The sequence below is a fragment of the Mobula birostris genome, chromosome 18 (assembly GCF_030028105.1).
Source record: "Mobula birostris isolate sMobBir1 chromosome 18, sMobBir1.hap1, whole genome shotgun sequence".
In the NCBI taxonomy this organism is placed as follows: Eukaryota; Metazoa; Chordata; class Chondrichthyes; order Myliobatiformes; family Myliobatidae; genus Mobula; species Mobula birostris.
The window spans coordinates 8429456-8573634 of record NC_092387.1 but is presented as its reverse complement, the minus strand read 5'-3'; the positions used below and the strand labels follow the sequence as shown (position 1 = coordinate 8573634).

Genomic DNA, 144179 nt, shown 5'->3' with positions numbered 1-144179 from the left:
CACCTCCACCGTGGGCTCCCGAGGAGACGCCGGACAGCCACGAGCATACCTGGTCGATCCAAGTCCCGTTCACGGTCAGATCTTCCCGGAGCTTCACTCGCGAGCAGAAGTGGCCGAAAGAAGCCGGATTAAACCCCTGCCAACTCACGTCCACCCCCGGCCCGCTTAACTGGCTGCAAAGGTCAACCATGAACTGCGGACCGCTCCCACCGCGCCACCAGCTGTGGTTGGAGCACAGTTTCTGCAGAGACCCTGGGGACACGCACTGCCGCAAATATTCAGGGTAGCCGCCGGGCTCCCGGTGGCAAGGACCGGTGGAGATGTTGGCATCCCGGGAACCCCCCTGCAACCCCGCACAGAGGGGCAGAAGCCAGGCTCGGCCGCCATTCTGAGCGCCGCGAAGGGACCCTTCGTTGCAGACGCTGGAAGCGAACTCGGACGGGTAGAACAATCCGCAGAGTTGCGCCCAGTACAGATCCTCCTCCGCCACCGACAGGTACCAGGCAGCGTTCGAGCAAGCGGAGCGCAGGTCGGGCGGCGGCCGGCTGTAGCCGCCGCTCCGGTTGAAGAGGTTACAGTAGAGGTAGATGGTGAAGTTGGAGACCCCTGGAAGCCTGGGGCTGGAGTCATTGCAAACGGTTTCCAGACTGCCGGTGTTCCAGCGGGTGCCCCCGCCGGCTGCGGCCACCTGCTCCGACCTCCTGGACACTTGGCGCGGCTTTCTCGGCCCCTTGTTCCCTCGCTGACAGGAGAGGAAGGGAGTCGCCTTCAAAATCCCTGGGGAGCTGAATCCCAGGATGGACTTGTCCCAGGAGATATTGTTCTTGATGCCCCTGGACGGGAAACAGGAATGGAACAGAGAGTGAGTGGGGGGTGGAGTGTGGGATGGATAATCTGCAGGACCCGGGGCACCGGTCCACAAGGACGAGTTCGGTGGGGGTCGGGCTGAACACGAACCGGACAGTTCGTTTTCGGGTCTGGGGGAGATCTCCACTCACCAGCATTCACACACGCAGCCAGATAACAACCAAAACATTAAACGCCGCGAATGGGAGTGGGACGGACCACTCGGCCCGTCGAGGCTAACCTTCTATCTTCTTTCTGCAACTTCCTGTCTCGGCCGCTAATCTCTGAATTCTCCCCGTCAGCAGTTCTCGGTGAGCGACCACTTCACGCCCGAAGAAAACCAACCCCCTCCCCCAGAAAACACCCGTACTCAGACCCAGCTGCGGGGATGTGGTCCGGTCTGCCTCCGGGGGGGCGGGCAGCTGTCAGCGGCTCTATGCACTGAACCACGGCGCCTATCATTCGATGAGGGGGCCCAGGGCATCCTCACACAGGAATGGGAGACACCAGACAGCGGTGGGTGAGGACAAGAGGGGATAGAATCCCAGACCTTGTTTCATCTTTGACGGTGGAACGGGGGGGTGGGGAGGCGACCTTTGAGCTGTCAGAGTTACATTTATCAGTATCAGGTTTAATATCACCTGCAAACGTCGTGAAACAGCATTACACCAGAATACATAACAACTTAAAAACCATAAATTACAATAACTGCACATAAAAACTACGAATTAAATAAGTATTGCCAACAGGGAGTAAAAATCGTGAGGTCCATTGTCCATTTAGAATTCTGATGGCAGAGGGGAAGAGGATGTTCGCGAAACACGGAGTGTCTCCTTCCTGACGGCAGCGATGAGAAGTCGCGTCCTGGGTGATGCGGGTCCTTAACGACAGATGCTGCCTGTTTGATACATCGGCCTTTGAAGGTGTCCTGGACGCTAGCGAGACTCGAGGCTCCTGTCACCTTGTTGTGTTCGGAATCATCAAATGCAGAGAGAGCATCTGGACTGAAGGATTGATCATGGAGAATGATAAACTTACCAGAAGTAAACTTACCATACGAGGAGTTGCCGTAAGTTCCCTACAAGAGAGAAAGAAAACATTTAAAATACAGTCTGACTGGCTGGAGGCATGGTACACGCGGAACGCTTCGGTACAACGCTACACAGCTCGGGGGTATCGGAGTTCGGAGTTCAATTCCGGCGTCCTCTGTAAGCGAGTTTGTATGTTCACTGCATGGATAAAGGAATGAGGTGTCATAGATAGAAAGGAAAGATGATAAGTAAGAAATTATCAACTGAGGCCGTTTATTGGTCGGGGCTGACCATGGATGTAGCCTCAATATCCATGGTCAACCATGGGCTGTACAATATGAAGAGCAAGCTGTTACCCCGTGCAGCCCTCCCCGCTTCTCCACGCAGCGGATGGACAGCAGAGACCGACAGTTTGGCGCCAGCAGCGTTGCAGGAGTTGCCCGTCAGCGTGGGGCTGCCTCAGGGACTCCGGCTCCGGATTTTCCCCTCGGGGTTTACACCCAAAGCCTTTGCCATGAGTGGGGTGTCGCCGCAAGGCAGCGGAGGTGAAGTGACAGTAGATCATCACAGTAAGGACTTTTAAAAAGAGCACAGTTCCTGCCGTAGAGAGCTAAACCGAGACATCAGTTGCTGACTCGAGGAACTCTGCAGATGCTGGAAATTCAAGCAACACACATCAAAGTTGCTGGTGAATGCAGCAGGCCAGGCAGCATCTACAGGAAGAGGTACAGTCGACGTTTCAGGCCGAGACCCTTCGTCAGGACTAACTGAAGGAAGAGTGAGTAAGAGATTTGAAAGTTGGAGGGGGAGGGGGAGATCCAAAATAATAGGAGAAGACAAGAGGGGGAGGGATGGAGCCAAGAGCTGAACAGGTGATTGGCAAAAGGGATACAAGAGGATCATGGGACAGGAGGCCCAGGGGGAAGGAAAAGGTGGGAGGGAACCCAGGGGATGGCCAAGGGGTATAGTCAGAGGGACAGAGGGAGAAAAAGGAGAGAGAGAGAGAAAAAAAGAACGTGTGTATATAAATAAATAACAGATGGGGCACGAGGGAGAGGTGGGGCATAAGCGGCCCCTTTACCACACTCTGCTCCGTCTGGCGGAATTAGTCCTTTCTCTTAACAATTTCTCCTTTGGCTCCTCCCACTTCCTCCCCTGGTCCTCACCTACCACCCCACCAGCCTCCGGGTCCAACATATTATTCTCCGTAACTTCCGCCACCTCCAACGGGATCCCACCACTAAGCACATCTTTCCCTCCCCACCCCTCTGCTTTCCACAGGGATCGCTCCCTACACGACTCCCTTGTCCATTCGCCTCCCTCCATCCCTCCCCACTGATCTCCCTCCTGGCACTTATCCTTGTAAGCGGAACAAGTGCAACACATGCCCTTACACTTCCTCCCTTACCACCATTCAGGGCCCCAGACAGTCCTTCCAGGTGAGGCGACACTTCGCCTGTGAGTCGGCTGGGGTGATATACTGCATCCGGTGCTCCCGATGTGGCCTTGTACATATTGGCGAGACCCGACGCAGACTGGGAGACCGTTTCGCCGAACACCTACGCTCTGTCCGCCAGAGAAAGCAGGACCTCCCAGTGGCTACACATTTTAATTCCACGGCCCATTCCCATTCTGATATGTCTATCCACAGCCTCCTCTACTGTTGTTGTTGTTCGTCCTTCGCAATCGAAGATGACCATGGTTTCAAAGTCAAATGGGAGATTGGTGGCTGTGGGTCTGGAGGTGACTGATGAGGCCAATCCGGGCCCTGAAGGCTCGCCCACATGTGGGACACAAGTGGGTGGGTGCTGTCGTGGCAGTGGATGCTGCTCGGGCCCTGCGCACAGCACGCTTTCGTTGCGCCTCAATGATGCGCCTGACTTCAGCTGCACGGGCTCCTGTGGTGATCTTGCTGCGCCAAGCTGGACGGTCGAGGGCAAGCGTCTCCCACGTGTTGATGTCGACACCCAGGCCTTTGAGGGACGCTTTCAGGCAGTCTTTGTAACGTTTCTTCTGCCCCCCAACTGAGCGCTTGCCCTGACACAGTTCTCCGTACAGCAGCTGCTTAGGCAATCGGCTGTCTGGCATTCTGACCATAAGTCCAGCCCACCTGGTTTGGGCTTTCAGCAGGAGGGTGTAGACGCTGCAGAGCCCAGCTCGTTCCAGGATTTCCGTGTCGGGGACTTTGTCCTGCCACCTGATGTGGAGGAGTCTGCGGAGACAGCTCAGGTGAAAATGGTTGAGCTGTTTGGCGTGTCTGCTGTAGACAGTCCAGGTCTCGCTGGCGTAAAGGAGGGTGGTAAGGACCACTGCACAGTAGACCTTCAGCTTGGTGGTAAGGCTGAGTCCTCTCCGCTCCCAGACGCTCTCACGGTGTCTCCCAAAGGCAGCGCTGGCTTTGGCAATCCTGTTGTTGACCTCAGTGTCTATATTCACTGCGCGAGAGAGCATGCTGCCCAGGTAGGTGAAGTTGTTGACTGCCTGGAGGTTCTGGCCCTTCACCGTGATGTATGGCTCCTGGTATGGCTTTCCTGGGGCAGGCTGGTACATAACTTCCGTCTTTTTGGTGCTGATAGTGAGACCAAAGTTGTCGCAGGCTTGTGGGAAGTAGTCCATTCAATGCCAGAGTAGGGACAGACTACCAAACCTGGGAAGGAATCATTGGAAGACACGACACTAGCAAGTGTAACAACAACGGCCTTCTGCTCCTCAAGACATGTGCCACACATGACCGTGCCATCACCAACACCCTGTTCCGCCGTCCCACCCGTAAGAAGACGTCATGGATGCACCCACGCTCGAAGTACTGGCCTCTGATTGACTACATCATCACCAGGAAGAGGGACAGGATGGATGTCAGAGTGACGAGAGCCATGTGTGGTGCCAACTGCTGGACCGACCACCGCCTCATTGTGTCCAAGTTCAGGCTTCGCATTCTGCCCATGAGAAGACCCCAAGGGCAGAAGACTGCAAAGAGGCTGAATGTCTCCAAGCTGAAAAGCAGCAGGGTTGCAGAAAAATTCGTCAATGACCTTGAAGGCAGACTGCCAGACACACCACAGGAAGACAGGACCAGCGTTGGGGAACAGTGGACGGCCTTCAGAGACGCTGTCTACACTACCGCCCTCGAACATCTCGGACCAGCAACCCGAAGAAACCAAGACTGGTTCGATGAGAATGATGAAGAAATACAGGCACTACTAACGGAGAAACATCAACATTACAGAGCGCATCAGAACGATGCCACGTCGCTAGCCAAGAAAGATGCCTTTACCAACGCAAGAAGAAAGGTGCAGAAAAAACTTCGTGAGATGCAGGACAGCTGGTTCAGCAAGAAGGCCGATGAAATCCAGGGCTATGCAGACAGCCATGACATAAAGCGCTTCTACGATGCGCGTAAGGCTGTATACGGACCCCAGTCTTCCGGCTCCTCACCTCTCCTCAATGCAGATGAGACGCAGCTGCTGACAGAGAAGAAGCAGATTCTGGATCGGTGGGCTGAGCACTTTAACAACATCCTTAACCTCCCTGCCGACATCAACTACGAGGCCATTGCCCGCCTGCCCCAGGTAGAGATCAACAAGAACCTCGACACCCTCCCCACAGTAGATGAAGTCAGGAAGGCAGTGAAGCAACTCTCCTGTGGCAAAGCACCAGGACCCGATGCAATCCCTGCTGAGGTATACAAAGCAGGAGGCCCTGTCATGATGCAAAAGCTGACTGTACTCTTCCAGTCCATGTGGAAAAAAGGACAGGTCCCACAACAGCTGAAAGATGCCAGCATAGTCCACACCTACAAGAGGAAAGGCAACCGCCAGTCTTGCGACAACCACCGAGGCATCTCCCTCTTGTCCATTGCGGGAAAGATTCTGGCCCGCGTTCTGCTCAGCCGCCTTCTCCAACATCTCGAGCAAGGTCTGCTCCCAGAAAGCCAGTGCGGCTTCTGTGCTGAACGTGGGACCGCGGACATGATTTTTGCTGCGCGCCAACTTCAGGAAAAATGCCAGGAGCAACACAGCGACCTCTTCGAGACCTTTGTGGATCTAACCAAGGCTTTCGATACAGCCAGCAGAGAAGGCTTGTGGAAGATCATGGAGAAGTTTGGCTGCCCCAGCAAGTTCATCACAATCGTCCAGCAGTTCCATGACGGTATGATGGTGAAAGTTCTGGATGATGGCGACGAGTCGGAGGCCTTCCCAGTGACAAATGGCGTCAAACAAGGCCGCGTTCTTGCCCCGACTCTGTTCAGTATGGTATTCTCTGCCATGCTGACAGATGCCTTCCGTAACTACGAAGAAGGAATCCACGTCAGGTACAGGACTGACAGCAGGTTGTTCAACCTTAGGCGCCTGCAGGCAGTTACAAAGGTGCAGGAGACTGTCATCAGAGACTCTTCCTTCAGTTAGTCCTGACGAAGGGTCTCGGCCTGAAACGTCGACTGTACCTCTTCCTAGAGATGCTGCCTGGCCTGCTGCGTTCACCAGCAACTTTGATGTGTGTTGCTTGAATTTCCAGCATCTGCAGAATTCCTGTTGTCATCAGAGACTTCTTGTTTGCTGATTACTGCGCACTCAACGCCAGTACAGAGCAGGAAATGCAGCGTGAAATGGACTGCTTCTTCTCCTGTAAAGATGAAGCCACACTCAGGTTGGAGGAACAACACCTTATATTCCATCTGGGTAGCCTCCAACCTGATGGCATGAACATCGACTTCTCTAACTTCCGGTAATGCCCCACCTCCCCCTCGTACCCCATCTGTTATTTATTTTTATACACACATTCTTTTTCTCTCTCTCCTTTTTCTCCCTATGTCCCTCTCACTATACTCCTTGCCCATCCTCTGGGTTCCCACCCCCCTTTCCTTCTCCCTGGGCCTCCCATCCCATGATCCTCTCATATCCCTTTTGCCAATCAACTGTCCAGCTCTTGGCTCCATCCCTTCCCCTCCTATTTTCTCCTATCATTTTGGATCTCCCCCTCCCCCTCCCACTTTCAAATCTCTTACTAGCTCTGTCATGGTCCGGTCCGTGAAGTCTGTATTCCGATTCATGGTCCGGTCCATCGACCCTTGCTCCAGGTTTTCCTGTTTACCCTGTTTCTGTCCCTGTTGAGCACTAATTGAGGCAGCTGATGCTCATTGGGGCTGGCTGCATAAATACCTCCAGAGACCAGAGCGTGGTTGCTGGATTGTTCTTGTCCTTACTCCTTGGATCCCTTCCTCTGTCTTCTGTTTCCTGGCCTGAAGCCCTGCTTTGTCTCGCCTCACCTGAAGTTCTCATCTCGCCTTGCATTTCCTGAAGCCTTGCCTTGTCTTGCTGGTAACTCTCGCCTCGTCTCACCTGCAGTCTTGTCCTGGAGCCACCCTGTACCTAGCTCCCTTCCTGTCCTTTGCCTCCGCCCAGGTAAGCCAGGCCTTCTTGCCGTTACCTGTGGTTGGTTCTGTCCCTTCCTGTCCCTTGCCTCTGTCGGGTGGTGATCCGCGCCCAGCCTAGGAGCAGCCTGAAGACTCCAGCCTCCTGCCTAGCCTCAAGCCTGAAGACTCCAGCCTCCTGCCTAGCCACAAGCCTGAAGACTCCAGCCTCCTGCCCAGCCTCAAGCCTGAAGACTCCAGCCTCCTGCCTCCTGCCAAGCCTCGCCTCCAGCCTCCTGCCAAGCCTCGCCTCCAGCCTCCTGCCTCGCCTCAAGTCTCCAGCCTCCTGCCTCGCCTCGCCTCAAGTCTCCAGCCTCCTGCCTCGCCTCGCCTCAAGTCTCCAGCCTCCTGCCAAGCCTCGCCTCAAGTCTCCAGCCTCCTGCCAAGCCTCGCCTCAAGTCTCTAAGACTCCAGCCTCATCCTGCCTGTCAGCCAAGCCTCGTCCTTGCCTAGTTCTGGGGTCCGAGCCAGAAGCAAGACCCAGGTACTGGGTCCTTGTCCAGTCTCTGGCTCGGACTCCAAGCCTAGGCTCCTAGCTCTCTTCTCCAGTCCTGTTCCAGGTTCCTGGTTTTCCTGTCCATGTCCTTGTCATCGCCCTGTATCCTAGTCCTGTCCCTAGTCCTTCAGTGTCTGTGTCTTGCACTTGGGTCCATTCCCAGCCACCTCCTTATGACAGAACAATCCAGCCAACCATGGACCCAGCGACACAGACACTGTCGTTTCCCTCTTGCCACCCAGGGTTCCTTTCTGTTAAATACCCTCCCACCCGCCCTGGTCGTCCATAGTCTGGATACCTTGTTTGGTCACCAGGAGGCTCCCGTAGAGGGGAAGGTACTGTCATGGTCCGGTCCGTGAAGTCCGTATTCCAGTTCACGGTCCGGTCCATCGACCCTTGCTCCAGGTTTTCCTGTCTACCCTGTTTCTGTTCTTGTTGAGCTCTAATTGAGGCAGCTGATGCTCATTGGGGCTGGCTGCATAAATACCTCCAGAGACCAGGGTGTGGCTGCTGGATTGTTCTTGTCCTTACTCCTTGTATCCCTTCCTCTGCCTACTGTTTCCTGGCCTGAAGCCCTGCTTTGTCTTGCCAGTAACTCTTGCCTCATCTGAAGTTCTCATCTTGCCTTGCATTGCCTGAAGCCTTGCCTTGTCTTGCTGGTAACTCTCGCCTCATCTCGCCTGCAGTCTTGTCCTGGAGCCACCCTGTACCTAGCTCCCTCCTGTCCCTTGCCTCCGCCCAGGTAAGCCAGGCCGTCTTGCTGTTACCTGTGGTTGGTTCTGTTCCTTCCTGTCCCTTGCCTCTGTCAGGTGGTGATCCGCGCCCTGCCCAGGAGGAGCCTGCCTAGCCTCAAGCCTGAAGACTCCAGCCTCCCACCTAGCCTCAAGCCTGAAGACTCCAGCCTCCCGCCTAGCCTCAAGCCTGAAGACTCCAGCCTCCTGCCTAGCCTCAAGCCTGAAGACTCCAGCCTCCTGCCTAGCCTCAAGCCTGAAGACTCCAGCCTCCTGCCTAGCCTCAAGCCTGAAGACTCCAGCCTCCTGCCTAGCCTGTAGCCTCCAGCCTCCTGCCAAGCCTCGCCTCAAGTCTCCTGCCTCCTGCCAAGCCTCGCCTCAAGTCTCCTGCCTCCTGCCAAGTCTCGCCTCAAGTCTCTAAGACTCCAGCCTCATCCCTCGTCCTTGCCTAGTTCTGGGGTCCGAGCCAGAGGCAAGACCCAGGTACTGGGTCCTTGTCCAGTCTCTGGCTCGGAGTCCAAGCCCAGGCTCCCAGCTCTTTTGTCCAGTCCTGTTCCAGGTTCCTGGTTTTCCTGTCCATGTCCTTGTCATTGCCCTGTATCCTAGTCCTGTCCCTAGTCCTTCAGTGTCTGTGTCTTGCACTTGGATCCGTTCCCAGCCACCACCTTATGACAAGCTCTTCTTTCAGTTAGTCCTGATGAAGGGTCTCGGCCCGAAACGTCGACTGTACCTCTTCCTCGAGATGCTGCCTGGCCTGCTGCGTTCACCAGCAACTTTGATGTGTGTTGCATCAGTTGCTGAAATGCGGAACAACAGGTAATCTACTGGATGAAGTCAGCGGGTCAAGTTAGGGGTGAGTATGTGTGTGGGGGGGGTAGGGAGGGTTTTTGATGTTTTGGGTTAAAACCCTGCATCGGAGCAGTGTCTCTGGCAACAGGAGACAGTCCCACTTACTGTTCAACTTCCTCCTCTGTTGTAATCCCCAGTATGAAGGCCACCTACCTGCAGAACACTTTCCATTTTGACCTGATTGCGGGATTCCAATAGCAGATGAAACCTCATTTACCAGGGAGGCCGTCATTCGTGATACCTTCCTCTTGAAATTTATGTAGATGGAGGTCCCAACCTTGCGCAAAATATTCTGCCTCAGCTCTTGCAGCCCACCCCACAAGGCATCCCCTCCCCAGGTGTTCCGGGATCGATTCAGCAGGGGTGCGCCCTCTGAACCGCCTCTCCTACCACTGGGTTTGGAGAGAATCTGCAGAAGACTCTGCACAGTGCCAACGTTCTCCACCACGTTTGCAGGATTCCTGTCGCTCCTGGAGGCTGGAGGCTCATTCCAGGGTGGGAATTGTTCATTGCCGGGAGGTGGGCTGTATGGCTGGAAGTTCACCACTGATTTCCAGTTTTTCCAGTTGAGGAGCTTGCCCAGATTTTCAAGCCACCCCACATTAATGCTGCAATCTCTCTGTCCGATTAAGGAGCAGATCAACTCCTGAATACTGGCTTTGGCTTGTGCGTAAGTCCCACTGAATAAAGTCTGGGTAAGAGTTTCAATCAACCCAGCCAGAACCTCCCAGTTGTCCCTCTGAAAAATCCACCTGAGCAGATGGCGGTTGGTCACCAGGTCCAGGATATTCTGCAGAAGTTCAATGAGACTCTCCAGGTCCCGGCTGGCCCTCAAAGAAACAAAGAGGTCCCTCAGTTCCAGTGTAGCTCTGGGCGGAGACCCGTTCTCCACCTCTTCTGAATCCAGCATGTTCGGTGTGAAGTCTTCTGATGCCGGATGCTGGGGATCGTTGCTTTGTAAATACAGGGAGATGTTGTAGAGAAAGGCAGAGAGTCGTTTACTGTCCAGTGCACGTTTATTGAGAAAAGAGGCCACCTTTCGTTGAGGTAGAGCACTCAAAGTTCTGAGTCCACCCATCAGACTGGAGATTACAGTCTGAATCCTTTTGGAATCTCTGGAGCCTGATCTTGCAGGGGCAGGGACTGGGGCCATTTCTCCTTCTCCTAATAAGTGTGCAACATCCTTTAACAGCGCCACATACTGGTTACTCCCATTACCTGTTAAATCAAGCATCAACATTTAACGGTTAGGTGAACGGTTAGAATGGATACGATCGTCACGTCTCACCTCCCAGTTGCCCTCCCACAAAGGGCTCAGAATTATACTCAGCGGCGACTTTATGACTTACCTCCTGTATCTAGTGAAGTGGCCACTGAGTGTAGGCTTGTGGTCTTCTGCTGCTGTAGCCCATCCACTTCAAGGTTCAATTTGTGCAATGAGAGACAGGCTGCTGTTTAGTTGAGTTACTGTCACCTCCCTGTCAACTTGTAAATCTGGCCATTCTCCTCTGACCTCTCTCATTAACAAGGCATGTTCACCCACAGTACTGCCAATCACTGGATGTTTCTCTGTAAACTCTAGAGACTATTGTGCTTAAAATTACCAGGAAAACTGCATTTCTGACATACTCAAACCACTCCATCTGTCAACAACAAACATTCCACAGTCAAAGTCACAGATCACACTTCTTCCCCATTCTGATGTTTGGCCTAAACAACAACTGAACTCGTAACCATGTCAGTATGCTTTTATGCATTGATTGCTGCCATTTGATTGGTTGATTATATATTTGCATTAACAAGCAGATGTACAGGTGTATCTAATAAAGTGGCCACTAACTCCATGTGGAATGACTGATTTCATAGGTTGGGCGAAAACCAGAACATTTTATTGCAATTTTACAAAACACTAATTAGACCGCACTTGGAGTATTACTACTACACTGGTTACTACTCTAAAGAAAGGCTGACTGCACGGGGGGTGGGAACAGGAGGGAGTGCAAATGGATTACACCAGGAATGGAGGACTTTAGGTATGGGGAGAGATTTGTAAAGCTGGAGCAATGGCAGGGTAAATAGTCCAATCTTTCAACACATTCCACCAAGTGGTAGGGGTATCACAAATAGCAGGGTAGAGGTGAGGGGAAAAAGTTTTAGAGGAAATTTGAGGAGATTTTTTTTACATAGGCACAGAATGTTGTTAACCCTGCCCATGGACAGTCTGAAGACCATCTGTGAAAGGAGAAGGTTTGGACATGGGGCTAGCAACCCCATCCTGCAAAATCCCAGTGCTACAGAAACACCAACAGGAGCCTCAAAGACCTCATCCGTAAGGGAGAAAGGATACACCAAGAAGATGAGCTACAACTGGAGACAACTCTGGCCCAGGTCTCTGGCTAGCTACTGCCGGTAGCCAGTGAGCTTTAGTATAGTGTGCTGTTGATATCTGGAACTGGTTGCCAGAGGAGATGGTACACTAAGGTATGATTACTCCATTTAAGATGCGTCTTAGAAGATGCTTAAATAGGCATGAACCAATCTGAACAAATGGGATTAGTGTAGATGGGCAAAAAAGGTTGGCATGGCTACCAAGGGCTGAATGATCTGTTTCTGTGCTGTACGAGTGTTTGGAGTACACACAATATTCCATACATCTCAAATTGAGTTCTGCAAATCCCTTTACCATACACGAGTAATCTTTCCCTTGGTCAGAATAATCTAATAAGCAACCAGGAGACCTTAGCTGCCCTACTGAGCTGTGGGGCGTCGATCTTGGGCCTCCCTCAAAAGTCAACGCTTCCCTCGGCAAGAGGCCACATTCCCTGGCCCATTCCTGGATCCAAGTCCAGGAATGCAGGTGGCATTAACTGGGCAGCACGGTGGAAGTGCCTCGTTGCCTCATGTCCAGATGCTGAATCAGTGGTCTGCCCTCTCAGGTGGATGCCTTTTGGTGGCATCAACTGTGGCATCTTGGAATCACTACTTATCCTCAATATGAATTATTGATCTGATCAGTGAGTATATTTGATATAGAAGAGTACAGCTCTGGACAGGCCAGTCAGCCCACATAGGAGCAGAATTAGGCCACTTGGCCCATTCAGTTTGCTCGGTCATTCCATCATGGCTGAATAATTAACCCCTTCAACCCCATTCTCCTGCCTTCTCCCTGACTAATCAATAACCTATCAACCTCTGCTTTAAATATACTCAATAACAAACAGTGACAGTAACATTATACAAGGGCCTCACACTTCATGCCAAACTGTCAATCTTCAGGCCATAAACACGAGAAAGTCTGCAGACTCTGGAAATCCAGAGCATCACACACAAAACGCTGGAGGAACTCAGCAAGCCAGACAGTGTCAATGGAAAAGACGATTTGAACCAAGCCTCTTGTTCAGGCCATGCTTCTCAGGGGCTTGTGTTAACATTATTCATGTAGTGAATGCACTGGATCGTAACTATGTGTGCTGTGTGTCTGACTGTACCGCATTCTACACCTTGGCCATGGAGGAACACTGTTTCGTTTAACCGTATACATGTGCAAGGTTGAATGACAATTAAACTTGAACTTATTGGTTTCTTGGAGACTTTCTTAATATTGATGTCCAAGGGTGAGACTTTCTTTTAAAGTTTAATGATACTTGTTGCTCAGCCTTCTGTTCTAGGGTACAGAGCTGAGGAGTTGAACTGTTTACTGAGGAGCTGAACTGTTTACTGAGGAGTTGAACTGTTTACTGAGAAGTTGAACTGCTTACTGAGGAGCTGAACTGTTTACTGAGGAGTTGAACTGTTTACTCTTACCTGTGCTGTGAGTGGACGCCAGTAGCAGGAGGGTCAGTACAAGGGGCAAGGGAAATGCCATTGCTTCAGGGGAAAGGGAGCTCTCCCCGCAGGTAAATCTGCCCCTCAGGTCTCAGGTCTCATGTCTCAGGTCCTCACAGCACAACCACAACTCTCACTGCTGTGACCACCTGTCCGACACCTATGCAGAAACACAGAGACACTGTGAACATGATCATGCATTTCCTTGATCAAAATGCTTCAAACATCAAATTCAAGGTCTCCACTTCAACAGGCAAATCGGAACCCTCATTATTTTATTTAGCACTTACCACGGTCTTCAAATGGTTGCTCATTGACCACACTTTGAAGAACTGGACAGGGTCAGGGATTGTCCGGAGCGATCTCATTCCCTCACATTCTCCACTATTTAATCCTGTGATGCTCCATAAGCCACCCAAGCCTCTGCACGTCTCCAGTTCTGGCCATTCACATTTGTAAATGGCCTCAGCCCGTTCACAAGCGCTTTCATAACTTGGTCTTTAGTAGGACAGCACCAACATAGTGGCTAACGTAACGATCAGCTTCCCCCTATTTACGCTGCGTGCACCAACCATTGCTCTGAGCAGGGAGTTTTTACATGGCCTGAAAACTGCGTGGCACTTCAAATGTTTAGAAAGTCCCAACTGCGCGGCAACAAAGGCTATGTGCACAGGAGCATTTCAGTTACCGCGCAGCCATGCACCCACACAGCTTAGAGGGAACAGTGCTCAGGGTTCAATTCCCACTGCTGTCTGTAAGGAACTTATATACTCTCCCTGTGACCATGTGGGTTTCCTCTGGGTGCTCTGGTTTCCTCACACATTCTGTAGACATACAGGTTAGGGCTAATGAGTTGTGGGCATGCTAGATTGCGCCATAAGTGTGGTGACCCTTGCAGGCTGCCGCCAGGACATCATTGGATCATGTTAGCCATTGACACAAAACAACGCATTTTTCTGCATGTTTCAATGCACATGTGACAAAGCTAACCTTTAATGTTTAATCTCAGGTGTAAAATACTAACTTTGTGACATTCCCTCATTAACATGACATGAATGTTGTACCTGGATACCATGTATGAAGTTACTGAGGAGTATCCCAATTTGTTTGGTGTGCATTACTCAAACAATTGTCATGTGGCACGCTATCGGCACCAGAACGTATGGTAATTAACACGAAAGATGCATTTTACTCATGTTCCGATGTGCTAGTGATAAATAAATCTGAATCCTGTAATAGCAGATCTCTCTGAGGAGGAGATGAGGCATAACAACTTCCCTAAACTTTCAGATGCTGTAGGGGATTGGGGTTGGCCTGTAGCCTCAATGGTCAGTCTGATTCTGCTGAGACACCAGTGCAACCACAAGAGAAAGGCCAACCTTATGTGTAATACTCTGATGCAAGGAAGGAATGGGTAAGGGAAGAGAAGTAGTGCTGGATCTTGATAGTTTTGTGATCCCAAGGTTTTTCAGAGGTCAAGAATGGGGTATAGATCTTGTTGCTTACGGCCATTTTATTACATGTTACAAGAATTAGAAATGAACAACAGAGAGCTGAGAGAACACTAAAGGAAAAAACAGTCGAGATAAGCAAAAATTCCGGTTATAACAATTAACCTATTAAATAAGCAGGTTCAAGTGGCACAAAACCTGCTACTGAAAGATTCCAATCATCCAGAAAACCTGCCAGTCCAGCACCAAAGTCCGAGTGCTTTGGGTTATTAAGCAACACGCAGAAACATTGCAAAAACTCAACATGGAGGGGGATAAACAGTCGATGTGTTGGGCCGAGATGAACGCTACGCCTGTATATCGTGTATGAAGTTACTGAGGAGCATGCCAATTTGTTGGGTGTGCGTACCTCAAACAATTGTCATGTGGCACGCTATCACGGCACCAGAACATGCTGCCTGACCTGATGAGTTCCTCCAGCATTTTGGGTGTGTTACTCTGGATTTCCAGCATTTGCAGAATCTCTTAAGGTTGGATTATTGAGCTTTGTTGTATTGTTTTAAACCAATTTCTTCAAGCTCTTCAATTTGCTTGAAATTTGTATCCCCTGGTCATTATTTCTGGAATGCTTATGGTGCCTTCTTCCATGATGAAACACAAAATGTTCATATCATTTTTCTTTCATTTCCTTATTCCCCAGTACAATTTTTTTCATCTCACTCTGGAACGAAAAGCTTTCTGCTGAGAACGGATATGGTCTGGCCCTCCTCTAGTTCAGGTTGACTATGGATGATGCATTCTAGCTGTCAAGCCAAGGCGGTACAATATGGAGAGCAAGCTGTTGCCCATGCAGCTGGCTCCCACTCTCCAAGCAGCTGATGTATCCCAAAGGAATGACAGAGATTGGCACCACTTAGGGGCTTCAGCTCCGGATCTTTCCTCAGGGTTTACTCTGGAAGCCTTCCCCATGGGTGGGTATAGCCACAAGGTAGCAGTGGTCTGAAATCAGAGTTTCCCCTCTCTTATTTGAGCTGCCAACCACGGCTGACGAGCCCCATCTGCCCAGAGCGACTGGCTTTAAGAAGCCATTACCCGCCCTTGCCCCTTCTCCTGTCAGTAGAAATGGATCTTAGCGGCTAAGCCACACATGAAGGCCAGGAGCTGGATTTGGTTGCCAGAAGCTATTTGAGGCACACGCCATTGGGAGCATTTAACAAGTAGTGGGAGCTTATCCCCACCAACACCACCCCCCCCGCCACAAAGCACGGCTATGACAACATCAAGGAGCTTTATTAGTACCGATGGTACAAAGTAACATGTCAATGGATAAGTTTTAAAGGGCGGGCTGGTTAAGGATGGAAATCCCGAGGTCTGGATCATAGCAGCTTAGGGCACAATCATCAATAGTGGAGGAATTAAATCCTAATGCGACCGAATCTGGGCTGTGCAGACAGTTCAATCAATCATAGGAGCTGAAAGAGATACAAAGGGGCAAGACCATGTGTGGATTTGAAAACAAATTCCTCTAATTCTAAAATCAAATGGGACCCAGAATAATCAGAACCACTTCATTGATGTGAAATTTGTTGTTTTAGAACTTAAGAGCAACACAGCATAGTGTGAATCCTTCAATGTGTGGACCAATGTACACTACTTCATGATCAATCTAACCCCTCCCTCCTAGAAAGCCAAAATCGCTCCTTTTTTCATACATCCATGTGCTTATCAAAGTGTTTTAAATGTCCCTAATGCATCAGGCTCCACTACCATCTGGGCAGTGGGTTCCAGACATCCATCACTGGGTATAAAATTTCTACCTCTGTCATCTTCCCTAAGCTTCCCTCACTTTTTAAACACAAGTTCAAGTCCAAATTAAATTTATTATCAGAACGCATATATGCCACCATATACAACTCTGAAATTCATTTTAGTGTGGGCATGCTCAATGAATCCATAATAAGATAATAACCATAATGGAATCAATGAAAGACCGCAGCAACTTGGGCACTCAACCACTGTGCAAAAGACAGAAACTGTGCAAATACAAATTGAAATACATAATAATAATAAATAAATAAATCAGTAAATAAATAAGCCATAAATATCAAGAACATGAGATGAAGAGTCCTTGAAAGTGAGTCCATTGGTTGTGGAAAAAATTCAGCGTTGGGGTGAGTGAAGTTGAGTTCTTTGGTTCAAGAGCCTGACAGATGAGAGATAGTTCCTGAACCTGGAGGTGTGAGTCTTGAGGCTCCTGCACCTTCTTCCTGATGGCGGCAGTGAGAAGACAGCATGCCCTGAGTGGTGGGGGTCCCTAATGATTGATGTTCCTTTCCTGTGATACCGCTTCGTGTAGATATGCTCAATGCAGGAAGGGCATTGCCCACGATGGACTGGGCCTTATCCATTATTTTTTATACACATCTATAGAACTTTGTCAAAGTGCTGTGGTATTGGCCATTGCTGCCCTGTAAAAAAGGCACTTGTTGTCCATTCTATTCACACTTCTTTATACCTCTATATCAAGTCACCTCTCATTCTCCTTCTCTCCAAAGAGAAAGGCCCCAGCTCACTCAAGCTATGCTCGCTAATCCAGGCAGCACCCTGGTCAATCTCCTCTGCACCCTCTCACAGCCTTCCTATAATGAGGCAACCAGAACTGAACATAAAACTCCATCTGTGGTCTAAGCAGAGTTGTACAGAGCTACAACATTACCTCATGACCCTTGAACTCAGTCCCCCAACTAAGGAAGGCCAACATGCTGTACACTTTCTTAATGACCCAATCAACCTGCATGACAATTTAGAGAAATACAAGTTCTTGGACCCAAGATCCTTCTGTTCCTTCATGCTGCGAAGAGTCTATTAACCCTGTACTCTACCTTCAAGTTTGACCCTCCAGAGTGCATCACCACACTTTTCCAGATTGAACTCTATCTGCCACTTCTCCATCCAGCTCTGCATCCCGTTGTGACCTATGACAACCTCCTAAATTATCCACAACACCTCCAACCTTCATGTCATCTGCAAACTTACTAACCCACCCCTCCACTTCCTCATCCAAGTTGTTTATAAAAATCATAGAGCAAAGGTCTCAGAACAGATCCCTTTTGGAACGCCACTGGTCACTGACCTCCAGGCAAAATACTCTATCTATTATCACCATCTGCCTTTTGTGGGCAAACCAATTCTGAATCTATATATCCAAGTGTCCATCAATCTCATGCCCCAAGGTAGTATGAGCCTACCTTGTACAAGGGGAACCTTGTACTAAAATCATATACACCACACCCACTGATCTACCTTTAATTTGCTTTGTTACCTCCTTGGAAAGCTCACTGTGCTCCTAAGGCACGGTCTGCCCTTCACAAAGCCATGCAGAACATCCATAATAAGACTATACTTCACCAAATGCTCGGAAATCCTGTCCCTAAGAACCCTCTTTAGTTGGCCCACCATTTAGATAACATATATAATTCCGATTATTCCCATGATCTGTTTTGAACAATGGAACAACATTTGCCATCCTCCATTCCTCTGGCACAACTCTTGTAGCCAGGGAGGATACAAGGATCATCGTTAACACTTATCAATCACTTCCCAAGTAACCTGGGGTATAACCCGTCTGGCCTCAGTCACTTATCTATCCTAATGCTTCTCAGACACCGCAGTTTTCAGAAGTTTTGTGGCAGCAGTAAGTGCAAAGATATAAAATTATTATAAAATACCAAAAGAAGTAAATTTTGCAAAAAGGAATACAGAGGGTACCTGGGTCCTGGGTTGGCAGGACGTAGCATAAGCAGCAAAGGTTCACACCCTTAGGTCTAGAGATTGAAAAAGATCAACATTTGTGTTACAAAAAAATCTACAGCCAAATATTAGCTGCATCCTAAACCTATTTTCAGAATGGAATCAGGAGAATAAAATTCATTATGTTGTACCCTTGAACATCTTACCTCTAGTTTTCAAACACTTCCTTGAAAACTGTAAGAATATTTTAAAGAGTTGTTGAATGTGGTTACGGAAAGGTAATGACAGAAAAATAAGGCTCTCGTGTCAACTTCAGAGGATGCAGCATCATTTCTCGATTGAAATTGTAGTGTCAGCCATCAGCAACACGATTTGAACTATTGCTGGCTCTAAAACGGCAGAACTCTCAAGAATTTGTAACCGACAGTGCCAAGTGCAGCTTTAACCTACAGTCTTCAGTCAATACATCACCTGTATTCATTTCCCCATCTCTTAAACTTGTCCCATTACAAAATTGTCGGAAGCTCACTAATAAAAGCAGACAGGCAAGAGAAGAATTCATCAAGGTCTTATTTCATTACCTGGTAACGTCCAGTACAATAATCTTCATTTGAATGAACCTCTCTCTCTCCCTCTCCTCCTGACTGCAGTCCACAGCTTCTTTCACGTGAGTTTCCATCAACCACAGGGAGGTCACATTTCCACAGACATCCTGGGGTGAAATTACTTACAATTATTCTAATCAAGCTTTTAAAATTGACATCATATTTTTACCTTTTACCTTACTCTGTGTGTTAACTCTCCATGAGGGTCATGTCTGTACCTTCATGTGTGATCTTACAAGCTATCAAACAGAAATTCTGCACAACCACTTGTTCTTGTCCAATGGTAATGAACTCACTTACTGGGTATTAGACTGAGATCAGGAAGGTCTAACTGCCCCAAGATGAAGAATTTTGTAATGGAGTGAAATTGTGACATGCTGGTAGCTGCAAAGATAGGAAACAGAAACATAGTAGACCATTCAGCCCATCTAAATTCCTGTTATCGTTCTGACATGTCAGTCCTTGGCCTCCTCATTTGTCACAATGAGACCACTCTCGAGGTGTCTGAGTAGCCTCCAACATGAACATGGATTTCTCCTTCCAGTAAATTTTCCTTCCCCCTTGCTCTTCTATTCCACAATCCGTCCTCTACTCCTCACAGCCTATCACCTCCCCCCGTGCCCCTCCTTCCCTTTCTCCCGTGGTCCGCTCTCCTCGCCCATCAGATTTCTTCCTATTCCAACCCTTTACATTTCCCATCCACCTGGCTTCACCTATCATTTTCTAGCTATCCTCCTTCCCCTCTTCCCCTTTTTATTCTGGCATCTTCCTCCTTTATTTCCAGTCCTGATGAAGGGTTTCAGCCCAAAACATCGATTATTTACTCATTGCCATGGATGCTGCCCGCACTGCTGAGTTCCTCCAGCACTTGGTACATGTAACTAAATACAGTTATTCAAGTGTTTCACCATTTCAGCCACTTACCTACCTGCCGATTCCAGTGAACTCAGCTTAAATATATATGCTCTGTGGACTGAATTAAACTCTGAGACATTTCACTCACGCTTTTTTTTTTGCTTTTACAGCAAGTTCGGGAGAACACAATTTCACTGCCTCCTAATACTTACAGGAACTCATCCTTACTCTCGCCATCCCTAACTTTTGCCATGGCTTCCCCAGTTCCCAGGCATGAAACACCTGTGCTTCTCCCTATCCTCCATTGGGTCTAGAACAAAGAAACATTATGACATTGAACAGGCACACTAAATGATTTAGGAACTTCTAACCTGTAGCATTACTTTAGTCCTCTTTCACTGATGAGTTTTCTCTAAACCCAGCCATCCACGTGGCATTCCCCACGGTCAGTGTGGATAATTAAACAAAGTGAAACTGAAAACTGAGCCAGATACGTACAGATCCAGTAGACAAAGACAAGTTAATCAGTGCAACCAGTCCATCATAGAGTTCAAAAGACACTCATTCAAATGTCGCATTTAATCATTAAATTGGGTCTGGAAATCTGAGAACATAGCACATAAAGAGCTTCCAAACTCCAATCCATCATCAGCCTAGACCGGTACGTCTCAGGTACAATGCAGAGTACTTATTACTGTATAAATAATGCAGTGGGAACCAGTCAGTCTGCAAAGCTCTTTGGCTTTGGGAGACAAGAGGGGAAACCAAAACCAGTTTGATTCATTAGCCAGTTCAATGAAAGCAGCCTCAGGTACCATGACGACTTACAATGTTGGCAAATTGACATTCCACTATGCCGAAAACACTTTTACATTATTGGATAACTGAATGACATAACAAGGCTTTATTATTTAGCTTTATCAATAGTACTGCACCCTTTCATGGGGATAACATGACCTGCAGTTTTATTCTTGGGTTATGGATGTTGCTGATACTGCCAGTGTTTATTATCCATTTCAAATGATCATTGAAAAGTAGGCGAGCCACAACTGAAATAGGCTCACCTACTGGGATAACGTGTGCAGAACTAACCTTGGGGAAAGTATACAAAAGGGACTCTGAACAAAAGAGCAACAAATATCCTTGTGGGCAGGTTTGCTGAGCCACTGGGGATACCTTAGACTAGTTTGGCAGAGGAGTGGGAACTTGAGTCTTATGAAGGTAGGCTGAGCGAGCTAGGGCTTTTCTCTCTGGAACGGAGGAGGATGAGAAGTGATGTGATAGAGGTGTACAAGGTGATAAAAGGCACAGATAGAGTGGACAGCTAGTGACTTTTTCCCAGGACAGAAATCATATGAGGGGCATAATCTTAAGGTAATTGGAGGAAAGTATATGGAGGTTATCAGAGGTAAGTATTTTATAGAGACGGTGGATGTGTGGAAAGAAATGCCAGGATTGTGGTAGAAGCAGATACATTAGGAACATTTAAAATCATTAGGTACCTGGATGATCGAAAGATGGAGGGCTATCGAGAGGGTTAGAATGATCTTAAGGGTAGGTTACAAAGTAAGAACAACCTCATGGGCCAGTGGGCTGTGTTGTTCTACATTTTATGTACACCTTCAACTACTGGCATCATGGAGCCAGGGCTGTTTAGCAAGGTGGTCGGCCCGAGTTGCCAGCTTGCGTTAGTTAGTTCATCCCATCTGCAAACAGGTACATCACCTTGAAATCTGTTGGGTGTGTGTGTGGGGGTGGGGAAAGACGCAAGTGCAGTAGATTTCCAGGGAAAAGCAACAACATACAAGTTATTGGCACCATGGAGGGACCTGCTTCACAACAGAGGAGGAAGAGATTGGGAGAACAACATTCAGTGTCCAATTTATTAGATACAGGAAGTATCTCATAAAGAAGCGACTGAGTGCAACCCTATAAGTTTGTGGTCTTTTGCTTCATCCACTTCTGCACAGCACTGTTGCAACACTTGGTTACTTGAGTTAACTTTGCCTTCTTGTCAGCTTGAGCTTCTCATTAACAAGGTATGTTCACCCACAGAACTGCCACTCATTGGATTTTTTTTTAAAAAAACACCATTCTCTGTAAACTCCAGAGACTTTTGTGCACATAAATCTCACAAGATCAGCAGTTTGAGATACTCAAACCTCCCCATCTGGCACCAAAAAAAATATTCTATGGTCAAAGTCACTTGGATCACATTTCTTTCCCATTCTGAACCTCTTGACTATGTCTTCATACTTTTATGCATTGAGTTGCTTCTACATGATTGGCAGATTAGATATTTGCAATAATTAGGTATACCTAAAATATTTCATGGGGATTCAATTGCAAGTATTTCTGTGGGGTAAGACGACAAAGCATGTTGCAAAGATAGCATCTGGTACAAAAGTAATGTATGTCTTGGAGCTACTGCAAAAACCCTGAAGAGGGACAAGTAGCCAGTGGTGATGGTACATTTAAAGCAGAGGTTAATAGATTCTTGATTGGACAGGGTATGAAGGGATACAGGGAGAAGGGAAGAGATTGGAGCCAAGAGGAAAATTGTATCAGCCATGATGAAATGGCCTAATTCTGCTCCTATAACTTGCAGTCTTATGTCAATACCAAGGACATAGAAAAAAAACATAGAACATATAGGCACCCGTTAGTCTCGCGAGACCATGGATTTGCACCTTGGAAGATTTCCAGGCCTCAGGCCTGGGCAAGGTTGTGTGGAAGACCAGCAGTTGCCCATGCTGCAAGTCTCCCCTCTCCACGCCACCAATGTTGTCCAAGGGAAGGGCACTAGGACCCATACAGCTTGGCACCGGTGTCGTCACAGAGCAATGAGTGGTTAAGTGCCTTGCTCAACGACACAACACGCTGCCTCAGCTGAGACTCGAACTAGCGATCTTCAGATCACTAGATCAATGCCTTAACCACTTGGTCACATGCCAACACATAGAACATAGAAACATAAAAAACGTACAGCACAATACAGACCCTTCGGCCCACAAAGCTGTGCCGAACATGTCCCTACCTTAGAACTACCTAGGCTTTACCCATAGCCCTCTATTTTTCTAAGCTCCATGTAGCCATCCTGGAGTCTCTTAAGAGACCCTATCATTTCTGCCTCCACCACCGCAACCTGCAGCCCATTCCACTCTCCACATAAAAAAAACCTATCCCTGACATCTTCCCTGTACCTTCTTCCAAGCATCTTAAAACTATGCTCTCTCGTGCTAGCCATTCCAGACCTGGGAAAAGGCCTCTGACTATCCACACGATCAATGCCCCTCATCATCTTATACACCTCTATCAGGTCACCTCTCATCCTCCGTCGCTCCAAGGAGAAATGGTTGACTTCACTCAACCTATTCTCATAAGGCATGCTCCCCAATCCAGGCAACAGCCTTGTAAATCTGCTCTGCACCCTTTCTTTGGTTTAAAAAAAAGAGGAATGAGGTGCTATAGGAGTCATTTGGTAAATTAGAAACCCAGACTTGAAGGCAGTCATTTTAGGATTACTCCCCATGAGAATAGACCAAATGGATGCATAGCTTAAGAATTGACATGAGGAAGGGACTTAAATTCCTGAAACATTAGCACTAGTACTGGGTAAGGTGGTACTTAGTCAAGTGGAATAGGATACATCCCGGCAGGATCAGGGCAATGTACCTGAGATAGCTGTTATTTCTGGGAAGGATTTCAGCCAGACTGGAAAATTTAGAATTCAACTTGAAAATATCAATAAATTCTCATAATCAGTTAACCACTTCAAGTTGTTTCCTAGCATTTAACAATACCCAAGTCTCATACAATCAGACCTTGGTCACTTGATTTTCAGTTCCATTTTACCACTTCCAATAACATGAATACCACCACAAGAAACCCACATTTCAGAATACCTGTATGTGGCCAGGCAAATGTTTTCACACTGTCTCAATGCCCACAATGAATTCTGGAGAGTAATTAAACTTGAAAAATTTAATGTGGTGATCAGAGGTCCATAATGTTGCACGATGTATCTAAATAACAGCGAAGCTTTGAATAACGATGTGAATCCCACAGAAGAGCCCAAAGTTCTCCTCCAGGTTTGTTCGCTGTCACAATCATCTTTGGGTAAGCTGGTGATTTTTATCTGAGTTAATTCATCGATCACAGGGTTAAGACTGTTCTATGACAGCCACTGTCCATAGAGAGTCTTTGATTTAGGAGCAACTCTTTTATATTGGCTTACCAGATTCCTTAACTTAAGCAATTAAGTTAGTCATCCGGCCTTGGTTCAAACCTAATGAATATTGAAAGCCCGAGTGGACATGGAGAATATGTTTCCTATAGCTGGGGAGTCTTGGACCAGAAAGTTCAGCCTAGAGTACAAGGACATGGTTTCAGAACAGATGAGAAATTTCTTTAGCCAGGTTAGTAAGTCTGTAGTATTCATTGCCACTGTCAGCTTTGGAGGACAATCATTGGATATATTTAAAGCTGAGGGTTGAGAGATTCTTTTTTTTTGTGATTTATTTTTTATTGAATTTCATCATCAAACAAACATTTTCATAAAATGTATTTCAGATACTGTACATATATATCATGTAATCATATTTGTTACAAATCTCCACAAAATATTTATCTGAGGTATACACTTACAGAAAGGAGAGGAAAGAAAGAACAATCGAAAGAAGAAAACTATGTACAGAGTAGGGAGTGATCTTTTTTTTTACAATGTATTAGATTATGAGGACACTCAGTCCTCGTTTATTGTCATTTAGAAATGCATGCATTAAAAAAATGATACAACGTTCCTCCAGAATGATATTACAAGAAAACACAGGACAAATCAACACTAAAACTTACAAAACCACATAATTATAACATATAGTCACAACAGTGCGAAGCAATACAGGTGTCCCCTGCTTTTCGAACGTTCGCTTCACAAAACCTCACTGTTACAAAAGATCTACATTAGTACCGTGTTTTCGCTTTCAGAAGGTGTTTTCACTGTTACGAGAAAAAAGCAGAGCGTGAAGAAATCAGTGCGCGCCCCGAGCAGCCACTCTCCCCTGGATTCGGAACTGCATTCTCGCCGGCATTGCTTAAGCACGAGCCTGTGAGCAGCCATTTACAAGATGAGTTCTATGGTATCGGAAAATCCTAAAAGAGGTCGTAAGGGTGTTACACTTAGCGTAAAACTAGACATAATTAAGCATTTTGATTGTGGTGAACGAAGTAAGGACAACGTGAGTTTGGCTTGTGGAAGCTGACGAACATGATGTTGAAGAGGTTTTGGCATCCCATGACCAAGTTCTGACAGATGAAGAGCTGATGCAATTGGAAGAAAAAAGGATAACAATCGAAAGCGAATGAGTAATGATAAAGTGCTACTTTAATTTTGAAAGGGTACGTCGGTTTAGGAGATATTTGCAGGTTGCAGGATGGTTTGAGTCTTTACAAAGAACTGTGTGATAGAAAAATGCGCGAGGCTCAGCAGTCAAGCAAGCCTTCCACATCAGCCACAGCAGACGACGAACCTCGACCTTCGACATGGAGGCGGGCAGAGATAGAAGAAGATGAGCTGCCTGCTCTAATGGAAACAGACGATGACAAGATGACACCCCAGTGTCCCACCACCCCAACCCCCAGGCCACGGACAGATACCAATTCGCGAAGAATGCGACGGTAGCCGGGAGGCACACAGCACATCTTTAAGAAAAAAGCCGAAATAAACATGCAAATTAATTAGGTGCTGCCGACACGTAATTGTCAGCCCAGATCAGAGACGATGCAATCGGCAATCAGCACTGATCTGGGCTGACAATAACGTGCCAGGCAGCACCCTATTAATTAGCATGTTTATTTTGGCTTTTTTCTTAAAGACGTGCTGTGTGCCTCCTGGCTACCGCTGCATTCCTGCATGCTTCGCTGCGATGTATCCCTTGGCGACCTGGAGGGTGGGGGCCACTGCACCATCCCAACCCGTGACGACTCAGTCTAACACACCATCATCAGTGTGCTCGGCGCTGTCCCCATTCCCGTAAGTGATACTACACTGTACATACATTATTTCTGCTTTATCTCAGCTGTGTATTTTTATATGTTACTTGGTATGATTTGGCAGCTTCATAGCTTAAAGGTTACTGAAGAGCGCTTGCGCCGTGTTTTTGCCAACAGCGCTTGCGTGAGATTTTCGCTACAGAGATCTGTGCCGGCAATGATTGTGGAAAAGTATTTCTACTTTATATAGGCTGTGTATTTATCATATCATTCCTGCTTTTACTATATGTTACTGTTATTTTAGGTTTTATGTATTATTTGGCATGATTTGGTAGGTTATTTTTGGGTCTGTGAACGCTCACAAAATTTTCCCATATCAATAAATGGTAATTGCTTCTTCGCTTTACGACATTTCGGCTTACGAACCGTTTCATAGGAACGCTCTACCTTCGGATGGCGGGGGAAACCTGTATTTGGTATGTTTTGGCAGCTTCATAGCATAAAGGTTACTGGAAAGAGTGTTCTTGCCAACAGCGCTTGCCTGAGATTTTCTGCCGACGGCGCTTGCGTGAGATTTTTGCTACAAAGAACAGTTCAGTAATGATTGTGGAAAAGTATTTCTACTTTATAGAGGCTGTGCATTTATCATATCATTCCTGCTTTTACTATATGTTACTGTTAATTTAGGTTTTGTGTTACTTGGCATGATGTGGTAGGTTATTTTTGGGTCTGCGAATGCTCACAAAATTTTCCCATATCAGTAAATGGTAATTTCTTCTTCGCTTTACGACATTCCGGCTTACGAACAATTTCATAAGCACGCTCTACCTTCGGATGGTGGGGGAAACCTGTACCATTACAGACCATGGGCACGATAAAAAAAAGTCTCAAAGTCCTGATAGCCTCATCATCTCACGCAGGCAGAAGGGAGGAGCTCTCCCCGCCATGAACCTCCAAGCACCACCAACTTGCTGATGCAGCACCATTGGAAGCACCCGACCGCAGCGGACTCTAAGTCCGTTTGAAAACTTCGAGCCTCAACCAGCCCTTCCGACACAGCCTCTCCGAGCACCATCCCCTGCCGAGCACTTCGACCCCACCCTGGCCGCCGAGCAACAAACAAAGCCGAGAACTCGGGCTCTTCCCCTCCGGAGATTCTGGACCACACAGTAGCAGCAGTAGTGAAGCAGGCACTTCAGAAGTTTCACCAGATGTTCCTCTGTGCTCTCCATCAAATCAGGATTGTGCACGGCCCCTTACTTGACAAATAACAGACATCACCACTGGAGTGGCCGCTGCGAGATGTGTCGTACCGCCATCTTCTCCATATTCATTGACTTGTGAGAATAAAATCAGGCCTATGAGGTGCTATGTAGTTAAACCATTTTTTTCAGTATGAATAAAATTGTTCCATCTTATGATTAACAGATGATGTTATCTTCTCCATTTTGTAAATGTCCATTGTAATTTCCATCCATACATTTAAAGTTGGGCTCTCCTGTGATAACCATTTCCTGATAAGGATCTTTTTACCAGCCACCAGTACATTCATTAAATATTTATCTCTTTTCAACCATTCTTGAGATATATACCCAAACTATATGGTCTTACTCTCTAAGGGTTATTTCACACTTAAAGATGTCTTTCAGGGTAGTATGTATCCCACTCCAATAGTCTTTGATAATGAGACATTGCCAGAAAATATGATAACGGTTTGCATTTTGATTTCCACAATTTCTGCAGCAAACAGGGGGGGTCACTATCATAATGGGATTTCTGAGAGGGTGTAATAAAATATCTTATCAAGTTTTTCCACCCGAACTTCCTCCATTTCTGTGAACTAGTACACTTCCATTGATACCTCCATATTATTGTCCAGTCTTCCTCAGATATTATTATCCTTCCTTCCTTCTCCCATTTTGTTTTAATGTATGAAGTCAAATGTGTTTTAAGATTTGACAAACCCTTATATACGCTTGAAATGATTCTACTACCGTTATCTGAATTATATGCTTTTCTAAATAGCTCTATCAGACATGTACTTGCCTTGGTTACATTTTCAACCATCCTATTAACATACTGTCACATCTGTAAGTATCAGTAAAAGTCTTGTTTTTCTAATGAGTGTTTCTCTTTGAGCATTTCAAAACTGAACAGTGTTCCTTCTTTCATTATATTGCAAATAGCTGTTATTCCTTTAGCTGTCCAGTCCTTAAATCTAGCATCCCATTTATTCGGCGTAAAATCCAAGTCATATGCACACCATTTAAGAACTGCAATGTCTCTCTCTAGTTTATATCCTTTTATAATAGTTTTTCATATTTTAAAGGGTCCATTTCACCCACGGGTTGTCAATATTATTTATGTAACATTGTAGGTTGTTATCAGCCAAAATTGCCTGTATGGGGATGGAAAGTATCCTCTCCTCAATGTTTTTCCATTGAGCGTCATATGATGGGTTGCACCAGCATATCACAGCTCTCAACTGTGCTGCAGAATAATAATCTCTAAGAGAAGGTAGGCCCCATCCCCCCTTTTCCTTGGCTAATTGCAAAGTTTTGAGATGAACCCTAGGCCTTTTACCTTGCCATATATATCTTGATAGCATCTTGTTCCATTCACTGATTTTGGTTCATCTCTATTGGTAGGGTCTGAAAGAGATATAATAGTCTGGGCAGTATGTTAATTTTAATAGATTCAATCCTTGAACTGAGACCAAGGAATTAGGTTCCATCTTGTTATATCTTCCTTAATTTTTTTCTATATAGGCTGATAATTGCATTCTGATAATTTTGCCAAATCTTATGGCATAATTATGCTCAAATAGTTGACAGAATCTGTTTGCCATGCCAGAGTATATCTACTTTCAATTTCTCTTGGTGGGGTATAGTTATATGAAAGTAGTTGGGTTTTATCTATGTTGATCTTGTATCCTGATAATTAGCCATATTGTTCAAAGGATTGCATCAATTTAGGTAAAGAGTATGTTGGTTGCCCTAGATAGATCAAAATGTCATCCGCGTAACAGGCCAATTTATGCTCTGCCCCTTTAATAGTAATTCCCCTGATATCTTCATTTTGTCTGATGTATTGAGCTAATGGTTCCAGATATGATGTGAAGAGTAGTGGTGACCATGCACAACCCTGTCTCGTGCCCCTTTCTAGGGTAAAACTATTAGATAAATATTAATTGATTTTAATCCTGGCAGTAGGATTGTCATATAGTACCTGTATAGTTTTAATAATTGTGTCATGTAGACCAAATCTGTGTAAAATTCTGTAAAGAAAATTCCAATTAACTGAATCAAATGCCTTTTCAGTGTCCACACTTATCACTATTGCTTCAATTTCATTTTTTAAAAGTATGATCCATAATGTGAAGTGTCCTTTGTATATTGTCTTGTGTTTGGTGTTGTTGTATAAAACCTGTCTGATCATTATGTGTCAGTGTGGGTAGAAACTCTTCTAATCGTTTGGCCATGATGGAGGTAAATATTCTATAATCCACATTAAGAACAGATATTGGTCTAAATGACCCACATTCCATTTTATACTTGCCTTCTTTCGGTATAGCTGAGATAATCGCCTCCTTCCAGCTGGGTGGCATTTGCACCTTTTTTAGGGCCCAGTCCAGTGTGGGGAGTAAAACAGGGATTAACTCACTTCTAAACTCTTTATACCACTCTGCTGTATATCCATCTGATCCTGGTGACTTGCTTAATTTAAGCTTACTAATTACAGTTGTTAGTTCAGCTTTAGTTATGTCAGCAATCATTGTTCTATTTTGTTCTTTGCTTAAAGTGGGTAACTCAAGGTGGTGTCAATTTGGGTTATGCTTCCCCCTGCAACTTAGGAATATAGAGTTTTGTAAAACACTTCCAAAGCTTCTTGAATTTCACCTAACTTATTTATTTATTTTTATTTTTTTTTAAATCACTTTTGTTCTTGGATCCCTAATTCTATGAAATGTGTTTTCTATCTTTTTTTTCCAGTTTCCACCCCAGTATTTTCATAGGTTTAGATCCACTTTCATAATGTCTGTTTCAGAAACATTAATTTTTTCTAATTTCTTGTGTATCCAATTAATTTCATTCCTAATTTTTAAAATTTCCTCTAGTGTATCCTGTGCCAAACTCAATTTGTGTTTTTTCTAGTTCCTTCAGCTTATTTTGCAATTCCTCTGTTTTATTCCTTATATGAAGATATTGCTATAATTTTCCTTCTTAAGACAGCCTTCAGAGTATCCCATAAAATGGGAGGTGAAACCTCTCCATTGTCATTGAATTCTAAGTAAAGACCAATTTCTTTTTTAATTTGTTCTTTAAAATAGGGATCATTGAGTAGACTTGAATTTAGTTTCCAAATTGTATTCTTTGGCTGTAGGTTAAAATCAACAGATAAATATATAGGTGCATGGTCACTTACATCTATTGTCCCAATTCCACAGGTGTTTATTTTGTCTTTTCCAAAAGTTATGAAATAGTCTATTCTTGTATATACAGAATGGGGGGCAGAATAATGAGTGTAATCTGTTCTGTCAGGGAAAAGGTCCCTCCATATATCAATTAGACCAACATCCTCAAAAAGAGTGTGTTAACTTTCTTATCTAGTGGAAGAGCCTAAATTTGGTTGTAATTGTAAATTTAAGTCTCCCCCACATATCAAGAGACCTTCTGTTTCTGTTACCATAATATTAGTTTCTACCAGAAAATTACTAATATCACTTCCTGGGGGTGCATATATATTCAATAAAGTAACTGGATTTCCATCTGTATTTCCCCCTTACCAGAATATATCTGCCCTCCTTGTCTCCCATTTCGAATACTTTTTCAAAATTTAGCTTGCTTGAGATGAGAATAGCAACTCCTCTTCTATGTTCTGATTTATATGAGAAAAACAAATTAGTGAAGCCCATTCTAATTTTTCATGCTCATGATCACTTAAGTGAGTTTCCTGTAACTGTAAGCCACATGGGCTTGTTCTTTTTTCATTTTTGATAGAATTTTACTGTGCTTGACTCGATTCAACAGCCCATTGACATTAAAAGAAATGAATTTTACTTTATCCTTAGCCATGTGTATTTATCTGTTAGTATATCATTAAAATTTGCAGAATATAACTTATTTGTTCAAGGAGTAGATCGATTAAGAGCCAAGAAACGCAAATAATAAAAAAGGTAACAAAGTTGTGATTCCAAGGCTGAGATCTCCAGTTGAGCCTGGGTTGAGCTAGAGGAAGCATCTAGACGTGGGGGATAGCCCCTCCTACCTGGGAGTTGAGGGCCCCCATTGCAGTACCTTAAAAACTATGTCCATTACACAGAAATGATTTCCCTGTGTATTCCTCCCGTGTACATTCTCATTTAGGTGGGGGAAAAAGGAAAATTGAGTAATATAAAATCCACATTATGATACGTATTTCTCGAGTTAGGTATATCACCGTCTATTTTTGCTTCCGTTCAGTTTATCAACACTTTTAAAGTTAGCGAAACCTTATGGCTCTTCTGCAGGAGGCGAGGGCTGCCCTCTGAGAACTCAGTCTCTTCCTAATATCCTTCTCGTCCTGCTCCTGTCCCCTGCTTTCTCGGTTCTCTTACTATTTCCCAAGCAGATCGGGATAACTGCTCAGCCAGACTTTCCCATGGTTTGACCACGCTAATGGACAGTCCTCTGCTCTTCATGTCTGTAATCACCTATTCCACTGTCTGAAATAGTCATATCCCTTCTTGGTAAAATACCTTTAGTTTAGCAGGGTACGGGGTTTGGAATTTAATCTTTTCTTGCTTTAATATTTGTTTTGCTTCGGAATATTCCTTCCGTTTCTGTAGGACTGCCGGGGGGTAATCATGATCAAAGTATATTAACTTCCCGTTCCAAAACACCCTCTTCTTACCCCAGGCCTTTCGTAGAATCTCTGCCTTGCTCTTGAATTGAAGTAATCTAAGTACTATTGAGCACTTTCTCTGTCTCTGGGAGGCCTCGGGACGAGCGCACGATGCGCCCTCTCAATTTCAATCTCCATAGTCTGGGGAATCTCCAGCGCTTTCCACAGCAGCTTGTCTACAAAGTCCATCATCAACAATTCCTCCGCTCCTTCGGGAGTATTATAAATCCTCGTATTTTTCAGTTAGGATCTTCCCTCCTCGTCAAGCAATTTACTTTCCTGTTGATTTAATATTTTTATCGTCTTAGTATCTGTTCCAAGTTTTCCACGTGACCTTCCACCTTCTCAATTTGAGTCTCTGCAACCGCTATTTTCTGATTGACGTTGGTGAGCTCTGACTTGAGATCATTTAGTTGCTGCTTTATGTCTTTTTGGACTTCTGGTATCTAGGTTGACAGATTCTTGATAAGTAAGGGTGTTAAAGATAATGGGGAGAAGTTAGGAGATTGCATTGAGAGGGATAATTAAATCGCTATGATGGGAAGGAGGAACAAACTCAATGGGCCAAATGGCCCAATTCTGTTCCTATCTCTTTATGATCAAACAAGGCAACCCAGTAATGATACAGAGCTGGACTATGCAATACCTTTCATGCAAGTCAAGACAATACAAGTTAACATGTACATAGTACAACATTAGACCTTTCATGTCATAGTGATTCATGATAAATTATAAAAATTGTGCATAAAGTTGCCCCAGGTCTTGAGTACTCCATTACAGCTTTCAGTCCATCTGTGCACTCTCTACACTATTTTCTTTAAAATTTGAAAAGTGAAAAAGCAGGTACTATAACATTGGGGGAAAAAAGCCAGCAAAGACTCTTAATACACAATCCGAGTATAAGCTTGTTTTCTGCAGCCACTTTGGGAGGGGGGTTTCATGACATGTCCTGACCCAAAACAATAATTGTTCATTTCCCTCCATACATGCTGCCTGACTTCCTGAGCTCCCCCAGTATTTTGTGTGCTGTTCAAGATTTCCAACAGCGTCAGAATTTCTTGTATCTGCAGATTTCCCGCACCTTTGCAACCGTAAATGATTCCAATAAAATATACAGATTGAGTGTAGTACACTATGTTCCTGGAGTCATGTTTCAACTAGAGTTCAATTGTTGGCGTTGCCTTTGTAGCAGTTGTTACACAAAAAGTTGTCAATCCAATTCATATGTAACATCAATAAAATCATTACAGGCATAAAAACAGTTGATCAATGTGCAGAATAAATGAGTAGTCAATAAAAATTACTTTGCCTATTTATTACACACTGTACAATTTAAAGACAAGTTTAAACAGTGGTAGGAAGACTAATATTTCAGTGTAAAATGTTATCAATTACGGACTTTAAGCCATTGTGCACCTCATGCTCCCACAACCCCACAGTACCTCGAATGCCTTTCCTCAGGTCTGGACACAAGGTGCTCAGCAAGGTGCCAGTCAGTCAAGTGTAGTCTACGCTCAACAAGTACACATTACACTGATTAGCCGGGGAATTTCTATTTGATATCAGAGTAGCTCAGAACATTGAAGGCAAAGGTAATTCCTAGCACCACGGACTGAAATTCAGTACAAACTGCAGAGTTTCAGCTGATACACAACCATAACCAGATCTCTATAAAGTTTACAAAAAGATTTATAATTTTTTACTAGAAGAGATAGTGCTCAATATATTAACCTAACTGCTGGCAGGAAAATTTGAACATTTATCAAGTCTCATAGTCTGCCATATTATAAAGGAGAAAGGCAGTTTGTAGATGGCACAGATACTGGATCACAAATCATAAAACCTTAATTTGTCTAGAAGCTCTATCTGTATAATTATTTCTAGGTTTAAATAATGAAGCAAAAATGCTTAAAATTGCCAGGGCTCTCATTTTTCCCTATAGCAATATCAATGGGGAAGGCAGGCAGAAGAATACTTAAGTATGCCTCTTCTTTGCTGCTGGATGTGTGTTCTCTTCTACAGTACTTTGACAGCCTAGTACCATTACAACCAATCAGCAGCTCTGAAATACTTCAAATTTGGAACTAAAGTCAGATTGGCAAACTTCATATTTTAAGTTAATACTGATTAATTTAAAAGCAAACTTGACTTTAAAAATAGTCCTAGCCACATCAGGTCAGATCCCTTAGCCCGTTTGGCCAACACCGCAAGGAAAAGGTTTTCTCACATATGCTCAAACACCTCCACTGACAAAAAGTGTGAGTGGTGTTTCCACATACTACCTGAATGCCAAATGAGAAAACGTAGGCAGCTCCATGGCAAGCTCTAGAAATTCATTAGACCTAATCTGATGGGACACCACATAAGTTCAAAAAGGAACAATATATATACTCTTTTTTTAAAAGCTACATTTTACACATCCTTTCTCTTTCTCCACCATTGTTAAATGGCAGATTGTTTTCAACAAAGAAAATCCAAGAATCTCCTTCTGTTTTTCCAACTTAACTCAAGCTTAAAGCCTGATCTTGGATTGCTAATTTAGATCCCAAGGTGGAATAAAAGCGTACCTTCAGCCATGAACAGAATGAGACAAACATTGTGCCAGATCAGGCATAAAGATTACTCTACCAGTAGCAATTAACAATTTTTCTAAGGCACACTACGATATAAAAGTTAGTGTTTAAAGGCTCCTCTCACTGCTCATAACCATGTTATGACATTTGCTTAACTTTTAACAGTAAGAGATGGCCGTTACAAGAATAAATAAGGAAAAAGGCAAAAAAAGGTGCAAAATTCATGATTAGCTTAAAGAATCACAATTTAAATGTGCAGAAATAAAACTGTTTAAAAATAGATATGATTGAAGTATTATTAAAGCCACAAGATCATATGAAAAATATAACCACAGTGAACCACAGGTCAGTTATGACATAATATCCATACATGGCCTTCTTTAGACTAAACTTTATGCCTCCCAAACCAATGTAAAATAAATTGGATTTAATTTAATCTAGTTACCATACCAACTACATGCTTTCACCCCTTGCTAACGCTGACAAGAAAAGCTGAACCTAATTATACAGACATATACCTTATGGATATTGCTAAATATGCTTTAGTTTTCCCCACATAGAATGAAATTACCAAATTTAGTATCACAATTTTGAGATCCTTTTAGCATAAACCTAGCAATCAGGTCGACTGTTCGCAAACTCTTTGAAGTCTCAAATAGATTAAATCAAGAGGATCAAGTGTTTTAACTTTAACTCTTGATCCTCTTGAAACACAAATTGTCATCCAGACACTGTCAAGTAAAATAACTTGCCAAAGTTTAAGCTACACTATATGATCTTGAGAGAAAACCAAATTTATAACATTCCTTCCTCCCCTCCCCAAAAGATAGCTCAGAAAGAATGGTATAATTCCTTCATTTTCACTGGGTCAGACTATTCAAGATATTTCTTGAATTTCTTTGCATACAAAAATATCCAAAAGCAACATTCCCCCCCCACCGAATGGATTTTGCAGCCATGCTCAATGCCGGAGACATCTCCAACAGCATAGACAAGATAACATTTTATACTCCTTGTTCATCTGTGGTATTTTTCACACATCCCATAATTTACAGTTTGAAGTAATAAAGAACAAACGCCAGCTCTACTGTACGTTGCGGCCTCTCCAGCTTGCTTTTGAGCAGTCCAGCGCCTCACTGGTATCTCACGGCCAGTTCAAGTATGGATGTTGGTGGTTGTAGAATTGAGAACTTGGGACTGACAATTAGACTTGGAAACTTTTGAAAGCTCTCGCTGGAAAACAAGAAAACAAAAATGAGATCAAGAATGCCTTTTAAAGTATGACAATTAAACTTTTCAGATGAATCAGACGAAACCTTGCCCAATATTCAGAGCTTAGACATGAACACACGTTATGTATTAGACAACTTTAATACCCAAAAAGTAGAAATGAGAATCTGAGGTGCATGATGCCAATATCTACATCAGACACTAAATGGCATGTTCTTTGGGCCATGGCTTGTTAGAGACAGCGTAGATTACAGCACAGGTCAGAGGCTTGAGGTAGCCATCAAGCTCTGTCAATGAGCATATATGTCAATACAGTGGATTCCAGTTAATTGGGCCATCAGTTAATCAGGACAGCTGCTTATTTGGAACAACTCTTAAAGAACAAAATCTAATTGAAAAAGAAGCCGGAATTATGTTTGCTTATTTGGGACACTACGCTGCTTAATTAGGACAGGAGACTGTTGACGAACAGTTTCTAACTAGCATCAGTTGTGCTCATTGTATGGCCATACACCGTGCTTAGAGCAAAGATTTTTTAAAAACATCAATTATGTCCTTTTGTGTTCAAAAAGCAGTATTTTTGTCACTGATAGGTGTCAAGAAATAAGCAGCAAGACAAATTAATACTGTTTTGATCACTATTTCAAGCACTAAAGCCAGAAACAGCCAGGAGTGAAAATGAAACAATTTCAATACTCCAACTTAGGAACTACGAAGTAACGCCAATCATCTTGAATGCTACAATACAAATAAAGATCTGGAGATACAATGGTCAGTCCATTAACTGTGCTGATTTTGTTTACAGTCAACCACAAGAACATGGCAGCGAACTAGTGGGGTACCGCAAGGCTCAGTGCTGGGACCCCAGTTGTTTACAATATACATTAATGACTTGGATGAGGGAATTAAATGCAGCATCTCCAAGTTTGCGGATGACACGAAGCTGGGTGGCAGTGTTAGCTGTGAGGAGGATGCTAAGAGGATGCAGGGTGACTTGGATAGGTTGGGTGAGTGGGCAAATTCATGGCAGATGCAATTTAATGTGGATAAATGTGAAGTTATCCACTTTGGCGGCAAAAATAGGAAAACAGATTATGATCTGAATGGTGGCCGATTAGGAAAAGGGGAGGTGCAACAAGACCTGGGTGTCATTATACACCAGTCATTGAAAGTGGGCATGCAGGTACAGCAGGCGGTGAAAAAGGCGAATGGTATGCTGGCACTTATAGCGAGAGGATTTGAGTACAGGAGCAGGGAGGTACTACTGCAGTTGTACAAGGCCTTGGTGAGACCACACCTGGAGTATCGTGTGCAGTTTTGGTCCCCTAATCTGAGGAAAGACATCCTTGCCATAGAGGGAGTACAGAGAAGGTTCACCAGATTGATTCCTGGGATGGCAGGACTTTCATATGAAGAAAGAATGGATGAACTGGGCTTGTACTCGTTGGAATTTAGAAGATTGAGGGGGGATCTGATTGAAACGTATAAGATCCTAAAGGGATTGGACAGACTAGATGCAGGAAGATTGTTCCCGATGTTGGGGAAGTCCAGAACGAGGGGTCACAGTTTGAGGATAGAGGGGAAGCCTTTTAGGACTGAGATTAGGAAAAACTTCTTCACACAGAGAGTGGTGAATCTGTGGAATTCTCTGCCACAGGAAACAGTTGAGGCCAGTTCATTGGCTGTATTTAAGAGGGAGTTAGATATGGCCCTTGTGGCTAAGGGGGTCAGGGGGTATGGAGGGAAGGCTGGGGCGGTGTTCTGAGTTGGATGATCAGCCATGATCATAATAAATGGCGGTGCAGGCTTGAAGGGCCGAATGGCCTACTCCTGCACCTATTTTCTATGTTTCTATGAACACTGAATGAATTCCTCCATTGATAACTATTGGGAACTAATACACAGTCTTATAGTACTATAGTGGCATTGATAGTGTTCTAATTTATTTTGTGTTTCATTTAAATAAATAATTTGTTACGAGTGAAACAATAGAGTGTCTTTTTGTTACATCTATTTCTGTACTGGTTCTGAATTGTCCCAGTTAACCAGAATCCACTGTATAAAAAGACTAAAATAATGTTTTGACTGGTTCAAATATTCTAAGAAATCATTTCAAATTTGACATTCAAATTACTGAACAATAGAGTGCGCAAAATTTAAAACTGGAGAAAGGAAGATCATAGATCCAAATGGAACATCAATGAGAAGTGTAAAATAAGTTGTTTTCCTTTGTCTTAAGAAATGGAAGTTCTATCTCTCAGTAGGAGAAAGAATTAATCAAAAATATTCACACTTTATAACGGGGATGTAATTAATTGTAACTTGCAAATCCAATATTACAAAATTCCATTTAACTAAGAATAAAAATTATTTTATATAATCCCAGAAGACTGCCCTCCACCTATCCTATTACTTAAACACTGTTGATTTGAAGAAAAAAATGAGAACAATTACAGTTCATCTTGGTGCTGTTACAGGAGAGCTTCACTACAAACCTCTGAGATAAAATACAGGGACATTCACTAAAAAAGTTATTATTAGAATGTTGGGGGTGATCAAATTGATATATTTGAAATAAAAATTTGATAGGGCAGAAGAGAAATAGTATTTCTGCAGCCAGAGAATCTAAATAAAGGGGTCTTAAAATCAGAGCAAGAATAAATAATCTTCCAAAGGTAATGGAAATTTGGAATTTCCTAGAATCCTTTCAGCTTCAAATGCTTTACTTAAACATTCCAATTGGAGTATTATTTTCACATGTACATCTTATCATACTAGGGGACTGACCATTCATGAGACTTAGAACAAATTCTATTCTGCTGTCATATAACCTGGTAGAATGGGGCTTCAGGCAATTTCATGAACTGCTATAATCCTTCACTTCCTCAGCCTGAACTCAAACCATTTGCTTTGCTGGATTCACAAAAGTATCCCCAGAGAAAAGCTGAAAAAAGGTGGATTTTTGCAAGTGCACTTTTACCCAAATATTAAGCATAAAATTCACACTAATCATTAAAGCAGCACCATCTACCAATCGCTGGTATAGAAATTACAATTCTCCTGATCAAATTTGCCAGAGTGCATTTAATTAACACCAGGAAATTGTTGCTGACAGAATGAGACAACCAGAAAAAGTTAAGCAGTGAAGTAGAAAATGAAGCCATTAGTCTGGTTATTCAGAGCCGTAATAATTCCCTATACAAAAATTAAAGTCATGCAAGGTGACTAAGGTGTCTTTGATAATCTTTACCACCAGCGTGCACAGTTCTGAATAGTTTTGGATAAATTATTAGTTCCAACATCTAAACTACATTTAGGGGAGAAAAGAATAACCAAATCACCTGTGAAAAAGCAAGTGATTTTATTCATGATCTGCACTTCTAAAACAGGGCATATTAGATTGCATTGTGTATATTTCACACGTTATCAATATGGTGCAACATTTTACAATTGCCAATTAGAATTTGATCTACACCTTCAGAGACACATTTTCAGCAGAAGGCGGTACAGAATCTGGAGGTAATGCTGCAGCAGAAAGTAGACCAGATTTCCAACAGCCTAAATGTACATTGCCCAAGGCTCTAGGCAATTAGGAGTGTATGGGGTGTCAGGGACGGGTAGCACCTCTGGTGGGGGAACATGTCGCGTCCTTTCCAAGGTGGTTTTGTCCACCTTTGGTCCCCACCTGGCACTCAGCTCTCACCTGTGGCTCCCCGTAGCTGTTTGCATGCGACAGCGGCCACACCCCGGGCAATGGTTTTGACAAGCCGGCTAAACCAGGTGAGGGTAGCCGAGGGGTCTCAAACCCTCGGTGAGATAGGAGTTGTCTAACCCAGCATGTGAAGACAGACTCCAGCGGACTGAGCGGACAAGACCAGTGGAAGGTCCAACAGTCAAGGCGGCGGTCTCTGCAAGCATCGTGGAACGTGTAGAGCAGGACAAGACACAGAAGACGTCCTGGTCATCCACTGCGCCTAGTCCCATCTCCAGCCGTCTAGACTCTGTCTTGCCACTGGATCCAGATGGGAATTGGGAAGAGAGAGTGAGGCTGACGCTGCACAACTCTCCCTCACTTAAATCCAAATCACGCTGTAGTCTCAACACCACCACCATCATCCCCCTCAACCTTTGAAGTCTTGTGGCGATGGGCGAGCGACAAAGCAGCAGGTGTGGATACACTGGGAGCTGTAGTCACGGACCTGCACACAGGCAGCTCAGGTCTAATGGTTGCTTTTCACTGACCAAAGCAGCAGTGAAACTTGGCATCTACCTGGGCAACTGAGCAGCCCTCTTTCGGAACGCACTGCTCTCCTCCGTAGTATGAGGAAGGGGCTAGAAAAGGTGCCCTAAACATTGCCAGCTTCATTACACTCTGGCCAGTTTACTGTGGCTGGCAGAGATCCCAGTTTGGCGGTCGAACAAACACAACAAAACTCAAAGTGACACCATTCACCATTGGCACTTGGAACGTGTGCACGCTATTGGACAACCCTACAGCAAACAGACCAGAGAGGAGAACAGCCTTAGTTGCCAGAGAGCTTGCAAGATACAACATTGACACTGCAGCCCTGAGTGAGACTCATCTTGCCAACGTAGGTCAGCTGACTGAAACTGGAGGCGGATACACTTTTTTTTCTGGAGCGGTCGCGGCAGCGATGAGCGTCATGATGCTGGAGTTGGATTCGCCATCAGGAGTCACCTTGTTTGGAAACTTGCCAGTCTCCCCAAGGGTGTGAACGACCAGCTCATGACACTACAGCTTCTGCTACAGAACAGAAGTCAAGCCACCCTAATCAGCGTCTATGCCCCCAAAATGACCAACCCGGACGAGACAAAAGACAGGTTCTATGAAGAACTAGACGCCCTACTATTAGCAGTGGGCAGCACCGACAAGCTGATCTTGCTCGGCGACTTCAATGTAAGAGTAGGGCACTGCTCTGCAGCCTGGCAGGGAGTCGTTGGGAGTCATGGAGTGGCTAAGTGTAACAGTAACGGCCTACTCTTACTGAAGAGCTGTGCAGCACACGACCTCCTCATCACCAACACAACTTTCCGCCAGCCTACCCGTAACAAGACCTCCTGGATGCACCCCCGCTCTAAGCTTTGGCATCTTATCCACTATGTCATTGTCAGGAGAAAAGACAGGCAGGATGTCAGAGTGACCAAGGCCATGTGTAGCACTGACTGCTGGACAGATCACAGGCTCATTGTCTCCAAAATGAAGCTCTGCATCTGACCCAAGAGGCGACCACAAGGAAGCAGGGCTATGAAGAAAATCAATGTGGCCAGGCTGAAGAACCCCAGCATTGCTTCAGATTTAGAAACCAGGCTTGCTGACCTGCACCTTGCAGACAGTGCTGTGGACGACTGGGATCGCTTCAGGGATGCTGTCCATTCTTCTGCACTGAAGATGCTCGAGCTCTCTACCCACAAGCAGCATGACTGGTTCGATGCGAATGATGAGGAGATACAGGCTCTACTTGTTGAAGAGCACTGTCTTCATCGTGCCCATCAGAATGACCCATCATCAGCTGCCAAGAAAAACGCTTTTACCAGTGCTCGCAGGACAGTCCAGAATAAACTGTGTAAAATGCAAGATGCCTGGCTGAGCACCAAGGCAGATGAAATACAGGGATAGGCTGACAGAAACAATTTGAAACAAATCTATGAAGCCCTCAACACTCTCTACGGACCTCAGTCCCTCGGGAGTTCCCCCTTCCTGAGTATAGATAGTACAACTCTCATTACAGGGAAGGCTCAGATCCTGCAGAGATGGGCTGAACACTTTGAGGCCGTCCTCAACCGACCATCATCTATTAACGATGAGGCGATCGACAAGGTTCCCCAAGTCGACATCAACAGCGCCACGGATGACCCACCAGTAATAGCCAAAGTCAGGGAAGCTGTCAGCCAGCTATCCAGTGGCAAAGCCCCAGGGGCAGACGCCATACCTGCAGAGATCTACATAGCCGGTGGTCCTGTACTTATAGAGAAGCTCACCGAGTTGTTCCAGTCTTTTTGGAAGCAAGGATCCATTCCTCAGGAACTTAAAGATGCATCCATCATACACCTCTACAAGAGGAAGGGCATTCAACAAGTATGCGACAACCACCGAGGAATCTCGCTGCTCTCCATTGCAGGAAAAATCCTTGCAAGAGTCCTGCTCAATCGTCTGGTCACTCATCTGGAGCTGGGCCTGCTGCCAGAGTCACAGTGTGGCTTTCACAAAGGTCATGGGACTATTGACATGATTTTTGCCGCACGCCAACTTCAGGAGAAGTGTCAGGAGCAGAATCGCGAACTCTACACGACTTTTGTTGACCTCAGGAAAGCCTTCGACACTGTCTGCTGACAAGGCCTGTGGAGGATCATGTCAAAGTTCGGCTGCCCTGCCAAATTCATTCAGATTGTATGCCAGTTCCATGATGGCCAGAGTGCTGGACGGTGGAGAATCCTCTGAGGTGTTCCCAGTCACCAATGGTGTCAAACAGGGCTGTGTACTCGCACCCACACTGTTCAGCATGATGTTTACTGCCATGCTGAATGATGCCTTCCAGGACAGTGATGCTGGAATCAGCCTCAAGTCCAGAGTGGATGGGAAGCTCTTCAACCTGAGAAGACTTCAAGCTATTACCAAAGAGAAGGAGACTGTTCTGAGAGACTTCCTCTTTGCCGATGACTGCGCCCTGTATGCTGGTTCAGAGCCAGAGATGCAAGTCAATATGGACAAACTCTCCACGGCTTGTGATAACTTTGGACTCGCCATCAACATCAAAAAGACCGAAGTCATGCACCAGCCTGCCCCTCATGCACCGTACACAGAACCCAAAATCACAGTCAAAGGACAGAAACTACAGGCAGTGGAGTTTACTTACCTTGGCAGCACCCTCTCCCGAACAGTGACTATTGATACAGAAGTTAACTGCAGAATAGCAAAGGCAAGTTCTGCTTTTGGTAGACTGTGCTCAACTGTATGGGAACGCTGAGGAATCAGTCCAGCAACAAAACTGAAGGTCTACAGAGCCGTGGTACTCACTACCCTCCTGTCTGCCTGTGAAACGTGGACTGTGTATTGAAGGCATGCAAGACAGCTCAACCATTTCCACATGACTTGTCTTCGCAGAATATGGGGCATCAGATGGCAAGATAAAGTACCAGACACTGAAGTTCTCTCCAGAGCAAGTCTACCATCAGTCCACACACTGCTGATGAGAGCACAGACCCGGTGGGCAGGTCACATCATCCGCATGCCGGACGAGCGCATACCCAAGCAGCTCCTTTTTGGGGAACTCTCTGCTGGAAGACGCTCACATGGAGGGCAGGAGAAACGTTACAAAGACACACTAAAGGCCCCCTTGAAGTTGCTTGACATTGACACGACCACCTGGGAAATGCTGGCACAAAACCGCCCCACCTGGCGCGGCCTCATCCACAAGGGATGCCAAGCTTACGAAGCAAGGCGCATTGCTGAAGCACAACATAAGCGTGAGCTGCACAAGTCCAGACCCACCAGCGCAACAACTGCAGTGCCTACACATCTGCCCAACATGTGCCAGGACATTCCGTGCCCGAATTGGCCTGACCAGTCATCTTCGGACGCACCGCATCCAGTCTCAAAGTGACTAGTGGTGTCAACGTCTTCATCGACGACGATGGACGAACCACTAGGCAATCAATATTTGCTTCCCACAAGTATCCACTGTAGGAAGTACACAAGAACACATTAGGGTTTTACTGGGTAGGATTGGTAATGCAATATGATTAAGCACACACACAACACAAATACACAAGGCAATCCTACATATGACATAACCACCAGTACAGCAAGATAGCAGTACACAGCCAGGAACCACAAACACCACACCAATACACCTTAAAATTGGAGAGCAGGGGAAAGTTGTGTGAAAGTATATCAACTAACTTTTCAGAAGTAAATTTTCAATTCAAAATCTGGTCTATATTTTAGATATAGAGCTCAGAAATCCTCTTTGTGGACCACACTTTCAAGATACACAGTGCTGGTTTCTGCAGTGGATTTGAATCAAACTAGAAACACAGCAAATATTAAGCCTCCTGGAGTAAATGCTACAATCTGCAAATTACTAGACACCAACCCTGTTAGTAAACATGAACAGAAATGGGAAAACCTTCAAACTGTTGGGCAGGGTTTAAGCAAGAGCATAGAAACAAGTGGGGAAAGGATCTAGTGCTTTCCCTGTGTGTATGACAAACTCACTAGCTTCCAGCTGGGTACAGGTATGGATTATAGATGACATTTCAATGACTAACCCTGTCATCTGTTTCAATGGTTTCTTTTACCAGGGAGTCCCGAAAGCCACTGGCATGGCACAGTAGTTTTGTGCCGTCAAAGTTAATCCTTTGGCCATTGCGAACGCAGTGTGGTAAAAGGAAGCCATTGAAATAAAATTACAAGAAAAGAATTTTAACAAAGACAAAGGCCTCGTTCTACGTAAGAACTGGAATTAGACTGTAAATGAGGGTGAGCAGAAACCTGATTGGATGAGGACTAACCAAATCAGGAAGGAGAGACCACGAGGGACTAAATATCACTGGACTAGACATGCCCTGGCATCATCCCTGAAGATGATGGCTGAGTCTGTCATCAAAGCATTGGTCTACAATTGATCCTTGCATTCAACTGGAAGCCTGAGAAGAGTTTATTCATTAGAAGCAAATGGCTTTGACAGGCCAGAAGATCACAAAAGTCCCCTAGTAGTGTAGTTTGCTAGCTTCATGCACTAGTAGTGCCAAATCTGCTGCCAAAATGGACTGAAGAAAATTGCAGGAGAATGATTTAGCTCAATTTCACACCAGCCGAGATATTCAACTTAACCCCACTCCCTACTTAGGCTCACTATCGTTCAAGTATCCAGGTAACATTACATCCAAGTAGAAATATTGCCTCCCCAGGCAATGTGCCAGTCCACTAGCACACTGAAGATGAAAAAAAAATCTCCTCTCAAGGGATACAATAAGAAAAATTGCTTTCTTTCGACACCCTGGGTTCAAATCCTGTCCCTGTCCTGTGTGCACTGAGCTTCCAGAATTTCCTGGGGTCCTGTTTTCTCAGGCATCCGAAAGATGTGCAGGTGAGCGAAGGAATTCAAGGGTAGTGGTTGGAATGTGGTGAGAATAAGAGTGGATTAGTAGGATTAGCACAAATTAGTGCTTGAAGGTCAGTGCTGACTCAGGGCTGAAAGGCCTGTAACACACTGTATGACATCATGAAAGTTTTCTGACAAATTTATCACCTAGTTGTTTGAACCTCAGCTAAAAGTAAAGTCTTCTAGCTCATTTACATCCCAAGAACATGCTGTCAATGCAAATATCAGAGGTCAGAAGCTAGAGCTGTGCAAACTGTTATCTGATAAAGAAATGTAGTAGTAAAGGAAGCAAGCTGAATTATCAGCTCCAACCCAATACTGACTGCTTTTCATTATGAAGAGTAATTTCTGTGACCACCTTCCCACACCCCCACCTTTGCTTCAAGTTTCCCAACCTCCAGCACCATGTTACCACAGTGATTGGTAGATGACTGCAAAAATTGAAATTACCGCAAACTCAGAATAAGTGGTGGCAACTGAATTTACGCTGAGATTATTCCGTTGCGTGGAGAAGCCGATAGACGCACCACTCACTGCTGTTGCACTTAAGTGAGAAATATTCTCTTTGTTCCTTTCATTGAAACCATGGCGTGGGAGTTTTTTAGCAGAATATCCCGGTGTGCACGTAGATTGCCCTGGCTAAAGAAGCAATAGGAAAGAGAATTAGACTAACAATAATAACAAGGAATTGCCATGATTCTGGGTGTTGTTACTAGAAAAGCAAGAGTTATGGCCTTTTGACATTTTTACGCTCTACTTAAACCAGCAAAAAGTATAATCCTATATTACCATCTAATCTTGGGACTCTTGGAAAAAGTATTGACAGGGTGAAGCATTGAACAGAATAATTAGTACCTTTTCAATGGATAGCTCAATGTACAAATTGGGAGTTAATCATCTTTTGTACATTGCAACTGCTACACAAAGGCCTATCACAGAATCTAGAAAAAAAAGTGCACCACACAATGCATTCCCTCCCACTGGTGCCTGCAAAGAGTTTGCACATTCCCCTTGTGACCGACCGCATGGGCTTCCTCTGGCTACTGCGGTTTCCTCCCACACTCCACAGACATACTGGTGATCGGTTAATCAGACACAAGTTGCCTCGTGATTAGGCTACGATTAAATTAGGGGACTGCTAGGCAATGTGGCTTGAAGGACCAGAGGCCCTAGTCAACTCTCATCTAAATAAACAAACAAATAAAGAGCAGTTTGCTTGTTATTAATCTAGAATACAGTTTCAAAATCTCTTCAACACAGCCCCACAAATCTAGAGGAAAACCACATTCTTGTTTCTTTGTTGAACAAATGCTAAGAGCAATGCATCTTAACCCAAGGTAGAGAGTAGCACCTGTTTGAAATGCCAGAACTTATACAATTGATGCACGTCGATTTAAAAATTCATGGTATATTGTTAACGCAGAAGACATCTGTTTTTTTAAAACTGTAAAACTAATAGCTCAGACGTCAAATATATTTGCCAGATAAACAAAGCATGCAGGCTGGTGACTGACCTTGCGTCCAGACAGTGGGGGTCGGGAGATTGGTGAGAAACAGACACTACTGCCAATAGCAGAGCGAAAGGTGCTGTTGGGAGTGGCACTAGCAATCGATGTACCATTTAGCTAAGACAAAAGCAGGAAAGAGGATATTAACACAGGGACTATCAAGTTAAAAGCACATCTAGATTTTAGTATCAATAGCAGAACCGAAGCTCAAGAGAAACGTGGAATGATTAACAGCAATATTAGGATGAATGTGTACCAATTTTAAATTAGCACAATACAGACCACAGCACATAATTAATAATGACAATGGATATCATGAAATAAAAATAAACATTGCCTTAAAGTAGGCAAACTGTAGTTAATACTTTTGTATGAACAATCACTGCGGGTTAAGGAAAAATTCCTGAAGCTGAAAATGATATTCAGAGCTATTACCTTCCGTAACTTCCCTGGTGTATTGGCTGGATTAACCTTTCGCTTGCTTGGAGTTTTTGGTGCACTGCCATACAGCATTTCTTCTTCAATCAGCCTATTCTTTTTCAGTTGCTGCAGAACAAACAAAACCCTATTAGTCACTAAACAGGAACGCGTTGAGGGTTTTGATACATCACATTTGTCTTACGGCATACTAGAGCTTCCTACAGGGTACGGATTACATTACTTTTAGAACACTGTTTCATGATGATAAAAAGCCTTTTGACCTCATGTAATAAAAAGACTGCAATTGACAACTTAATATAAGGCAATACTGGAGAGGCAATTAAATGTGCAATCTAGTCATCATTAGGTTTTTGGAGAGAGAGAAATCTCTCACTATCCAATCCCTCAAGGATTGACTCAAAACCAACAATGGTAGGGATTTAAACAGATAAATCTGTCTTAATCACACAAATGTTAATACTACAATAATTTGACCACAATGCACACAGCATAGTCTTACCCGCTCTTGTTTCTCACGCTCTTTCTCCAATTTATGCCGCTCCCATTGCTCCGATACATAACCCATGAAGTTTTGTCCATTAACCAAAAATTGTGAACAATGCTCCTGCTCCCAGGCCTCGATCTGCACCTTCAACTCTTCTTCCAGCTGAAATATATAGCAATTCATTAGTGCTTTTGCAGAAAGATTTGAAGATGTGAAACAATGAATGCGGCTACCCTTTAAGAGTCTGTCAACTGTCTTCAATTCAAACTGTGTCAAAATATCCAATCCAAATCCAAAATGGGACAAAATTAAATGTTATTAATGGCAAGATACTGTAGAAGGGGAAAATTATTCTGCACAAGCACCTTAAAGCTACTGCACAGATGAAAAAATTGAATGGAAATGTGCTCATATACCAGGAACTGGAGTACAACGTTTAAAAGTTATGCTTCAATTAAATACATCCTGGGTCAGATAGCATCAGGAGGACTAAGTTCCAGGCATGGTTACTGAAACCATGAATGTATTTCCTCAAGTTTAGAGGGGGATCTGATTCAAGCATTTGAAGTTTCCTTAGAACAGGCTTAAATTCCCGTACAAGAGGACACAATCAGAAAAGCGAGATGTAAACAAGGAAGCATGTCCCATTGAAAATGTAGAAGTATACAACTCCTCCAACAGAAAAATGTAGTTTCAATAGAACATTTAAAGCCAAGGGTTATTTTTAATCATTAATGGCATCAAGAATAGAAAATTCAAAAGCTAGGTAAACTGATGAGGTACAAATCAATTACCCAATTAAAGGGTAGAACAGGCTTGAGATGGTCAGTAAGGTTCACTGGCTTATTCATTTATAAGACTTAGTCATTGAGAAAATAGTGTCAAAATACTGAATTTTATCTGCTATTCCATCATGATTTATTGACAGTAGAATGGCCAAGGCATCTCAGTCACTTCAGCTCCTCCTGGTTTTGCACACTGTACAGGTGGCTCTGCTGATGCCACTTTGCCCATCTTCACTATTAAATTCACACTGGACTTGTGGACTGCAGTTTGTTCAGGGTAAATACATACTTTAGGCAGCATTTTGTACAGCTTGGTTCTCTGCTTCTCCTCTTTTAACAGGTTGCCTCCTCGGTTGGTGAACCGGTTTGGGTCCGATGCCTTTTTCTGTAAGCAAAATATTCTAAAATGTTACTGTTTACTTTAATAAAATTACTTTCAACCTGGCTAACCATACAGGAGCTCCCCAGGTAGTAGTGCACTTTATAAAGTTTTTTTTTTCCACAACAACAAAAACATTTTAAGATTAATAACTTGCGGACTGTCATTGGTAATATTTAAAGTAGAGGTTAATAAGTTCTTGATTAATAAGGGCGTCAGATGATAAGAGAATGAGGTCTAAAGGATAAATAAAATCAACTACAGTTGAATAGCAGAGCAGACTCAATGGGCCAAATTGTTTAATTCTGCTCCTCTGCCTTATGATCCAATGACAGTATTTTTCAATGCTGATTGCAAGAGCAATTCAACAATAATGTATTCCACTGAACAATTAATTGCATTTTTACAGGAAGTTCTTGCAACTTACCTCAAAACCCAAGTAAAGCTGCCAATTTTCTTCCCACTTCCAGACACCCTCAAATAGCTGCTGGTGTGTTTGATAATACTGCTTCAATCGATTCAGCTCCAAGTTATGAAGCTGCAATAAATCTTCGGTGTAATTCTCTTTTGAGAGAAAAAGAACATTTTAACAAGTAATACTGTACAACAAACTAAAATCAGTCTCAAAGCTTCTTCAAAAATGCTACACTTCAAAATTATAGTTTTAACAAAAGGGAGTCAAAAGAATTATCATTTGGAGTAACATTCCAGCATACCAGCAGTTCCTTCCAAGAGGACTATAATGTCGTATGGTTTGGAGGCTTGTTTACCTCAATGACCCAGAGAGCTATGTTGGCTGGAGTCAGGGGCTCCTGGTAGGGTCACCCACACCAAACAGGTAAAAAGATAGACACCCGAGTAAGAGTGGTCCACCAGTCTACTGGTTGTCATGGAAACTGCAATGAAGATTCTTTCTATATGGCCAAGGACAGACAGAGGAGAACCTTCACTGCTACCTTAAATGCCAGTGGTGTAATGGACAATAAATTAAAATACCAACAATTTGCTGCATAAAGTTGCATTATAAACAAGTAGTATAGGATGCTCCATTTGTATTCCCCCTTACCAAAGCTGTCTGACACCCATCACCTAAAGTCTACAATTCGGAGTGCAGTCACAGTATAGTAGAAAAATTCTTTAGCAGTAAAATGTTTAAATTAAAAGTTGAACCTTCATAATATGGAGCAAAAGCTTGTCGCTGTTCAGAGCTGAAGAAACATTTATCCCAGTAGGACACCAGCTCTTGTCGGACAGCTTCAATCACATTTTTCATGTTTTGTAATTTCAGGACTTCAAGACGTTCCAACTCTGTCTGCAACTGAATCACAGCAATCAACATTTTCCTCGTGGCTTTCCAAGAAGTACATCTTAACTCCACTACAAAGTGTGGATTGTTGTGAAAAACAATTCAGTGCTAATTCTTTCAAAAACACACAACTTACACATTTGGCCAAGAAATCCAATAATTAGCAAATTAGACTCCACATTGGCAATACTCAATATCAATACTAAACTGTTAACTAATAGCATTATGATAATGAAATATTCCTACATGTTTAGAGCTCATTGTAGCTTTAGCATATCCAAAGCCTCAGGTGAATGAAGGCCATCAACTTTACATATAAGCACTCATCTACCCCCCCAACCCGAAAATATTATTAATAATAGTCCGCCCTTCTTATCCGCGAGTTCTGCATGCGCGAATTCAACCAACCACAAATCGAGAAAACCCAGAAGTGCTCTTCCAGCACTTGTTATTTGAACATGTACTGACTTTTTTTTCTTGTCATTATTCCCTAAACAATGCAGTATAACAACTATTGTACATAGCATTTACATTGTATTAGGTATTATAAGTAATCTAGAGATGATTTAAAATATACGGGGGAGGATGTGCGTAGGTTATCGTGGATCGGGATCGATAAAAACTGGAAGCTCTCTTACTAAGTCGGAACAGGTACATCCGGTATCTAGCGTCAGTTAGTCAAACATTTGTCTTAGTATATAGTATATACTTTACCTTTCTATGCATATAAAATAATTAAGAAACATATGTTTCAGCGCTGGGCTTGGGAACAGAAGTTCCCGAGTTCGATCCAGTGACAGATCGCTCCCAAGCGCGCTCTCCATCCCTTCTGGGTTGATGTGGAGAATCAAAAACCCAAAAATTAAACCACTGCGTTGCTACATAATAATTGTTGCTTTAATTGGGCAGGGCCTTTTTCATCTTATCCTTTAAAATTGTTCCGACTGTTGACCGACTGTAGCCTAACGCTTTTCCAATGACCGATGGTGTTTCACCTCTTTCTGATCGATTTATTATTTCCACTTTATTTTAAATCGTGTTCGTGATTATTTTCATGAACAGAAACACTGTGGATTCAGAGCTGCACGGCCGGGTCCTAATGCCCACCACACTGAGACAGGTTAAATAAGGTCCAGGGCTCCGCTGGGTCCTAAGGTCCTCACATTGAGACAGGTTAAATAAGGTCCAGGGCTCCGCTGGGTCCTAAGGTCCTCACATTGAGACAGGTTAAATAAGGGACTTGAGCATCCGCGTTTTTTGGTATCCGTGAGGGGTCCCGCAACCAATCCCTTGTGGATAAGGAGGGCCGACTGTACCCTCATCCTCAACATTTAACAGCAAATGTACTTACTGTTTGCATTGTTTTAGCCCTGGATCCAACCATGTTTACGGCAAAAGCATTACGTTCTTCATCAGAAATTTTCAGCCAGTCCCACAGGTTAATTATTTGACTTCTCAGCTCCGAGCATTTTGCTTCATTCTGAGTTCTCTTCATCTCCAGCTAAAAACAAATATGCTTCAGAGTTACTGGAGTTTTCCTACCAACCAGACCAGCTCACAAAAGCCATTCATTTAATTTACATTTTTTAAAGGATAGACATGGAATTTCAAGTTAAGGCAGTACAAGATTTCAGTTTAAGAAAATTACCCACTGATCCCAAATGTTAATCGTAGTGTTTTAAAAATAATAAATTTTAAACAACTTGTTATTTCTGGAAGTATCACTTGGAAAATTACAAATCTTTTCAAACATAGATTGAAATATGATATACATCAGAAATGCACCAGGAAAACTGTTCAGGCAGTCAATCACGTTCCAGAGAGTTGCAACAACTTTATGGAAATGATGAATCCAAAGAAAGCTTTCTAACATTAGCTGGATACAAAAAGAAGTAATTACATTTCACTAGTGGGTCAAGATAAAAAGCAGTTTAATTATTTCCAATGTTAAGTACCCTAAACAGATCCAGCAGCACAATTCAAAGAGTTACCAGTTCTCTGGGGAATAACAATAATATATCCCTCTCAGTGGAACACAGCTATCATATTGTTCTAAAACTACAATTCAAAAAAAAACCATATTTAAGAACTCTGAAATGCTCCAAGATAATGAGATCAGCAGTACAAGTTGTTGCATGCATTTACACACCTGTTGAAGTAATGTTTTCAGACCAATAATATTCTCATTAGACAGGCAGAATGCATCCTCATCCTCACACACAATATCTCTCTCAAAGCTAGTGTCAGGCAGCTGATCAAGTTCATCCATGCACAAAATTATCTTTTTCTTAGTTGCCACAAACTCAGCCCTTCTGCGTTCCTAAAATTAAAACCAAATGACTATTAGGGAATTCAGCAATTCTGGTTAACACATAAACAATACATGCACAAAACACAAGTTAAAATTATACCCAATATGCTAGTGATTTATATGACAGATTAAATGCTTCTTATTCTTATTGCAGGAACATAGATAGCCCAACTAAGCCTCTTAAGTGAGCTCTACCTTGAATCAAGCTATTTCTGAAATGAATCAGCCTAATTTATCCAGTTCTATATCTTTCAAAAAATCTAGTTGGTCAATGAACAAATAAAACTTAAAATTGGTTCAACATCAATGGTGTTCTTAAAGGAGAACAGATTTCTAAAGCAATACTACCCTGAATATTCCCTGTTCAATTAGTTTGTGGAAAAAGTCAGGAATAATGCTTAAACATGTATGAAGAAAGTTAGACAATTGAACAAAGTCTCAAACATGGAGATGTTCAATTATTATAGATCATAAGGATGTCAGGCACAAAACACCCAAGTATGCATTGGTTAAAATATTAATAGACAATATGGATATGGACCACTGCTATAATATCTCAAAATATTTTTTTACCTTTTCCTCATTAAGTGAAGCAATGTGTGCACAAAATGCATCTAGCTGTTCAATACTGGGAACAGCATCAACATCAATGGAGTAACCTGTTGTACAGAGAATATCACAAAGCTCCTCATCTTGTTCTTTAAGGGATTTTAACTTTGCCATTCTCTCTTTTTTCTCTTTTAAGAGAACCTCCAAGCGTGTCCTTAGATCTTTTTCCAGCTGCAACATTGTGCAATCTTCTTCTGGCTGTCACAAATACAAGTTCAAACTGTTACTTAAGTGGTTAAAAAAAAAAATCTTATTTCTCCCCCTAGACCTTCAAAAGGATGAGGGTGATGACTTTTAACACTTACCAGACATACAGCCAAACTGAGTTCCTGACACACTGCATGGAGTTCTTTCTGGCACACTGCAATGCTCTTTTTCAGCCGCTGCCTTAGATTTTCTTCCTCTGCAATCATCATATCCAGTAGCCCCTGTGTGAAAACAGGACACAAATAGATTTTTCTTGAAAAGATTTTGGCACTAGTTTATACATACTGTAATTAAAATCAACTAAAGCGCTCTAAAAGATACATAAATACAGACAGAGGATGTACTATTTTATTTTCATTATGTCTTTTTTTAAAAATAAAGATGACAAAATGTGCAGCCAATTCACCTTAAAGGATTTAAAAATTAAATCCATATTGACTGATCTATATATAAAAAAAACATGCTGTAAACAGAAGGGCAATTTGTCCATCATGATCAGAATCCAGCTAGATGAGAGAGCTGTGCAAGACCAAATGAACTTCACCCTGTTTATAACAAAAGCACATTTATCTTGTCACTGGCTTAACGAGGAAATATTTAATATAGCCGGTTATTCAGCACATATTAACAAAATAGTTTTAAACTGCAGTATGCAGCCCTGTGGTCTATTACTATGTCACTGGAAGAATGAGGTGCCATACCTACACATGCAAGAAATAACAGGCAGTCCAGATCATGGCAGCCTTGGCACTAACCTTGCTATTCATAAGAATACACTGCAAATTATAAAGATTCTTTACTCTCAATACTAATATATGCTACTTACTTTAATATGCTTTTTAACAACTTCTGTTCTCTGCAGTCTTTGATCTTCTGGAATTCCAATTTCTTCCCAGATATTTCGAAGATGGGCAAGTGCAGCATTGAGACAGGTAACTGACTCTGTGGCCAGTGCATCACTGCAAAAAGAGTTGAAATGTTTCATTTGTGGTGAGAACCAAACATTAATGCATGATATGCACAAAATATTAACAAGTGGACTTGGAATTTTGGCTGTAGCTCAGTTCAAACCAGAAAAATCAATTCCACAAACGACCTGATCAGATTACGCAGTTAAAAATCCCACAAATGTCTCATATTTCTGAGTATAGGACTAAAGTTAAAAAAGGCCTACCACATTTGCATTGTTTCACTGCAGCTTCAAAGCTCAGGGATGGAATAGCAACGGGGAAACCAGAAAAAGCACGCAAAAAGTTCAGCATTGTTGAATTTACTCAAATTGGACCAAGAACCTGGGCCTTAGCACTCAGATCTGCAGCTGGATCTTCAACTTCCTCACAGACAGGACCCAGGCAGTAAAAATAGCGGACAAGTTCTCCTCTACAATCGCTCTGAGCACCAGTGCCCCACAAGGCTGTGTACTCAGCCCCCTGCTGTACTCACTGTACATCCATGATTGTGTAGTCAAGTTTCCATCAAACTCAATATATAAGTTTGCTGATGACACAACAATTGTAGGCCGTATCTCGGGTAATGATGTTTGAGTACAGAGAGGAAATTAAGAACCTTGTGGCATGGTGCGAAGACAATAACCTATCCCTCAACGTCAGCAAGACGAAGGAATTGGTTGTTGACTTCAGAAGGAGTAGCTGACCGCACGACCCAATTTACATCAGTGGTGTGCAAGTGGAACAGGTCAAAAGCTTTAAGTTCTTCAGGGTCAATATCACAAATGACCTGACTTGGTCCAACCAGGCAGAGTCCACTGCCAAGAAGGCCCAACAGCGCCTTTACTTCCTGAGAAAACTAAAGAAATTTGGCCTGTCCCCTAAAACCCTCACTAATTTTTACAGATGCACCGTAGAAAGCATTCTTCTAGGGTGCATCACAACCTGGTATGGAAGTTGTCCTGTCCAAGACTGAAAGAAGCTGCAGAAGATCGTGAACACGGCGCAGCACATCACACAAACCAATCTTCCGCCCATGGACTCACTTTACACTGCACGCTGTCGGAGGAGTCCTGCCAGGATAATCAAGGACACAATCCACCCAGCCAACACACTTTTTGTCCCTCTTCCCTCCAGGAGAAGGGTCAGGAGCTTGAAGACTCATACGGCCAGATTTAGGAACAGCTTCTTTCCAAATGTGTTAAGACTGCTGAATGGATCCTGACCCGGATCTGGGCCATACCCTCCAAATATCCAGACCTGCCTCTCAGTTTTTTTGCACTACCTTACTTCCCATTTTTCTATTTATGATTTATAATTTGTTTTTAATATTTACTAATTTTAACTATTTTAAGTATTTTTAATATTTAATATTTGTAATCCAGGGAGTGTGAAGCGCAGAATCAAATATCGCTGTGATAATTGTACGTTCTAGTACCAATTGTTTGGCGACAATAAAAAGTATAAAGTATAATTTGTCACAATTGTAGAAAACACTGCGGTCAAAATTTAATTATTTTTAAGATATCTGCCTCCTACAATTTAAAGTAGTTCATAGGGCTTATATGACCAAGGATAAATTATCTCATTTTTATATGGATATATCTCCCTACTGTGATAGGTGTAACAATGGAAAAGCTTCATTTATTCATATGTTTTGGGCATGCCCAAGTCTTGGAAAATATTGGAAGGAACTTTTTCTGTACTCTTTAAAGTGAAGTTTTAAGCCTAATCCTTTGACTGTCCTATTTGGTATTGTTGGAAGGAAAGATATCATTTTGAAGACATCTGATCTGTACATTCTGGCTTTTATCTCTCTTATGGCTAGGAGGGCGCTTTTGTTTAAATGGAAGGATGCTGTTCCATCTAATCATGCTCAGTGGTTACAGGATGTTACGGCATGCCTAAATTTAGAAAAGATTCGTTGTTCAATTTCTGAATCTAACCAAGATTTTCAAAATTTGTGGGGGCTGTTTTTAAACTATTTTCATAATCTTTAACTTCTCGTTAAAGTACAGAAGTTGGTTAATACCATATTTTATTATCTGATAAGTTTTTTTTTCTTTTTTTTCCCCCCCAAGCAGCTTTGACTTTGGTAGTGGGTATAGATTTTTTTTATAAAACTGTTTATATTCTAATATATGAATTAATCTAATCTATATAAATACAGGGTAAGGAGTTCGTTAATGCGATTCAATATACTGTATCTGGTATTATATTTTTTCTTTTGTTTTATAATATGCATTGTCTTGGACTCTATTCTTTTATATAGAAATCAATAAAAATATTGAAGAAATATGAGAATCAGGAATTCAAGGCTGATAGAGCTATCACGAACATTTACAGAGGCTTTTAATGACGTGACTCAGCAGCACAGATAACATGTATGGCATAAAAGTGGCATTGATAATGAGTTTATTAAGTATCGACGCTTTCTGATGTTAGACAACTATGGTTTTTGCTTCTTTTGGTCTATATTATTGCACCATTGACAGGGATGCCAACCACGACACAACTTGTCATTTTGATACATTAGGACGGAATAAAATACTGTGCACTGCTTTCAGATGTGGTGGAAGCAGGTTTCATTGTGGTTTACACAGGATAACTGTTTAGATAGTGCAGAAAAATCTGCTAGACTATGGAGATATGACCAAGAGGTGGAACTCGAAGTTTGCTCTGTTAGAGAGCCATTATGAACACAGCAGAAGAAATAGCTTCTTACTGTGACATAACCACTCCGTCTTTCTATGAGATTGAAAGAGCTTCTCAAATAGAGCAGAGCAGTGTCATGGGAGGAGCTTTTAGGGGTGTACAATAAAGGTTGCCGTTACCAGTGAACCCCTACATACTCCTATAAGAAATAAACCAAGCCTCTGTCCTTGGAATATGATGGCTGACAAGACTTGGAATGGGAGGGGTCATAGCTGGAAAGGGGCTGAAGATAGGTGGATAGGCATAGCAACCAGGTTAAAGCCTTTGGGGAAATTAGTGGCAACATAATGTTGCAAGGAAAATTATTTCTGTAAATACTATAAACAACAGGAAATCTGCAGATGCTGGAAATTCAAGCAACACACATCAAAGTTGCTGGTGAACGCAGCAGGCCAGGCAGCATCTCTAGGAAGAGGTGCAGTCGACGTTTCAGGCCGAGACCCTTCGTCAGGACTAACTGAAGGAAGAGTGAGTAGTCCTGACGAAGGGTCTCGGCCTGAAACATCGACTGCACCTCTTCCTAGAGATGCTGCCTGGCCTGCTGCGTTCACCAGCAACTTTTATGTGTGTTGTCTGTAAATACTACGTCCATTTTCTAATTATTGGGAATGAACTGCCTGAGAATTGTTATTTCCTTGGTAAGCTTAGGGACAAATCAGTTCCTTGTGGAGTCAAGGCATAGAGTCAGGGCTGGAAAACCATATTAATAAAGATTTACCAGAATTTTGCTGAATGGCGAAGTGAACTAAAGGACTGAATGGCCTATGCTTCCTATTTCTTAGATCCTTAAATAGTGACAATCCAATATTGAATACTTATTTTTCAATTTTTTTCATTTATCCTACTTAATGTAATTAATGTGATTAGGAAAGAGGAGTTAGAATGCGCGGTAATTGCAGGGGGATGCGCGGTAATTTGCAGGGGGATGGGAACCAGAGTGCCAGAGCTGACAGTGTGGCTGGGGTGAAAATAAATGTTATTGAAAGTTTAAGCAAATCCGCTGATAGAAAGGTTGTGAGTGGTGGTAAAAATCTTCTGAGGCGTATATATTTCAATGCTAGGAGTATTGCGGGGAAGGCGGATGAGTTGAGGGCGTGGATTGACACGTGGAATTATGATGTTGTAGCAATTAGTGAAACTTGGCTACAGGAGGGGCAGGACTGGCAGCTTAATATTCCAGGGTTCCAATGTTTCAGATGTGATCGAGGCAGAGGAATGAAAGGTGGGGGAGTTGCATTGCTTGTTAGAGAAAATATTACAGCAGTGCTCAGGCAGGACAGATTAGAGGGCTTGTCTACTGAGTCCTTATGGGTGGAGCTGACAAACAGGAAAGGTATGGCCACATTAGTGGGATTGTATTACAGACCACCCAATAGTCAATGAGACTTAGAAGAGCAAATCTGCAGAGAGATAGCAGGCAACTGCAGGAAACAAAGTTGTGGTGGTAGGGGATTTTAATTTTCCATACATTGATTGGGACTCCCATACTGTTAGGGGTCTAGATGGTTTAGAGTTTGTAAAATGTGTTCAGGAAAGTTTTCTAAATCAGTATATAGAGGGACCAACTAGAGGGGATGCAATATTGGATCTCCTGTTAGGAAACGAATTAGGGCAAGTGACAGAAGTCTGTGTAGGGGAGCACTTTGGTTCCAGTGATCATAACACCATTAGTTTCAATTTGATCATGGACAAGGATAGATCTGGTCCTAGGGCTGAGGTTCTGAACTGGAAGGCGGCCAAATTTGAAGAAATGAGAAAGGATCTAAAAAGCGTGGATTGGGACAGGTTGTTCTCTGGCAAAGATGTGATTGGTAGGTGGGAAGCCTTCAAAAAGGGAAATTTTGAGAGTGCAGAGTTTGTATGTTCCTGTCAGGATTAAAGGCAAATTGAATAGGAATAAGGAACCTTGGTTCTCAAGGGATATTGCAACTCTGATTAAAAAAAAAAGAGGGAGTTGTATGAAATGTATAGGAAACGGGGTAAATCAGGTGCTTGAGGGGTATAAGAAGTGCAAGAAAATACTTAAGAAAGAAATCAGGAGGGCAAAAAGAAGATATGAGGTTGCCTTGGCAGTCAAAGTGAAGGATAATCCAAAGAGCTTTTACAAGTATATTAAGAGCAAAAGGATTGTAAGGGATAAAATTGGTCCTCTTGAAGATCAGAGTGGACGGCTTTGTGCGGAACCAAAGGAAATTGAGGAGATCTTAAATAGGTTTTTTGCGTCTGTATTTACTAAGGAAGCTGGCATGAAATCTATGGAATTGAGGGAATCAAGTAGTGAGACCATGGAAACTGTACAGATTGAAAAGTAGGAGGTCCTTGCTGTCTTGAGGAAAATTAAAGTGGATAAATCCCCGGGACCTGACAGAGTGTTCCCTCGGACCCTGAAGGAGACTAGTGTTGAAATTACGGGGGCCCTGGCAGAAATATTTAAAATGTCGCTGTCTATGGGTGAAGTGCCGGAGGATTGGAGAGTGGCTCATGTTGTTCCTTTGTTTAAAAAAGGATCGAAAAGTGATCCGGGAAATTATAGGCCGGTGAGTTTAACGTCAGTAGTAGGTAAGTTATTGGAGGGAGGACTAAGAGACAGAATCTACAAGCATTTGGATAGACAGGGGCTTATTAGGGAGAGTCAACATGGCTTTGTGCATGGTAGGTCATGTTTGACCAATCTATTGGAGTTTTTCGAGGAGGTTACCAGGAAAGTGGATGAAGGGAAGGCAGTGGTTATTGTCTACATGGACTTCAGTAAGGCCTTTGACAAGGTCCCGCATGGGAGGTTAGTTAGGAAAATTCAGTCGCTAGGTATACATGGAGAGGTGGTAAATTGGATTAGACATTGGCTCGATGGAAAAAGCCAGAGAGTGGTGGTAGAGAATTGCTTCTCTGAGTGGAGGCCTGTGACTAGTGGTGTGCCACAGGGATCAGTGCTGGGTCCATTGTTATTTGTCATCTATATCAATGATCTGGATGATAATGTGGTAAATTGGATCAGCAAGTTTGCTGATGATACAAAGATTGGAGGTGTAGTAGACAGTGAGGAAGGTTTTCAGAGCCTGCAGAGGGACTTGGACCAGCTGGAAAAATGGGCTGAAAAATAGCAGATGGAGTTTAATACTGATAAGTGTGAGGTATTGCACTTTGGAAGGACAAACCAACGTAGAACATACAGGGTTAATGGTAAGGCACTGAGGAGTGCAGTGGAACAGAGGGATCTGGGAATACAGATACAAGATTCCCTAAAAGTGTCGTCACATGTAGATAGGGTGGTAAAGAGAGCTTTTGGTACATTGGCCTTTATCAATCGAAGTATTGAGTATAAGAGCTGGAATGTTATGATGAGGTTGTATAAGGCATTGGTGAGGCCGAATCTGGAGTATTGTGTTCTGTTTTGGTCACCAAATTACAGGAAGGGTATAAATAAGGTTGAAAGAGTGCAGAGAAGGTTTACAAGGATGTTGCCAGGACTTGAGAAACTCAGTTACAGAGAAAGGTTGAATAGGTTAGGGCTTTATTCCCTGGAGCGTAGAAGAATGAGGGGAGATTTGATAGAGGTATATAAAATTATGATGGGTATGGATAGAGTGAATGCAAGCAGGCTTTTTCCACTGAGGCAAGGGGAGAAAAAAAAACCAGAGGACATGGGTGAGGGGGGAAAAGTTTAAAGGGAACATTAGGGGGGGCTTCTTCACACAGAGAGTGGTGGGAGTATGGAATGAGCTGCCAGACGAGGTGGTAAATGAGGGTTCTTTTTTAACATTTAAGAATAAATTGGACAGATACATGGATGGGAGGTGTATGGAGGGATATGGTCCGTGTGCAGGTCAGTGGGAATAGGCAGAAAATGGTTCGGCACGGCCAAGAAGGGCCAAAGGGCCTGTTTCTGTGCTGTAGTTTCCATGGTTTCTATGGTTAATTATGGTAAAGATTGAAAGGAAGAAAGCAAGAGGAAGACAAAGACAAATGATGAAGGAGACAGCAGCCAGAGAACTGGAAATGAATACCAATGAATTGATCCACTTGACCTGAAACAGGAGTGTGTGGGCCATGGCAGTCAAAGCTCAAACTGGGCATGGCACCTGATGATGAATGTAATTTATCGATCGTTTTTTTATACGATCTTCGCAAAACAATAAATTTCATAACATATTTCAAGGTACACTTATTACTAAAGAATGCATAAATTATACAACCGTGAGATTTGTTTGCCTACAAGCAGCCACATATGTCAGTGATATTAAACGTGATTCCTCACTAATTTCACTGGGAAAAGATTTTTTTTTACCATTGCTGAACAAGCTGACAATTAACTTTACAAAACTAACTTTTAAATACGAGTGCAGGAAACTGAGCCTAAAGAAATACATGGTTGACTACTGCATTGCGTACTGTAAACGTTCGTTTACACGCTTAGTAAATAGTAATGCTACTGCTAATACAACACTCTATCATACAGAAGCTTCAAGAGACTTTAATTGAGTCAACGCCCTATTCTGGAATTCTAGTCTGTGCCATTGACTAGCTGCAATAAAACACCCAGTTTGTCCTTTAGGTCAGTTTCTCGTCAGACCCGGTTTCAGAGGGGTGTTAATTCAACAGTGAAAAGGCAGCAATGTTGGTTGTTTCACCCTCGGTTACTGGGCCGGCAGAGACTTCATCCCGGGACAGCTCGCTGTGGGAATGGGGCGGAACAGGTTTGCCGCAGGGTAAGAGAATCGGGAATCGAGCCTCCACTTACCTTCTTCTCACCATTTTCCGGCTCTCCGGCCTCGGTCAATGTTTCGTCCCGTCTCGGTATCTGACCTCTCCCGCCGGTGTCCGGTCACTCGCGGCTCTCAATGACCACCCCCGGTCTCCGCTCTCGCCCTCACTGTCCGGTCACTCGCGGCTCTCAGTGACCGACCCCGGTCTCCGCTCTCACCCTCACTGTCCGTCACTCGCGGCTCTGTGACCGACCCACTGCCCGTTTACACACGACTCCCAAACCGTTTCAGCCGTTGCTTCTATTCCAGTTCAAATTTTCCAACGGTTAACTGATGCAGCCTTCTTATTGGCTATGTCCCCGTGACGTCATGGCGGATGACTTCATCTGATGCCAACTCGTTGCTACGACGGTAGGCGCATGCGCTTCCTCCCATTCAATTTGGTCCTGGTTGATCTCTGTATCAGCATCGTTTAGAAAATGTGCTTCCTTGCCTTGGGGTCTACTTTTACCATTCAAATAAGATTTGTTATTTTTACAAGGAAAGGTCTATTCTTAAACTGGGGGAAAAAAAGATGTTGGATATCTAAAGTAAAAAAATATTTTACTTATGTTTCTGTTTTTTACTTCTGACTTCCAGCATTTTCTGCTTCGATTTTACTTTTAAGCTGTTTGGGGTTTTGATCTCACACTGCAGGGGCCCTGTAAGGTACAGATCACTCACTGCGCACAGCCCCTCAATCTACAAATCGAAGCTAAGGACCAGAAATTTCATTGCTTGGGACAGAACCTTATTCTATCTTCCAGAAAGAGTATTACCAAGCAGGGGTAGGCAACCTACGGCCCGCGAGCAAATAGTGAGATACTATAAACAACAGGAATTATGCAGATGCTGAAAATTCAAGCAACGCACATCAAAGTTGCTGGTGAATGCAGCAGGCCAGGCAGCATCTGTAAGAAGAGGTGCAGTGGACGTTTCAGGCCGAGACCGTTCGTCAGGACTAGATCTCAGTGAGATACTATGCTTATCCGGCCCGCGAGCGATTTTTCCTTATTCTGAGTGTTTCACGCCACCACACTGATGGATATGCATAGCGTCTTGTTCCACTGGCCCCAGGTTCCGTTTTGTTCCAAACCAAACACTGGTATACATGAATGACGGGAAGGCAGACTACCTCATTAATACGTATTAGATACTCTCCATGCACGCGCAGGTTTTCAGATGGGATCGTTCAAATTTGTAAACAGAAACAGCGTCACTGTGTTTTAACAAGACAAGAAATCCACGCTAAATATCTAGATATTTACGTGTGATGGCAGCATTGTTTGGCAACACTTATCTGTGTGAGCAATTATTTTCAAAAATGAAGCACACCAAGAACCATTTGAGAACAAGATTGACTGATGCCCATCGGGATAATGTCTTGCTCTTGGCATCAACAAGTCGGACACCCAATATTGAGAAGCTTTCAAGCAACAAACAGCATCAAGTTTCACAGTGATTTTTCAACTGTTTGCATTAATTTTTTTTATTATACTTAGCACTATTCACACATCATGTTCATATGTTTTATGTTTAAAGATTCTTTGTCCTTTTCATAGATTCAAAAGATGCCTTGATTGAAATAAATTGCAACCAGACTGAGTTCTTTGATTACTAATTGGCATCCTTGGTTAAGCACAAATGATTTTCTAGCATATGTTATTCATTAATTTGAGGCAAAACACAACTAGGTGTATTTAAATGGATAATTCCCATATTTCAAGTTTTTTATGGCATTTATCTGGCCCACCGTCTGCTCATTAATACGTGATCCGGCCCACAGAGGCAAAAAGGTTGCCAACCCATTATAAAGCAATCGCATAGTAATGTCTTGAGCAAAAGATGTAATGTATTTAAGTAACAGTGTAAAACAAAGGAGAGTTAAAACCATAAGTAATTGGAAAAAGGTAGGAGGTTTGAATTTTTAAAAGAGCATGACAAAGAAGGAGGTCAAGCAGCATCCATGGAGGAAACAGTCAATGTCTCAGATCAACACACACAAAATGCTGGAGGAACTCAGTAGGCTAGGCAGTACCTACAGAAAAGAGTTCAGTTGGCGTTTCGGGCCAAGACCCCTCCGAAAAGAGAGGTGATAGCTAGTAGGAAAAGGAGTGGAGCAAGAGCAGGTGGGTGATAGATATTTCAATATTTCACATGGGATGCAGCCCACTTATCATACACTGAACTACAGTAAATACTAATAATTGATTCTTGAAAACCCTGGGTGATTTAGCCAGTTTTCCTGGCAAAGTCAGCCTTTGCCTAAGACGTGTATATTGAATATTTTCATGAAGAAAATGTGAAATTGTGATTAACATTTGATGTTACCTTCTGGAGTTTAACACGCACATCCTTAAACTTGCTGATGGAAAATCCATCATAATTGAGTAGCCACCTAAAGATTTGAGTAGTGCCTACTATGGTGAGGCAGTGGACACCAGCCATTTCTCAGTAGTGTGGAGGGGGACAGTCTCCATCAACTCATCTGGTGGCGTGGTTGCCTTGAAGTTCCACTGAGCTACTCTGAGGGAGTGCTGCAGATGATGCCTTTCTGAGACATTAAATCACTAACGAAAGGGCCTCAATTAAACCACCTTTTGGAGAAATGAATTTCAGATGTCAGCCTCTATCAAGTATAATAAAACGTTTTTCCTTTATTGTCACATTGTGTACATAAAATAGTTTAGATCAGTGCACAGTGTGATTTCATAGTTTTAAAGCTAGCACTCTACAGACAAAAGTCCTCAGAAACATGACAGTGATTCCTGTTGGTTGTGCTGAGATCGCACATCTTATTGTAACTGCTAGTTTGATTCAGAATAGGTAACTGATACATCTAACATTTCATATTGTTATACACTTTGATTTTAAGAGGAGGAATGAATAAGTATAGAGGGGCAGGAAAATGGAATTACAACAGACTGTTTCACTGCAGACCTTGGTTCAGATGAAACAAATTACTTTCCTCTATCATTTCTCCCCTTTTTACACCATGTGTTACCGTAAAAAATTCTGGCACATTTTTCTGAAATCAAATAAATTACAATTGGCATCAAAGTGGATGATCTGTTGTATTAGGTTTTGATATCCTATCACCTCTGTGATCAAAGATTTAGTGAGACAGCCCTACTCCACCACTATTTAAAGTGAAAAGCAGTGATGTCTCCCAGTGTCAATCAGACTTTTATCCCTCAAACATTATTTCATCAAAACCAGATTAGCTGGTCAGGATCTGTGGCAGCTTCTTGTACCCAAACTGATCTCCATCATTTTCCAAAGGAGTAACCCCCAGCAACACTTCATGTAAATGAAGACTTTAGGTGCTAAATAAAGAGATGTTTATGTTTCTGATCTCCAAACTTAAGCCGATCCCAAAACTTGTCCCAATGGTCTTTAGGGCAGTCATGGATTCTGGGATCAGGCAAATCAACCACAGTCTTAGTGAACGACAGAGCCACTTTGAGAGGCCAGTTCCTATTTCCTCATGTTTCTGTTTGCTGCTATTCAAATCCAGTTTTTTCAAGGCTTCTGCCCAGGTAATTGCACCTTGTTTATCACTATATATCATGCACTCCCTGAAACAGAAGTTGCATCCATAAATTTTTCTGCCTACCTATTAAAGAATTGGCGGTAAGTAAACTGAGCTCTTTACTCACACTGTGTATCCAACTTATCGGCACCAAAAGGGTAGCCAAGATGGAGATACTCGGGCCGTGTCCAAAGTTCCTTCAGAACTTGACTTTGACTGCCAAGACTCCATCCAGCTGACTTAAGAAGGGGTCAAGGGAGATTTTGCTTTTGCATTTATTACTAGTTTTAAGCAGTCTCATCAACCCACCCCTCCCCCACCATCCTCTGCACAGTTCCTTCACTGAGGTCTTGCTTGGAAATGGCTGATGTACTTTTACACGTGTGTTTCCAACAGAGATTCCAGCATCCGAAAACTGTTTGTGATTGCCGTGGTAACAAAAACAAACTTATATCCTGTATAAGATTAACAAGAAAATGTTCAATTAAAGTCAAATATTAGCATAAAATATCATTTTAATTTCCTTTCCTTACTCTTTAAGTCAAACCACTGAGATACAATATAGCACAGTTCCATACATGCATGTCTACTGGTTCTTGCCTCGTGATTAGCCATTCTACAGATGTACTGGAGAGAGCACCCTGACAAGTTGTATCATCGCCCGGTATGGAGGCTCCAACGCACAGGATTAGGAAAGCTGCAGAGAGTTGTAAACTCAGCCAGCTTCAGCACAGGCAGTAGTCTCTCCACCATCTTCAAAAGGCAATTCCTCAAGAAGGGACTCTCACCACTCTCTTCTCATCATGGAGGAAGTACAGGAGCCTGAAAACTCACATTCAACGTTTTAGGCACAACTTCTTTCCCTCTGCCATCAGATTTCTAAAGGGTCCAGGAACCCATGACACTAGGCCAGTTTTTGCACTACTTGTTTATTTGGTTTATTTCTTATTGTAATGTGTAGTAATTTTTTTTGTATTGCTATATATATAGATAGAGCTAGGGTGCCTAAGACTTTTGCACACCACTGTATATTGTGTCTTTCCAGTTACCAAATAACGCTTAATACTGATCTAATACAAAGCTATGTACTCTTATTTCTGTTTCCCAAATATCTTCCTATTTTGACCAATATACAGTACTGTGCAAAAGTCTGAGGCACCCTCACTCTATATAAATAGGGGTGGGAATGGGTGAATCCCCTCCTGCTCCATCCCTACCCACCAGGTATCGCACACATGCTGATCTTTTGAAAAGCTAACCAAATAATCTCAAGCATCTAATCTTGTGTAACTTTGTTTTAGAAATTATTGACTGAAAGTTCCTGCTGAATCTGTTTCCATCGCCCTTTCAGGCAGAGTGTTCCCAATCACAGCAATCCAACATGGTATGTTTTCCTCAGGGCATCTATGTTTTTTCCTAGGAATTACATTAATCCATGTTTCCCTTCTGCAACTGGAATTAACCAATTGTATCAGCCACCCTTCTGATCTGGGCAAGACAGATTCAGTGCAGACCAGAGACTGAATCTGGCAGCTTCTAACAGCACAGATTCCTTGTGGTCCTACATTCCCCTAGATCAGGGATCCCCAACCTTTTTTGCAACGCAGACCGGTTTATTATTGACAATATTCTTGCGGATCGGCCGACCCGGGGGAAGGGGCTGGTGTAGGGTTGCCAACGGACAAGAGTGCAGTCAAATACATTGTTTACCCCAGGAAAACCTACAATGACCATGAGGCCTTGCGTGGGCACCAGTGCGCATGCGCGATTTTTTCCTACAAATCATTTTTGCCAATTCTGATCGGGGGGGGCGGGTGTTAATCACGATCGGAATATAGGTGATCAGCAGCTAATGCACTCAATTTCGTTTCTGAAAGGGTTTATCTAACGAATTTAATATTAAACACCCAGCATATAATGTATTTTCCTCTCATGAATATAGTGATAAGTCAATTATCAGGGGAGGACAGGGGAGCTTGAAGTAAGTGTTGAACGAACTTCCAGTAGAAATAGTAGAGGCAGGTTCGATATTATCATTTAAAGAAAAATTGGATAGGTATATGGACAAGAAAGGAATGGAGGGTTGTGGGCTGAGTGCAGGTCGGTGGGACGAGGTGAGAGTAGCGTTTGGCACGGACTGGAAGGGCAGAGATGGCCTGTTTCCGTGCTGTAATTATTATATGGTTATATAAGTTATAAGTCAATAGCATCATAACATTTTAAGTAGTGTTTGGATATTAAACACACAGCATATATTTTCCCCGTATGAACATATAAAGTCATTGTAACACACCAATATCGCTGAATCAGTGGGAGCCCTGGGCTGAATACTTGTTTCCCTGCAACAAGACGGTGCCATCGAGGGGTGATGGGAGACAGCGATACTCCAAGGAGGTTCCTTATGTCCAGTCTATTCCTCAATTTAGTTTTCGTTGCATTTATTGCAGGGATATGTTGGAAATGGAAGCAACGTTTTCAGTGCTTTCATGGCTATCTCAGGATATTTAGCCTTGACTTTGATCCAGAATGCCGGCAGAGATGTTATGTCAAACATAACTTTCAGCCCGCCGTCATTTGCAAGCTCGAGGAGTTCATCTTCTTCCCGCGCTGACATGGATGACGCGTGGGTAATGACCTCGCGTGCGTTCAAATTCAACAGTGCGTGACAGGGAATGAGGAAAGGTGCAGCTGACGCATATCGCCAAATCATATCGTTCCCTTGTGGCCCGGTACCAGTCCGCGGCCCTGTGGTTGGGGACCGCTGCTCTACAGTGTACCAGGAGGGGCACAGTACTGGTGGCTCTGATGACAGGCCAGGTCAACATAGCAGCTATTACAGTGTGTGTGATGCAGGCTCAATTCCCCTTGCTGTCTGTAAGGAGTTTGTACGCTCCCCCCCGTGACCACATGGGGCCATTCAAAAGACTATGCTGGCATCAAAAGTGTGATGACACTTGTGGGCTGCCCACAGCACATTCTCAGACTATGACATATGTTGATGCAAACAACGCATTTCACTGTATGTTTTGATGTGCATGTGACAAATAAAGCTAATTGCTTTCAGAATACCTCATCTCTTATTTCCCAAACCCTTATAACTCACTATTGCAGAAGTACACTCCCTCTATCATATATCATTTAAACCACAGCTTCTCACTTCACTCAGAAGTGGGAAAAGATATCTATTTGCTGACCCAAGCTAACTCTTGTCAAAAAATCAGGTTTCTGGAGGGACTCAGCAGGTCAGGCAGCATTTGAGGTGGCAAAGGAATAGTTAACTTTTGTATTTTGATGCAGGGCCTTGGCCTGTAATGTCAGCTACCCCTTTGCCTCCATAGATCTCACTGATTTGCTGAGTTTCTCCAAAAGAGTAATTGCAACTCTCTCTTTGTTACCTTTCTCTTTGCCCAGGAACCTCAGTGCAGCGATTTCTGAGAATGTACAGCCTCCAAGAAAAAGCACAAGAATGACCCGGCGTGCATTGCTGCTGGATGCTGTGCCATCGGTTCTTTCTGCAGAGAGAGACAAGAACAGAACATCAGAGACCACAACACAAGATCAGGCCACATAATCTCTCACTTGTGTTTATTCACCCATCATGTGTGCAAGGATTTGATGAAGATGCCCAATCCTAACTGAGGGGGTTGCTGTCTTCGTCAGACAGAAATTCAGCCATGTTGCTGAGTGTCCAGAGTTACAAAAAGGCCAGAAAAGGTTGGCAGATTCTCTTTCCTGAAGGGTACTAAAGAGTCCGATTTCAGATTCATCTATTTATCACATGTACATTGAACGTACAGTGAATTGTATCCTCTGCACTAACAACGAAGTGAATGAGATTTTTAACAAAACTGCAGTATTTTCATGCTCACCAGTGCTGTGATTAGCTTTTTATTCCATATTTATTGAATTTAATTTTCACAGATATAGCTCCAGTAACTTCACCATTTCCACTGCAACACACACAAAATGCTGGAGGAATTCAATAGGTAAACGGCATCAATGGAGGGGAATAAACAGTCAACATTTCAGGCCAAAATGTCGACTGTTCACTTCTCTGCATTGATGTGGCCAGAACTGTGAAGTTCTTCCAGCATTTTGTCTGTGTTGCCCATGATTTCTAGCATCTCTTGCGTCTCAACCAATTTTTTTGGGGACTGGTAGTTCTTTATTTCACTTCAGTAAAGCCCGACCCCTAGCTCCCTTCCCAACATCCCAAGAACACATTTAGTTCAAGAATACACAATGGTCCAAACCGCAACATTTCTCTACCATCTTCTCAAGAGAAATAAATCCGCCAACGTAAACACAAGCGTCCAAGAAACTATAGCTGTCATGGGTATAGTTTGAAACTGTGTGTGAACCCCAGCAGAGAGCTGCACTGTACTCCAGTGGTTCAAATTTCAGCGTAAATCTATTATCAGTGTACGTATATGTCACCCAATGCTAAGCCGAAGTTCATTTTCTTGCAGGCATCCATAGAAATACAATAGGGTCCATGAAAAACTACACACAAAGACTGACAAGCAACCAATGTGCAAAAGAAGACAAACTGTGCAAATACAAAAACAAATAATAATAAATAAGTAAATAAATAGATAACTAATCAAACAATTAATTGGAGACACCAACCAAGTCCAATTCTGCCATCTACAAGAGCTACCCATACAGTATATAAAGTGTAACGAGTCAGAGAGCAACACACACAAGATGCTGGAGGAACTCAGCAGGTCAGGCAGCATCCTCTATGGTGGGAAATAAACATTCATGCTGCTTGACCTGCTGAGTTGCTCCAGCATTTTGTGTGCGATGCTCAAGATTCCCAGCATCCGCAGAGTCTCTTGTGGTTCAGAGTCAGAGAGGAATTGCCAGGTGGGCGCTAATGCCCTCAAGGTGTACCCTACTAGTTCCACAAGATAACGGGCAGAAACCGCTATCAGAGCATGACACATTCTAGAGACAGCCCACTGTCCAGAACTATCAAACACTTACCAATGGTGACAAACTCATTGCCGTTTAATAAACGCGACACTTCCTCCATTCCTGCCCAGCTGTCACGCTCCAGCACCTGACAACACAAAATTATGCTGTGCTGAACCTGGGTATAGTGACAGAGAGAAGGGAGGGGAGAGCACCCTGCATTCATGTATCCTAGCAGACTGTCTGGAGGAACAATATGAACAGAGAGAAGGGAAAGTATCTTTGAAGTAATAGATACGTGGAGAGCATGATTAAACACAAGTTGAGAAGAAGATTGTGCTTTTTTGACGATGGACAGGGATATAGGGAGCTGGAGGAAGGGGCAGTGCAGATGGGGAACAAAAAGGTGTGGTTAGTTTTCAGTAGGCCAGTTAGAACAATGCCGATAATGGTAAATCAGAGCTAGAAGCACTGGGAGTCCGAAGTGAGCCAGGAGCATCTACAAAATGGCAGTCCTACGCAGTACTCCACAGTCACACTAACAAATTAAACCAAAGAAGTACGTTTCAAATACAGCCTTGTACGAATCAGTTAAATAGGGGATTATTTCAGAATTAGCCTTCCACATGTACAATATTGGACAGGTTTATTCTCTTCACTATTTAGGTGTATGGGCTGCAAAGCCAGATTGTCCACAACTTACCTGTTCTATGATCTTACAGCTCAGTGGAGTGTATGCACCACTAAATACATAAGCCATGTCTCGTGGCACTTTCAAATCATATTCTTCCTCTGTGCGGGGTATCTGTCAAGAGATGGGAGATGACACCAAAAGCTCTGATACAGAAAATAAAATACATCGAGGTGTAGAGATGGATGGAATGTATCTTATCACAATAAGATAATATAAGATTTGGTATCTTATCTTATACCAAAAAAAATACTTTAAAAAATTAGTATGCTTCTAGATGCAATTAATTTCCACGCTATTGCAGATTGAGTTTGGACAGGTTTACAATATCCAAGTACTAAAAAGAAAATCAGAAAATTTGCAAACATTAAACCAGTGAAAATGGGATGGGTAAGGAGGGCTAAGTTCTGGGTGCAGGTCAATGGGACTAGGCAGAATAATAGTTTGGCAGGAATTTGATGGGCTGAAGCACCTGTTTCTGTGCAGCTGAACTCTGTGACTCTATCCACTCTTTCATTTTGGGTATCGTTAGATGTGTACTCAGCTGCAGTCAACGAAGAATGCTCAGCAACCTCCATTCAGTCCCAGCAAAGGGTCACTGAGGTAAACCATCACTTTAACTTAGATGACCCACCCAGCCAACACACTTTTCCTCCCTCTTCCCTCCGGGAGAAGGCTCAGGAGCTTGAAGACTCATACGGCCAGATTTGGGAACAGCTTCTTTCCAACTATGATAAAACTGCTGAATGGATCCTGGCCCAGATCTGGACCGTACCCTCCAAATATCCGGACCTGCCTCTTGGTTTTTTTGCACCACCTTACTTTCCATTTTTCTATTTTCTATTTATAATTTAAATTTTTAATATTTACTGATTCTTAATACTTAACATTGGTAATCCAGGGAGCAGGAAGCGCAGAATCAAATATCGCTGTGATGATTGTATATTCTAGCATCAATTGCTTGGCGACAATAAAGTATAAAGTAAAAGTAAAAGATCAACAAATTCAAACAGGACCCATCCACTGTGTTTGGCACATCTCCTTTTAAACATCGTCCCAAATCAGCAGACAATTTGTTTGGATCCTTACCAGATTTAGCCGCTTGCTCAAGGCTCTGAAATGACTTTTCCTGGCCAGAGATGAGAAGGCATCAGTCAATTTCCCTGAAAAGTAAAACAATTAATATTACTTAATTATATAAAATCACAATGCAGATAAGCCTAGTAATAAACAGGTTTCTGCGGCAGCTCAGTACTAGAGATTCCGTGACCGTGGTCAGATGCCAGGAAAGTCTATCACGCTGCTGTCAAGCACAGCTCAGCCTACTCCAGGTAGTACATCACCAGTGAAACAAGTGAAAGAATCGGAATCAGGTTTATCACTGAAATATGACCATCAAGACAGTGTAGCACAGATTAGTGTGTGTGTTGTGTATCTAACATTTCAGTAATATTTGAGCAATAAAATATATTGTTTAATTAAGCATTCTTTGTTTGTTTACACGAGTCATTATGAGTTGTATGTGAACGGCATACGTTATCACGCCACCACCTCATATGTGTACACCTCACTAAAGTAAAATGAAGTAGACACATTATTCTCGGCAATCATGTCTTTCTTTTGATTAGTTTCTGGAGTTGCAAAACATAACAGTGTGCAGCTGTCCATGCACGTCATTACCGTGTGTGCACTTGTCTGGGCTTTCATGGCCACAGATGTGTGTCGGCTCAAAGTTGAGTGGAAGTGCAGGTTTTCTTGAATTTCAGAATCATATTCAGAACAGGTTTATTATCACTGACATACTGTACGTTGTGAAACTTGTGGCAGCAATACAGTGCAGGTCATAAAACATTACTAAAAGTTACAATTTTTAAAAAGTGCCAAAGGGGAATAACAAGGTAGCATTCATGGGTTCATGGACTGTTCAGAAATCCAACAGCAGAGGGAAAGAAGCTGTTCCAAAAATGTTAAATGTGCATCTTCAGGCTTCTATACCTCCTCCCTGATGGCAGTAATGAAAAGAGGGCATAAGGGGGCGATGAGGGTCCTGGATGATGGATGGTGCCTTCTTGCGGCATTGCCTTTTGAACATGTCCTTGAAGGAGGAGAGGCTACTGCCCATCATGTAGCTGGCTGAACCTGCGACACTCCGCAGACTCTTTCAATCCTGTGCAGTGGCCGCTCCAAACCAGGCAGTGATACAACCTGTCAGACTGCTCTCCATGTTAACATCTGTAGAGATTTGCTGGAGTCTTCGGTGACGTACCAAGTCTCTTCAAACTCCAAATGAAGTAAAGCCATTGTCATGCCTTCTTCCAGCTTGCATCAACTTGACGGGCCCAGGACAGATCCTGTGAGACGTTGACGCCCAAGAACTTGAAGCTGCTCGCTCAGCCTTTCTACCACTGACCTCCCAATATAAAGAAATATATAGGGAGGAGTAATGCAGCATTTGAAGGAGATGGCTCAGATGGGGGAAAAGGCAGAGTTCCAAGGGCTATGATGTCTGCACAGTTAAGGACTCACGTTTATGCAAATGGGGGAGGATCCAATTTTCACAGTCCATATTGGCACTAACTACATGGAAAGGACTAGAAATAATTTTCTACTAACAGCTAATGAGAAGCATAAAGCAACAATGTAAAGCTTAACCATTAATGGTAATCCCCCGGTTATTACCTGGGTCATATGCAAACTGACAGAGCATAAATAAGATCACAGAAATAAACATATGGTTCAAACAGGCAAATGCATCAAATGAGAAAGGCAAAATATATATTATCTTTAATTGAAAGAGGTTTGGCATTTAGAAAAAGGGAAGTATTAATGTAATTGTTCAGGATATTGACCAAGCCACACCCAGAGTACCATGTACAAGATAAACTGCATTGGAGGTCATCCAAAAGAGATTCACTAGGCTAATTCCTTCTCAATGGACAATGGGCCAACCCCTGGACACTACCCTCACCTTTCTTTCTCTCTTTTTGCACGAGTTATTAATTTTATGGTTATATTCCTTATTGTAATTTATAGATTTTTTAAATGTATTGCACTGTACTGTTGCCACAAACAACAACTTTCACAACATATGTCAATGATATTAAACCTGATTCTGTTTCTGATGAGGCTTTCTGCCTCCACCACCCACTCAGGCTGTGAGCTCCACTCCCACATCTCTCACAGAGATAAGAAAAAGTATTCTACAACTTCCCACTAGTCATTTAAACAATTATCTTCAAATTCCTTCTCACCAAATCCCTACCCAGGTCGGGAGAAAATAAGACTCAGAATTTGTCACACTGGCTCCTTACCCACTGCTTTGTCCGTCACCAGCCTCCCCACGGTGCTCTCCATCGCTGTCAGTGTTTCTCCAGGTTGCTGCTCTGTCAGCAGTCCTATCTGTTTCAGGTTGGCAAATGTCAGGAGATGCTCATATCCATAACTCTGCGGATACACATTACAGAATTGAGCAACACATCACACTGATTCAGAGATTTACATGAACATCAAAACACACAATGAAAGGTATGGTTTACCTCAATGACCAACACAACCCAAGAACGTGCTGCAGTCAGCCCACAAGTGTCACCAGGCTTCTGATGCCAACGTGGCATGCCCACAACTCACTAACCCTAACCATATGCCTTTGGAATGTGAGGGGAAACTGGAGCACCCAGAGGAAACCCACACAGGCATGAGGAGAACGTACAAACTTCTTACAGACAGCAACGGAAATTGAACCCCGATCTTGCATTTGGTGCTGTAAAGCGTTACGCTAACTACTACCCTAATGTGCCGCCCACAGTGACCAGTCATATCAAAACAGCCGTTAGACTAAATGACCTTAATCAATAACAAAACCTACAGCAAAGATAAACTCGTCAATGGGCCTGCTAAAGTTTTGTGTCAATACTATAACATTCTACAACTGGATTACGTGGTTACTACCGACAGAGTAAACCAGAAGTCAGGTCCTTAAATTCCCATTATAATCCACTCATTACAGGCCAACTTATGAAATCAGGGTGCCACAGTAGCGTAGTGATTAGTGCTTGCTATTACAGCTTGGGCCGCCACAGTTCCAAGTTCAGTTCTTCCGTAAGAAAGTTTGTATTATATTAATTGTTAGTTACATTAACCAGTCACAGTAAACGCCCTGTGATCAGGTGGCTTGTTCAGTGGCGCAGTTCGGTGGGCCAGAAGGCCCTACTCCATACTGCACTGTTTCTCTAAATAAATAAGTTTCCTAATGTTACGTGAGGACATGGATAACGTGGTGCACATTTCCACTACGTCACAGCGATCAATAATGGATGGAAAGCCGAAGTCAGCTGTACAGTAACTCACTGTTTGCTCCAGTCACATTAAAGCTGGATTGTGTATCAGATCACTATGTCAACTTCACTGCTGTGTAGACCACGCATCGATCCATCTCAGCTTCCAGGTGTCACTTTCATCTAACATTTACCGTGTCAATTAAATGATTGGAGGTGCCTGTTGAGTCTTGTGTAGTGTCCCGTTAACAGCACTGTCATCAGTTCCACATGGATTTACCTCCACCATTCCATAAAAACCTCGTGCTACAGAAACGCCAGCAGAAGCTCCAAAGACCTCATCCCTGGGAGAGGAAGGATACACCAAGAAGATGGGCTACATCTGGAGACAACCTGAAAAATTGGCCTCGGACTGAGGACTCCAGTGAGCCAGTCGGCAGCCTATACCTCAGCAGGGGTGATGGGGCTTAAGTATGCAACTCCACGTGATTTTGACAACTGTAATTTCAGCTTTGCACCAGCCTGGTCATCTAAATATGATTCCACAGCACTACCGCACAGCATGGGAACGTTACAGCAAAATATAGGCCCTTCAGCCCAAAATGTTGTGCCAGCCAGTCTACTCCAAGATCAATCTAATGCTTCCCTTCCACGTAGCCCTCCAGTTGTTTTTCATCCACCTGCCTACCTACAAGTCTCTTAAATGTTTTTAATGTATATGCCGCCACCCCACTCTTTCTATAAGAAACCCATCTCTAACATTCCTTCCTACACTTCCCTTCAATCTTAAAATTATGCCCTCTCATATTAGCCATTTCCACCCTGGGGAAAAATGTCCATTCTGTCATCTTCTTCTTCTTCTTAAAACCATCACTTCTACTGGGACGTAGGCCACTGACAGCGGCTCGCCGGAGTCTGTCCTGGGCCGATAGAAGTTGAACAGCCCTGTGGCTTCCACTTTTACCGTATGACTTCATATGCCTTCTAGGCGATGACCCTTTCTCTCCAAGGGCTGAGGTCTTTGGAGCTTCTGTTGGTGTTCCTGTAGCTTTGTTTTTTTACGGAATGGGGTTGCTGGCCCCACACCCAACACTCCTTATGTCGCAGCCTGGCTCGGGACCATTCATGGTGGAGTTCACTCAGTCAATGCCTCTTTTCAAGTCACCTCCTATCCTACTTCGCTCCTAAGGGAAAAGCCCTAGCTCACTCAACCTTTCCTTGTAAGACATGCTCTCTAATCCAGACGGCATCCCAGTAAATCCCTATCTAAAGCTTCCACATCCTTCCAATAATGAGGCAATGAGAGCTGAACACAGTATTTTTAGTGCGGTCTAACCAGTTTTATAGAGCTGTAATATTACCTTGTGGCTCTTGAACTCAATCCCCTGACAAATGAAGGCCAACACCCCATATGCCCTCTTAACCACCCTATCGACTTGAAGGAATTTCAGGGACCTGTGGACATGGATCACTTCCAAAGTGTATCACTTCACACTTTTCCCAGTTGAACTCTCAGCACATTAATGAGGGGCATCGACCTATCATCACTCTTAGGAAAGACAAATGTACTCCAGAGACAGTGTCTGTGGGGTATCTGAGGTATCCCAGCTCTTCCTCTGTCATCCTTCTCACTGTTTTACTCTCTCCCTTCAGACCACATTCTCCCAAATTTCATCTGCTTTCTCCCTGCTTCCTAAAACTCTTCCTCACTCTTTCCCTTCTCTGCACTTTTTCCTCACCCCTTCCTAATGCCCCTTACCATCTCTTCCTCCCTGTTAAAATCCCTTCCTCGGTCTCTCCTTCCACCAGCCTGCGTGCACACACACACACGTCTTTCTCTCGCTTTCTCTGCCATACCATCATATTTACCCTGATGGGTTTTATCCCAGTTCCATGGTAGCGTAACAGTTAGCATAACGCTATTACAGCTTGGGTCGTTGGAGTTCGGAGTTCAATTCTGACGTCATCTGTAAGGAGTCTTTACATTTACCCCGTGGATTGCGTGGGTTTTCTCCAGGTGCTCTAGTTTCTTCCCACAGTCCAAGGACGTAGGGGTTAATAGGTTATTTGGTCTTGGTCAATTGTCCCATGATTAGGCTAGGGTTAAATTGGGGGTTACTCATGGTACAGCTCGAAGGGCCTGAAGTGCCTGTTCTGCACTGTATGTCAATAAATAAATAAATGATCCTAAAATCATCAAGGAAAGGCTAGTGGCTCAGTCTTCTCTGGTTAACATTTCACACTCAATCCACAGACATGTGAGTGGTAGGATTGCAGGGACAAGTCCCACCATAAACCTCCCAAAGCTGCCAATCGTCCCAGATGTCCCACCCACAAATGTTCCTGTAGCAGTAATCTTTTCCTTTACTTACCTGCAGATACTGTGTTTTCAATGATCGATAATCTTTAGAAATCAGACCTGATGGAAAATACAAATACACAAGAAAGTGATCAGAAAAGAACTGACAATACTGAAATCCTGACTCTGTATGGTAATGCTTAGCAAACCTCTGCATTGAACTGATAATATCTGAAAGAAAAACTAATTCCTGACAAGATCCACGTCTGTAACCAACGAGAATTTAAAGGATGTGTTCAGTATTCTAAAGGAAAAGGGAGAAACTGGCTGTAGATATAGCTTCAAGATCAGAGTTTTCCTTCTCCTAGATGAGCTGACAACCACAGCTGACGAGGCCTATCTGCCCAGAGCGACTGGTTTTAAAGTGCCAGTAACACCTTCTCCTGTCGGTAGAAATGGTTCCACTGGGCTCAGTAACTAATAGACACGGGAAGGTCAGGAGCTAGACTTGGTTGTCAGAGGCTGTTTGAGATTCACGCCATTGGGAGCATTTAATAGTTAGTGGGAGCTTATCCCCACTATACCCCTCCCCAAACCTCCACAGCTATGACAGCCTTAGGAACCATATGCACTTTACCACACTGCATCCCCACTCATGGAATGGTTTATGAAGGTTTCTGACTCACCACTTTCTGTTAGTGAAAGCAGACACATCAGCCGAAGACTCTCAAGGGGAGAAATCTGAAAAATCAAGTCAGGAGAGATCAGAAACAAATGGGCTGTGTATGGGAAATATTAGCACACAGGCTTTACAATGCAAAATGCCTGCTGCGGAAGTCTGTCATTTTCTGCTAGAGGTTTTCTTTTCCCTAACATCCAGCCAAAAACATATTTGCCGAAGTCGTTCTCACTGGTGTGAGATCTTTTCAGTCACTGTTTAAGAGACATTTGAACAGACACTTACGAACATGGACCTAACACAAGTAAATGAGATTGGTGTAGATGGCCACAAGGATCAGCATGGATGTGGTCGGTCGAATGGCTCTCTCTGCACTGTATTTCCCTATTGGCTAATAAAAAATACAGCCTGACTCTAGTCACAGACTAGAATGGCCGAATGGCCTGTTTTCTGTGCTGTAGTGTTCTACGGTTCTAGTCTCTTTTTATATGCAGGAGGACACTGACTAGCAGGAATAGGAATCCAATCTTACTTTCCTCATTACTATGAGCCAGTTCTGTTGGTACATGGGCAGTAACAACTGAAGACACCGAATAAACCAGCAGTGAATCAATGATCTACATCTTCAAGAGGTGGTACTTCAGGGGAGTGGCATCCATGATCGAGGACCTTCACCATCCAGGACATACTCTTCTCTTTGCTGCCATAAAGGAGCAGGCACAGGAGGCTGAAGGTACACACTCAGATTTTTAGGAACAGCTTCTTCCATCAGATTTCTGAATAGTCCATGAACACTAGCTCACTTTTTGTTTTATTTTTACACGACTTGTTTATTTTTTAAAATATATTTCTTACTGCAACTTGCACTGCCCTTCTGCCACAAAATAACAAATTTCACGACATATGTCAGTGCTAATAAACCCAATTCTGACCTTATTCGCCAAACTGCTGAAGTCTTAGCAAACCTTCAAAAGGTAGTCTTAACTGAAATGACAATAACTAATAGTCCCTAAATGAGTCCATATGATTTTTAACATTGAAGTCAGGCGATTTTTCTCTCTCTTGGTGGGTGAAGAATTTCCAGAACTATTTTTCCTCCAAAAGACATACTTTTAAGGCAGGGATTGATAGATTCTTGACAAGACAAGCAAGAGGCTCATGAAAGGACACTGGGGGTAGGTGGGAACACAGAGCACAGGTTACAATTCATCAGTTATGATCTCATGAAAAAGCTAATTAAGCTTCAGAGAATGAGATACCGACTCTTAACCGAGAAACTTTATATCTGAGACAGTTTAGATTTACCTCAGCCCAATTGTGAAACAACATGCCCAGTACTGATGTCTGCTTAATCTGATGAATGTCTTTTCCAATTTATTTATGGAACAATCACTTACAATTTCACATTTGTAACAGAAAACTTCCTACTATTCAAGCATACTTCCTGATCTGTTTTATCAGCATAACTCAAACCAGTATTTCTTCTGGACTTCCAAGTGACCGAAACAGAATGGTTCGAGCTGCAGTGGTGCCTAGCCTGGCTGGGACTCAGTAGTTCCTGAGCTGGGCAACAGGCAGACCTCAGCAGCTGAACTTCTATTTGCCTACACTGGGTGCTGGAGTCACCTCAAATCACATACACTGGGTACACGTACCTGCCTGTTAATGTGCTCCTCAATGCAGCTGGTGCTCTCTCTGATCTCGAATCCTTCCAACAGTGCTGAGGAGGAGAAGTCAGTCAATAAACTGAGTACAAACTGCAATTTGGTAAGTGAATAAAACTCAAATTAGCCTTCGGAACATGTGTTCAGATAAGATTTCCAGGCAATACAACAAGACCAAAGGCACTATCTTTATCTCCAAACACATTAACTTTTTCTTCATCTTTGGGGTCTGGGTATTACTGACAAAGATAGAATTTATTGCCCCATCCCTCTGAAATGAGACACCCCTGACAATGAATGCTGATAGTCTTGGGGAGAAAACATTCAGAGCAGCATGCACAAAATGCTGGAGGAACTCAGCAAGTCAGGCAGACTCCATGGAGAGGAATAAACAATTGACATTTCTGGCCAAGACCCTTTATCAGGACTTACCTATCCTGACGAAGGGGCTTGGCCCAAGATGTTGACAGTCACGTTGAAGGGTCTCGGCCCGAAATGTTGACTGTTTATTCCCCTCCATAGATTCTTCCTGACTTGCTGAGTTCCTTCACTATTTTGTGTGTGCTGCTCAAGATTTCCAGTATCTGCAGAATATCTTGTGCTTTTGAGAAAACATTTATCACTGTAAAGTTTATTTCATACATCTGTAAATTCTGATACAAGTTCTTGCAGATTCTTTCCAAATCCAAGTTTTTCCCTTTGCAATCAGGCTTTCACGAGGTTCTTCAGCAGAGTGACCTCTGTTGGAAGTTGTGCAGATACTGCATCACCTCCTTAAGCCCATTCTTCCCAGGAAGCTCCAAGTGTGGAAGTTCTCAGCTTCTGGTCCCAGAGAGGGCTCTTAGGGTCCACGTCCACAGATCCCTCAAAGTTGCAGCACAAGTTGACAGGGTTGTTAAGAAAGTGTATGGCATTAGTTGGGGGACTGAATTCAAGACTCACGAGGTAATGTTGCAGCTCTATAAAATCCTGGATAGACTACGCTTGGAATATTGTTTTCTGCTCTGGTCATTTCATTATAGGAAAGATATGAAAGCTTCAGAGAGAGTGCAGAGGAAATTTACCAGGATGCTGCCAGGATCAGAGAGAATGCCTTATGAGGATAGACTGAGCGAACTAGGGCTTTTCTCTCTGGGTTGAAGGAAATGAGTGGTGGCTTGTTGAAGGTGTACAGGACAAGAGATGTGGAAAGAGTAGATAGCCAAAGATTTTTCCCAAAGCTAATATTTCTAAGGTGATGTGATCAAAGGTAAATTTTTTACTTTACACGGGGAATGGTGGATGTGTGGAATGCCCTGTCACAGGCTGTGGTAGAGGTAGATACATTAGGGACATTTACGAAACTATTCGATAAGCACATGGATGAATGAAAAATGTTGGGCTATATAGAAGGGAAGGGGTAAATTGATCTTACAGTAGTTAGGGGGTCAGCAAAACACTGTGGACCGAAGGCCTGTACTGCGCTGCACTGTTCTATGTTCGATGTTTTTATAGCTTCAGGCTTTCTAAGTCCCAGTTTGGAGTCAGTTGTCACTGCTTCTACACCAACCCAACTTCCCTCCCACTCTGCATCACCCTTCTGGATCCTGGGCCTTCCAAAGGATTGGCCACAATAAACACGGAGCTCCTCTCTTTGAATCGCACCGTGCTCGGACTTCAGCAACTCCTGAAAGTCCTGCTTTGTTTTCTTCTTCATGATCGACTCACAGGCTCCAATATCTGAGAGGAAAAGGAACAAAGGGTTTAAAACAGCAAGTCCAGAGTTTACTTACACTTTAATTATAAACCAAACCCAGCTGTTTTTTAGGGGATACTGGGAAGTTTCAAAGTTCAAAGTAAATTTATTATTACAGTACATATATGTTGCCATATACTACTTTGAAATTCATTTTCTTGCAGGCATATATAGAAAATACATAATAGAATTTTACAAAAACTCTACATAGACTGACAAACAAATGTGCAGAAGACAATCTGTAAAAATGAAATTAATACTGAACATGAATTGTAAAGGGTCATTGAAAGTAAGTCAGATGGTCTTAAAATTAGTTCAGAATGGAGCCTGATGGTTGTAAGGTAACAACTGCTCCTGAACCTTGTGGCATGGGATCTAAGGCTTCGGTACCTCCTGCCCAATGGTAGTAGTGAGAAGACAGCATGGCCTAGATGGTGAGGGTCTTTGATGATGGATGCTGTTTTCTTTGTGGCAGCTCTCAATGTAAACTTGCTCCGTGCTGGGGAGGGCTTTGCCAGGGATGGACTAGGCTGTGTCCACCACTTTCTGTAGCCTTTTCCATTCCTGGGCATCAGTGTTTCCATAAGAGGCTGTGATGCTTTGTATTTATAGAAGGAGAAGGGGGAGGGAGGGAATGTATTAGAGCCAGAAGGTGAAGACTAAGTAATTCCACTGTCAATGAACCTTGGTAACTAAACCACTAATTGTGCAGGAATGGTCAAAAGTAACAGCGTGGTCAGTGGAGATTAGTGTTTTTTTCATGAATGGTACTGGTCCCAAAAATCTTTTTGCCAGCACCTTCATATCTTCTTGACCATTCTCCTGGAACGCACTAGATAAACTCCTGCATCCATTTCTACCCCCTGTTCTAGCAATGTCTTCAAAAGCTGCGACCTTTTGGCTGGACAAGTTTGGGGCAATAAGCTAAATGTTTATTTCTACCTTCATCACATTTTCAAATCTCAGCAAGAAAGAAACTGAATCTTTTATTTACACCTGTTGTTGGCTGTACAGTGTTTCGGAGAGATCCAAAATGAACAACTGGTTGGAAACAGCAGCTCAGGATAAAATGTGAGAGAATATGGGATGTAATATATGATGTGTGTGTTTTTAGAAGGCAGTGGTGACTCCAGATGTCTAATCCTGGTGTAATCACAATAGACTAATGTTATAGTCTTTGTTCACTCAGCCTAAGTTACACTTCTGACAATGAGATACTTTCTCAGTCAGTGCAGATCCTGACACCAACAATTAACCACAGCAGCAGAGTGCTCTTGTGTATCACAGAATGGCTGACCTTAGGTACTTACGAAGACTCAATAATCGATGCTCCTGCTTCAAGCTCTTTAGTTCTTGAGACACAAACTCCTTCATTTGTTTAATGTCCATCCCTTGGCGTTTCTGCGTGGAACAACAAACCAAGCTCATTCACACCCTGACTGTGCCCTCCTTTCCTATGGTGAAGTTTTTCACCATAACTTCTGAAGGGGCTTTTTCTTTCTTCGTTCTCTTCCTGACCGCATGGTGTTCCAGTTTCATCCCACATTTCAAATACATGCAGCTTAGCAGGTTAATTGGTCACAAGGTTGTGAGTGATACAGGCTCATTGAGCCAGAACAGGCTGTGACTGTGCTGTATCTCTAGATAAATACTGGCTACGTCTTTCTCCTCCATACTAACAAGAGTCATCTGACAAGGAATCGTAAATTTCCACCCTCTGCTTAAGTTACTAAATGTTACCTCAGTGGAGGCCAAGAATCCCGTTGCCAGCTCTACTCCACTCTGAATTTGGGAAGGTGCTGGTAAAGGTCAGTAACTTATCTTCAGAGAGGTATTAATGCAGACCCTTGGTGCTTTGTTTCAATAGGAACACCTTTAATTGCTAACAAAATACAGTTCATAAATGCAAAATGTTCCTCCCACTCTCCTCCACTGATACTCACATCATATTGCTTTTGGAGCCTTCTTGCTTTCTGACTCAAGAACCCAAACACGTTGGAGAAGTGTTCATTCCGAATCTCTCTGAAAATCTGGAAAAGCAGTAACAAGTGTACATAAAAGATTTAACTTCTTGCTGAGATTTGAAAATACATGACAAAGTAAAAAAAGGAACACATTTCAATCGCCTAACAATCACAAGACCCAAACTTGTTCACTCAAAAGGTCTCAGTTTTTAGAGACACTGCCAAAGCAGAGGGTAGAAGTGGATACAAGAGATGATCTAGCATGTTTCAGGAGGAGGGACAAGAAGATATGGTGAATGAATGGATTAAAGGTGTTGGCCCAAAAAAGGTTATTGGGAACAGTGTAATTCTTGGGAAAACACAATCCTCATTGTAACATCTATCCATGACATTCCCTTTAACTTCTCTTGCACACTTAGTGATTATTCCTTTAGTACTGGTTTAATATAAATTTTAACCAACATAACTAGATAATAGACATAACATAATCAGCTCTGTTCAGTTCTATCAAAATATAACGTTTGCAGGGCAGAACCCTAATCTGTATCTTGACCAGCCCAAAACATTAAACTGCAAGTTTAAAAAAAAACAAAAATAAAGATGTGACACTGAGTGGTTAAAAGTAATCCGAGTGTCTAGAGTAGTCCAGAGTCCAGATGAAGGATCTGAATAATCCAGGGCAACACACACAAAATGCTGGAGGAAATCAGCAGGTCAGGCAGCATCTATGGAAATGAACAGACAATCGATGTTTCAGGCTAAGACCCTTCATCAGGATTGGAAAGGAAGGGGGAAAGTGCCAGAATGGTGTGTGGTGGGTGGGGGGGTTGGAGTACAAGCTAGAAGGTGATCAGTGAAGCCAGGTGGTGGAATGAAGTGAGATTTCCCTTCATATATGTTGCCTGATCTGCTGAGTTTGTGCAGCACCTTGTTTCTGTTCCATCTTCCAGAGCTACCGGGGAGTATTCCATGAAATGCCAAAAGTTACTGATCCCGAAGAATCAGAATCTTCTCAGTGGTGTAACACCTCTAAGGGAGCATTCCTTTCTGAACATCGGCACTGACAAAATTTAATCAAGCAAGCAAGAAATCAGAAATAGGACAGAGTTGCCAGGTTGTATTTTGGACATTTTTCTGGTGAAATGAGTGGTGAGAGGAAACACTAGGAAGGGTGACAAATCCAACAGTTTCAGTGGTACTAGACATACTGTATCAGAACAATTGCGAGAAAGTGCTGAGTGCACATGTGGCCAATTAATTGTATGGTGAATCAATAGGGTCTCCTGTGTGAAGGAGGCACTCCCTTTTGGGCATGGGCCAAATATGCATCGACTTGAAATATCCACTCCAAGTCAGCAGGCCTGGTCTGTAGCTCCAACACTGTAAGTTGCCCAGCATGTACCGTTACTAACATGATTGAGTAAAATTATACTCAATTGTAGTTCTTGCTTCTTGCATACACAACAAGGCTATTTTCCACTCAGGTGTAGAGGTTAAACAGCTATTACTTCCCCATCAAATGCTTGGTTTGTAATGCAGTTTGAAGTAACTGTATTAGCTTCATGACCATTTAAAGGTTTCTCTCACCTTATCCTGGGAGTTCAGTAACAGTTTCACACTTTTATCTGAAGATGTTACATCAGAGCCAAAGTCCACACTCCCTGAAATTCATCAAAGATTCCAGTTCATTTATTAGAGAAGCAGATTTGTTTTCTAGACCTGTAGTTCAAGACACTGTGAGACAGCAAGGTGAAAAGTGGGACTCCTCAAGTTCCTATCCAGTCTGAAAGTCTACCAACACAACAATCTGAAATTAATTCCATTCAGTCCCCTGGCATCCTACCCTTGTCTGTCCAGGGAAACATGGACCTAGGCCATGATACAACTCTCTGTTCACCCACATCACTATCTTCATCTGTGAGTGTCAGAATAGCAAAGTTTAATACCCCATTCCGCAACACCAGTTCACTGGGTAGCACTCAAAAACAACTTTCGGACAAAGATGTTAGATATAGTGATTTGCATTCGGAGGTTCTTCAGAAGGCAAGAATGAGGCATAAAGTGGGTGGTTACAGCACATTATTAAGTGTTACAAGAACAAAGAACGAACAAAGACGAAAACAAAGAAAAAGCAGTGGTGATTGTCTCATACTCTGAGTAGAGATAACCAGATTCCAGTGACAACAATTAACCTATAAAATAACCAGATTCAAGTTGTGTGACACCTGCAACAGAAAAACTGAGAAGCTTCTAAAAAATACAGAATCTGCTAGACCACAATTACTGGAAAATTGACTGAACAATTACACATGAATAGGTGATTATTTAAAAAACTATAAGCAAGCATAAGGAAGTTAAATTACAAGAAAGATAACAATTCTACACCCTAATCTAACAGAGATGGTTCGACTTCCAAAGCATCATCTTTTGGGCTCAGTCTTAAAACTGAGGCCCAACCTGCCCACTCAACCACAATATTCTGACTCATTTTAGTTCTCCACCTAACATCACTAAATCATATTATTTGCTCATAATTTAACTGAAAAAGACATGATTGTCCATATGCCTAATGGCCCAGTCCTGCACCACCCTGTGTTGCAATGAGTAAGTAAGCCCTCCGGGAAACATTTACAATTCCTGATGGGATATCTTCAACAATGGTGAAACTCGGAGGCAGAGCTGAAGTACATCACGCCTCTGTCGCCACTTATCATCAGTTTCTTGGTCCTTTCCTGTCACTTACATGTACACTCAGTGACCACTTTATTAGGCTCCTCCTGTACCTAATAAAGTGGTCAATATGTGTATATTTGTGGTCTGCTGCATACCACTGTTGTAATGTGAGGTTATTTGGGTTACTGTCAGCTTTCTGTCAGATTGAGCCAGTCTTGCCATTCTCCTCTGACCTCTCTCACTAACAAGGAGTTTTCGCCCACAGAACTGTCACTCACTGGGTGTTTTTTGTTTTGCACCATTCTCTGTAAACTCTAGAGACTACTGTAAATGCAAATCCCAGATGATCAGCAGTTTATAAAATACTCAAACCACCCAGTCTGACACCAACAATCATTGCATGGCCAAATTGTCACCCAGATCAAATTTATTCCCCATTCTGACATTTGGTTTGAACAACAAGTGAACCCCTTGACCATGTCTACATGCTTTTATGCATTGAGTTGCTGCCACACGATTGGCTAATTAGATATTTGCATTAATAGTGTACAGGTGTACCTAATTAAGAGGCAACTGAGTGTATGTATTTCCATATAATTTATTTAATTGATGTCTTGTACTCTAAAAGGTGGCTGTACACCTTTCACAAGTACTGAGGTTCAGTCTCTAACACGTGGTCTACTCAATCCTTCTTTGCCCACCATTGTTCCCTGTCGATTCTGTGAGGAAAAGGAAGAGTATGTAGCGAGCTCACAGCTAGCAATGGAACACAACACACAGTACAGGAGAAAGCTACCCACCACATTTGATTCGGAATACATCATCCACAAGTCCCTCATAAACAACTTGCGAACACATGGGGCTAACGTAATCCACATCTGCAGAGAAAGCACATACGTCTGAAAGTGAAACCTGACAATAATGGGAAATGGAATTTCCAGACAATCTTATTTATTTATTTATTGAGATACAGTGTGCAATAGGCCCACCCGGCTCTTTCAGCCTCACTGCTCAGCAATCCCCTGATTTAATCCAAGCTAGTCACACTACAATTTACGATCCCCAATTAACTATGGGAAGAAACTGGAGCACCCGGAGGAAACCAAGCCGTCAAGAGGAGGAGGTACAAACTCCTACGGACTTGGCAGGAATTGAACCTGGGTCTTTGGTGTTGCAATAGCATTAAGCTACCATGCTGCCACTGCTAATTCCATTCTACTCACAGTGCAGTGGGTTTACTGCCTAACATGGTAAGGAGTATAAACAATCTGCTGGAGGAACCCAGTGGTTGAGCAGCATCTGCGGGGGAGGAAATGTCTATGTTTAGGGTCAAGCTCTGCATCATATCTCATCATGAAAAAGTCAACAATTCCTTTGCCACACGCAGGTGGTGTTGCTCACCCTGCCGAGCTCCTCCAGCAGCTTGGTACTCTAGATTCCAGCATCTGCACTCACTTGTGTCTCCACGGTGAGGAGTGACCCAAGAAGACCACAGACACTAAAGGGGATTTTAGTCAGGAAGACAGTATATATATCACAACTGTCATTAGCATCCATGGGGGAAAATGGATGCAGAAAACATCATCAGCTGGCACTAGTGTGTCTGAGGCCAGATAGCCTATCCCGCTTCCATTTCTGATGCCCTTGGCTGTGATGGGTAGAAATCAGTCAGGTTTTCTTTGGGTGATGCGTTGTTTATCACTGATTCTGGCAAAAGACCACAATATTCAGTCTGCAGTGTTAGGGTGTATATGGAGATGAATGATTAGACCAATTGGAGCTCAAAAGTACCTTTAACTTGGGTAACACCAGGAAATCTGCAGATGATGGAATTTCAAGCAACACACATAAAAGTTGCTGGTGAACACAGCAGGGTCTCGAAGGGTCTCGGCCCGAAACGTAGACTGTACCTCTTCCTAGAGATGCTGCCTGGCCTGCTGCGTTCACCAGCAACTTTTATGTGTGTTGCTTTAACCTGGGTATATTTGATAGAGGCACACTTTAACAGTCCCTCTGAGTCCCAGAGGCTGAGCAGATGACATCTTCAAAAGGCAATGCCCCAAAAAGGTGACACCCATCATTCAGGACCCCCACCACCCAAGTCATGCCCTCTTCTCAATACCACAGTCAGGGAGGAGGCACAGGAGCTTGAAGACACACACCCAATGCCTCTTCCTCTCCACCATCAGGTTTCCAAATGGTCCAGGAACCCATGAATGTTACCTATCTTGCACTACTAATTATTTTTATACTTCTTATTGTAACAGGTACTTTATTTTATGTATTGCTGCCACAAAAATAACAAATTTTATGACATATGGCAGTGATAATAAACCTGATACTGATTCAGACATGGCCCACAGCAGGAGCGTCCCGCTTCCTGGCTCGTCTCTAGTGCCTCAACCTACCTATAAGGTAGAGAAGACACAACACCCAACAGGTGGATGGGCAAGTCTATGCTGATACCATGGGAGTGGGAGGGATGCTCTTTACAGGCCAAGCACAGATCCACCTTAATCATTGGTGAACATGAGCATTACATACTAAAGATTCACCAGATATTTGTGATTCATTAGTGGCTTATAAGCTGTAGCAGAGTGCAAGGGTTTTGGTCTGTTGTGATTCTAACGGAAGTCATCACATTTTGTACTTAATGCTGTTGCACCTCGGTCAATGAAGAAAACTCGACCAATGCTGGCCTGCTCTGGTTTCCGTTCATCCTCTACCTCCTCCACAATTTCTTTCCACAACTGGTAGGTCATCTAAACCAAAAAGAACAGGTGGGTGTGAAAACAGGGCCGAACCACGAAGGGCGTAATGAGAAACAGCACTTGTAAGGAGAGAAAGAGCAAATCAGAGAACTCAGTGGGAAGTGAGAGAAGGAAAAGAAGAGGGAGAAAAGAGTAAGAGGTGACAGTGAATGAGGAACCAAGACAGTGAAGTCACGAGAGTGACAGCACAAGTGCAAACATTGGAAAGAGAACAAGAATTCTAAATGCAATGGATACAAGGGAGAGAAACACCCTCTACACTGTCCCAAGATACTGCCACAACAGGTTAAAAATTGTTTGAAATTCCCTTCATCATGGAACATTGAACACTACAGCGCAGTACAGGCCCTTCAGCCCATAATGTGGTGCTGACCTTATAACTTACTCTAAGATCAATCTATCAAAGTCCTCCATTCTTCTATCATCCATGTGCTTATCGATGAGTCTCTTAAATGTCCTCTACCACCATCCCTGCATGGTGCTCCACACACCTACCTCGCTTTATGTAAAAAAAAAACAATTCTAATATTCCCCCACACTTCCTTCCAATCATTTTAAGATTTTGCCCCCTTGTATTAGCCATTTCCACACTGTGAAAAAATCTCTGGCTGTCCACTATATCTATGCCTCTTATCTTGTTGTAAGTCACCTCTCATCCTTCTTCGCTCCAAAGAAAAAAGCCCTGGTTTGCTCAACCTGTCTTCATAAGACATGATCTGTAATCCCGGCAGCATCCTGGTAAGTCTCCTCCGCACCTTCTCTAAAGCTTCCAAAGAGGGCGAGAGCAAGACAACACAGGTTAGATACAAAATAAAGCTCCCTCTACACACTCTGTCTGAAATTCATATTGCAAATGTCCATTTTCTAGATAATCTTGAAGCCCGGAATTGACTTAAAACATGATGTATGTGTGAATCAGTGCACACCAGGATCTGAACAGAGATCCTGAAACCTCAATGCACGTAGAATCCTTGTCATCATCAAAGTCCTCATGTAGGACAGATTAGGATTACACCGGCAAAAGAACTGCATTTGTCAACTGATAATCAGAAGGCAGAGACTTCATGGCCCACTTGGCTTGAATACATAATATAAATTGACACCTAAATCCCGGTTAATTCTGATGTCATGGGATTAGATGCTGCTCAGGGTTGGACAATAACATTTTATCTCTGAGACCTGAATCCTAACAGACCAATGTCTGTAGCAAACAACACTAAGTAAATGCCAATCAGCTTCACTAGCACAAGTTACAATGTTTACTAGATGAACGGACATATGATATTCTATCTGCCTGTCTTATGATATCCCTTGAATAAGATTTCTAGGGTTGATCCACTTTCATTCTAATTTCATGCTCTATTACCTTTGCACAGCGACCAATCCCGTAGGTCTTGGAGAATGGTCCAAACAGAGAGTGCAATGTGTGCAAAGCCTTTGCCACTGTATACATCCAGCGATGGTCACCTTCCTGAGGGCAAACACAGTGGCATTTAAGTTGTCAGATTCTGCATCAGCCTGAGCTCCAACCTCAATAACATTCTAAAGCACGATTCTAGAATGTGACATATGGAGCAGCATGGTGGTATAGCGGTTAGCATAACACTACCGAAACAGTGATGGTGAATGGGGTTCAACTCCCGCCAAAGTTTGTAAACAGCTTGTACGCTCCCCCCATGACTACATGGGTTTCCCCCAGATGTTCCAGTTTCCTTCTCCATTCCAAAGACATACCTGTTAGGGCTGGTAAGTTGTGGGTATGCTTTGCTGGCACTGGGAGCATGGGGACACTTGCAGCCTACCCAAGCACATGCTACAGCAGCAGAAGATCACAAACATACACCCAGTGGCCACTTTATTAGGTACCTCCTGCTCCTAATAAAGTGGCCACTGAGTGTATTACAGTGATTCAATAACCCATCACAACTGGGCAAACCAAACAAAATAGGTTTAGCATTCCTCCTTAAGGTGCTGCTGGAAGCCTACCTCCACCTGCCTTACCCAACTCAGGCTGTTTGAAAGCACGCAAACAAAGCACCTCGGGACAGTTCACTGCATGAAGAGCTCCAGGCAAGGAGAATGGGAAGACAGGAGTTTGTAGGAATAGCAAGAACATAAAGCACACCGCTCACCAAAAAATAGTCACGGAAATACTCAGGCAACTCCATGCTTATGACATCATCATCCAGGGGGAGTAGGTGAAAGAACCACTCATCACATGTCACATCTGCAAAACAAGTCATAAAATGATTCCAAAATGCTTAAAAACACCAAATCTAGATTAGAACACAGAATAGTCCAGTACAGGAACAGGCTCTTCACAATGTTGTGTCGACCTAATTAACGTAGTAAGTGAATGGATGCCTAAACTAATACAATGGATCCCAGTTAATTGGTATAAAAAAAGACAAGCTACCTCTTAACTGAGTAACAATTTAAGTATTTAAATTAAACACAAAACAAATTAGAACATTACCAATATCTCTCCATACTATAAAACTCGGTATTAGTTCCTTATAGTTTTTGACGAAGGAATTAATATTCTGTGACTGTACATGAACAAAATCAGCACACATGCAGTGCAAATAATGGACTGCCTTCACATAATGCTTTGCACAAATGCTTCCTATGGATCTTCATTTTCATTGTAACATTCAAGATGATTGTCAGTACCTTCAAATTCTTTGTATTTCCTAACTGTTGAAGCACTGAAATCATTTCATTTTCACTCCCAGCCATTTCTGGCATCCCTAAGTCAGAATGCTTGAAACTGCAGTGAGGAAAATAGTTCTGAAATGTTTTACTGCTTATTTCTCACCAACAATCAGTGTCAAAAATCATTGCTTTTTGAACACAAACACAAGCAAGTGACACTATCATTGTACACCTGCCTACACCATCCATTCTACCCAACAGCCTCTTAAACATCTCTACTGTATTTGCCTCCACGACCACCCATGGCAGTGCATTCCAGGTACCCACCACTCTTTGTGTGAATAAACTTTACCCCATACAAAGGAGGGAGGAGAAGATGATGGTGCGACACAGCGCGCGCGGCCTCTCCGGTGAAATGATATCATATTTGTTAAATGGGGCTGTGCACAATCCTGATTTGATGGAGACGGACGTGAGAAGCACGGAGGAACATCTGGAGAAACTTCTGAAATGCCCCGTTCGCTGCCGCTGCACTGTGCGATCGAGAATCTCCGGAGGGAAGGCCCCAAATCCTTAGCTTTGCCTGTTGCTGGCGGCCGGGGCTAGGGTCGAAGCGCTCGGCAGAGATGGTGCTCGGTGCTCAGTGTCGGAGGGCTGGTCGGAGACTCGAAGTTTTCGGACCGACTGAGAATCGGACTGTGGTCGGGTGCTTCCAGGATGCTGCATCGGCAAGTTTGCGGCGCTGGAGGTTCATGGCAGGGAGAGTTTTTCTTCCTTCTACCGTCTGCGTGAGATGTTGGTACTTTCGAGAGACTTTGAGACTTTTTTTACCGTGCCCATGGTCTGTTCTATCAAATTACGGTATTGCTTGCACTGTTGTAACTATATGTTATAATTATGTGGTTTTTGTCAGTTTTTCAGTCTTGGTCTGTCTTGTGTTTCTGTGATATCACACCGGAGGAACATTGTATCATTTCTTAATGCATGCATTACTAAATTACAATAAAAGAAAACTGCGTGTCCTCATAACCTAATCTATTTAAAAACTGATCACTCAAAGCACAGTATAGTGACTGATGCGAGTTAGAAACTATTCGCCAACAGTCTCCTGCCTCAATTAAACAGCATAGTGTCCAAAAGAAACCAAAGGGAATCCGGGCTATTTTCTCTATTTGGTTTTTGTTCTTTAAGAGTTGATCCATTAAATGGCTGCCCCAATTAACCGACGGCCCAGTAAGTGGAATCACTGTACACCTGCCTTCACCATCCATTCTACCCAACAGCCTCTTAAACATCTCTACTGTATTTGCCTCCACAACCACCGGTGGCAGTGCATTCCGGGTACCCATCACTCTTTGTGTGAATAAAATCTACCCCATACAGCCCACACCTCTCCTTTTGATTGTTTCCTAGTTGCCCAGTACTGAACTAGATCTTTTCTTGAATTTCACGCTTGAATGATCAATTCTCCATAGTTTTGCAAACAAATCAAAACCAAATGTAGTCGTCCAGTAAAACCAAATGACAGGGCAGGGGCAGCAAATACAATTCAGACCACAGCGTTCAAATTGCAGACTTAGTCCTTAAATCAGAATCTGCCATAGCCAAAGAGTTACATTCAGTGGCCACTTTATTAGGTACTCCTGTACAACTACTCGTTAATGTAAGTATCTAATCAGCCAATCATGTGGTTGCAATTCAATGCATAAAAGTACGCAGGCATGGTGAAGAGGTTTAGTTGTTGTTCAGACCAAACACCAGAATGGAGAAGAAGTGTGATATAAGTGACTTTGACATAGCTGGTGCCTGATGGGGTGCTTTTGAGTATCTCAGAAACTGCTGATCCTCTGTCTCTTTCACACACAGCACCGTCTAGTTTACAGAGAATGGTGCAATAAACAAAAAATAAACTCCAGAGAGTGGCAGTTCTGTGGGAAAAAATGCCTGGTTAATGAGAGAGTTCAAAGGAGAATGGCCAAACTGGCTAAAGCTGACAGGAAGGTAACAGTAACTCAAATAACCATGTGTTACAACAGTGTTGAGCAGAAGAGCATCTCTGAACACACAACACATCGAACTGTGAAGTGGATGGGTTACAGTAGCACAAGACACAAAGATACACTCAGTGGCCACTTTGTTAGGTACAGGAGGCAGCTCCATCTTCCCACTGCAGAGGATGCAGCAAAGGAATTTAAAGTAGAAATGCTGACATCTGTTGGTATTGGTTTACTATTGCAGTTCTACCAAGACACAGTGAAAAGCTTGTTGTGTATACCAAATCAAGGCCCAATGTATTGAGCTAAAATAAGTTAAAATGATAACAATAAGGAATAAAGTGTAAAAGCTATCAAAAAAGTGCAATGCAGTAAACAATAAAGTGCAAGATCATAGTGATCATAAAGTACGTACGTTATAGTTTATAGTCAGCTCTAGTTCAATTGAATCACTTCACCTGGGTTATCTGTCATTAATAATTGAAACCCAAGGACAGCCAAACTTGGTCTTGCTTTAACATATCCTCAGGAAGATAGCCCTTCCTCAGTACAGCATGAAATTTAGTGTTTAGCTTAAACAGAACTGGAATCCAAACATTCCTTTCCCAGTACTGCCACCTGGCCAAGAAAACAGACAGTGCAATTTTAGAGAAGCAACTAGTCTTACCTCCAAAGATGCCCTCCTCCTCCAGTACTGTCTCACACATATAGAACTGGAAAATATTGACATTAGTTACTATATATTTCCATCACCATATTATCGAATCAAATTTATCATCACTGACATTTGTCATGAAATTTGTTGCTTTTAAAGTTCAAAGTAGTTATTATCAAAGTATGTATGTAGTACACAAACTTTAAATTCATCTTCCCAGCCACGAAACAAAGAAAACTAGAGAACCCATTCAAAGAAAATATCAAACACCCAGTGCGCAAAGAAAAGAATGTCGCTCAAACAGCAAACTATGAGTGAAAATACAGAATATAAGAGACATTGAAACAGTCTAGAAATGTTCAGTTTAGCACTGTTATTCATCATTCATTTTGCAGTAGCAGTACAGCGCAAGACACAAAACATACTACAAATTACAATATTCACAAGTAGTGGGAAAAGAGAACAAGATAGTGAGGTAGTGTTCATGGACTGTTTAGAAACCTGATGGTGGAGGGAAAGAAGCTGTTTCTAAAATGTTGAGTGTGTATCCAGGCCCTTGTACTTATTCCCAGAGAGCAGGTATCCCAGAAATGTCCCGGATGATGAGGGTCCTCAATGATAGATCCTACCTTGAGGCATCACCTTTTGAAGATGCCCTAGATACTGAAGAGGCTGGTGTCATTGCAATGTGCAGGAGTTTCACAAACTGGACACTACTACTGGATCCAATTACTGTCAGATATTCCTTATCAAGATGCAGCTATTGATGGACATTTCCTAGCTGCTCCTTGAATTAGGGCACTCCTCTGTTTTCGTGGATGTTTGCGAAGAAAAAGATGTATATTGTATACATTCCTCTGACATTAAATGCACCTATTGAATACCAACACACTGTCGCTTTGAACACCAGTGTCTAGTGGAGTGGTCTCCCAAAATAATGACTGTGCTTAACAAGCTCCAACCCTTGACCTTGGCTGATGAAGATTATGGACCTGGTGACTGCTGTTTCCGAAACCCTGGCATGGTTGAAGAATATTTACTACATAGGTTTAGGCTGCCTGATCAAAGTGAAGATGACAATGGTCAATTGATCCTGATGACCAAATTCTGAGGTGAATGAGATTAGATTCAAGCATGTAATTTGTGTGACTATCCTCCACTCACTGCTTTTTCCTGGAGAAATTACTGCTTATACTGGCAGGTTAAACAGACTCTAAAAGGATGGCTATGGGCCCCACTCATATCATCACCATCACAATGAAGGTACTCACCAGGGGTTACTTGATCCCCAAACAAACACAGAACACTCAGCAGGGATGACTGGGAATATAACCATACAGCCCAAGCCTTCCTACAGCAGCAAAGGTCCACTGTCTGGAACTTGTGAGTGCCCTCGGTTTCACTCACTGGGACTTAAACAGATTAATGACACTAACAGGTCAGTGACTATAGACTGGGCTAACACCACTCAGAAGAAAGCAGAGCAGAGTGGGATGATTTAGCCATCATTTCATTTGAGGTCAGTCCCTTTACAAACCTTAGGCGAGCATGAACTTGGCTCAGTTTCTCCTGAACTGCACTTCTGACAATGAGGTAGTGTCAATCGGACCGCAAACACTAATTAAATCTCCCATAAGACACAGGAGCAGAATTAAGCCATTCAGCCCATTGAGTCTGCTCCATTATTTGATCATGGCTGGTTTATTTTCCCTTTCAAGCCCATTCTCCTGCCTTCTCCACGTAACATTTGACACCTTGACTAATCAAGAACATATAAACCTCAGTTTCAAATATACCCAATGACTTGGCCTCCATTTCTGTCTGTGGCAAAAAAGATTTTACTGATTCACCAACATCTGGCTAAAGAAATTCCTTTCATCTCTGTTCTAAAGGGACATCTGAGCCCCTCTGTTCATAGGACACCCCCCACCCCCACTGTAGGAAACAATCCACAGCAGCGGTGCCCGGGTCCTAGTGCGAAGTACAATTTAAACGTCAGCCCAGATCAGAAATGAGAGCTGATTTCGCTTGCTCTCCACAATCTACGCTCCTTTCTCCAGGACACAGAGCCTTTTGTTGTTTCATTGTTGAGTCAATTTAAATGTTAGCTCAGGTAGACTGAAGAGACAGTATTGGAACAAGAGCTGATTTTGCTCATTCTCCGCGACAGTCATCCCCATGGCACCGAGGCTATGAAAACAGCCCCGGCTACTGTGCTCTGTCCCACTAATATGATGAACTGATAAGCCAGGCTTTGGGCCCCCTCCGGGGTTCGGACCTGAGGACTCACTGTTGGTACAGAATGCTGTTGTTGGCTTCAATTGTTTGCACGACGTGCTTTTTATCTCCTTTCTCTTGCGCATCGAGTGTTGGTCTTACATTTATTTTTTAATTGGTTCTTTCAGGTTTCTTGTTCTGTGGCTACCCGTGAGCAAGCAAATCTCAAGATTGTATAATTTACACACTCTTTGATAATAAGCGTACTTGAATCTTGAACATCCTCTCCACATCCACTTGATAACCATTTCAATGTTCAGTAGGTTACAATGAGATCTCCCCTCATTCTTCAAAATGGGCGAGTAAAGACCAAGGCCATCAAATGTTCCTCATAGGTTAACCCGTTCATTCCTGGGATCATCAACTTTAAGTTTGTCACATGACTGTGTATATATGTATACAACCAAACAAAACGACGTTCCTGCAGACCACTGTGTACCTATACAACTTATTTCACACACAGCACATAAACCAAAATGTGACATTATAAATAGGTTAATAAAAAAAAATTCAAAATGCATGTAATAAAGTGCAGCACAGTAAACAATTTGCTGTCCTCGGTGGTGGCAGGGTATTCATTAGTCTCACAGCCCAGGGAAGAAGCTGTTTCCCAATCAGGCAGTCCTAGTCCTGATGCTCTTGTACCTCCTTCCTGATGGTAGCGGGACAGGTGGTAGGGATCCTCAACAATGCTTTGCACCCTTTGTCTGCAATGCTCCTGGTAAATGTCACAATCAGGGGAAAGGGAGACCCCTGCTGATCGTCTTGGTGGTTTTTACTGCCCTCTGTAGGGTTTTGCGGGCTGATACCTTGCAGCTTCTGTACAACATGATGCAGCCATTCAGAACAGTCTTGACGGTACGCATATAGAAAAGTTGTTAGAATGGGGCAGGGAGCCTTGCCCTTCTCGATCTCCTCAGAAAATTTAGATGCTGCTGTGTCTTCTTGACTCGTGAGGAGGTGTGGGTCCAGGTTAACTCGTTCATTGTGTGCAGACCAAGGAACTTAGTGCTCTTCACTTGCTCCACGGCAGAGCCATTGATGGAGAGTGGTCAATCTGTGTCCATAATTGTCTCTTTTCTCCAGCTCGCATTGAGACTCGTTGTTGTTGTTCTTCCACCATTTGACAAGACTCTCGCCAACTCACCATTGTTGCTGGTGAGGCCAACCACTGTAGTACTTGATACTGCAGTTTGAAAAGGATCTGGCAGTGTGAACAGCAGCGGACTGAGAACACAACCCTGGGGGTAACAGTGCTCAGCATGATGGAGCTGCCAATTCAGACTGACTGGGGTCTTTCCGACAAGAAGTCCAAGTTCCAGTTAGAGAGAGGGGTGTTGGAGTCCCAATGAGGACAGTTTACCTACTAGTCACTGAAGATGTCGATGAACAACATCCTGGCGCACAAGGCATCATTTTCTGGGTGGGACAGGATGGAGTAGAGGGCCGAGGCTATGGCATCGTCAGTGCACTGGTTTGAGTGGTAGGTGAACTGGAAAGGGTCCAGTGGAGCTGGAAAGAGGGATTTCACACGATCCATCACCAACTGGTCAAAGCAGTTCACGATTGTCGAAGTCAGTGCCACTGGATGGTAATCGTTTAGCCCAGTAACTGTTGCTCTCTTGGGTCCCAGAATGACGGTGGCGACCTTGAAGTCTGCAGGGTTATTGAACTGTTTCAGAGAAATATTGAAGATGTCCGTTAAGACACCTGTTAGCTGGGCCACACGGTCCCTCAGCACCTGACCAGGTACGTTGTCCGGCCCTGCAGTTTTGCGTGGGCTCCCCCTGGCTAGGGTCCTCCTCACCTCAGTTGCGGCCAGACAGGGTGCCTGTTCCTCAAGAGGAGAGAGGGCTTCCCTCGATGTTACGTCATTCAATAGGTCAAATCGTGCACAAAAAGCATTCAGCCTATCAGGAAGGGAGGCCTCGTCATCATTGATGTGCAGGGTGGACTTGTAATCGCTTATGATTTGTATGCCTTGTCCCTGGTGTCACAAAGGTGTCTGTGGATTTTCTGTGCGTACTCACACAATTCCAGCACATCACTGTTTACAGAAGGGGCTCATACCTGCTCACAATACTCCAAGTGTGGTCTGACCAATGCCTTATAAAGCCTCAGCTTTATATTGGCAACTTGACACGAGTTTAGAGACCAAACCCCTGGTACTTAACTTGACCACAGGAGCATCATGAGCAAACTCTAACCCTGCTGGCGTGTAGTTTTCATACTTTACAGTTCATTTCACCAGCAGAAATCCCAGCTCCTGAGTCAGTAGATTGTGGGTTCATGTTTTGCTTCACAGGGTTAAGCAGAAGGTTCCAGGCCAAAGCTTCAGTGCAATAGTGAAGGATGCTACCTTTCAAGTAAGTATTCAGCCAGACTGAGGTATATTTTGGATGTAAGAAAAGGCATGACCGTAGTCCAGGAATGTTCAATATGACTTCCTCAATCAAGATCACAAACTGAAGTCATTCTGATCATCATCACAGGGTTGTTAAGAAAGTCTGGAGCGAGGCACAGCTCGAACAGCATCCATAAATTTGCCTATGATACAACCACTGTTGGTATGTACACTACCTCATTACTTTTCCTTTCTTTTTGCACTATTTATTTAATTTAAATATATATTTCTTATTGCAATTTAAGGTATTTTGTATTATATATTGCAATGTAGTACTGCTGCAAATTAACAAATTTCATGACATATGCCAGTGATATTAAACCTCATTCTGACTCAATAAGGGTCACAGTTATGTTTATCTTGCTACACACCTCACAGAACCATTTCAACATGAGTCTGACATTAAAAACACAGTATTTTAAGCTTTTTTTTACCAAGCAGCTGGCTGCAATTTCAGGAGCAGACAAACCTTTTGGCTTTACATTCATTTTTTTCAGGTTTCAGTTAATGTTCCCATTAAGTTTTCAGTGATGTTATCAGAACTTCTTGTTGTTAAAATTGGCCACATCACAACAATGGCTGTTTCATTAGTTATAAGTTGTTTTTTTTGGGGGGGGGGCGGTCCTGAGGATCTGTAAGATACCACCAAAATGTTTTCAAAATGCCTGTTCTGGGAAATCAGCACCTGCTGGTAGTTTAACTTCATCCCCAGTCAGTATATATTCCAAATAAGAAGAAATTTTCAAATGGAAGGACGACACTACCGTGGCAAGTGAAGTCAGAGCCAAAGTAAAAGCAAAAGAGAGGGCATACAAGAAAGCCAAAGCTAGCGGGAAGATAGAAGATTGGGAAGCTTTTAAAAACTTGCAGAAGTAAACTAAGGAGGACATTAGGAAGGAAAAGATGGATTATGAAAGGAAGCTGGTAACTAATATCAAACAAGATACTAAAAGCTTTTTTAAGCATATAAAGGGTAAAACAGAGTTGAGGGTAGGTATAGGACCAATAGAAAATGACACTGGAAATATTGTAATGAGAGACACAGAGATGGCAGAGGAACTGAATGCATATTTTGCGTCAGTCTTCACAGTGGAAGATGTCTGCAGTATACCGGACATTCAAGAGTGTCAAGGAAGCGAAGTTTGTGCAGTGAAAATTACAACTGAGAAGGTGGTCAGGAAGCTTAATGGTCTGAGGGTGGATAAATCTCCTGGACCTGATGGAATGCACCCTTGGGTTCTGAAGGAAGTAGCTGGAGAGATTGCAGAGGCATTAACAATGATATTTCAAGAATCGATAGATTCTGGCATTGTACTGAATGACTGGAAAATTGCAAATGTTACTCCACTATTTAAGAAGGGTGGGAGACAGCAGAAAGGAAACTATAGACCTGTTAGCCTGACATCAGTGGTTGGGAAGTTGCTGAAATCGATTGTTAGGGATGAGATTACAGAGTACCTGGAGGCACATGACAAGATAGGCCAAAGCCAGCATGGTTTCCCGAAAGGAAAATCCTGCCTGACTAACCTACTTTAATTTTTTGAGAAAATTCCAATCAGGGTAGACAAAGAAGATGTAGTAGGTGTGGTGTATTTGGATATTCAGAAGGCCTTTGACAAGGTGCCGCACATGAGGTTGCTTAGCAAGGTAAGAGTCCATGGCATTACAGGGGAGTTTCTAGCATGGGTGGAGCATTGGCTGGTCGGCAGAAAACAGAGAGTGGGAATAAAGGGATCCTATTCTGACTGGCTGCCAGTTACCAGTGGAGTTCCATGGGGGTCCGTGTTGGGACCGCAGCTTTTTACGATGTATGTCAATGATTTGGACTACGGGATTAGTGGATTTGTGGCTAAATTTGCTGATGATACAGGTGGAAGAGCAGGTAGTGTTGAGGAAACAGAGAGCCTGCAGAGAGACTTAGATAATTTAGGGGAATGGGCAAAAAAGTGGCAAATGAAATACAATGTTGGAAAGTGCACTTTGGTGGAAGAAATAAATAGTCAGACTATTATCTAGATGGGGAGAGAATTCAAAATGCAGAGATGCAAAGGGACTTGGGAGTCCTTGTGCAGGATACCCTAAAGGTTAACCTCCAGATTGAGTCAGTGGTAAAGAAGGCGAATACAATTTTGGCATTCATTTCTAGAGGTATAGAATATAAGAGCAGGGATGCGATGTTGAAGCTCTATAAGGCACTCGTGAGACCACACTTGGGAGTGTTGTGTGCAGTTTTGGGCTCCTTATTTTAGAAAAGGATATATTGACTACTGACATTGGAGAGGGTTCAGAGAAGATTCATGAGAATGATTCAGGAATGAAAGGGTTACTGTATGAGGAACATCTGGCAGCTCTTGGGCTGTATTCCCTGGAGTTCAGGAGAATGAGAGGTGAACTCATAGAAACATTCCAAATGTTAAAAGGCCTGAACAGATTAGATATGACAAAGTTATTTCCCATGGTAGGGGAGTCTAGGACAAGGGGGGACGACTTCAAGATTGAAGGACGTCCATTTAGAACAGAGATGCGGAGAAATTACTTCAGTCAGAGGGTGGTAAATCTGTGGAATTTGTTGCCACAAGCAGCTGTGGAGGTCAAGTCATTGGGTGTATTTAAGGCAGAGGTAGACAGGTTCCTGATTAGCCAGGGCATCGAAGGGTATGGGGAGAAGGCAGGGGAGTGGGGATGACTGGAAGAACTGGATCAGACCATAATTGAATGGCAGGGCAGACTCGATGGGCCAAACGGCCTACTTCTGCTCCTATATCTTATGGTCTTATAGTACATATATTTGTTTCCCTATTGAGCCATAATAGACCACAACACCATAAAACATAGGAGCAGAATTAGGTCATTCAGCCCATTGGGTCTGCTCTGCCATTCCAACATGGCTGATTTATTATCCCTCTAAATTCCATTCTCCTGCCTTCTCACAGTAACCTTTGACACCCTTACTAATCAAGAACCTATCAGTCTCCACTTTAAATATACCCAATGACTTGGCCTCCAGCACCATCTATGGCAATGAATTCCACAGATTCACCACCCACTAAAGAAATTCCACCTCATCTCTGTTCTCTAAAGGGACATTCTTCTATTCTAAGGCTGTGCCTCTTAGTCTTAAGCACCCCCACTATTGGAAACATCCTCTCCATGTCCACTTTATCTTGGCCTTTCACTATTTGATAGGTTTCAATGAGAACCCCTCTCATCAGACCCTGTTCCAATCCTCTTCACCCAATACAATTGAGGTGCTGCCTGCTCACCTTCTGAGGAGTGAAGATGATCTTGTATTTGCGCGACCTGCTATCCGCTTTATCTGCTTTGACAATCTCTGAAAGGAAAAATATACATTTTTTTACTCTGTCAACATTCACCAATGCTGCAATCAAACTGAGAAGAATATAACTGAAAGCAAAGAAAAAGCTTGCAGTACAACTGGATTTTTCTGGCCTGTTAATTAATTACCCATAAGATGAGACTTCCATTAAAGTTGGCCACACACGCTGGTGAATGCAGTTTCACCTACCTCTTGCTTGGGGATAATTTCATAAGTAATCATTAAAATTTGCTCTTGATATTGGTATTGTTTTATTATTATCACATATAACAAGATACAGTGAAAAGCTTTCCTTGCACACTGTTCATACAGATCAGTGCATTGAGGTCCAACGAGGTAAAACTAGAACATAGAATAAACTCTAACAGCTACAGAGAGAAAGTGTAAACAACATAATGGCGTAGATTGTGAGGCCAACAGTCCATCTTATTGCATAAGAGATCAGTTCAAGAGTCTGATAACAGTGGGGTAAAAGCTGTCCTTGGGCCTGGTGGTACGTGCTTTCAGGACTTGCAATCTCTGCCCAAAGGGAAAGGGGGGTAGAGGCAATGTACGGAGAGGGTGTGGTCTATGATTATGCTGGCTGTTTTACTGAAGCAGCAAGAAGTGCAGACAGAGTCCAGAGAGGGAAGGTGGTTTATTTTATGTGCTGAGCTGTGTCCACAACTCTCTCCACTTATACACAGAGCAGTTGCCATAACAAGCCATTCATTATGCAGCCAGATAGTATGTTTTATACGTTTCATCAATAACAACAGAATTTTCAGGTGGAGCCATTCAGGAAGCTGTATTCCGTACATTACAACAGAATTTCTGGGTATAGCCACTGAGGAAGCTGTAATCCCTACATCACAGACAAATTTCTCAGTGTAGCCATTGAGGAAGCTGTAATCCCCACATTACAACAGAATTTCCGGGTGTAGTCACTGAGGAAGTGTATTCCATACATTACAGACAAATTTCTCAGTGTAGCCATTGAGGAAGCTGTAAACCCTACATTACAACAGAATTTCTGGGTGTAGTCATTGAGGAAGCTGTATTCCCTACATTACAACAGAATTTCCAGGTGTAGCCATCGAGGAAACTGTAATCCCCACATTACAACCGAGCAGAACTAATTTACTGTGAAACAATGTGAGATGTAACCTGTGAAAGTTGCTGCGGAAATGCAACTCCTCTCCTTTTCAATGAAACAGGGATTTCTTTTCAAAAACTGACCACTGCAAAGCCCCTTAAAAGGTTCTGTGATGGTGAAAGGTCGAAAGTCCTCTTGTTTCTTTCAGGCCAGGCTAGAGAATTGTGTACAATTCTGTATAACAGTATGCCTTCTTATTTTGCTTCATTTTGTCTTTCCTCTGGTTTCTTTACAAATGCTGACAAGTATTCCAGCAACCTAACAGAATGAATACAATGGATAAAGTGACCATGGCAACTGCTTGGTATGCTGCTCACTAACACACAGCTCCTCCCTCTGGCTAGTTGTAGAATCAAAACTCAGCCTCCAAGTGAGCACCCTAACTCAAAGGCTCCATCAAACCTCTCAGGTGCTTTTCTGCTGCCTGTGGAAGGAAACCTAATCTCTTCAGAACAGCACTGCACAATGGGCTGATAGCTATTTCCAGCTCCAAGAATGATATACTTTTGTAAAAGCACATCCCTTTAGAACAGAGTAAGAAAGAATTTCTTTAGCCAGAGGGTGGTGAATCTGTGGAATTCATTGCCACGGATGCTGTCGTTGGTTATATCTGAAGTGGAGGTTGATATGACATAGGAGCAGAACTAGGTATTTGGTCATTGAGTCTGCTCCACCATTTGATTAAATCTGATTTATTATCCCTCTCAAATCCATTCTTCTGTCTTCTCCCCATAATCTTTGTTGCCCTTAACAATCAAGAACCTATCATCAACCTCCCATTTTAAATATACCCAATGAGTTGGCCTCCAGTTCTTGGTCAGTTAGATTGAGTAAATATGGAAAGGATGTTTTCTGAGGGGGAGCCTAGGACCAGAGGGCACAGCCTCAGAATAGAGCAGACGTTCCCAACCTTTTTTATGCCATGGATCAATACCATTAAGCAAGAGATCGGTGGACCCCAGGTTAGAAACCCCCGGAATAGAGGGACACTCCTTTATAACAGAGATGAGGAGGAATATCTTCAGCCAAATGGTGGTGAATCTGTGGAATTCATTGCCAAAGACGGCGTGGAGGCCAAGTCATTGGGTATACGTAAAATGGAGGTTGATGGGTTCTTGGTTAGTAGGGACATCAGAGGTTATGGGAAGAAGACAGGAGAATGCTGAAGCAAACACAATGAGCTGAATGGCATGATTCTGCTCCTGGGACTTACAGTCAGGCAAGATTGGTATACAAGGGCCAAACCACAGACTGAAACATGAGAAGTTCCAAACCTATTTCACGTTTACTTTAATCAGCACTTCCGGATGGGGACCCAATCTTACCTGCTATATGCTTTACACTGGAAACCCGAGGACGGACAAGAAAACATAATCTGCAAAAGAAAAGGTGGATACAACATATTAACTAAACAGTCAGGATTTGAGAGTCATAGAGTTATGTCGTATGTTAAAAGAAACAGGCTCTTTGGTCCAGCGCATTAATGCTGACCAAGATGTCAACCTGAGCTACTCCCATTTGCTTGCATTTGGCCCAAGTCTCACAAGGTTTAAAGTTTCATTTATTATCAAAGTATACAACCCTGAAATTCTTCAGTACTCCCAGTAGCCATGAAACCAAGAAAGAAAAGAAAAGCAGCACGATCATTAACCCCCAAGTCCCTTCTCCCGCAAAAAAAAACTAACAAAAATGAAGCAGGCACATTGACCTGCAAATACCGCTCCCTACACAAAAAAAGGAGAAGATCGGGCGAAAAACACAGAATATAAAAACTATAAGACTGAAAAATAGAGCCTATAGTCCAAAGTCCACATCCAAACGCAGAAAAAAACCTGGGCACACTCTCCAGGTGCAGCCGCAGGCTCCCCCTGTCCAGTACAGAGCAACCAATCAAAAGACAGGCAGTCGGCATTCACCCTCTGCTTTCACTTTGATGCTTCAGTCTCCCTTTAATTGTCGAACGATAGGAGCTTTAATCAGCTAAATGGAGCCAAACATCAGCTTGCGCCCCATCCTGCAGCCTACCCACTACAAAATTTCTTTCCCTGTAATCTATCAAAATGTCTAATTGTAACTGTACCCACCTCCAGCACTTCCTCTGGCAACTTGTTCCATATACCCATCACCTGTGTGAGAAAAAGTTCTTCAATTGACCTTTTAATCTTTCCCCCTCTGAGCTTAAACTTTTGCCCACTAGTTTTAGACTCACTATCCTGGGAAAAAGACTGATCATTCACCTATCTACTCCCCTCATGATTTTATAAACTTGTATACAGTCACCCCTCAGCCTCTTTAACTCCAGGGAAAGAAGTCCCAGCCTATCCAGCCACTCCTTATAACTCAGGCCCTCCACTCCCAGAAACATCGTCATGGAATTTTCTTGGCACTCTTTCCAGCTAAATTACATCCTTCCTACAGCTGGGCAACCAGAACTGCACAAAATACTCCAAGCGTGGTTTCACCAAGAACCTGTACAGTTGCAACAGGACACGCTATCTCCTGTATCTATGGCCGTAATCAAGTGACTTGTCCAGCACTCTATCTATATGAATGGCCACTTTCAGGGAACTATGCACTTGGTCTCTCAGTTCTACCTCTGCAGGGTCCTACCACTTACAGTGCAATTCCTATCCTGTTTTAATTTCCCAAAATACAACACCTCACAGTTATTTATTTAGAGATACAGCACACAACAGGCTCTTTCAGGTCTTTGAGCTGCACCAACAACCACCCGCCGATTTAACCTCAGCTTAATCACGGGAGGATTTACAATGACCAATTAATCCAGTAACCAGTATCCCTTTGGACTGTGGGAGGAAACCAGAACACCCAGAGGAAAGCCACACGTTCACAGGTAGTTACAGAGTGTTGAACTCTGAACCCCAACTCCCTGAGCTGTAATAGTGTAATTGCTAACCACTATGTCACCGTAACGCCCTTTATCTGCATTAAATTGCATCTGCCATTCTTTGGAACTGAGTCCCTGAAGAAACATTTGCTGTGAAGCTTCATTGTTGATTAATTTCACATCATTAGGGAGAAGGGAAAGGCACTGTCTCATCACTGACAGCCACCACTTCCCCATCCCCTCCCCGACTACATACCTGCAACCACTACCCCATCCACTTCCCACTGACCCAATACTCACTGGTCGCTGACTGCCTGAATCAGCTTATTTTCTAGTTTGTACAGCTTCTCCACATCGTGTTGCTGCAAAACAGAAAAACAGTAAAGTTCCAAGTAAATTTATTATCAAAGTGCATATATGTCACCGTATATAACCCTGAGATTCACTATCTTGTGGGCACTCACAGTAAACACAAGAAACACAATAGAATCAGTGAAAGACCACATCCAACAAGACACACAAAGAATGGGCAAAAAGCAAAAAAATGTGCAAATACAAAAAGAAAATAATAACAAAAAATAAGCAATAAATATTGAGAATATGAGATGAGTCCTTGAAAGTGAGTCCATAGGTTTTGGGAACAGTTCAGTGATGGGGTGAGTGAAGTTATCCCCACTGGTTCAAGAGTACTACCTGTTCCTGAAGCTGCTAGTGTGGGTCCTGAGGCTCTAGTACCTGCTTCCTGTGGCAGCAGTGAGAAGACAGCATGGCCTGGGTGGTGGGGTTCCTTGATGAGCATTCTGCCATCAAGGCATCAGCCATTCTGTCTTTAGCTACCTAAATGTTTTGAAAAGAGCTCAAAAAACAACACCTCATCTTCTAACTGGGTCATTACAGTCAATGCTGAATCCCACCACTCCAGATATTGCTGAGCCCTGACATAAATCGGGGGACCGCTTTGTGGAGCACCTCGCTCCATCCGCAAAAAGTGGAATTTCCCGGTGGCCAACCATTTCAATTCCAATGCCCATTCCAGTTCTGACATGGCCTCTTCTTCTGCCATGATGAGGGCACTCTCAGAATGGAGCAGCAACAACTGATATTCCGTCTACATAGCCTCCAACCTGATGGCACAAATATCAACTTGTACTTCCAGTAATTTTTTCCCTCTTCTGTTATTTCCCACTTTGGCCTCAACTCCCCTTTGTGCCCCTCCCACGGTCCACTCTCCTCGCTTAACAGATTCCTTCTTCTCCAGCCCTTCACCTTTTCCATCCATCACCTCCCAGCTCCCTACTTCATCCCCCTCCCCCACCCACCTGGCTTCACTCATCACCTTCCAGCTTGTTCCCCTTCCCCTTCTCCCATTTTTTTATCTGATATGTTCCCCCTTCTTTTTCAGCCTTGAAGAAGGGTCTCAGCCCATTTTTTACTCATTTCCACGGATGCTGCCTGACCTAAGATTATTTATTTATTTAGCGATACAGTGGAGTTGGCCCTTGCAGCCCTTCGAGTCACGCCACTCCTGCAACCCCACAACCCTGGTTAACTCTAACCGGACAATCACAACGACCCAGTTAACCTACGCAGTATGTCTTTGGGCTGGGGGAGGAAACCGGAGCACCTGGGGAAAACCCAAGCATTCCATAGCAAGGATGCAAGAACCCTCCTTACAGAACAGCACATGAACTGAACTCCAAAACGCCCTGAGCTATAATACTGTTACCATAGCTATCACTGTGGCGCCCAGGTTACCTTCCGACTTCCTCCAGCATTCTGTGTATGTTGCTCTGGATTTCCAGCGTCTGCAGAACCTCGTGTTTATGAATTGCAGATATTATTACTCTAGTCTTGTATCATAATTCACCAGCGTGCAGGCTTTTTCCTCCCATTCATTTTGAATTGTACTCATCTTCTTATTCACACCTCCTCCCACACAACCCTGCAACACACACAATGCTGGAGGAGCTCAGTAAGTCAGGCAGCATCTATGGAGAGGGAATAAGCGTTAACATTTCAGGTTGAGACCCTTCGTCAGCACTAGAAAGCAAAGGGGCAGAGGTCAGAATAAGGTGGTGGGGTTGTACAAGCTGGCAAGTAATAGGTGAAACCAGGTGCAGGTGAAAATGGGTGGGTGGAAATGAAGTAAGGAGCTGGGAGGTGATAGGTGGAAAAGGGAAAGGGCTGAAGGAGCAGGAGTTTGATAGGAGAGTGGACGGTGGGAGGAAAGGAAGGAGTGGCACTAGAAGGAGGGGATGGGCAGGTAAGGAGAAGAAAAGGAATGAGAAAAGGAGCAGGAATGGAAAATGGAAAAAGAAATGGGAGAGGAGGGAGAAATGAATGGAAGTTAGAGAAATCAATGCTCTTTTATTCACCATATATTGCTCCCTCTTTCATCGGCACTAAATCACTTGTATCATTCACACACACTCCTCTAACTACACCTTCCTTTTTATTCCTCCTTTCTCTCCTCCCCCACTTAAAACATTTTTAATTCCTTTTAGAATAAGGTAGATAATTTTCCTAGCACAGCTAGAGATTGGCACGAAAGATATTGTGGGTGTCGTTGATTTGTGGCTTAAAGAAGATCATAATTGGGAAGGACACACATTGTATCAAAAAAGACAGGCAAATAAGTAGAGGGGGTGGATTAGCTCTGCTGGTAAGAAATGAAACCAAATCCTTGGAAAGTGAATAAGAATCGGAAGACGTAGAATCCTTGTGGGTAGAGTTAACAAACTGCAAGGGTGAAAAGCTGGAAGTTATATATGTAGGCCTCTGAACAGTAGCCAGCATGTGATGCACAAGTTAAAACAAGAGATTGAAAAGGCATATATAAAGGGCAATATTATGATAATTATGGGGGATTTCAATACGCAGATAGACTGGGAAAATCCAACTCGAGCTGGATCCCAAGAGATGGCATTTGAAGAATGTCTACATGATGGCTTTTTAGAACAGCTTGTGGTTGAGCCCACTAAGGGAATGGCAATTCTGGATTGAGTATTAGATAATGATTCAGATTTGATTAGGAAGCTTAAGGTAAAGGAACCCTTAGATAGAATTCACCCTACAATTTGAGAGGGAGAAGGTGAAGTCAGATGAATCAGTATTACAGTGGAGTAAAGCGAATTACAGAGGCATGAGAGAGGAGCTGGCCAAAGTTGATTGGAAGGGGAAACTGGCAGGGATGATGACAGAACAACAATGGCTGGTGTTCCTGGGGTGAATTCAGAAGGTGCAGGAGAGATACATCCTAAAGATGTAAAAGTATCCTAAAGGGACGATGGAGCAACCACACCTGACTACGGAAGTCAAAGGCAGCATAAAAGCAAAAGAGGGGGCACATTATATAGCAAAAATTAGTGGTAAGGTAAAGGATTGGGGAGCTTTTAAAAACCAACGGAAGGCAACTAAAAAGCCTTAAAGAGAGAAAAGATGAAATAAGAAGATAAGCTAGCCAATTATATAAAAGATGATACAAAAAGTGTTTTTCTGATTTTCTGAAAAGTGGATATCAGACTGCTGGAAAATGATAATGGAGAGGTATTAATGGAGAACAAAAAATGGCAGGCGAAGTTAATAAGTACTTTGCATTAGCCTTTACTGTGGAAGACAACAGCAGAACGCCAGAAATGCAACAGGGTCAGGGGACAGAAATGAGTATCATTGTTATTACTAAAGAGAAAGTGCTTGGGAATCTGGATAGACTGAATAATCTGAACCAGATGTACTGCAGCCCAGGGTTCTGAAAGGGGTAGCTGAAGAGATTGTGGCGGCATTAGTAATGATCTTTGAAGAATCACTACAATCTGGAATCGTTCCCGAGGACTGATAAATTGCAAATGCCACTCCACTCTTTAAGAAGTGGGAGGAGCATGAAAAAGAAAATTATAGGCCAGTTAATCTGGCTTCTGTGATTGGAAAGATGTTGGAGTCTATTATTAAGGATGAGGATTTGAGACACATGATAAAATAGGCCAAAGTCAGCATGGTTTTCTAAAGGGGACATCTTGCCTGACAAATCTGTTGGAATTCTTTGAGGAAATAACAAGCAGGATAGAGGAGACTCATTGGATATTGTTTGATTTTCAGAAGGCCTATAACAAAATTAGTGGTAAGGTAAAGGATTGGGGAGCTTTTAAAAATCAACGGAAGGCAACTAAAAAGCCTTAAAGAGAGAAAAGATGAAATAAGAAGATAAGCTAGCCAATTATATAAAAGATGATACAAAAATTGTTTTTCTGATTTACAAGGAATAAAAGAGAGGTGACAGTGGATATCAGACTGCTGGAAAATGATAATGGAGAGGTATTAATGGAGAACAAAAAATGGCAGGCGAAGTTAATAAGTACTTTGCATTAGCCTTTACTGTGGAAGACAACAGCTCATGGTATTACAGGAAAGATACTATCATGGTTGGAGGATTGGCTAATTGGCACGAGGCAAAGAGTGGGAATAAACGGGCCTTTTCTGGTTGGCTGCCAGTGACTAGTGATGTGCCGAATGACTCGGTGTTGGGACTACTTCTTTTCACGTTGTATGTCATGATTTGGATGAAGGAATTGATGGCTTTTGTGGCCAGGTTTGCATGGTCATGCACTTCGGTAGAAGGAATAAAGGCACGGACTATTTTATAAATGGAAAGAAAATTTAAAAATCAGAGGTGCAGAGGGACTTGGCAGCTATCATGTAGGATTCCCTAATTGTTAATTTGCAGGTTGAGTTGGTGGTAAGGAAAGAAAATGCAATGTTGGCATTCTTTTCTAAAGGACCAGAATACAAAAGCAAGGATATAATGCTGAAGCTTTATAAGGTATTACTCAGACCACACTTGTAGTACTGTGAACAGTTTTGGGCCCCTTATCTAAGCAAGAATGTGTGCTAGCATTGGCAGAGTCCAGAAGAGGTTCTCGAGAATGCTCTCAGGAATAACATATAGGATCAGATATCCCAGGAAAGTAAGGATTATTGTATGAGGAGCATTTGATGGCTCTGTGCCTGTACTCACAGGAAATTTAGAAAAATCAGGGGGGATCTCATTGAAACCTATGAAAGGTCTGGACAGAGTGCATGTGGAGAGGATGCCTCCTATAGTGGGGGAGTCTAAGACCAGACAGCACAGCTTCAGAATGGAGGGATGCCCATTTAGAACAGAAATGAGGAAAATTTCTTTAGGCAGAGGGTGGTGAATCTGCAAAATTCTTTGCCACAGACAGCTGAACAGGGTAAGTCACTGAGTATCTTTAAAGCAGAGCCTAATAGGTTCTTGATTAATCAGGACATCAAAGGCTACTGGGAGAAGGCAGGAGACTAGAGTTGAGAGGGATAATAAATCACTAATGATGGAATGGCGGAGCAGGCTCGAGTTGCCGAATGGTCTAATTCTGCTCCTAGATCTTACCCAGATCAAATAAAAAATCATCATCCTGAAACATTAATTCTTTCTGCCCCTAAAATGTTGAGTAATTCTAACACTTCCTGATTTTATTTGACATTTTCAGCACCTGTAATATTTTGCTTTTAGAAAACCCTGGAAATCCAAACGCAAGGAATGATTCAACAATGATCGCAGACATTTTCTGATGTCTGAAATATTAAATCAATCCAACAAATCAATCTATGCATTCAGCTGCCACCCTGTCAGGTCAGCACCACTCAAAGTGTCTCTTACCATGGATTAGCCATGGTAGAGTAGCGGTTAGTGTAAAGCTATTACAACTCGGGGTCACAGTTCGGAGTTCAATTCCAATGTGTCCTGTAGGGGGGTTTTATGTTCTCCCTGTGAAGCCTATTGTTTTCCTCCGGGTACTAAGGTTTCCTCCCACAGTCCAAAATCATACCAGTTAGTAGGTTAACCATTGTTCTTTTCTGAACCTTGTGGCGCATCGAGCAACAACTTTGCCGTTTCTGTAGCAATTTTGTCTGTTTTTACAAGGCCAAGTTGCCAGCTTGACACTCAACCCAGCAGGGACGGAAAGCGTTCAAGGAGCCGGCCAGATTCGAACCCAGGACCATTCACCTCAAAGTCGAGTGCAGATGCTACTACACCACCGGCCGACTCGTAGGTTAACTGGTCATTCTAAATTCTCCAGAGTGACTAGGCTTGGGTTAAATAAGTGGGTTGCTAAACAGTGCTGATCATTGGGCCGAAAGTGCTCGTTCCGCGCTGCATCTCTAACTAACAAATCATAACTGTTGACGGGAAGGCAAATGTTAAGCAGTAATATCTACGTGCTTCTGAGCGTTCAATTGCCAGATGATCTATTTGTTCCATGCTGTCGTCACACTGGATGCTTTCACAGTATTTAATACACAACTTACTGGGTGACCAGCTCAGACAACAGAGCAACAGAGGAAAGGATTATTGTCCCAGTGGTGTACTAGAGAGGCAGTCAGACATCCCACCTCTCCTGGAAGTTCCGGGAGTCTCCCACATATTGATAGTGGCTCCCTGATGCCCCCAAATTATATACAATATCCCGGAAATTGAGTTTTTTTGCGAGCGAGAGAGCACGCACCATGGCAGAGTGTTTCAAAAAAAGAAAAATATATAACGTATGTCACCCCAGACTACACTAAAGTGTACCCCTGCCTGATAGGGGTCAGAAATAATGACAGTGTTGCTCGCTGCACTGTTTGCAACAGTGACTTTTCTGTTGCCCATGGTGGGTTAAGACTGGAAAAGACATGTTGAGGTGAGTTTAACAGGTGTCATTCGTTCCTTAGCATAGCTAACGTTATTTAAACTGGTGGCTAGCTGCTAAGGAGCTACTCTATTGCAGACATCCCACCTCTCCTGGAAGTTCCAGGAGTCTCCTGCAAATTGATGGTGCTACCTCCCTGAAATGAGTTTTTGCAGGGTGGTATGTCTGGGCAGCCAAATGCATAGCAATGGTGGAGAGGAATGGAGAAGATGTGAAACTGAAATAGATGGATCCCAGGTGAAGATGATGGTGCGATTGGTTGTAATGGGTCATGGAAGGAATGGGGTCGTAGTCACAAACGATGTTCTTGGACAGAGATGACAAATGGGTCTCAGACTTGGTTTCATCCTACCTTCAGAATGGAGACATTTGCAATCCGGTCCAGTGGGCTCATCAGATCAGGTTCAATGAACAAATCCTTCTTTCCCGGTAACTGACAGTAAGCAGATTCGTGAGAAAAGAAACTCAGTGAGTGATTCCGATATTCAAACAAAGAAAACAAAATTCTATCTCTGTGAATAATTTCAAGAGTCTGCCCAAATCAGTACCCGTTACTCTCCCTCCCTTCATTACACCAGCCCGCCTTTCTCTCCCAGTCAACCCATCTCCCTTCCACCACCATGCCCTTCACCCATCTCGCTGCCGTCAATCTACCCCATAATCTACATCCCACGTTAATCATCACCCCATCTCGCACCGTTACACCAGCACGACTTTATCCGTCAACCTCCCCCCCCACCCACCTCCATTATCCGTCAACCTCCCCCCCCACCCACCTCCATTATCCGTCAACCTCCCCCCCCACCCACCTCCATTATCCGTCAACCTCCCCCCCACCCACCTCCATTATCCGTCAACCTCCCCCCCCACCCACCTCCATTATCCGTCAACCTCCCCCCCCACCCACCTCCATTATCCGTCAACCTCCCCCCCCACCCACCTCCATTATCCGTCTCTCCTGTTAACCGCAGACCGATCGGTACCTGTCACTTCCCCACCTTTACCCGTCCATACTCCCCCCGATACACTTAATCAGGGCTCAGCCGGTGTCGGACGAGGCCCCTGAGACGGCTGCGCTCTCCCCCCACCCACCTGCTCCAACAAGTAGATCAACTGGTCCCGGGCGAGACGTTTCAAGATGTCTAAGTCCGGCAGGTCAGGGGCATCGCGGCGGGCCGCCATCCTTCCGCAAAACCGCTTCCGGGTAACGACAGTCGCTTCCGGCCGCCTGTCTCCTAGCAACAGGTTTCACCCGGCGCCAACCGGCGAGTTGGCGACACGGGACGGTCACGGCCGGGTGCGGTTTGTCTCGGACCTCCGGAGTGTTTGGATGTGATTTATAATCATACAAATCGACCGGGAAGTGTACTTTCTTGTGGTGAAACTGTGACGCCTTCGGCTGTTTCAATAAATCATTTGTTATCAACACCCATGGCCAAGTCGTCAAAGAAATGGAAAGCTTCTTACGATAGCAATCGTTAAGTACAATAGCAAATGGGGACAAACATTTGTATGAGTCCAAAAAGCTGCTGATGGATCGGAGGCAGCTTATTGTAAATTGTGCCACTGCACCATTGTACCAAGAATTAGCAACCTTTCAAATCATGAAAAATCGGAGACACACAGGCGGAGAGCGCCATCAAAAGGCCAGTCATGTAAGACAGACTGCTAGGCAAGATGGATAAAGTTAAGGCAGCAGAGCTGCAAATCGCTGTAAGCATGACCTGCTATTGTGCGATACATACAGTTCTGAGTGACATCATGATAGCGCATAGGCATTGGAGTATACTGGAGCACATTAAGTTACATAAAACTAAATGTGCATGCTTAATCAAAAACATCATTTCTCCTGCACTGAAAACTGATCTCATTGATGACTTTCAGAACAAGAAATATGTCATCATTATAGATGAATCTACTGACATTTCAACACAAAAACACTTGTGTATTTTAGTTCGATTTTTAAGCGATAGGACAAAGGAAATTGTAACTGGATTTCTAGGTTTAGATAACATATTCAATTTGATTGATGAGATCAAACGATGTGGCCAGAGTCTTGCAAATTACATTGGTTTTGCATCGGCTCGTGCATCAAACATGGTTGGGTGCAACAACTCTGTGTGGCCCAGACTAAAAGATGTGTCTCCTTTCTGTTTGCAACTCAAATGGCTCTGTCATTCTTTGGCACTGTGCATTCAATATGCAGTATTCAAGCTACCATCAAATACAGGGTATTGGATTTTTGCTATCAGAATACCCAATTGGTTTTGCCATAGTGAATTAAGACAAGAAGCATATAGACACGAGGAGATCTGCAGATGCTGGAATTTCAAGCAACACACACGAAAATTGCTGGTGAACGCAGCAGGCCAGGCAGCATCTATAGGAAGAGGTACAAGACTGACAAAGGGTCTCGGCCCAAAACGTCGACTGTACCTCTTCCTATAGATGCTGCCTGGCCTGCTGCACTCACCAGCAATTTTTGTGTGTGTTGCAAGCATACAAAGAATTGTTTGGAGTGATGGACACAGCTACAGAATTTGAGCTAACCCAAACTGCCCCCCTCCCCTTTGAAAACCCTTCGTTTACTCGGTGGCTTGTGTGTGGATAGGTTATGATTAATATTTTGATGAACTAGTGTTACGAACCCACAGGTTTCGTTTACTGTGGATTGTCTCTTTAAGAGCGCCTAAATAAGGCGGGACTATGATGTTGTTCACTGACTGACTTGCAGCTTGTTAACTTTAAAACAAGGACACAGTCAGTCAGTCGAGAGAGAGAGAGAGAGAGAGAGAGAGAGAGAAAGGAGATCAGCTGCTGAAACTTCAACTGGTCACTGCGATGGTTTCAAACTCTTTCAAGCCCAAAAGATTGGGTTAAATATCGGCACATGGTGCACAACGAATGTGGGACTGTCACTTCGTATAATCCAAAGGAGTGGATTTTGTTTGGGATATCCTGTAGAGACTACTTATGTGTTAACTCTTGCCTGGGTATGTTGTGTGGTAATCCCTTGAAGACGATATCCCTGTGACAGATCACTTTCGGTGATAACTTGTATGTGGATTTGGAACGATGACGGACAAGATCTACAGCGACTGTTATCTCGTTTTACCATCGTGGAATCCGTAGAATACTTCATAATTACCTCTTCTCTACGTTTCACCCTGGATTACAAATATCTCTCTGCTATCATTCATTCCGTGGATGAACTGAACTTTCCTACTTTACCATCTCAAGACTCTAAGCTTTGTTTCCCCAAGTTTAACTTAGTTTGGGAGCTATATTACACAAATAACACTGTTAACATTTGTTTATCTTGGTTAAGTTACGATATTGTAAGTAGATACTAATAAAGATAGTGGTTTTAACATTAAAACCCGACAGTGTGAAATCTCTTGCTGTTGGATTATTTCTGAAATGTTACATTTCGTAACACTGGGAAGAGCTAAAGGCTTATTTCATTTCTGCTGAACTAGCCCAATCAAAGTTTGATACAAAATTCAAAGCAAGACTCCTAAAGGAAATGTTGTCAGACTACAAAAACTACTTGTTCTTTCAGTTTGCAACACCTGTTGTGCAGGGATTTGAAAGACTGAATGGCCTTTTTCAGCAAACCAAAGCTGATCTTCATGAATTGTAGCAACAAATATTCTTACACCAGAAGGGTCTTCAGAACAGACTGTATGATGCCAAAAGACAGAAAAAAAATTCATGAAGTTGATTTTGGTATCAAATTCTTAACAGCAAGTGATAAGTTCCTACAGCAGAACAACAGTGCTGAGGCCCATCTAGAAATAAAAAATGTCAAAGAAAGATGTATATCTATGCTAGAAGAAGCTCTCAGTCAAGTTACCTGTAGACTTCCGTCGGTGAGAGATACATTTGAAGGTTTATTAAAACCAAGCCCTGTGATAATTTTAAATCAAGTTTCAAGGCCCATGTTTTCCGAGTTACCCTTTATACACCCTGCCGGAAACAACGTCAGCACTATTGAAGAACAATACAGAAAGATGCCTTTTGTGGATTGGAAAGAAGAAGGTGCATTTAAGAAAGATGGACTCCCTACAGACACTGAAGTGTTTTGGACTGGTGTACTTCAGCATCAGGCATTTAAAGAGGTCTCTACCTTTGCCCTTACTTGCCTAATAACCCCTGTCAGCAATGCTGTAGTTGAGAGGATATTTCCTCTTGTATCCTCCGTTAAAACGAAGGTAAGAGACAGAATGCAGCTGAACCTTCTGATGCTACTGTGAGAACCAGGGCAGAACTATTGCTTTCAAAGCAAATGTTGCAAAGACTTCACTGCATCTCCAGAAATGCTAAAAAACTTCACATCAGACAAGGTTTATGCCGTATGTTCCACTCATTCCAGCGAAGAGGATAGTAATGACCTGCTTTTCATGTGATGTGAGTATGAAAAATATACTGAAATTTGTTTGGCTATTTTCTGGTTTTTTCTAGTATTGTTTGGCTTTAAATTAAAAGTTCAATCTGGCAACCCTGTCTCCTAGGTCCAGTGTAAACCACCATGCTGGGATGGACTGCTCCCACCGCACATACACCTGGGGCTCAGGCTCATCTTCAGTGACTGCTCTCCCGCCGTTCATGCCGTCCCTCACATTCAGCAGGTCAGACAGCCTCTGTGGAGGAAGAACAAAATTACCTCGCCACCACTGAATGCAGCACATTCAGGTTTTGAGCAAAAAAACTGCAAATCCAAAACTCCTGAACAACACACACGCAATGCTGGAGAAAGAGGTTAGATTAGATTCAACTTTATTGTCATTATGCCGAGTACAGATACAAAGCCAATGAAATGCATTTAGCATCTGACCAGAAATGCAAAGAATAATGTTACTTACAAAATAACTGCAAATAAAAAAAGTGCTACAGCACACAAATATAAAAGTACTGAGACAGTACAATATGGGTGCAATACTGCTTAGCACTGTGATGAGAGGTTCAGTAGGGTCACAGCCTCAGGGAAGAAGCTTTTCCTGTGCCTGCTGGTGCAGGAGCGGAGGCTCCTGTAGCGCCTACCGAATGGGAGGAGAGTAAAAAGGTCCATGGTTACGGTGAGATGCGTCCTTGATAATGCTTTTCACCCTGCCCAGGCAGCGTTTATGATAGATGTTCTCAATGGTGGGCAATTGGGTGCCGACAATCCGCTGGAGTGTGGAGATTAGCTGCATATGTCACATGTACATTGAAACATGTCATTGCATCAATGCCCAACTGATGCCAAGGATGTGCTGGGGGCAGCCTGCAAGTGTCGCCATTCTTCTGGCGCCAGCGTAGCATGCCCACATCTCACTAACCCTAACCCATATGTCTTTGGACTGTGTGGAAACCTGAGCACTTGGAGTAAGCCCACACAGTCACAGGAAGAACATACAGACAGTGGTGGTAATTGAACCTGGGTTGCTGGTGCAGCAAGACGTTATGCAAACCACTATGCTAACATGCACTCTTGAACTCAGCGTCTATGGCAGGAAATTGACAGTCAACATCTCATCAGGACTGGACAGGAGTTTTGTTGCTGCACTGCAAAGTCTCTTCAAGCTCTGCCTTCCCTAAGGAAAGTTTTCTTCCTCTTCTCCAATCATGAAGAAAGGTCTTGGCCCGAAACATCGACTGACCATTTCCCTCCATTGATGCTTCCTGACCTGCTGAGTTCCTCCAGCATTTTGTGTGTGTTGCAAATACTGGAAATCTGACTGAAAAAAACACTGGAAATTCTCAGCAGGTCAGGCAGCAACTGTAGAGAGAGGAGCACAGTCAACACTTCCAGTCAATCTCTCACAGAGATATCTGTGTGAACAGCCAGTATTTATCCCTCAATCACCCTAAAACATTGTCATTTCATTTAATTCTTCACGTCAGTGATTACATGTTAGAACTACTGTACTTAATTGGATGTAAAGACTTCAGGATGTCTGAAAAGGAGTGGGAATGATGCCAGAGAATCCAGATCTTTAATTTTTCTTTTTTTTTTCCACCCTGTCACCAACATTTATCAGAAAAACTGCAGATGCTGGAAATCATATAAAATTTGAAAATGCCAAAAAGCTCAGTGGACACGGCAGCAACTGAGGAGAGAGAGAGAGCGATAGACATGCACACACAGTTAATATTCCAGTGCACATAGAACATAGAAATCTACAGCACATTACAGACCCTTCGGCCCACAATGTTGTGCCGACCATACTCTAGGAATGCCTAGAATGATTTTATTAATTTGCACTGTAAATCTATTTATTTCCAATAGTAGGAGAGGCAGCCTCAGAACAGAAGGACATCTGCTGTTCCTTAGCCCATTTTTATAATTGATCTAGATCCTGTTGGAATCTTAGCAAACCTTCTTCACTATAACACCAATTTTGGCATCATCTGCAAAACTTACTAACCATGTCAGCTACATTTCCAACCAAATTATTAATGTGGATGACAAACAACAGTGGGCCCATCACCAGTCCCTGCAACACGCTACTGCTCACAGATCTCCAGTCCTTCACCACCACTCTAACTCCCACCACCAAGCTAATTTTTATCCCACATGATCTAACCTATCACGTGGCAGCTTGCCCAAAGTTGACATAGATGATAACTACCACTCTAACCTTGTTGAACTACATTCCGCCAACCTGTCACCATGGGCAGACAGGAGCATCAGGAGGCACAGCCAACTGTACGTGGGTGGGTGGATTGTTTCTTTAAGTAGACAATGCATTCCACATAAAGCAAAAAAAAAACTGTTAAGAAACTTCAATGTTCTGATTTTTTTGTGTGAAAATTGACTGCGTGAAAGATCAAACTCGGAGAGGGTTTAAAGCTTTACAGAAATAGCTTCTGAAAAGCCCTCCAATCAAATAACACCTACCTAAGATCTTTGATGGTGAAAAATGAAAGATAAACTTTGAAGAGGGGCCACTTATTTATTCTTTACAATCAAATTATGAAGAATCATTTCAGTGAAACGATACAACACAGTGAGTCAAACTAAATAACCAACATTTATTTCAAATAGATATAAGCAGAGAAGAACTCAAGTACCACTTTACTCAGCCTTAAGGACGAACATTAGGAAGAAAGAAATATTTAGTTTTACCTCAGGACAAGATAGATATTTTAATTTGTTCATTTTACAGTAAACAATCCTTATTTTATGTTCATTGAAAAAGACAGCAGTGCCCATTACTGAGTGAAAATGTTTCTTTCTTTGAACAGTGCGTCCAAGCTGTTTTCTAAGGCTTGACTGGTTCCTCGGAGTCCAGCAATTACTTTGGAAGCCCAGACAAAATATTCTTCAACTCTTTTCTCCGTCCACCCTGAATGATGATTCAACAGAAGTCAGGTGAGATAGAGGTTCCTTAACCCTCTGGTACAATCCATTCCTTTCAGAATGACCCCCTGCCATATTATCACACTGCTCTGTGCTAGACATTTTGCTGCAGGGACACTTTTGTGGACAAATCCAACCTGTTTTGCTTATACACAAGAGATTCTGCAGATGCTGGAAATCCAGAGCAACACACACAAAATGCTGGAGGAACACAGCAGGTCAGGCAGCATCTATGGAGGGGAATAAACAGTCGATGTTTCGGGCCAAGACCCTTCATCAGGACTGGAAAAGAAGGGGGAAGAAGACAGAATAAGAAGGTGGGGCAGGGTGGGAATAGGGTACAAGCTGGAAGGTGAAACAGGAGACCAAGCAAGGGGGAAGGTAGGTGCATGGGGGAGGGGTTGAAATGAGAACCTGGAATCTGATAGGTGAAAGAGGTAAAGGACTGAAGGAGAAGGAATCTGATAGGAGAGTGGAGCATGGGAGACAGCGAACCAGAGTTGATGGGCAGCTGAGGAAAAGAGAAGGGATAAGAGGGGAGTGGAAAAAGGAGGACGGGGCAGAAATCAATGTTCATGCTGTGAGGTTGGGCGCTACCCAGATGGAATATGAGGTGTTGATCCTCCAACCTGAGAGTGGCCTCATTAAGACATGCTCAGAGACAGCGATCCGGGCTTATACCCAGACCGTGTTAGAGTGGCACTGACCTTTGGGTGTGCAACGTTTGAGATCCCGCAGATTGTACAGTTTGTCCGCCAGTTTCACCAGTTTGGCTTCACGGCTGCAGTGAGGTGCGTGCTGGATCTGAAGCTTCTTCCGTGCCGCCTTTGAAAGTGATTTATCGTCCGTCACCTCAGCAACGATACTCCGAACCTTCTCTCCAAACTTCTCCTCGATCTCCTCTAGTGTGGTGTCAGTATCCTCAACAGTGTCATGGAGAAGTGCCGCCTTGAGGAAGAGCACAAGAAGATCCTGGCAGCTGAATTATCGTCAGTCAATGACTAGCAACCTGGTTAGTACATGGTTGGTAACACATGCAGCTCTGATATCAGGTTCAAACACTGTCATTTGTTTATCCTGTGATGTCTTGCATTATTTTTATTTTATTTAGAGATACAGCACAGTTACAGGCCCTTCTGGCCCAATGAGCCTGCGCCACGTAATTACACCCATCTGACCCTACTTACCCATACATTTTGGGATGTGGGAGGAAACCAAAGCACCTGGAGGAATCCCATATGGTCATGGACAGAACATACAAGCTCCTTACAGGCAGCAGCTGAACTGATCTTGGGTCGCTGGTGCTGAAATAGTGCTACACCAGCTGCTACGGTATCATGATACTGAAGTTCGAGGCAATTGTGATGCGATTGACTCTAATTTCCCAGGATTGAGTCTTACAATAAAATGTTACCAAACAACTCAGCACCATGAAATAAAGTAGTTTCTACCAAGTTAATCACAAATCTTAAAGGATCTTTAGGCTCAGAGGGGAAGTTTGTGTGGGGCACAACTTGCAAGTGCACAACAGAGCCCTCTGGAGTGAATGGCCTGTTACTCTGCTTAAATGTCTCTGTAATATATAAAGGGAGCTGTTTGTCAATGCTGGACAACAGTCCTCCAAAATTCTTTAAGCAGCCAAGATGGGCTCAGTGGGAGTAAAAAAAGATTTGCAATACATTTACCTGCAAGACGACCACATCTGTAACTCCAGCTTCATGTGACAGGATTCGGGAAACACCTTCAGACAGATAGAAAAATAAATCCCAGCAATCCCACTGGCAAACATTCAAATTACAATCAGAGAGGTTAAAAGTATCATTGTAGAAGACATTTTCTATTCAACCTATGCAGTGTACTTCACACAGAGATTGTGGGTTGGGACTCAGAAAGAGCAATGGAAGCAAGGAACATTCAAAAGTTCAAAATACATATATTTCACCATACACAACTCTGACGTTCATTCTCTTGTGGGTATTTACAGTAAATATAAGAAACACAAAGAATCAATGAAACACCACTCCCAGAACAAACAACCAACGAGTAAAAGACAACCTTCTGCAAATACAAAAAGAAGAAAAATAATAATAAATAAGCAATAAATATTGAGATAATGAGGTGAAGAGTCATTGAAAGTGAGAACATAGGTTGTGGGAACAGTTCAGTGTTGGGGTGAGTGAAGTTATTATACCCTCTGGTTCAAGAGCCTGATGGTTGAGGGGTAATATATGTTCTTGAACCTGGTGGTATGGGTCCTGAGGCTCCTGTATCTTCTTCCTGATGGCAGCAGCAAAAAAGTGCATGGCTTGAATAGTGGGGTTCCTTGAAGACAGATGTAGTGTTCCATGTAGATGTGCTCAATGGTGGAAAGGGCTTTACCCATGATGGACTGGGCTGTATCCACGACTGTTTCTAAGCTTTTCCATACAAGGTCACTGGTGCTTCCATACCAGACTGTGATGCAGCCAGTCAATATACTCTCTACCACACATCCATAGGACTTTGTCAGTGTTCTAGATAACATGCCAAATCTTTGACATGATCAGTCTGGATGTGTGAAGGAGAAAGAATTGCAAATATGGAGGGTTTCGCGGCTGCCTGTAAGCAAACAAATCTCAAGGTTGTATAATTTATACATTCTTTGATAATAAATGTACTTTGAAATCCTTTGATTGGAGAGGTTTTTCAATGAGCTGGGATTCACTTAATGAGATAAATGAGCTAGATTAATCCATGTCTGTCTAAGAGACCTGCATTGCCTGGGCTAACACCTCGCCGCCTGGGCTAACATCTCACTGCTTGAAGTAAACATTCTGTATGTACAGTATATGACAAATGTATAGGAGGCACAGAAGTGTAGTGGTTAACGTAGGGTTTACGCTTTACAGCACCAGCTGAAAGATTCTGCCGCTCAATGTAAGGAATTTTTTTCATTCTTCTAGTGATTGCGTGTGTTTCCTCCCATATATGGATTGGTAAGGGTTAAAAATTGTGGTCACGCTCTGTTGGCACAGGAAACATGGTGACACTTAAAGGCTGCTCCAGCACATCCTCAGACTCTGTTGGTCATTGACATAAATGACACATTTCACTCTTAAGTTTCTCTGTACAAGTGACAAACAAAGCTAACCTTTATCTCTAATCTATACAGTAGGGAAAATTTAACTGCATATCACTTCAGAAAGTCTCCATCTCATCTGCTACAGCTCCAAACTTACTGTTTTCCAAAACATAAACAAACAATTGGTCCCTCAAGCCTGCTCCACCATTTTATAAGATCTTGGCTGATCTGACTGTAACATCAGCACTGAATTCCACCTACCTTCAGTAATCTTTCCTCACCAGGTATTTATCTACCTCAGTCTTAAAATTATGTAAAGACTTTATTTCCATTGCCTTTTGAAGCAGGGAGTTACAAAAATTCTCAATCCCTTAAACACAAGATATTCTGCAGATGCCAGAAGTCCAGAGTAACACACAGCATCTATGGCAAAGAAAAAACAGTTAACACTTTAGGCCAAAAATCCTTCATCAAAACTTATCCTCCTGATAGAAAAAGTTTGTGTACCATTTCACAATCACGTGTATTTTTCTGGGAATTTCCCTCAAATTGTCACCCTCACAGTTCGAGTCTAAAGAGCTAGCAATAACTGTTTTTTCAATCAGGAGAGCTATCACAGTTCTAGCCCAATGCTGTGAAGGTGCTTGACCCAGACACATTAAGTTCCCTCTCTAGCAGGAGTTACTGCTGAGAGCCCCTCAACTTATCACCCCTGTGGCCAAAATAGATCACCTGGCTTTCACTCGCTGGGATCTTCACAACTTTACTGCATTCTTATGACATCAACGGCTCTTCTAAAGCAGTTCACTAATGCTACCCTCTTGAGGCAGGTTCAAGCTCCTCTTCAAAGAATAATAATGTGGAAAGGCTACACTCTTTATACTGAATCTTTTCAGTTCCCAGTACATTATTTTTAAGAAGAAAAAAAAAGAGTATTTCCAGAGAAACTTCACTATCTGCTCGCCAACTGATTTTGGCGCACTGTTCTTCATTGGTTAGGACACTGAGTAGAGAAGTTAGGATGTTATAGTGCAAGTGTACAAGATGTTGGTGAGGCTTGTGTTCAGTTTTGGTCACCCTGCTATAGGAAAGATTCCATTAAGCCAGAAAGAATGCAGAAAATACTTACATGGATGTTGCTAGGTCTTGAGGGATTAGGTCAAAGGAGAGGTTGGGATGGCTATTAATTTATTGCTTAGAGCATGGGAGGCTGAGAATGATCTCAGGTGCATACAATTATGAGAGACATAAATAGGATGAATGCACACAAACTTTTCCCCAGAACTTAGGTTGGTTGGGAGTTGGCTTGACTGGAAGCCGGCTGTGTTTTGCTTGATGTGTTTTGGAACCTGTTGAGGGAAAGAGAGTGGGGAAGGAACGGAAATTGCTGGGAGGGGGTCGTGTGGGTCCGGTAATGGCGGACAAGAGGTGGGATTGAGGGAAAGAAAGTGGAGAAGGAGAGGGATAGAGACTTGGGACCAGAGGTAGGCAGCTGGGGAGAGGTGGATTATTGTGAAGGGAAAAATAAAGGGAATGAGGAGGTAGTGAGGGGTCGGATGAATAAAAACCAAGACAAAGGGAATAAAAGAATAAGAAATGATAGTGGAGAAAGCTCTGAAAGTGAGGAAGATGAACAAGCTCAGAGAGGAGGTGTTGTCATAATTAGGTTTAATGAGAAGGCTCAGGGACATATGAAGAAAATTAACCCGTTTGTGCTAACAACAACTCTGACAAATAAGATAGGGGAAATAGTATTTGCAAAAGTCCTTAATGATGGCAACTTATTGGTAAGATGTGCAAATGAGGAACAACTTGAGAAAGCACTCAAGCTAAAAGAGATAGGAAAATGCAAGGTGGAATACACTAGGAAGGTGGGAGCACAAAACAGTGGTTGTAAAGGAGTGATCATGGGGATACCAATGAGTATAAATATGGAGGAGATAAAGAGGAATATCAAAGGAGGGAAAGTAATGAATGTTCAAAGACTTAAAACAACAAAGGAGGGAGTGAAAAAGGAAAGTGAATCTGTATTGATTGAATTTGAAGAAGAAAGAGTGCCAAGGAAGGTGTTCCTGGGTTTCATGAGTTACCCAGTAAGGGTGTATGTGCCAAAGCCACTGAGGTGCTATAATTGTCAAAGGTTTGGACACGTGGCTAAAAACTGTAAAAGGCAGAGGAGATGTGCTAGATGTGGGGATGATCATGAATGTGGAAAGTGCGGAACAGGAGTTCAACCAAAATGCTGCAATTGTGGAGGAGCTCATAATGTTGCATATAGTGGGTGTGAGGTTGTGAGACAGGAGACTAAAATTCAAGAAATAAGAGTGAAAAGAAAGATCACTTATGCAGAAGCTGTAAGAATGTCAAGAGAACAGAATAATGTTCCTAATGAACAGGGAGCAATAGGGATACGAGAGATGCAACAAAGAACAAATGACAGGATTTATGTAGACAAAAAGGCTCTAGTAACATTCATTGCAGGAGTGATTAATAGTACTGCTGAGGTAAAGTCAAAAAGTGACAAAATTCAGCTGGTGGTAAAAGCAGCAGTAAACCATTTAGGGTTAGTAGGACTGACATGGGAGGAAGTGAGGGAGAACCTCAGTAATCAGTCAAGCCAGGAAGTGTCATGTGTTGGTTAATACTAATTATGGTGATTCTTTTACAATGGAATGCAAAGAGCTTACTGGCCAATAGCCAGGAATTCAAGCACTTTATTAAAGAAATGGTTGTAAAACCAGATGTAGTGTGTATTCAGGAAACTTGGTTGAAACCAACTTTAGACTTTGTGGTATATGGGTATACAATGATAAGGAAAGATAGAAATCTAGGGGGAGGAGGGGGTTGTGCTATGTTAATCAAGCAAGGTATACCATATAGGGTACTGGAAAAAGGAGATGATCAGGAATACATAGTGGTGGAAGTGTGGGAGAGAGGGGAGGGAGTGGTTATAATTAACTACTACAATCCATGTAAAAGGTTGGATTTGGACAGCCTATTAAAGATACAAGGACAAAACAGACATAAAGTAGTGTGGTGTGCAGATTTCAATGCTCATAGCACAATATGGGGGGATCAGATTACAGATCCAAATGGAAAGGTAATTGAAGATTTGATGGAAGAAAGGGATTTGGTGTGTGTGAATGATGGTAGCGGCACAAGGATAGATATAACAACAGGAACTGAGTCAGTGTTAGATATTACGTTAGTGTCTAATACCTTGGCTGGCATTAGTAACTGGGGAGTTTGGACTGCTTCAACAGTAGGCAGTGATCACTACCCAGTTTTGTGTTCAGTGGGTGAAAGAGTTGAAGTAAGACCAGGTGGCGGAACCCCAAAGTGGGTGTTTGAAAAAGCTGATTGGGGTAAGTTCCAGAAGTTGAGTGAAGAAGGGTTGACAAAGATTGATATTTCTGGAAATGTAGATGAATTAAACAGTCAGGTGACTTCAGCAATTATCATGGCAGCAGAAGGATCTATACCTAGGAGTAAAAATAGGATGAATAGAAAACTGGTACCATGGTGGACAGAGGAATGTTGTCAGGCTGTAAAAAACAGAAATAGAGCATTCAGGCTAGTTAAAAGAACCCATAATATGCAGCATTTGGTTCAATATAAGAAAGCACAGGCAGTGGTGAGAAGAACTATACGTCAAGCTAAAAGGGCAAGTTGGAGGAGTTTTTGCGACAAGGTAGGAAGAACAACACCTGTGGGAGAGATATGGGGAATGATTAAGAGGATGGGAGGAGATAGAAGGGAATGGGAATATCCAGTAATGATATCTGAGGAGGAAACTGCAGTCTCCAGTAGGGATAAGGCTGAGGTCATGGCCAAGTCATTTGTACTGATACACAGTTCAGAAAATTTGTCTGAAGAAGGGAAAGAATAATGAGCCAACACCCAGGTGTGTTAAGCAGGAGGGAAGGAACAGATGATATAATTGATGATCCATTTACATTAGCAGAAATGGTGAGAGCAATAAAGAGATCGAGACCAACCTCCCCAGGGAAAGATCTGATATGCTCTGTGATGCTAAAAAAATCTAGGAGAAGGAGCGCTCTTGAAGTTGCTGCATTTTTATAACAGAGTGTGGGAGGAGGGAAGATTACCAAGTGCATGGAAAGAAGCAGTAGTAATTCCAATAAGGAAGCCTGGCAAGGATCTGTCAAAACCCACTAGCTACAGACCAATTGCATTAACATCATGTAAGATAATGGAAAGGATGATAACAGAAAGGTTATCATATGAGCTTGAGAAAAGAGGAATGCTGGCAAGTTATCAGAGTGGTTTTAGAAAGGGAAGGAATTCCATGGACTCAGTGATTATGTTAGAGACTGAAGTAAGGAAGATCCAGGCAAATAGAGAGTCAGTAGTGGCAGTGTTCTTTGACATTGAAAAAGCCTCTGATATGATGTGGAAGGAAGGATTATTAATTAAACTGCACAAGATGGGTGTTGGTGGGAGAGTTTTTAATTGGATTAAAGATTTTTTGTTTGGTAGAAAAATTCAAGTTCGGATTGGATCAGAATTATCAAAACAGTACATAGTGGAAAATGGCACACCTCAAGGTAGTGTGATTAGCCCATTACTTTTCATGATTATGATCAATGATGTCTTCACAAAGGTACCAGTGGATATAGGTAGGTCACTGTTTGCGGATGATGGGGCCTTGTGGAAAAGAGGCAGGAACATGGACCATATAATCAGGAAACTACAAGAAGCAATTGATGAAGTGGTGGAGTGGGGTTATGATTGGGGATGTAGATTTTCAGTAGATTAAACTCAAACTGTATTTTTTACCAGGAAAAGGTTTGAGGTAGGGAAGAAGTTAAGGATGTATGGGGTTGAATTAGAAAGGGTTGCATCATTTAAATTTCTGGGAGTTATATTTGATTCACGATTAACATGGGCAGACCATATCAGGAAAGTTGAGGAGAAATGTAAAAAAGTAATAAATGTGATGAGATGTTTGACTGGTAGGGAATGGGGAGCAAGTTGTTCAGCTTTGAAGAGAATGTATGTGGCTTTAGTAAGATCTGTATTGGATTATGGAAATATAGTATATGGATCAGCAGCTAGGTCTCTTATAAGGAAACTGGATGTGATTCAGGCTCAGGCCTTGAGAGTGTGCAGTGGGGCTTTTAAAACGTCACCAGTGTCAGCCCTACAGGTAGAAATGGGAATAATGCCTTTGGAACTAAGAAGGATGCAACTGATGGCAAACTACTGGGCTAACTTGCAGGGGCACAATGATTCTCACCCTACTAAAGGAGTGTTGCAGGAGTGCTGGGAAAATGGGAGGTTTCAGAGGGATACCTTTAGTCGGGTGGGGAATGATATCGCGAAAGAATGTGGAGTATTTGATCTGCGGATAAGTCCTTCAGTAGTTTATCCGGTTGTAGCTCCATGGAAGCTTGGATGGCCTGACATAGACTGGCATTTGTTAGAGGTAAAAAGGGAAGAAAGATATAAAACAGATTTGGTAAATGTATTTAACTGTCATGTGATGGAAAAGTATAGTGATTATACTCACATTTATACGGATGGTGCGAAGGAACCTGCAACAGGAGTGACAGGGTTTGGGGTGGTCATACCAGCAAAAGAAATTGGAATCAGCAGAAGGACATCTAATAAGTTAGGAGTGTTTACAGTGGAGATGCTGGCGGTATTGGTTGCGTTGCAATGGGTGCAGAAAGCCAGACAAGTCAAAGCATTGATATGTTCAGATTCATCCTCAGTTCTAGCAAGTTTAAGGTCTTTTCACACAAACAGTCGGCAAGATGTACTTTATGAAGTCCTTCAGTTAGTTACAAGAATTGCAAATCAGGGCGGTCAGGTAAAATTTCTATGGGTTCCAGCACATGTAGGGGTGAAGGGGAATGAGAGGGTGGATGAGTTGGCAAAGAGGGCATTAAAGAAAGAAAATGTGGAAATGCACATTAGTATCAGTAAAGCAGAGGTTAAGCGTGTAATCTGGGAAAAAGTCAACCGAATGTGGCAAGAAAGATGGGACAGGGAGGGGAAAGGGAGGCATTTATATCAAATACAAAACAGTGTTGCAGTTACTAGGGTAGGTAATGGAAACAGGAGAGAGGAAATTGTGTAGACTAGGTTAAGGCTGGGGCATTGTGCATTAAACAAAACATTGAAAATGATAGGGAAACACCAGACAGGATTGTGTGAGGAATGTCAGGAAGAGGAGTCAGTAGAACATGTAGTTTTGTGTTGCAGGAAGTATGGGATACAGAGAGAGATGATGAGAAATAAATTAAGGGAGTTGTGGATGCAGGAATTCACATTAAAAGGGTTGCTGGACATGGGTGAGAGAGCACAAGTCCAGGCATTTTTAGCGTTTTTAAGGGGTACAGGGGTTTTTTATAGAATATGACGAATAAACAGGAATAGGATACTAGGATGGTCAAAGATGGGAGGGTGAAGTGTAGGTTTGTGTGTGTGTGTGTGTGATTGGGTGAAGGGATTTAGAATGTGTGTCTAGTGCACATTCTGGAGCAGAGGGTGGCGGTAATGCACCATTAAGCTGGATGCCAACCGCCGTAAAACAAGATACAGACAGACAGAACTTTTCCCCAAAGTTAGGGAAGCAAGGGCTAGGCCGTCTCTCTTGTCAAAAAACTCAATCTTTTGGTAAGGCACGACCTGCCATGCAAAAAGTCATGCTGGCTCTCCCTAATTAAGCCGTGGGTTTCCAAATGCTCGTCTATCCTATCCCTAAGAATTTTCTCCAGCAATTTCCTTAGGGCTGGGACTTTTTTTCCTTGCTGGGGGATAACTTCAGAGCTTAAAGGAGAAATAGTTAAACGGTACCCAAAGTGCATCTTTTATTAAGTGTTTATATTTTTAGTTTTTATTAGGTGTTGCGTGGCGAGAATCTGAAACGAGCTGCAGAGGAAGTGGTTGAAGCAGGTGCAATTACGTTTAAAAGAAAATTTGAACAAGTATACGGCTTAGAAAAAGTTTTAAATGATTTGGGCCTCAATGGCAGATAGCTTTGACTTGGACGAATTGGGCCTAATGACCTGTTTCCGTATTGTATAACTCAATGACTAGCCAGGAAATCATCGCAGGATTTCCAAACAGGCGCTATAGTAATGTACGCATTTTCATCTCAGGGGGCCTCGTCTCCGTGTTTGAGGAAGGGGAAGAGGAAATGAAGCGTAGCCACAGTGGGTGAACGACGACTAGAGATTGGATTGGCCGAGAGCCGTGAGTCTGCAAAGGGCCGGAGCCCGCCCCGCTTTCCTTACCCAGAGGGTGATTGATGTATGGAGTTCGTTCCGGGTCTTTCCGCCGCTGGTTTCTGTGTTTTCTCGCCGCGAAATCGGCGGTATCGAGGATTCGGTGTACGTCCGAGGCCATGGCGCCCAGCCCAGCGCCAGCGATTTGCAGCTCTGCTGCCTTAACTTTATCCATCTTGCCTAGCAGTCTGTCTGACATGACTGGCCTTTTGATGGCGCTCTCCGCCTGTGTGTCTCCGATTTTTCATGATTTGAAAGGTTGCTAATTCTTGGTACAATGGTGCAGTGGCACAATTTACAATAAGCTGCCTTCGATCCATCAGCAGCTTTTTGGACTCATACAAATGTTTCTCCCCATTTGCTATTGTACTTAACGATTGCTATCGTAAGAAGCTTTCCATTTCTTTGACGACTTGGCCATGGGTGTTGATAACAAATGATTTATTGAAACAGCCGAAACGTTCAACACAAAACGTTATTACGTATAGAAAGTACACTTCACGGTGGATTTGTATGATTATAAATCACATCCAAACACTTCGGAGGTCCGAGAGAAACTGGACCCGGACGTGACTGTCCCGTGTGGCGCCTTCTTGCCCAGACTCTTGGCGGCAGAAATATTGCCAAATGTACCTGACCAAAAACATTTTTCTTAAAGGAAAATATTTTAGAAAAAGGATGGTATGTAATTTTCGTGCAGATAATTTTAGCATAGGAAAAAGCCAAATGAATTTTCTGACGCCAACCAAACTGGGGAAAAGCCAGATTTCTGGAATTTGACGCCGAAAAAGCCAATGGGGAGCAAAGAGCCGGTGGTATCCGCTATCCTGTCCGGTGCAGGGAACCGCAAGGCAGAGCGGCCAGCCTGTCACTCCCGCACCGTCGCTCAGCACATTTCCTTTCTGTTCCTTAACCGGCACCCCGGCCAATTCAGCATTTGTGGGACAAGAGACGGCAAATTGGGCAGCCGCAAAGCCAAATACTCCCGTCTAGAAGAGTGGTTCTGTTCAAACATAAACAGGACCAGGTCTATTCACATGGACTGTTTGGACAGGTTAGGCTGCTAGCCTGTTTCCGTGCTAAATAATGTTACTGAAACAGGCCGATGTTCCCCCGTGGGAGTAGCTGGCAACGTAGGTGAAGTTATGATTTTAAATTGTTCAATTTGACATGTACATTATGCTTAATTAAGTCTATGTAATTTACCTAGTGTTGCGGCAGCGAAAAGATACTTTTAATTGACATTTACAGTATACCCAGCGCCCGTGACTACAAACTTGAAAATTTTTGGATAATGTATCACCTAATCAAAACGTGGATGTGGTGATATTTCTGCAGTGAGGGTCGTGAATCACTCCAATTCTCCAAAGAGCTGAGAAATCGGGGTGGTTAATTCAAAAAATGCAGATGCTCCATCTTTGGAGAGAAGTAGTATCTTTGAGAGTAGTGTCTTTGGAGAGAAACGATATTAATATTTCAAGAACCCTCCTAGGTGAATTCCCATTGCTCTCTCTGATCCTCTACAACTTAAAACATTTCTGACTTTCCAGTTCAGATGAAAAGTCAACCTAAAATTTTAACTCTCTCCATTTCTGTTGTCTGACCTGCTGAGGATCTCCCACATTCTCTGTTTCAGTGACACACACAATATGCCGGAGGAATTCAGCAGGTCAGGCAGCATCGGTGGAGAGGGCCAAGACCCTTCATCAAGTCCTGACCTGCTGAGTTTCTGCAGCATTTTGTGTGCCCCACTCTGGATCCCAGCATCTCTTGTGTTTATTCTTTTGGAGAGTTGCAGAAGCAGGCAGGGAAACTGAGCTGTGGCCAAGACCAGATTAGGAATGGACTTGCTGAATGGCAGGCCAGAGTTAAAGGTTAGCTTTATCACCTGTACATTGAAACATACAGTGAAGTGCGCTGTTTGCCTCAAATCTTGTCAGTGAGGATTGTGCTGAAGGCAGCTCGCAAATGTTGCCACGCTTCCTGTGCCAAAATAGGGTGCCCACAACTCTGATCCTGACTGTACATCTTTGTGTAACGCGCTGTAAGGTTTCATTGCTAATGTAATGGTTTCTCTGTAGCAGCAATGTTTGGGTTATGACAAGAGATAACGGGGCTTTGGAATGTGGGCAATCCAATGAGAGGGATGTTGTTTTTTCTTGTGGGTCTGGGAGCAGGGATTTTGTGGTCTTTTTGCCGGAGAGATGAGAGAAGACATGAATGGAGAGAGTTGGTAGACCGCTGGATGGGGAGAACCGGAGTGAGGGTCCGAGGGTCGGCTACACTCGGAGGAGGTCGATGGGGAACCAGTGGACTGAACCGTGAGCTCCAACATTGCTCATTGGACTGTTTCATGAAAACGGGCCCTTTTCTTTTTTTTTGTTTCTTTACTAATGATATAGTCAAATTAAGAGTTATAAAGCTCAATTGTTTAATCGCATACTGTGTACTGTTTGTTATTTCAGGGTACTGATTTGTAACAGCGAACACATTGCACAGCATCCACCCAAACAAGATTTCTTAAGTTTCACCAGCTCAAGGGCTGTCTTCCCCTAGATTAAGCCGCTAGCCGAACCGAGAGTTACATGTGGAATGCAGGAGGAAACTTTTGCTCCTGGAGGAAACCCACATGGTCAGGGGGAGAGCGTACAAACTCCTTACAGACATTAGCAGCAATGGAACCCTGACCCTGATTGGTGATCGCTGGTGCTGTAAACTGTCGTGTTAACTGTTATGCAATGTACTGCTCCCAAGCAACTTGAATCTGCTATTTTGTACCTGCAAAGATACTCCATGTGTCAATGCATAACACAAAAAGAAGCATACTAACATTAACATTGACAACCCCAACACATCCCATACCTCATTTGCTGCTGAACCCCCATCTGAGCCTCTTCCTCCAAACCTGGCAGCTCCAGCACATTCCTGGCCACCCTGACGAAGGGTCTCAGCCTGAAACGTCGACTATACCTCTTCCTAGAGATGCCGCCTGGCCTGCTGCGTTCACCAGCAACTTTTATGTGTGTTGCTTGAATTTCCAGCATCTGCAGTATTCCTGTTGCTGGCCACCCTCACCTGTTCTGCACTCCATAAACTGGATATCCGACACCCTAGTGTCCCTGTTCCAACCCACCCGTTCTGTTCAACTACTGCAAGTCCCATTGCCATCTCCTATACACATTCCACAAATTGGAGGGTCTTGGCCTGAAATGTCAACTGTTTATTCCTCTCCATAGATGCTGCCTGCCTTGCTGAGTTCCTCCAGTATTTTGTGTGTGTGTTTCTCTGAAATTCCATCTGCAGAATCTCTTTTTTATTAACACTAACCCAACTGTCCATGTGCATTGGGCATGGAAGAGATCCAATGAGCCCACCTTCTCCCTCTCCAGGGACACCTGGACACGAACAGAAACTTGGCTTGGACAGACCCCTCAACATTGTTACCCAGGGGAATACCAACATGGAGGTCACTGGACTGACTTGCCCCCATCTGCACAGATTAGGAGCAAATATCCAAACTGCAGTTGCAGCCTCATTCCAACTAAACATGGCTCACTGTCTCACCCAAGCCACAAAAGCAGCAGGAAGTGTGGGAGCCTGTTGTAGAGGAAAAAATAGTGAGAGTTAGTAACCAGTAAATGGGGATGTGGATTGTGCTAATGTGGTAACACGGAACCACAGACAAAGCCTGGAAATGGAGACATGGGATGCAGCACTGATGACTTCTAAGGCTCAGGGGTTTTGTTCATTTTGCACCCATTCTGTATGAGAAAACTGGATTTACTGTTAGATCTGTAGGCAATCATTTTATTCTGCAATCAGGATCTAGTCTATTACTGAATTAAGTCTTCCTGTAGCCGCATTGTTATCAAAACCCTCACCTGCATCTTCTCCATTTCCCGCACTTTGGCCCTCACCCCGTCCTCCCGCCACCACAACAGGGGTAGAGTTCCCCTTATCCTCACCTACCACCCCATCAGCCTCCGGATCCAGCACATTATCCTCTCCAACTTCCACCACCTTCAACAGGACCCCACCACTAAGCACATCTTTCCCTCTCCACTTTCCGCAGGGCTTGGTCCCTCCGCGACTCCCTGATCCCCACGGATCTCCCACCCGGCACTTATCCCTGTAAGCGCAAGTGCTACACCTGTCCCTACACCTCCTGTCTTGCCACCATTCAGGGCCCCAAACAGTCCTTCCAGGTGAGGCAACACTTCACTTGTGAGTCTGTTGGGGTCATCTATTGCATCCAGTGCTCCCGGTGCGGCCTCCTCTACATCGGTGAAACCGGACGCAGAGCACCTCCACTCTGTCCACAACAGGCAGGATCTCCCAGTTGCCACCCACTTCAACTCTGCTTCCCATTCCCATTCGGATATGTCCATACATGGCCTCCTTTACTGCCATGATGAGGCTAAACTCAGGTTGGAGGAGCAACACCTCATATACCGTCTAGGTAGTCTCCAGCCCCTTGGTATGAACATAGAATTCTCCAACTTCTGGTAATTCCCTTCCCCTATCCCTATTTCACTCTGCCGCCTCCCCCAGCTGCCTATCACCTCCCTCTTGGTTCCATCTCCTTCTACTACCCATTGTGTTTTCCCCTATTCCTTCTTCACCTTTCCTACCTATCACCTCCCTGCCTCCCCTCCCCCACCCCTTTATCCTTCCCCTTACTGGTTTTTCACCTGGAACCTACCAGCCTTCTCCTTCCCACCCTCCCCCCACCTTCTTTACAGGGCCTCTGCCCCTTCCCTCTTCAGTCCTGACGAAGGGGTCCAGCCTGAAACGTCGAGCGATCTTTTCCATGGATGCTGCCCAACCTGCTGAGTTCCTCCAGCGTGTTGTGAGTGTTGCTTTGATCCCAGCATCTGCAGAGTATTTTGTGTTTGTTATCAAAATGTAGTTTTACTCGTCAGATGAGAGTGTAAAAGCTATGCCAAGTTCATGCTAAGGTAACAGCAGCTTTGACTGGTCTCCTGTTGCAGACCAGTTTTTAATAAACCGCCTGGTATTTCAAACACCAACTCCATGTACCTTCCAGTTTGCTCCAGCAGAGTCCGGCGACCTGCTTACGGGAGAGAACAGCACAAGACAGTACAACTTTTTTCCTCTAACTCCTCTCTGACAGAACCTGTACAATACGAGCCCACACTGTTGAAGAATTGGTTTTCATTTCAGTTTATTACACTCACCTGAGAACATTAGCAGAAACATTTCAAGGGGTTTTATTGCAGACGATCTTGCTTACAGATACGTGCAGGGTGAGGCAGTTGTTCACAGTGAAAACAGCACACAATATCATTACCCAAGTCTCCACACCTTATACCCAGCACCTTTGTTGCTTTGCCAGTTCAAACTCCCGCCATCTCAATCAGTGCAATCATTCCCAGAATAGGGCTGAGCCCCACAGATCCATCCTCGTGGGGGCCATCCTTTTAATTGGGTCTGTCCTGACCAGGCACCTGTGACAAAATGTCCGTCCATTCAACTCGACTATGGAGCTGGTCACAACTGAGTGGACAGCTGCTCCAGTGGGGGAATCGGGAAGAAACAGCAGTCACTCCATGATGCCTTTGTGCATTAGAACTCCTAATCAAGGCTGCTGTGGGTCCAAACGTCTATGGCACACAGGTAGTCCTTCTAATGAGACCTAAATAAAGCTCCATCATTACAATCCCATAGTGGTTTTCATTGGTGTCCTGAAATTCTACCCCTTACACAATATCACTAACAAATAGCCTGCTCACTACCATGCTGCTGCTGCGGTGGGATCTCGCTGAATGCAGACTGGTGGTTTTGTTTCCTATAGAACAGCCATGATTAATTTAAAAATCACATGACTGGCCGTTAACCACTTGGGAACATCCCCATGGGCAAGCAGGTCTCCCTTTCAAATGTACCCCAAGTGCACGTCAGGATTCCTGTTTGGGATTGGTCAGGTGTTCATTAATTCTGTAAAGGAAATTGCCTTCCTGGTCATAAAATTCATGGCCCCTCTGTACAATGTTCATTTGATTTCCCCACCTTCCAGCAGTGAATTTCTCCAATTCTTCATCCAGGTTTCCACCAGCTGGAAGCTGCTCCACATCAGACATGTCACTGGTTTCCCTGAACCCATCCCTCTCCTTGCGAGCAGCTTCCCTCCTCTGCCTTTTGACCTTCATGACGCCCTGATCAGTGAGGTCAGTACAAGATCTCTGCTGAATGGGTTTGCTTTCTCCCACCTCCTCCTCCCTGGTTCTGGTGTCAGGGAGTACGGGAAGTGTGACTGCCCCCTGAGAGAGTCTGGGCACAGGTGGCTGATCCGTGACTAGTTTGGATCTGCCTGGGTCCGATGGGCCTGGTAAACTGACAGTGGGTTGTTCTGTTCTGTGAGAGAGGGACAGCATCACTGCTGCTACTTTTGCGTCCTGTTTCCTCCTCCTTTCTGGTGAAGGGATAAACTTGCTCCTCAGTACTCTACGGATAACATCCTCGCTGACCGAGAAGCCCTCGGCCAGCTGAGACACAGTCCACTCCTCTGGGAACCTCGCCTTCAAAAACCTGAAATACATCAGAAGGTAATCTACACCCGCTGAAAACTAACACTGCTCACAGACAGCATGCATAACAATCAGTTCATCAGCTCATACGTCACTTAATCACTAGTAAAGATTATAAAATATTAGCTGTATTTGTCACGTACATCAAAATGTGTTATTTCTGTCAACGACTAACACGGCCTGAGGATTTGCCGGGGGCAGCCTACAAGTGGCACCAACATAACATGCTTACAACTTAATAATTCTAACTGTACACCTTTGAAATGTGGGAGGAAACCACAGCATCTGGAAGAAACCCTCACAGTCATGGGGAGAACATACAAACTCCTTGTAGACAGCAGTGGGAATCAAACCCTGATCACTGACGCTATAAAGCGATTGCACTAAACGCTACGCTAACATGCCGCCTGTTGCCTCTGTTACCTGGTGAGTAAAAGGTGGATGTGGGACCCTGTGGTAATGCGGCAGGCAGTGCTGCTACCTCCAGCAGCCACAGTTCAAACATGATCTTCTGTGCACTCTGTGTGGAGTTTGCAGGTTATCCCCGTGATCACAAGGATTTTCCACAGGTGCTCTGGTTTCCTCCACATCCTGAAGGCGTGTTAGAGGTAGATTAATTTCTTGCTGTAAATTAACCCCAAGTGGCAAGAAGAATGAGGGGAGCTGATAGGCACGAGAGGCAGTAGGCTCCGGCTGCCGACGACGGAGACACTGGAACTAGCTGTGGGTTGCTGGATTCCACGCTGCATTGGAGGCTGGCCTCTTCCGTCTGTGCTACCCTCCAGTGTTGGCTCAGTGGGAGACAAGAAGACTTTGTGTGCAGCTGCACTGCACAATATGAGGGACTGCTGTGGGGTGCTCTTGCAGAAACATGGCTCCAGGGCAAAATCCAGGCACCAGCAATTTACAGGCTATGACACTCATGGACTTGATCTATATCATTACTTTTTAATTTCTTTTTAGTAACTATGTTTTCCTGCTATCATAATTATACGTGCTGTGTGCTGTGTGTGACTATTGATTCTATGTTTTGCACGTTGGCTCCGGAGGAGATCCATTTCATTTTGGCTGTATTCATGGCTGAATGACAACTAAACTTGAAAACGGAGGGGAAAACTGGACAAGGGACAGCTGTGCTGGGAGCTAGCATGAACATGATGGATTGAATGGTCTCATGTAAATAAAGGGATTAAGTGGTAGGGATTGATTAATGGGCAGATGTATCTGTCAACAATATTCTATTACTGCAGACAGCCCATTCTTCCCACTTACTACCACACAAAAGGGGAAGATTGGAGCCATGGAGTCTTGCAGGCTTCTGTACAACAAACATCTCTCTGTATCCCTGTCACACATTTCCTCTCACACACCCATCAACTCTCCCCTCTTTCCTTTTGCCTTTTAATCCATATAACGGGACAATCGACAGCAACCAATTAACCCACCAACTCACAAGTTGATTGGTTATGGGACCTGGGGAAAACCCACTGAGTCACAGGGAGAACCTGCAAACTCCACACAGAGAGCACCTGAGGTCAGAATTGAACCCAGCCATTGTCCATGCAAATCTTTACTGTTTTTCCTCTCCCCACTAGTTACTCCTTCCCATTTAGACCTAAAGAAACCCCTCAAAATTTATCAGACATAATGCACTAAAATAACAAGCAGGATGTTTCCTCGCTTTAGTCAAGAAGTCTCAAAGTATCACTTGCACTTTTCTGAGAGACACTGGCCAAGGCACAGTCAGCATAGCGCTATTACAGCACCCAAGCGACCCCGATAACTTCTGCCACTGTCCGTAAGGGATTAGTACATTCTCCTCATGACTGCATGGGTTACCTCCAGGTGCTCTGGTTTCCTCCCACATTCCAAATACGTGCAGGTTGGGGCTAGTAAGTTGTGGACGTGCTGTGTTGGTGCCGGGAGTGGCGACACTTGTGGGCTGCCCCCCCCATCACTTATTTATTTGGAGGTACAGCACAGTGACAGGCCCTTCCAGCCCAGCGAGCTGGCGCTGCCCAGTTACACCCATGTGACCAACTGACCTGCTAACCCGTACATCTTTGGAATGTGGTGGAAACCAGAGCACCCAGTCACAGGGAGAAGGTACAAACCTCCTCACAGACAGTGGCAGGAAATGAACCCAAGCCCATAGCATAGACACGTAGAAAACCTACAGCACAATACAGGCCTTTTGGCCCACAATGCTGTGCTGAACATGTACATACTTTTGCGTTACACTGCTACGCTACCATACTGCGCGTACCATGCGCAAATCCTTTGTGTTGGTTGTTGACACAAACGATGTGCTTCATTGTATGTTTCGATGGATATGTGACAAATAAATCTAATCTCTTTTCATTTGCACCAGATCCAAGAACCTGACTGAGAGGTACTGGCCAAGTCATGTTTACCTGATTTGCTGCAGGGCTTCTGTTGTTAGAGTTCTCGGCAGAGCTCCACGACACCCAAACTCTGCCTGAATCCGGCGGAATTTTATAGCCTTCTGTTTATTCTTCTCAGCCCTGCAAGTTGAGGGAGAAATGTTCAGCATGATATTTTCAAAGATACACTTACCAAGATGTTACAAATTATACAAGCAATTAAGTGAATGCATTTGGATGATTCTCCTATCATGGTTACCACCGGTTACACTTTGTGCGGCACTTCAGAGCAGACTACTGGGTTTATGAAAGAGATTAAAGCCAGTCTCAGAGAATGACCCTGAAACTACAAGAGTGCCATTAAAACCGTATCTGGTTCACTACTGCCCTTCAAAGGTCAGAATCTGGCTTATTATCACTGATGTATGTCATGAAATTTGTTTTACAATACACAAAGTATACTATAAATTACCGCAAGTAATTTGTGATAACAGTAAACCAGTTCCTTAAGGTTGTTATAGCTGGGAGAGTGGTTATGGGAACAAGCTCCCACTACCTATTAAATGCTCCCAATGACATGTGCCTCAAATAGCCTCTGACAACCAAGTCCAGCTCCTGGCCTTCACATCTGACTTGGCTACTATGCGAAGCAGAACCATTTCTACTGACAGGAGGGGCGAAGGTGGGTTACTGGCGCCTTAAAACCAGTCACTTCGGGCAGATGGGGCTTGTCAACCGTGGTTGGCAGCTCATCTAGAAGAGGGAAAACTCTGATCTCAAACCTCCATTGCAGCCATACCCACATACGGGGAAGGCTACGGGAGTAAACCCCAAGGGAAAAATCCAGAGCTGGAGTCCCTCAGGTAGTCCTACACTGAGTTCAACACTGACTGGCAACTCCTACGACACTGCTAGTGCCAAACCGTATCGGCCCCTGCTATTCCTCTGGGTTCATCAGATGCGTAGAGATATGGACAACAGCTTGCTCTCCATATTGTACTGCCCTGCCTTGCGTATCTAGGCAGCTGGGATGCAATATCCATGGTCGACCCTGACTGACAGAGGCCTCAATGAATTAACCTATAAAATAGCCAGAATCAACTGAGGTGACACCTGCTACAGAAAACAAAACTTAAGATGCTTCCAGGAAAGTACAAAAACTGCTATACTACAATTACTGGAAAATTCACTGAACAATGACATGTATATAGGTGATTATATAAAAATTCAAACATAGGAAAGTTAAACTACAAGAAAAATAACAATTCTACAGCTTAATCCAATAGAAGCTGACTTCCTACAGCAAACATTTAATCCAATTCCTCTCTCTGTATTCCTGTCACTTATTCCCTCTCATCCACCCATCAACTCCCCTCTCTTTCCTTTTGCCTTTTAATCCATATAAGGGGACAATCTACAGCAACCAATTAAGCACGTTGTTGGGAAGTGTTCTCTGTAATAATCACACATATACAAGAGAGAGAGGGAGATCGTGTGAATGAGTTCAAGGCACTGGCAGTTCTTGGACTGTCTGAATCCATCTGACTCTTAACAATGTCTCCAACCCTTAACTGTGTCTGCAGTTCATCCACATCCAGAATGCACAGGTAAGAAGCCCCGGAGACTAATACACTACTTAATTTTTAACATCAAAACAGAAGTACATTTTTGAAAAATAATCTAGTGCTTTCTCGGCGTATATAACGAATAAACTTTTCTTGGGTACCCGGCTGGAAGCCAGAGAAAAGTTTATTAGTGATAAGTTTTTTTTTTAAATGTTCTCATTTCAAAGACATCAAAACATAAGAATCAGTGATTAATTAGTTAATTATACTGGTTAATTAGTTTTTGCACCATTAGTTAATATCAGTAATTATTATTACTACGTTAATATTGGTTGCAGTTATTATTAACTTGGTTATGGGTTAGTTAGGTAGTTAGTGAGTTCAGCACTGGGGACAACTGTACAGTAACCTGATTAACTCCTCCAGTTCCTGCTCCTCAGGCTCGGCCTCTATTCCCCCGTCGTTAAAGGCCCGGCTCGGCACCAGACTCCGCGGGGAGGGGGAAAACTGAGCTTGGGGCCGGGGCTGGGACCGGGCAATCGGAGCAGGAATGCCCGCCCGGACCACGCACCGGACCGCAGCCCACCCCAACATCATCAACCCTGGGCCCCGACCGGCTCTGGCCCGATCCTCGAACTGAGCCGCCCAGAGAAGGGAAACAAATCTCTGCGCACATTCGTTCCGCCGCTCAATTGGTCCCAGACCCACTTCCCCAACCTCTGGTCCGCACTGCCGTGGCACTCCGCCGGGCTGAGGTTCCAGTCCCCCGGGTAGACACTCTTCATTAGCTGGATTTGGGGGTGGGAGGGATCACACCACTAGCTATAGTTTATTATTGTTACATGTACGAGGGGCGATTGATAAGTTCGTGGCCTAAGGTAGAATGAGATGAGTTATTAACTTCAAACCTTCTGCATTATCACTCAAAGGGTTGAACTACAGGTGCATGTAACAAGAGCTGTATAACTCAAGTCCTTCTACCTTAGGCCACAGACTTATCAATCACCCCTGCTGTGGACCACTTTCTGGAGGTCCAAGACTACGACTCCTACAAAAAAGGGATCCGTATGCTCCACGATCGCTGGACTAAGTGTGTAAATGTAGGAGGGGACTATGTTGAAAAATCAGTGTGCTCGGTTTTCTAAAATTGACTCCGTCTACCTTAGGCCACGAACTTATCAATCACCCGTCTTATTAACAATACAAGGAAAAGTTTTTGTTTTGTGCCATCCACATAGATCGTGCGATACACAAGTAGGGCAAAAAGGAAAAAAAAACATGAATGCGGAATATTATTGCAGTTAAACAACAGCTAGACACTGGCCTGCTGTTATTAGATATTTACATTTACCAGCAGATAGCTGGCTGATTGCCCACAACCCAACCACTCTGACTTCCATTGTAGCAAATGCTCCGGTCAACGTGTTCAGAAACAAAGATCAGAGTTTGGGCCATATTCATTTTTATTGATCGGGAAGTTGCCCCTTTCCCAAACACTGCTGCTGAGGAGATCACTCCAGGTTTAAACCAGAGACACATAGACGGCAGATGCTGGAATCTGGAACAACAATCTGCCGGAGGAACTCAGCATCTGTGGGGGTGGCAGTGGAGGAATCGTTGATGTTTTGAGTTAAAATCCCTTGCATCAGGTACATTTCACCCACAGATGCTGCTTGACCTGCTGAGTTGCTCCAGTAGATTGGATGTTGCTCCCAAGCTCAAGTTCATTTGGCGGCCAGCCGACAATATTTACATTGAGCACAGACCTTAAACACGAGATTCTGCAAATGCTGGCAATCTTGAGCAACACACACAAAATGCTGGGGGAACTGAGCAAGTCAGGCAGCATCTATGGAGAGGAATAAAGAGTCAACGTTTCTGGCTGAGACCTTCATCAGCACTTTTTCCCCTGCGATTTCTCAGTCCAGCGGGGAGATTAATGCCTCAAACTCTCCGGGCTAGATTCAGAGCCACTGGTGATCACCAAATCTGTGGGCTGTGCAGGCTGGGAGAGTTGCTCACTGCCAGAGTCACGACTAAGCAGTTGATCTCAGTGGTGTGTGAACACAACTGGGGCTGGTGGTCAGAGATGTTCGGGTCGACTCACAGCTAAAGTTCACAACAGCAGAAGAAGTGAGAACAGAAGTAGGCCACATTGTACCTTATGTTTACTCTGGTGTCAGACAGAACAATGGCTGATCAAAAACACAAGAGATCCTGTAGATGCTGCAAATCTTGAGTAACACACACAAAATGCTGGGGGTACTCAGTAAGTCAGCCAAAACTAATTTATTTTGCTCTAATATTTCTCACAATATTTGTTGTGTGTGACTGTAAGGAACAGTCAGTTATCATTGCTCCAGTTAAATTGTGCGAGAACTCCAGTAGAGAGCTACAGTGGTTTGTACTCTAGTAGTGACACCAACCAAGTACAATCTTGTTATCCACAAGAGCCAAACTACAGTTCTCCAGTGCTACTCATATATGTACGGCCAGATTTGGGAACAGCTTCTTTCCAACTGTGATAAGACTGCTGAACGGATCCTGACCCGGATCTGGGCCATACCCTCCAAATATCCGGACCTGCCTCTCGGTTTTTTTGCACTACCTTACTTTCTATTTTCCTATTTTCTATTTATGATTTATAATTTAAATTTTAAATATTTACTCTTGATTTGTAATCCAGGGAGCGGGAAGCGCAGAATCAAATATCGCTGTGATGATTATACGTTCTAGTATCAATTGTTTGGCAACAATAAAGTATAAAGTGTAAATAGAGAATCAGAGAGGAACACACACAAGATGCTGGAAGAACTGACCAGGTCAAGCAGCATCTATGGAAAGGAATAAACAATTCTAAAGAAAAGTCTCAGCCTAAAATGTCGACTGTTCATTCCTTCTCATGGATGCTACCTGACCTGCCGAGTTCCTCCAGAATTTTGTTTGTGTTACTCTGGATTTCCATCATGTGCAGAATTTCTTGTGTTTACAAATGCTCGTTGGATCATTTTGAATCTGGACTGCAAGGGCAGGACTTGTTGTTTGTGATTCTGGTGTCTTCCCCCTTTCTTTTCAGTGCTGACATTTATTTCATTTATCGCATGAGACAGCACAATAGGCCCTTCCATCCCTTTGGGCCCAGCCACCCGGAAACACCACAACCCTGATTTAACCCTAATCCAATCACAGGACAATTTACAATGACCAACAGACCTACCCTTTGAACTGTAGGGGAAAACTGGAGTGCCCAGGGGAAACCCCCCACATAACACAGGCATACTGAAACTCCTTACAACCGCTATGCTACTGAGGCACCCAATGAAGGGTCTCAGCCCAAACATTGACTGTACATTTCTCTTCATAGATACTGCCTGACCTTCTGAGTTTCTCCAGCATTTGAGGCCATGAGACCATAAGATACAGGAGCAGAATTAGGCCATTTGGCCCATTGAGCCTGCTGCACCATTTCATCATGGCTGATCCAATTTTCCCTCTCAACCCCAGTCTCCTGCCTTCGTCCCATTTCCCTTCATGCCCTGACTAATCGACCTCTGCCTTAAATATACCAAATATCTTGGCCTCCACAGCTGCATGTGGCAATGAATTCCACAGATTCACCACTCCCTGGCTAAAGTAATTCCTCCTCATCTCTGTTCTAGAAGAATGGCTCTCTATTCTGAGGCTGTCCCCTCTGGTCTTAGACTTACCCACCACAGGAAACATC

General features: G+C 43.5%; 5 protein-coding genes across 10 annotated transcripts in view; all 5 read right to left on the bottom strand.

The window, feature by feature from the left end:
- The window catches only part of LOC140212241 (stereocilin), a 104054-nt gene extending 93613 nt beyond the window's left edge, over positions 1–10441 (bottom strand). The window contains exons 1-3 of the mRNA XM_072282964.1: positions 9517–10441; positions 1900–1924; positions 1–833 (exon numbers count right to left, since the gene is read on the bottom strand). The exon at positions 1–833 is cut by the window's left edge and continues 968 nt beyond it. Coding sequence (XP_072139065.1) covers positions 1–833; positions 1900–1924; positions 9517–10441 — 1783 coding nt within the window. The remainder of the gene's footprint in view (positions 834–1899; positions 1925–9516) is intronic.
- A 22590-nt stretch (positions 10442–33031) lies between these two features.
- On the bottom strand, positions 33032–61340 carry prc1b (protein regulator of cytokinesis 1b). 5 transcript variants are annotated; one of them, XM_072282160.1, is made up of 14 exons: positions 61082–61340; positions 53508–53640; positions 52780–52902; positions 52439–52672; positions 51704–51874; positions 50906–51055; positions 49419–49566; positions 48676–48812; positions 48159–48254; positions 47100–47246; positions 46595–46705; positions 46166–46276; positions 45102–45290; positions 33032–35529 (listed from the first exon to the last, which is right to left on the bottom strand). In XM_072282160.1, exons 1-14 carry the CDS (start codon positions 61093–61095, stop codon positions 35452–35454), a joined length of 1842 nt encoding a protein of 613 aa, XP_072138261.1. In that variant the 5' UTR covers positions 61096–61340; the 3' UTR covers positions 33032–35451. The 5 variants fall into 5 exon arrangements, with proteins under 5 accessions (XP_072138261.1, XP_072138262.1, XP_072138264.1 ...); XM_072282161.1 differs by having other exon boundaries at positions 45138–45290; XM_072282163.1 differs by having other exon boundaries at positions 45179–45290.
- Positions 61341–63722: 2382 nt separating this feature from the next.
- Positions 63723–113526, bottom strand: vps33b (VPS33B late endosome and lysosome associated). 2 transcript variants are annotated; one of them, XM_072282157.1, is made up of 23 exons: positions 113389–113526; positions 112649–112729; positions 105890–105951; positions 104067–104116; positions 101533–101600; positions 93601–93646; positions 90417–90511; positions 89651–89755; positions 88179–88275; positions 86314–86391; positions 84428–84501; positions 82820–82906; positions 82187–82277; positions 80717–80860; positions 79133–79197; positions 77485–77539; positions 76872–76918; positions 73537–73669; positions 71315–71388; positions 70238–70339; positions 69607–69682; positions 68013–68129; positions 63723–65072 (listed from the first exon to the last, which is right to left on the bottom strand). In XM_072282157.1, exons 1-23 carry the CDS (start codon positions 113476–113478, stop codon positions 64993–64995), a joined length of 1917 nt encoding a protein of 638 aa, XP_072138258.1. In that variant the 5' UTR covers positions 113479–113526; the 3' UTR covers positions 63723–64992. The 2 variants fall into 2 exon arrangements, with proteins under 2 accessions (XP_072138258.1, XP_072138259.1); XM_072282158.1 differs by having other exon boundaries at positions 80786–80860; positions 113389–113525.
- Positions 113527–119220: 5694 nt separating this feature from the next.
- Positions 119221–130394, bottom strand: hddc3 (HD domain containing 3). The gene is made up of 4 exons (XM_072282156.1): positions 129968–130394; positions 121327–121382; positions 120349–120589; positions 119221–119627 (listed from the first exon to the last, which is right to left on the bottom strand). Exons 1-4 carry the CDS (start codon positions 130155–130157, stop codon positions 119494–119496), a joined length of 621 nt encoding a protein of 206 aa, XP_072138257.1. The 5' UTR covers positions 130158–130394; the 3' UTR covers positions 119221–119493.
- Positions 130395–135133: 4739 nt separating this feature from the next.
- On the bottom strand, positions 135134–141310 carry ngrn (neugrin, neurite outgrowth associated). Its single transcript, XM_072282155.1, has 3 exons — positions 140865–141310; positions 138921–139031; positions 135134–136507 (listed from the first exon to the last, which is right to left on the bottom strand). The coding sequence occupies exons 1-3, from the start codon at positions 141050–141052 to the stop codon at positions 135877–135879; spliced, it is 930 nt and encodes a 309-aa protein (XP_072138256.1). The 5' UTR covers positions 141053–141310; the 3' UTR covers positions 135134–135876.
- Between the last annotated feature and the right edge of the window lie 2869 nt (positions 141311–144179).

Coding starts and splice junctions, on each gene's coding strand:
- ngrn (XM_072282155.1), bottom strand. CDS start 141,052: ATGATGTTGGGGTGGGCTGCGGTCCGGTGCGTGGTCCGGGCGGGCATT. Junction 139,032..140,864: donor GAACTGGAGGAGTTAATCAG/GTTACTGTACAG, acceptor CTCAACTTGCAG/GGCTGAGAAGAATAAACAGA. Junction 136,508..138,920: donor GAAGCCCTGCAGCAAATCAG/GTAAACATGACT, acceptor GATGTATTTCAG/GTTTTTGAAGGCGAGGTTCC.
- vps33b (XM_072282157.1), bottom strand. CDS start 113,478: ATGGCGGCCCGCCGCGATGCCCCTGACCTGCCGGACTTAGACATCTTG. Junction 105,952..112,648: donor CAAATGTCTCCATTCTGAAG/GTAGGATGAAAC, acceptor TCTGTTTTGCAG/CAACACGATGTGGAGAAGCT. Junction 88,276..89,650: donor GGATTGGTCGCTGTGCAAAG/GTAATAGAGCAT, acceptor TTTTTGGTTTAG/ATGACCTACCAGTTGTGGAA.
- prc1b (XM_072282160.1), bottom strand. Junction 52,903..53,507: donor TTGTTAAAAAGCATATTAAA/GTAAGTAGCATA, acceptor GTTTTCACACAG/GGGCTACTGGATATGATGAT. Junction 35,530..45,101: donor CCACTTATTCTGAGTTTGCG/GTAATTTCAATT, acceptor CTTGTTTTCCAG/CGAGAGCTTTCAAAAGTTTC.
- hddc3 (XM_072282156.1), bottom strand. CDS start 130,157: ATGTCAGACAGACTGCTAGGCAAGATGGATAAAGTTAAGGCAGCAGAG. Junction 120,590..121,326: donor CAGATGTGGTCGTCTTGCAG/GTAAATGTATTG, acceptor CTCTTCCTCAAG/GCGGCACTTCTCCATGACAC. Junction 119,628..120,348: donor CAAACGTTGCACACCCAAAG/GTCAGTGCCACT, acceptor ATCATCATTCAG/GGTGGACGGAGAAAAGAGTT.